This window comes from Theobroma cacao, chromosome 5 (genome assembly GCF_053813885.1).
Source record: "Theobroma cacao isolate CCN51 chromosome 5, ASM5381388v1, whole genome shotgun sequence".
Taxonomy (NCBI): domain Eukaryota; kingdom Viridiplantae; phylum Streptophyta; class Magnoliopsida; order Malvales; family Malvaceae; genus Theobroma; species Theobroma cacao.
In genome coordinates this window covers 40,923,483-41,067,661 of record NC_142643.1, presented here as the reverse complement: position 1 = coordinate 41,067,661, position 144,179 = coordinate 40,923,483, and the positions used below count along the sequence as shown (strand labels likewise).

Here is a 144,179-nt window from a genome sequence, read left to right as displayed (position 1 = left end):
TTTGCCAATTGAAATAGAAATCCCTTCCCTAAGGGTCCTTAAAGAAGTACAGTTGGAAGAAGTCGAATGGTTTAACACTCGTTATGAGCAATTGAATCTCATAGAAGAAAAAAGGTTGACGGCACTTTGCCATGGGCAATTATATCAAAAGAGAATGATGAGGGCATATGGCAAGAAGGTACATCCTCGTCAGTTCCAAGAAGGAGAGTTAGTATTGAAAAGAATTCCTCTAAACCAGCAAGATCCTTGAGGGAAATGGACGCCGAATTGAGAAAGACCATTTGTGGTGAAGAAAGCTTTTTCTGGAGGAGCACTAATTTTGGCAGAGATGGACGAAAGGGAGTTTTCTAACCCAGTGAATGCTGATGCTGTCAAGAAATATTTTGTGTAAAAAAAAAAAGAAAGAAAAAATGAATTAAAAAAAAATTCAAGTTGAAAACCTGAAAAGGCAGCTTGAATCTGAGAGATGTGTTTAGGGCGAAAACCCAAAAGGGCGATCTAGACACGAAGGAGGTCCAAGTACTACAAAGGCTTAACACAGAAGGGGTGAAAATCATGATCCGAGATGTTCAGACAAAAGACAAGGGAGCTGACGATTATGCCTGTTTCGAGATAAAATTTTGAGACTACTGTCAATATCTATCGGAACAGTCATTAAGAAATAACTGTATGCCTTTTGTATTAATTGATTTTCCCTTGTTCCTTGTCATTATGATTGATTGTAGAAACTTACCTTTTTCTAATGAAAAATAGCCTTTCTGCTCTCGATATTGTCATCATTTCCATTCTGCCAAAAGAGGAGATATGAGTACATTGCATTGCATTTGTCATAAAATTAGAATGATATTTAATAAAGAGCATGATAAAGTAAAGAAATGTTTGCAGTATTTTGAAAAAGGATCATAATTGACCGAGAATGAAATGGAGTCTGGTAATGTAAAAAGAAAGAGAAAAAACTAAGAAAAGAGAGAAAAAAATGGAAATAGAAATAGAATGGAGAACAGTAAAAATGTGAAGAATGATTGGACCATGCATATGATAGAGGAAGAAAATAGTTGTGAGCAATGAATCGGGGAAGACGAGAGATCAGAAACGTGATTGGTTCATCCCCATTGATCAAAGAGAAGACTCTAAAACACCAAAAAAAAAAAGCTGATGAAGATGATTAGAATATTTAAATTGCCATGTTCAAAGTTTTAAAGCAACTGAAAAAGAGGGAAATTCATCTTTAAAGTCGTAGAGCCTCAGATGAGGAATTGATTTATTTTTCACCATATCAAAAAAGAAAAAAAGTTTCGTTACCTCAGTTTTGAGGAGTTCATTTTTAAAAGTCTCGTTGCCTCAGCCTTGAGGAGTTCATTTTTAAAAGTTTCGTTGCCTTAGCTTTGAGGAGTTCATTTTAAAAGTTTCGTTGCCTCAGCTTTGAGGAGTTCATTTTTAAAAGTCTTGTTGCCTCAACTTTGAGGAGTTCATTTAAAAAAGTTTCATTGCCTCAGCTTTGAGGAGTTCATTTTTAAAAGTTTCATTGCCTCAGCTTTGAAGAGTTCGTGTAAAGAAGTTTCGTTGCCTTAGCTTGGAAGAGTTCATTTTTAAAAGTTTCGTTGCCTCAGCTTTGAGGAGTTCATTTGTAAAAGTTTCGTTGCCTTAAATTTGAGGAGTTCATTTTTAAAGTTTCGTTGCCTTAGCTTTGAGGAGTTCATTTTTAAAGTTTCGTTGCCTCAATTTTACGGAGTTTATTTTTAAAAGTGTCATTACCTCAATCTTGAGAAGTTCATTAAAAAAAAAACAACAAAAAAATAACAAAACAAAAAAAAAACAAAAACAAAAAAAAAACAAAAAAACCTTGGTAAGAGAATTAAAGAATTAGTCAAATACAATGTCTACGTCTTTGCACTATTTTGGATTTCCAAAATGCGTAAAGAGGGGCAACTGTAGACACTGTAAAATCATAATAAAATTTTATTAAATAAAAAAATCATAAATAAAAAATTAAAAATGATAAAAACTGAATTAAAAATTTTAAAATTAAAATAAAAGAAAAAAAATTAATTAAAAAAAAAGGTACAACTGGCAGGGTGCGGATGCACCCTGCTAACCACCACCCTTACCTTGCCAGACGCGAAAAATTCGCGTCTGGCAAAGTAGTGGAGTGTGCCCCCTTCATCCCAGTATAAAGGGGGCACTGTAGCAATTGAAAAGGGGGAGCAATCGGTAACCAAAAAACCTGTAAACCAAAAATTCCTAAGCTTCCTAGCAGCCACAAAAATCCGCAATCAAACCAGAAACCCAAAAAAAAAAAACCAAAGAAAGAAAAACCAAAAATCATGATAGAAACTTTATGTGTTGCCGGCTAATAGGATAGGATTTGGGTGGCTCAATTCGAAGGAAAGAGGCTTTAGGTGCCACCGGATTTGGGAGGAGAATCTTGGGTCTCCTGCTGCTGGTCAGAAGAGGGTAGTTTAGGGGGTTTTACGTCGTCGTGAGGAGAGATAAAGCTTTCGGGTGGCTGGTGAACGGAAGGAGAAAGAGAGAGGCAGGCGCCAGGAAAGGGAGAGACGACTGCTGGGGAGCGACGTTGGCGGCCGTTAGGTAAGGAGGCAAAAAGAGAGAGGAAAGCGCCGGGAAAGGGAGAGCCGACCGTTGGGTAGTGGTTGGCGGTTTGGTGAGTGAAAAGAAAAAAGGTCTTGGGTGAGAGAAAGTAGAAAGGGAAATGACGGGTGGAAGAAAAGAAAGAGCTTTCATACCCAAGCCTTGAAAAGCTTCAAAACGACGCCGTTTCAGTGCTTGATGGATTGTTTGTTCCCAGCAAGGTAAATTCTTCATTTTTTTTTTATATTGGTCTGGTTTGTGATGTCGAATTCGACTTAAAATTAGGTAGGAAGATAGTTAGTTTTATTAGATTATCAATAGAATCAAAAGATAAAATACATATGATAATAATCAGATTTTATGGGATAAAATATAGAGTAAAATAGAATAATGAAAAATAGGTAAGGTAAATATAAAGTAAAATACATAAAAATACAAAGAGGTTAGAATAAAATGGATAAATGAAAAAATATTTTCAAACAAAATATGATAAAGTAAAAACAAAAAGAGAGGGTGGCTTTAGTTATAAGAAATAGGTTTAAGGATAAAATTTATATATGGAAGTAAGTGAACATTTAATTAAAAATCATAATATAATAAATAGGTTTGGGTGGATACTAATGTTATAGCATTTAGTAATAGAAATAGGTTCATATAGATTGAGTTATATACAAAAGGAAATATATGGTTAGATTAAGAATATGTTTAAGAGAAGATATATATATAAGATGTAGGAAGAGTCGAGATGTTAAATATAAAATGGAATACATAATCATGTGAACTAATATAAGTAAAATATGAATGAATTAGGTAAAAATAAATATAAAGATGTACAAAAATAATAAAAAAAAATAAAAAAAATAAAAATAATAAGTGTAATAAAAAATATATGTAGATGACAAATTGGGTGAAAAAGATAGTTTTTTTATTAAATGGAGGTGGGCACAAATAGAGAGGGAATGAAAATAGGATAAGATAAAGAATTATTAATAAAATAATTGATTAATTTAATACCGATGATGGGATGATGGGTCGGGATGCGAGAAGTCGCAATCTTGGACCCATATTCCGTAGGTTCGGAATCTGAATCAAGGCTCCACCAGTACGATGGGAGGGCCTCGATTACAAGATCCCGAAATTTTTTATAAAAATAAAAATTTAACAACACAAAATCATCAATAAAAATAATATAATAAATAACAAAAAAAAAGAGAAGAGAGATAAAAAAAATAATAATTCAAATATATAGTAAATAATTAATTTGTGAAAATGCAATATACATGACATTAAATAAATATAAAAATAAAATAATAAATAATAATAAAAAAATATATAAAATAAAAAAATGATAAAAAAGTAAAATTTAAAATTTTTATTGACTAAAATAACAAGGAATCCTAAACAACTTATCTAATTATAAAAGAAAAATATAAGAGAAATTTAGAATAAAAAATGTAAAGTATGAAAAAATAATGATAAGAAAATGAATAGAAAATATGATAATAAAAAAAATAAAATGAAGAAAAATAATAATTAAATAATAATAAATGACAATAAGTAAAAAAATAGACAATTGCATATATATATATATTGCATCATGCATATCACTGCATATAAATATTTCTGTTTTCGAGTTTAAGCCTCAATGATGGGATCTTACGAAGGCGGGTATTTATCGACAAGTTTCCTAAGTGAAAAAGTGTCCTCGGGTCCCACCAGTATGATGGGAGGGCTCGAGAAACATCTTTAATAAAAGGCTTTTGCTCGAATTAGGTTCATTATGCATGAAAACGTTATTTTTAAAGAAAAACATACAATTACCCCGATGATGGGAATTATTCGTTGAATTTGCGAAGGAGAGTTTATCGAATAATTCCTTAGGTGAGAAAACACCCCGGATCCTACTAGTATGATGGACGGATTCGGGAAAACGTTCTCGATAAAAGGTTATTCGTCTAACATTTTTATCCCACGCCATGCATTTCATATTACCTCACATTTGCATTTCATTTTAGGTTAAATAGGAGATAAAATAAGAGAATAATAACTAAAGAAACATAGTGAACTTAAAAATTAAAACCTAATAGGATAATCTAAAAAATGGTACCACTCATGGAACGGGCATCCCGAGGGTGCTAATCCTTCCCCGGGAGTAACCGTACTCCCGAGCCTAGATCTAGAATATTGTAGACCAGTTGAAAGTTCTCTTCAACGGACTTAAAATCAATTTAAGGCCTCGTTGATTAGAATCGAGTCATTAGGTGGCCAATCGCACCTAGTAAAAAAAGATTGGTGGTGACTCCTAATTTTTTAGAGTTTTTAGTTTGCGTCTGGCGGTCGGGTTCCCGAACCCACACGTTACGACACATATTGCATCATTGTAACTAGCCCATACTACAGAAAGGGGCTAAAGCATTGCTTGAAGTTAATAAAAGTAAAGAAATACAATAAAGGAATAAAAAGATTCAGATAATAATAAACTAGTAAGTACAAAGAGAAAATCCATAACCCAAAGCTAGTCATGTATGAATGATGCTAAATAAATAAATAAATGAAGTTAAAAGGATATCAGACTTTATCATAACTAGGAAGAGGGGGGAAGGAATTTGAGAAGTTTGTCTTACTTTCACTCTTTATGCTTAGGGCAAGAGTGAGAGAACTTTAAATATCCATCCCATGTATTTATTTTGACTCCAACAAGTATTATGTCTTTGACTCTGCATAAAGCATACTAACTAAATCAAAGCTATTGCTTTCTTAATGACAATACAAAGATCAGACTTAGTGTCTATAAAGGCTAATAGATGATTGGTGCCCTCAGTAACTAACTACAACTAAGTAACAATATGTCTTTGCAAATTCAATTGGTGACTCCTCAATAAAGCTTATATAATTTCCCAATCTAAATAGACAAGGTTAAGCAAGATGCAATTATGTTGATATTTTTAACCATAATTGAAGAATTTTAGTTTAAGGTTTTCTGAAGATGCTATTTCCAACAACTTTATTAGCACTTCCAAAAAAATCTCATAACTTATAGTTAATGCCAACACTGTACTCTCTTTAAGATTTATACAAGATTAGGACTTGCTATAATTTAAGAACAAAATAAGATATCATGTGCTCCAAATCAAGCATTTAAGGTTAACCAAAATATGACATCAATATAATTAAATTATTTAGGTAATGCTCATTAACTCTTTTAGCATAGCTAAAGTCTGAATCTCATTCCCTTCACTTATAATTAATTAATATTTGTTACTTATCACATTAAACAATTGTTGTTTAAAGTCAAGCCCCAAACTTGAGAAAAGGGCCAGCTCCTAAATATATCTTCGCTTGTGGAAGAGTTAAAATTACTCTTCTCATGCTTTTTACATTTGTTTCACTTTAGCATCACCTAAAAAAGTTCAAATTTCACTAGATTATGCTATAATATAAACAACAATGACATCTCCAAAATCGTAGGATCCAACCAAATTAAATTTTATAGAAAATTAGCTGCCAAACCACCCAACAACTTCCATTCTTGATAATAAAGCCAAAAAAAAAAGTAAAGAGTTTTTTTTTTCAAAAAAAAAAAGTTGGAAACCTAAATCATGAGTCTCATGACGATAGCATTTGGTTCGTGAGCATTTAAAAGAATTTTGCACTAGATTGAGTTAACTACATTTCCTATTCTCTTGGAAATCGAAACTCCAAAAAATAAAATGCACATGGTAAATCTAAAATAACATAAAAAAAATTAAAACAAATATAGAAAATACCTTGTATCATGGGCGTAATTGGCATGGTGGTCGTTGTAATAGATGGTGCTGAAGGCAAGCACTTGAGACTGAACTTGTCTCAGTGTGAAAATAATAACATAGAATCAAAATAGTTGAGAAAATGTTTGAAGATTTCTTTAGATCCATGCCAATGGCATGAAAATTTTCTTAGTAGTCAAACGGGGAAAAATGAATAAAGAGAGGAAAAAAGAATTGATGAATCGAGAAAAAGAGAAACAGAGAATTCACCTGTCTTATGAAAAATTTAAGAGTAAAAAGATTTGAAAAATTTTGGTGAGAAACGGAGTAAGAGAAGATATATCATCTGAGCTTATGAGAGATAGATAGTATAAAGTGAGAGTGATTTTTCAAGAAAAAAAATTGACTAAAAGGTAAGGAGCTTTGTTTTAGGCCGTTTCATGGGCCATGGCTTCCTCTATTTTGGGGCTTTTTTAATTTTCCTTTATTTTGTGGGTTTGTCTCTTTTTAATTTATTTTAATTTATTTTATGTTATTACCCTTTAAATTTTGAATCTGAATGGAAATATATTTAGTGTTATATAATAAATTTAGTTACATTATACCAAATGTAGCTAAAATTATGTAGTAAAAAGTCTAAAATGTTGTAGTGTCACAAAAATCAGGAAGACCTATTGATCCCTTTGATAAGGGCCGGAAAGAAGGTGAAGGAAGAAAACTTGAGCAAGGAGAAAAAGGATAAAAAGATAGAAGATAAAGAAGAGCATATTGTATCATATGTTGATACACTACTGGATTTAAAACTTCATGAGGAGAAGAGGAAACTTGATGAAGGGGAAATGGTAAGTTTGTGCTCGGAGTTTCTTAATACTAGCATAGATACTACATCCACAGCGTTGCACTGGATTATGGCAAATTTGGTGACATATCCACATGTTCAAGAAAAGCTATTTGAGAAGATTAAAGGGGTCGTGGGAGATGGAAAAGAAGAGGTCGACGAAGATGACTCGTAGAATATGCTTTTTTTGAAGGCAGTGATCTTGGAAGGGCTAAGAAGGCACCCTCCTGCACACTTTGTGTTGCCACATAAAGTGATAAAATATGTTGTTTTGAAAAATTTTTTGGTTCCTAGGAAGGGTATTGTAAAATTTTTCATTGCTGAAATGGGATGGGACCCAAAGGTTTGGGAAGATCTTATGGCGTTCAGGCCAAACAGGTTTCTTAATAGTGATGGTGGTGAGGAAGTATTCAATATAACTGGTAGCAAGGAGATCAAGATGATACCCTTTGGGGCAAGGAGAAGGATGTGTCTTGCTTATGGTTTGGCTATGCTTCATTTAGAGTATTTTGTAGCGAGTTTAATTTTATCGTTTGAATGGAAGGTTGTGGATGGAGATGACATTGATTTGTCAGAGAAGCAAGAATTTACAATGGTAATGAAGAATCCATTGCAAGCTCACATATATCCTAGGTTTAGGTAATAAGGCTGTGGTTGATCAAACAACTAATATTAATTTAAAAATTTTATAAGCAGCATGCATAGTTTATATATATATATATATGAGGATTTTTTTTTTACCTCTTAAAAATAACATGTTTTTGTAAATAACCCTCGAGATAATTTTAACTGTTTTTAGTTATCAGAATAGATTTTGGGACAAAAATACCCTTACTGAGCCATCTTCGTTAGCGTGCACTCTTAAACAGGTGGAAATGGGAGAAAAATAAATAAATATGCAAATATTGGTTGTGCAAAATACCTTTTTTTTTTGCGAAGGTTGTGCAAAACAAAATAATGTTGCATGAGATGGGTTTTCAAAGATTTGGGACATGGCATTCAAATAATAAGAGAAGAGGGATATTAAATTGAACGAGGAACCGATCATCATGAATGGAAAGCTTGGCTAATGATGTGAAACCAGAAATCCTTGATACAATGGTGAATTGAAAAGAGAAAGATATGAATCCAAAGCAGGAAATGGTCTTGCTATAGCAGGCCATATGTGAGATGGTTGTCGCAGGACAGGGTTTAGAGTTTGTGAAATGTCATGTTGGTAATGTGTGACACGACACCGTTCAGGGTTGGTGAGACACCATGGAGGGAATCTGTGAGACGCTAGAGTTAAGAGTTGGTAACACGCCATGGTGGGAAACTGTGACACGTCAGCATTTAGAGTTGGTGAGACGTCATGGAGGGAATCTGTGACATGCCAGAGTTAAGAGTTGGTGACACGTCATGGAGGGAATCTGTGACACGCCAGCCTTCAGAGTTCATGAGACTCCATGGAGGGAATTTATGACACGCCAGCTTTCAGAATTCATGAGACGCTGTGGAGGGAATCTATGACACGTTAGAGTTCAGAGTTAGTGACACACCATGGAGGGAAGCTGTGACACACTAGAGTTCAGAGTTGGTGACACACCATGGTCATGGTTTAGAGTGTGTGACACGGTATTGCTTGAAAAGCTGACACGCCATGGTCTTGGTTTAAAGTGTGTGACACGACAATATTTGAGCGGTTGACATGTCATGGTTTGAAATAGAAAGAGAAAACAAAACAAGCAGTTAACGTGGTAATCGTTTGGACTTTCACTGAATTAATTCCCCTTTTTCAGAATAAATAAGAATATTAAAATGCCATTTTTCATTTTTAACAGTTATTATTTAGAATTCGTAACATCAATGTGATTCATTTCTCATTCTCGCCAGTACCGGAGTGTTCGAGAAAGCTCTTTGCAAGCGTAACGACACCACAGCACCAACAACAATGTCGGCCATGAATGAAGAGATCAGTGAGTCTCAAATTAAAATATTCTTGTGTTCGTTAATTTTTTAGTTTTTTCTTGGTTTTGTTTTGTTTTGCAAACGTTTAGACTGTGTTTTCTTGCTAGTTTGATGGTTGTTGGGGTTTAGTCATAGTGGTTTTAGGGGTTTTGGGTGTTTACCGTGTGACGCCATTGTTATTACAGTTAGTTATTGGGGTGTCAGCTTTATATGATATGATTTGATATGCATGGCATGTGAGAACATTTTACTTGATATGCATGACGTGTGACAACATTTTACTTGATATGCATGGTGTGTCACAACGTTTAACTTGTTATGCATGGCATGTCACAATATTTAACTTGTTATGCATGGCGTGTCACAACATTTTGCTTGCTATGCATGGCGTGTCACAACATTTTGCTTTCTATGCATGGCATGTCACAACATTTATTCCTTATTTATATCTTCAGTATACCTTGTTGCACATGAAGACTTAACTCACTAGTGCATGTGTGCCATGTTTTGTAGATCCAGCGTAGATAGTATGAGGATCTTGACTGTTTGCTGATCGTGCCAAGGGAGAAGTGGGAGTTCAACGTCGTAATTAACACCCATTGTAAGCAGTCACAGCTGCATTACATCACAAAGACTATCCAATAGAAGGGGGAGTACGATGCAGTTAAGCGTACCTGCTTCAGAATGCTCCTAGACTTTTATCCACGAGGGTACTTTTGCATCAATCTTTTGCACAGCATCACGATTCGTCGGATCACTGAGACCCAGTCAATGGACCACGAGCTATGGTTTTCTATTGGCAAGAGCAAGGCGTTGCTATGAAAGCAGGAGTTCTGCCTTATCACCGGGCTGAAGTTTGGTCCTATGCTCGATGTGTTCATACGACCGTACGAGGTTGCTGCAGAGGGAATTCATGATAGATACTAGAACGGGCAAGAGAGAGTTAAGCTACAAGCTTTGCTTGATACATTTTGCAGGGGTAACTTCCAGCAACCAGGAGACCCGACCAAGATGGCACTCATCTTGATCGCGAATAACATTTTATTTGGTCAAGACTACCGTAGACGGGTGACGCCTTGGTTGCTGTCATTGGTGGAGGACATTGACACTTGGAATGTCTTCCCATGGGGCCACAATGTTTGGAAGTTGACCTTGGACTACCTTTTGAAGGGTTCGAAGTACCTGACTCAAGCGTGACAAAGGAAACTCAGTTACGCTACAACATTTACGGATTCGCATGGGTGATACAGGTACTATCACGTAATATTTTTCAGTTTCTTTTTGAAAAAAAAATTATGAGTGCACTCATTTATGATTTACGATCTGATAATGGTTACATTTGACATGCAGTTCTGGGCAATGGAGGCAATTCTGGCCCTCCAAAAAATAGTTGCCCCATTTGGTCCGAAGGACAATGTTTACCCACGAATGTGCAGATGGGATTGCAATCAGAAGTCAAAAGACTTCTACAAGGCAATTAAGAAGTTAGAGTCATCTGACCATGTGAGTGAACAACTGTTAAATTTTACGTTATATTTGTATAATAATTTTCCCTATTCGATAATGACAATATTTTATTTATTTTTTTGCAGTTGTGGGCATTAGAGTCGTTGGAACCCACAGCGGATGAGGCCCTCTTAGTATTTTATGGACGTTCATGTCCCGTTATCGGAAGGCCACGAGTACGTGCCAATAGGGCACATGGAGGATCGGTTGGATTAGGGCTTAGTTGTGAGGCAAAAAAGGAGAAGCTTGAAAAAGAAAAGAACCTATGGTGGCACGAAGCGGATGCGCATCGTCGCTGCTTTAGTTGATGAGCTGTCGAGCCCTGAGTTGATGGACGAAAGGGATGACCGTGGTCAAGGTAGTGAACAGCCAGTAAGGAAATTGTAACGATTTTGTGTTCTCCAATTTCATATGTGATTATCGAATAACATTTCTGTGTTTGCAGTTTGACCATGCGCCAGCAGCTCCAGAACCACCACTAGTCCTCCTCAAATGCATAATAGAAATGACCTGTCGGTAAGATCGATTCTAACGATTTGTGTTTTACATTCCCACATATGTTTATCGAGTAACATAGTAATTTTTGTAATTACTGTTTACGAAAGCGACGACAAGTCCTCAAGTACCGATCGGTTCAGCTCAACCGCGGACAGCTAATGAGCCGACAGTAAGGATATTAAAGTTGTAACAGTTAATGTTCAATAATTCCATACATGATTATTGAATAACACAGTTATATATGTAACTGCAGTTTGCGAAAGCGATGACAGGTCTTCAAGCACCGATCGGTCCGGCTCCACCACAGACAGCAAAGGAGCCTACGGTAAGGATATTAAAGTTGTAACGGTTAATGTTCAACAATTCCATACATGATTATTGAATAACACAGTTATATATGTAATTACAATTTACGAAAGCGACGACAAGTCCTCAAGCACAGATCGGTCCAACTCCACCGTGGACTGCTAACAAGTCACCGGTTAGGATATTAAAGTTGTAACGGTTAATGTTCAACAATTCCATATATGATTATTGAATAACACAGTTATATTTGTTATTGCAGTTGACCCAGTCGAGAATAGTTAATGACGGAGCAGTCACTACTCGTCAGCTCCGACGGATGGTGCGCAAGCATGAAAAAGAGATGTTGGAGCTGAAGGCTTCAATTCAGTCATTGAGTCTAGCAATGTAGACGCTTAAGGACTAAATCGTTGCTTGGATTCTTGACGACCTTAAATCACAAGTACATTATTCTATATTTGCTTGTATTTTGATGGTTTACATTTAGCAATTGTTTAGACTGTGTTTTCTTGCTAGTTTGATGGTTTTTGGGGTTGAGTGGTAGTGGTTTAATTAGTTTTTAGTCATTAACGAGTCAGGACATTTGTATTATAGTTAGTTATTACCGTGTCAGCCTTAGCATGTGATAACATTTTACTTGATATGCACGACGTGTCACAACATTTTACTGTTTATGATTTGTGATATTTTATGAGCTATCTAACTATTTTTCCCATTTTGTAGGCAGTCCATCTCATGGTGTTGGTCTGGAGCACGATGATGCTAATGATGGACAGCATCATGAACCTGGTGTTGACATTGACGATGACGTTTTTGGTGCTAATGGAAATCACGTAAGTCATGTCGATGACGTCATCAATGAAGCTGTGGTAGTGGATGTCACCTTTCAATCAGATGATGTTGAAAGAGAGCATGTTCCTCTGCCCGAGTCCATTATTGATGCATCTGCTGGAGGGGACGGGGAGCCTGACTCAGTTGTGGCTGAAGGAAAGCATCTTCCTCAGGTTAATGCATTCGTCGAAGCAGCAGCAAGAGCTATTGTTCTTTATCGTGGGAGCACTCCTGATGCAGTTGAGGTACGGTCATCGTCACCAGAGTCATCTGCTGTCCATCATGGTGCAGCAAAAATTTCAGACCCAACTAAGCGGGCACAATTGAAAATGGCGAGCAAATACATGGCAAGCCCGTTCGTCGACCCCTTAGTGACCCGTCGAGATGTGAGGGATAAAATCCTAGATGACTACGAAGCTTTCAAGAAAGACGAGTCTGCGAGGTAAGCTCATAAATAACATTGCAAATATTATTTTTTAATGAAACATTAATCCACCAAGACTTATAAAATTCATTATGTTACATATGCAGGCGTAATGTCGGCATCTTAGGGGATCAAGGGGCTGACTTTTTCATAACCTTAGAGGATCCTAATGAGGAAATGACAAGTGAACATATCGACGCATGCCTCAACCTACTCTACAAGCGAATGACAGGGTCGAAGTCGAAGCTGTACACTACCGTGCATGCGTGGTTGACATGATATTCTTCGTAAGTTTATTTGAAAATTGTTCAATTCTATAAATACTAAGTTTTTGAGTACATGAAGTGTAAGCTAATGTTTACATGTTTCACAGGACACCATCCGTGTGCTACACACAAAATTTCCAACAGAAGATGCCCGGGCCATAATGCAAATTCCAGATGAGTTGCGGGGGTATGTGGAGGGTGAAAGGCCGACATACTCCAAAAAATGGGAAGATGTGGATTTCATCCTTGCGCCTTGCAACGTTGGTGGGCATTGGGTGGTTGCGAAGATTGACTTGGTGAGGTGGGCGATCAAGGTGGTGGACTCCGCAAGAACTTCAGATGCTAAGGATAACGGAGTTCATGCGGGTCAGATGACACCCTTGACGACAATGATGCCATTCATCTGCCACCAAGCTAGTTATTTCAACAATATACGTCGGAAGATACGGGATTTGATGCCGATGCCGTTGGATATTCATTTGCCAAAAGCTAAAGTGCATCGGCAAAATGATAGTGTCAGCTGCGGTATGTTCATGATAAGATACATGGACCATATTTTGCAATCAGAAAATATCAGAGTTAAGTAGAATATGATTACAAAAATACATCGGCAATACGCTTTAGAAATTTTTTTCAATAGTTATGAGAGCGAACCCTGAACACATTGGCCCTTGTCTGTACAATTTTTTTGTATATTGATTTTTTTATACAATTAATTTTATACATAATTTATTTTATACAATTCATTGTATACCGAATTAATTCTTTCTGTATACACAATATACTTTATACAATTATTTTATACACAATTAATTTTTTTGCCTATACACAATTAATTTGATACCAAATGAATTTTTTTCCTTTTCTATACTCAATATATTTAATTTGATACATAGTCACAAGTAGTCAGCGTGTGACGTCATAAATATGCTACCACTCAGCGTGTCCCCACATACATCTGCTTGCACTCAGCGTGTCACCCCATAAATTTGCAAAAAGTCAGTGTGTGACGTCGTAAATCCACTAACACTCAGCGTGTCAGCCGATAAATCTGCTTCCACTCAACGTGTTAGCCCATAAATCTGCTTTCACTCAGCGTGTCCCCACATACATCTGCTTACACTCAGTGTGTCACTCGATAAATCTGTAAAAAGTCAGCGTGTGACGTCGTAAATCCACTAACACTCAACGTGTCAGTCGATAAATCTGCTTCCACTCAGCATGTCAGCCCATAAACCTGCTTCCATTCAACGTGTCTCGACATACATATGCTTGCACTCAGTGTGTCACCCCATAAATCTGCAAGAAGTTAGCGTGTGATGCTGTAAATCCACTAACACTCAGCGTGTCATGCCATAAATCTCCAGATACTCAGCATGTCAGCGTTAGTGTGTGACAACATTTTACTTGTTATGAATGGCGCGTCAGAACAATTTAATTGTTATGCATGGCATGTCACAACGTTTAACGTTTAAATGGGGTAACAATATAAGGACTTTATCTCTTAATATTGGTAGCCATTCCATGCTTGTTGTTCCTTCATAAGATTTGTGTAGCCATTTGTACTTAATGTTGTCATTGTAATTGAACTGGTTTTGCTTTACGGATTTGTCTGCTCGGTCATTCTATGGGCCACTTTTAGTTACGAACTTTGTTGCCAAACATTTCAGGCAGATATGCTTGTCAAGGCTCTTGTCTGATGGAGATTGTAATCGAAAACATTCTTACAAACAATGTAAGAATGTACTTTAACACGATCTTGATCAGACAAAGGCCTTGACAAGCTTATCTACCTGAAATGTTTGGCAACAAAGTCCGTAACTAAAAGTGGCTCATAGAATGACCGAGCAGACAAATCCGTAAAGTAAAACGAAATCAACTACAATTTTCAGACACATTTAGTTAGGCGGATAAGCTGTCTTCATCCACAACACACCTTACATTTTCAGACATTGTCCTTCATATTGGACAGTTGTTGCTTGTGTGATCGGTTTGTCCTCAACTTGAACATGCTTTGGGTCGGCGCACTCTTGGAAGCATCGATTGACTTGGAGATGGTGCCAGATTTGTGGATGAAACTGCAAATAGGGATGGGCAGTTCTGTCTGTTATGCCTGTACCTCTTACATTGTGAACCTCTCCGTACTCGACTGCCTTTACCAACTGATGGAATCCTTCTCCTCCTAGGTCTTCTCGCTTGGCTTCGTCAAGGTGGGGGCAAGACGACAATTTGTTTCACATGAGGGGGGATGTCCCACTCACTAAGATGCCCTACTGGCCTAATAGATCCTGAATAACCCTTCACCAAAATGGTTGTCTTGTAGTAGTTAGCGCAGAATTCAATGGCTTCACGATTGCATTTACTGAAAAACACAATAAACTCAATCTTCAAGCACAATGTAAATGCTATGTTAATTACGGTTCAAATAAGAAATAAAGATATTCTGACCTTATTGCTGCAATAGCATGGTTGCATGGTAGTAAATATGTTTGGAACTCACAACATGAACACGTCTTCCTGGACAAGTTTATAAGTCTGTCCATCTTCCCATCTTTAACTTCGAACTCCACTCGATTGATAGGCTTAACTAGAAAGCGATGTGCATCATTGAACCTTTTACTCAACTGCTTGGCAACCCAAGGGCTGAGGGGCATGGTCACCTTGACAGCCTCCTCGTACCGATCATGGAACCAACGCTGCAACATGTCTCTGATGAACTTAATCAAAACAGTGATCGACATTTGTCTTGTATGCTTCAAGCATGAGTTAACACATTTCGCAATGTTGGATGTCATCATTTGGTATCGCCTTGCCGGTGAACATGCACGTGCCCATTTCTCAGGCCCTTTTCTCATAAGGTCCGCTTGGGCTCCTAGGTGAATTTGCTATATCTAATTCATATGTCTATTGAAATAGGCCACCTTATAGCAATCTCGAGCAAGGGTGAAAAACATACAAACATCGTCGCATTTGAACTTGTTTTTAAAGTTTTTTTTCAAGTGGTAACCACATAAACCATGGTGCACTTCTGGGTTTGCATTTTGAATTACTTTCTTAATGCCGAGATGCTGATCGAAAATGAACATAGTGTTTTCAGGATAACTAACCGTATCACGTAGCTTGCCAAGAAACCACGTCCAACAGTCTTCGTCCTCAACATGGCCGATGTTAAACACAACTGGATATACGCACTCGTTCGCATATTTGCAAACAACGACAAACAGAACACCCTTGAACTTGCCTTTCAAATGTGTTGCATCAATTGCAACCGTAGGACGCATTACATCCCTAAACCCCCGAAACAAGTCTCATATGACCAGCAATAATATTTGAATCTCTCTTCCTCATCAGTAGCCACTGTAATCATTGTGCTAGGATTTTCTTGTTCCAACATATAAAAATACGATGGTAGTAGTTGAAATGACTCCTTCGGTGGACCAAAAACAAGCCTCTCCACATACTCCTTCGCTTGCCAAGCCTTACCATACAAGCATTCAAATCCCCACTAAACCTTCATCTCACAAATTATGTCTTTAAGTCTCAATGCTACTCCATTAGCCCGAAGCTTGTGTGACATAAGTTCACCAATTATCTTCATACTCGTAGTTGGAAATCGCCTTTGCAAACCATCAACGGTACAGGTGTGTACTTTGTGGAATGTCCGAACTTGCCAATATTCTCCTCTATCAGGTAACTTCGTTGCACGAACACTGAACTTGCATGCCTTGTCCTTGCAACCAACCTCATAACGAGCTTTACATGACCTTTTTACTCTTATAACAAACTTCTTTTTTATAACCAACATGTTCAAAGCTCGTTTCAACTCGGTCTTCTACAAAAACATTCTTCTTTTGTATAAGTGATCTTCGGCACATGTCGACTCCTCAGTGGTAATTGTTTGAAAGGAAAACTTTTTTGCACCTGCAATTATCCACGTACGAGATATCCTTGCATTTTCCCTTTCTTGATCATTGTCATTGAGCAATGTATCAAGGGAACAAATTCCATTCTCACCAGAGATGGGGTTATTGTATATCGGGTCATCACATTGAACATCTCCTACATCAACACCTCCAACAGGTTTCGTTTTGCCTTCAACATTATTGCAAATTGGAATGTCACTGTCATAAAGGCAGTCATTGTCTGAACTGTCATCTTGCCATTGTTCAAGCCTATCATCTAAAGTGTCATCAAATCTATCTTCATGGGCAGCGAACAAATCCTCATTTCCCTCATCAAATGCAGTATTATCCTCCAGTGTCGCAATGTCACCCTCCAACCTCACATTGTTGTCCTCAACTATCGTATTCTCATTTGACAATGGCATTACACACTCTACAGCTTCACCCAATCGTTGCATTTGTTCAAGAAAAGCAAGAAATTGGTTTGATGCACATCCTGATCGAAATTATGCAGCCAACTGTTCTATGAATGTCGTTTGTCTACTAGGCTGCACAAACTCTTGTACATACCTTAATTGCCATTGTTGTGGGTTACGGACCGAATGTTGTGGTATATGTGAAGCATTGTAAATCTCATTTTGATTGAGCTGAGTACCATGTTGTCCAACTTCTTCATGTGACATAACATTTGTTTGGTGTCCCTTAATGTTGACATATACAGCCGGAACATTCCTCTGTTCTAGCAAAATTAATGAAACATCCTTATCGTCCTTGATAATTGGCTGTGATAGCTCTTCGGGTGTACTGATCAATGCATGTAACTCAATCTCGTCAATTTCTGAGTTTACCCCAACAACATCTTCAACCAACTTCATCAAGCCCACAAACGACAAATCACTCTTAACCCCCCACATTCATGACTCACCACCCTTGTAAATGCCATCCACCCACTGATCACCGTGTCTTATCACAAGTCGCACAATAGGAACCCCACTGAAATTTTGAAAAAAAAAATATTGTCAATCATTTTAACGATACATGCTGTGATCAAAAATTTGTCAGTCGTGTTGTTACACGCCATGCATATAACGTAAAATGTTGTAACACGCCATGCATATCAAGTCAAATGTCGTGACACGCCATGCATCACTGTCGTGACACACCAATCACAGTAATTACTAACTCGTTACACCAACAGCCGTGACACGCTAAAAACCCAAAAAACCAGTTAACCCACGACATGCCAGGAACAACCTTGACACGCCAAAAACCCATAAATTCAGTTATCCCACGACACACCAGGAACAGCCGTGACACGCTAACAACTCAAAAAACTAGTTAACCCACAACACGCTAGGAACAGCCGTGACACGCTAAAATAACTCTAACACATGTTATAGATGCATGGCGTGTAACAACTCTGGGTAATGTTTCTAATCCATCTTCTAATTTACATCAAATGTTTCAAAAATTTAAGTGTGTTGCAGAAATAAACCCAATAACAACTACCTTGATGTCATCTCTGCTATAGGGTCTGTTAATCTACGACAATGTGGCCAGATGCCAAGAGATAGACCACAGTCCGATGACGATGGTGCTCAATAGAGAGTTGACAAAGCTCATACAGTTCAGAGATCTGAGAGAGTTGACAATGATGGTGCTCAACAGAGACTTGCCAGAGTTGAGACAGTTCAAAGAGTTGAGAGAGAAAGATGACCGAGCCCAAACAACTGCGCGTATTTATTTTTATTTTTTTCTATTTTTTCTCTGGCGGGAAGCAAATAGCTCAAACAACTGAGCATTTAATTGAAACGATGTTTTTAAGGGTATTTTGGTCTACTTATGCTTATTTTTGACTTAAAACAGATAACTTTATATGTGTGGTTATTTCTGAAATCACCTTATCACGAGGTCTTTTTCTCACTATTTCCTCTATATATATTAGAAGACATAGTTTGTATATATTTTAATGTTGTTGTTTACTAGAATGGGTACTATAGTTTCTTTGTACTATTTAATTAAATCGGAAAATATCGATGGTTCAATGTTGATTTAGAATATATATATATATATATATATATATATATATATATTATATCTATATAATTTTGTATAATAAAAAGAAAAGGTATAAGTATATATCTTCTTGACTATCCTTGATGGATTCTCTGTCCTTCTTTGTATCTCAACTTATCCATTGCCTATACAAGTATATTATTTTTCCATGTTCTCTTTCTAACAAGAGTGACCAACAAGAATCCACCTTAAAGAAGCAATTGAACAAAACAGAGCAGGATGCTTTACAGAAAGCAAGGAACATACACTCTGAGACCGAGTAAGAACATTTTGATTTTTCTTAGTAACTTATTTTGAACTCAAATATTTGGAACATTTTCATATTTATCTTTTGAATCGATAGATGATTCTAACACTCTGAAAACAATGGGCAAAAAACGAAGACAAATTGGATAGAACTAACATTGAAACCTCCACTATCATATCAAATTCTAGTAACTAATTACGAGTGCCACTAATGAGTGATGTACAAATAATTTCATTTAAACACAAAATATCTCAACTATAACAAAACTAATACAGACACAAAAGTCTTCTGCAAAGTATGGACATACACCAAAAATCAAGAAAATCGAAGGATATGAAATTTAGGCTGATGAACTAACACTGCAAGGGAGAAACTTGACAGTTATGAGGAATGGCAGCAGACAAGCCATACTTCAACAAATGCACTTCCAACCTATAAGGACCATAGCTCTGTGAAGTAACTGCACGTTGAAGTCACCATTTGACTTTTTTTTTTTTTGTTATGAACTCACCATCTGTCTTCAATTAATTGACAGAAATTTGAACATTCTGTAATCGCAATAGTGTCTCTCTTGTGTAACATCGTTTAGCCTTATTCCAGGTTGGGGCACCTAAATGGTATCCTCAGTTTTTTCTTCAGAAATTTGAACATTCTGTAATCACAATAGAAGCTATATATCAAGAGGTGAAACTTTGATATTAACATTAGATGATATACAAAGAGGCCTAGAAAGCTATAAGGCAAATAATGCAAGTGATAAATATATATTATTTTTAATGAAATCAGAAAGCACCTGTTCCATGTATAACTGTTCTATGGTGGCACCAAGGTCACCAGCCCAACGCCCCTCAGAATCCGTCCTGTTTAGTTGTACTCTTTCCAGTTTTGGTGTGCTTAAAGCACCCTGACAAAAGCTCTTCAAACTAAGACACTCACTCACAATCACTTGTTCCAATGATGGGAACCTGAAGGTATAATTCCCTGTACAGAAGCTTCTGAGGCTTGGTAAACATTGAAGTTCCAAACGTTTCAACTCCCTGAAAATAATCTCATATGTTGCTTCATCATCTCCCTCGTCTGCAACTACTTCTTTCATCATTTCACATTTTCTTATCGTCATTTCAACAAGATGCACCAAGCTTTGGACTTTGGAAGCTGTAATCAATTCTGCTATCTCTTTGCAGTTCCAGACATCCAAAGTTGTAAGATTTTGAAATGACGTGGATGATGATGCTAAATTAATCAAACTGTTACATCTCCAAACTTTAAGAGTTTCAAGACTTGCACATATATGGTCCAGCGGTGAGTCTTGCTTCCATAGATGTATTATCTTAGGCAGATAATCCAACATTAAGTTTGTAATTTTTGAGGGCATCCGGACTTCATTCTCCTCAATTACATTTCCTCCGTAAGGAGACAGCTCTTTGAAGTTGCAATCAAGCACCGCAAGCATTTCTAGATTGTAAAATCTTTGGAGGAAAAAAAACGGAAAAACAGCTGATTCATCTAGGTAGCAAGAAATGTTAAGGACTTTTATATGACAAAAGAAGTCTGACGGAAATTGGCCATCACATATCATTGCAATGTCATCACTGCTAAATGACACTTCCTCTAATTGGGGGATGACCTGAGAAGTCAACAAACAATAACAAACTGAATTCATACATGAAGCAGAAGGTACTATTTAGTTGTTTGCGTTTTCGCATATAGAGGTTAACAAAGCACCAAATTAATGGAATGGATATAGCCTGAGAGACCCTCTTTGAAATATTTTTACACAAAATTTCTTTATATATTTAGATTTAATGGGTATGTTTCCTCGGCAAGATTAATTGTATGTTTGAAAGAGAGTAAAAACTGTCCTACCCACTAGTGTGATTAGTTTAGAAATTTTTAAATACATGCATTGAACATAACATTATATTTAAAAATTAATGTTGAGATAATCTTTCAACTAGAAATTGATCAAAGAAAACTTGAATTTTTCTCTCATAAAAAACAATCGAGCTTAATAACTTTTCAACAATCAGGATTATATGTAGGAATATACATAAAAAATCTCTCTTTCCATAAATTATTCTTGTAGTAAAAATTTCCTATTTATGTAGGAATACACATAATTTAATCTAATTTTAATGTTTAGAACTAAATTATTGCTCTATATTAATTAAGTTATAATGTTTTCAAACATATGCTCTATCATTATTTGCAAACAGTTTCTATGTTTATAATAATTTGCAAATCTACTTAATTTATTCGTAAAGTTTTTAAATTCTTTTTAAAAACTAACTCCAGTTAAAATATTGTCAACAAATTCAGTAAAAAAAAAAAACTCAATACTATAAATTCCTATAAGTGATACGTTCTGTTAAAAAATATCTTATCAAATATTTAAAAGTTTTGCTTAAATTTTTTCACTGTGATTAATTACAACAATATTAGCATATGGATCAACAGAAACGCATGATGCAAATTACCTAGTGAATAAGTTGTTTGAAGAAGGACCTTTTAGGCATAATCATGTGATAATCAAGAAAAATATTAGAACATAAAGTAGATATGGAAACGAACTAAAGTCTGGGATTATACAGTGGGAAGAAAACCCCACTATCCTCATAACTGATCTCGTGCCACCAATATGAGGATTCAAACTTGAATTTCTCCAGTTGGAGTAGAAAACGGACTTTAATGGATTTCATTCAAAATAAAAACTACTTAAAAGTATTTTAAAGGCGCAATTCAAAGAATTTTTTAGTATTTTAGCCAGAATAATTCTCTAAGTAAAATTAGAACTTTTCCAAAGTAAGTATTATTGTTGGTGAACTATTTTGAATTCGGTAATAATTGAACTAATTAAATTATTTTTAAATTCTTTCAAAAATTAATTGTATTGTTAATTACATTGTACTTGTAGTTTTACCTGCAATTTTATTAGAAAGCTCAATGCTATATATTCTTCTCGGTATTTTTTGAGAATTAAAACTTTTAGTTGTTAGAGATTATAATTTAGATATGATAAGATTCAGTCCAAATGATTATTTTAATTTTAATTTTATTTTTCCAATGAAGGGTTGGATGCATTATTAAGGCACTGAATGACTTAGGTACATATATGAACATATCCAAAAGAAGAGTAGAGGCTCGTACCTTTTCAATCAGGAAAAGTGGTTGTTGGATATGGGACTCTAGCTGCTCAAATATCTTTACCTTCCCACACGAATATGTCCTCAACGTTTTTAACACTGGCCACACAGTAGTGTGCATTCCTGGGTAAAAACATTTGAGGTTTGTTGATTTCCAAAGCTTAAGGAAGGATAACTGATTAAATTCAAACCAAATTTCCTCTTCTAATCCTTCATTCTTTGAAACAATCTCCTCCAACCCACATTCTTGAACTAAAAGCCTTTTAAGTTGTGGAAGACCTTTGGCTATTGAAAATGGAAATAGACTTTTCAAGCTCCAACATTGGAAAACATGTACTCCTCGTAGATTTTGAAAAGAAATACTTCCATGGGGATCGTTATTCCAAACATGCTTCAGCTTTGGCAAACGAAAGAGACGCATTTCTTTTAATTGGAAGGCCACATCACATTTATCCTTGATTTCTAACCCTTGGGCTTGGAGTTCAAACACTTCTTTTAGCGAATCACAATCAGTTATTGTTAGTATTTCCAGTCTTAGAAAAACTCTCAGTACATGAGACGGAAACATATTCAACAATTCATCACAGTACTGAACTTTCAACTCTTTCATCTTACAAAAAGAATCTGCATGAAGTTGGTTATACCATAGTCTCTTCACGTATCTTAAATGAGAGATTCTCACTTTCTCCAAGTTGGGAAAAGCAACCTATCATATCAAATTCATGCCAATGTGAGAAATGATCATACGTAGAGACAAATAGATAAAAGAAAAAAGCAAAGGCAGTTGAGAAGAGTCCACCTGTTCTATTATAATAAAATCCTTTCCACATATCCTTTGTATTTTATTTAACATATTAATTATTTATATTAACAAAATTGATATCCGGTATTTTTAAACAATCAATATTATTAAAAAAGGACAAGCATAATAATCGTCACATTGCTAAAGTAAGCATATGAATGGTTTATGTAGAGGTTAGCTCTCAATATTATCAAAGAAAAGTTTTTTTAATAGATTTAAATATAACTTTACATAAAAAAAAGTGAACGCTTATAATACTTTAAATTTAAAAGATTTTGTCTTAAAAAAAACTATATTTATTGCCTTTAAACGATAATCAATTGAGAATAAACTAAATCATTATCTACAAACATATATATATATATATATATATATATATATATATATGTATGTATGTATGTCTGTAAGTATATGTATTAGTATAGGAATAGATAAATAGCAGTTTTGGTTGAAGAACTATTCCATATTAAATGGTTTTGAAATTCCTTCTTATTTGGTATGAGGAAGCTGTCTTATTTATTTTATAATTTAACGTAAATGGCACATGGAATTACGGCTAGATATTTTGATTTTACTAGAGAGAAAGATGCACAGCTAGAGTTTAGAAAGAACAATGGGCACGTCACGGGAGTAAGATTAAAATTAAATGTAAAAATGAAGATTCACAAAAGAGAACAAAAAAAATAAAAAACAAACCTTATCGCAGAAAAATCCAGTAAGAATATCAGGGTCATCCTCGTTTCTTTCAATTGCATCACCCATTATTGCTTGTTTCTCCTTGGGTCTTGGAAATATAGAAACAAAGGTAGTCATGTTGGGACAGCGAGCTACCTCAATTATTTCCAAGGATGGACATTCTATTAGAGCTGGACTTCCCAAATAAAAGCTTGTCAAGTCAGGACAACACTCGATAAAAATGGATTTTAGAAGAGGGAAAATGGCGATCTTATCTAATCTTGCTTCCTCATCAAGAACTGATCTCTCTTCCTTGATGACTGCTTCCATTTTATTGCATTTCTTTATCTCCAGCTGTTGGAGTCGCACAAGGCTTACGGCCATATAGAGGTTAAATATGCATCCCAAGTTGTTGAAATTACAAAACTCTAGAAATTCAAGGCTTTTCAAGTCTAAAATTTCTTGAGGATTTCTATTCCATATGTCCACCAACTCAGGAAACTTTGATGACTTCAAATGCTTTAGACTTCGATATCCAACCTAACATACGTAATACATTAATTATATTTGATACATTATAGCACAAATACAACTAAGAAACTGAACTCCATTGCTTCTGTGTACCCAAAAAAACTTATGCCTCTGTTTGTTCGGTGAGTTGGTTATTATTTTCACTTTTCCTTAATTGTTCTTTTTCTATGTTTCAATACAAATGCAATTAATTTAAATATTAAAGATTTGAAAAATGAGTTTTCACCAATAAAAATAATCACCATATCAAACTCATTTTTTGTAAATCTTTCCTTTTTGTAACCTTCTAAAACTATGTTTTCTTTTAATTTTTAAACACCAAATGCTCTTCTTTTTCCATGTTCCATACAAATTTTCTATAATTCTTTTGCTTTATTTTTATTTTTATTTTTGCATTAAAAACCGTTGAACATTAATACCATTAAAAGATTTGAAAATTATTAATATAAAATACATTAAAATTAAAAGGTCTTTTTTGACATTCGCACAGTCAAAAGATTTGGAGTAGAGGGAGTGTATTCACATTTTTACTATTTGTGAATGACAAAAGAATTGGCAAAAGCAAAATTATTAAAACCTAAATTAGTGTGGTTGTTGCTAAGTTTATAAGTTTCTTTTGTTATCGGCTTTCACTTTCTAAAAAAATCGTTGAAAGGTAAAGCAAATGATATAGACTTTAAGTTCAAGGTGTAGTTCAATGTTCACTTAAATTATCTCAATAATCGATATGAGAATAAGATGATGCCTTTCAAAAAAAAAAAATTCGATAACATACCTTTTCCTCGTGTAACTGTTCTATGGTGGCATTAAGGTCACCAACCCAACGCCCTTTATAATGTGTCGGCACGAGTTGTACTCTGTGTAACTTGGGTGTGCTTAAAGCTCCATGACAAAAGCTGTTCAATCTAGGACACTGGCTCACAATCACTCGTTCCAATGATGGGAACTTGAAGGTGTAATTCCCTGAACAAAAGCTTCTGAGGCTTGCTAAACAACGAAGTTCCAAACATTTTAACCCTCTAAAAATAATCTCATCTGTTGCTTCATCATCTCCCTCGCTCGCAACTACTTCTTTCATCATTTTACACTTTGTTATCTTCATTTTGACAAGACGCACCAAACTTTGGGCTTTTGGGGATGTAATCAACTTTACTATCCCTTTGCACTTCCAGACATCCAAAGTTGTAAGATTTTCAAAAGATGCGGATGATGATCCTAAATTAATCAAACTATCACAATTCCAAACTTCAAGAGTTTCAAGACTTGCACAAATATGACCCAATGGTGACTCTTGCTTCCATAGATGTGTCACCTTATGTAAATACCTCAATTTTAACATTTTAAATTTTGGGAGCATCCAGACTTCCTTCTCCTCACCAACATTTCTTTCGTAAGGTGATAGCTCCTTGAAGTTGCAACTAAACAGCTCAAGCTTTTCTAGATTGTAAAATCTTTGGAGGAAAGAAAACGGAAAAACAGCAGATTCACTGAGGTAGCAAGTAACCTGAAGAACTTTTATATGGCAAAAAAAATTTTCTGAAAACTGGTCACCACATATCATTGCGATCTCATCACTGCTAAACGACACTTCCTCCAATTGAGGGATAACCTGAGAAATCAACAAACAATAAGACGTTGAACTTATAATGATAAACTAAGCCTTCAAACGATACTAAAATTTTCACTTAGCGAAACTCTCGCTAAAAAATTAAAAAAGAAAAGGAAAGAAAAAGAAAAGAACGAGTTGCTGGTGCAGGTGATTTAACCAATTTTTTGGAAATTTTCTTTCATTGCCCTTATTTTATATCTATAAATTTTATTTATTTATATGTATCTACCATATCATTTTTGTTTTATACGTGTATAGTTTTTCTGCTTGCTTTTTATCATTTACTTTTACTTCATAAAAGATTATTAAAAGGCAAAAACAAAAGATATAAGATAAAAAAAAAAATCTCCCTGTAACCTTCCCGAAGAAAGACAAAGCTGTCTATCAACAATTTCCCTATAAAGACATTGTCTTCAAGTTTCTGAATGGATTAAATGAATCATTCTTTGCCATTAAGTCTCAAATCACACTTATGGACCCCATTCCAGCGATAGATAAGATTTATGACCTTTTTCGAGAGAGGAGACTCATAGAAACCTTATATTTCAATCACAACTAGTGTTTGAATTCTCTGTAATACTTACCACAACTGATGATATGGGAAGAAAGTCAAGAAAGATTTGACATGCTCCCACTGTGCAAAGAAAGGGCATATCAAAGACAAATGCTATAGAATCACAGGCTTCCCTAAAGATTTTGTGAAATTTCAAATTCACAAAAGGAAAGAACAACTTTAAAAAGGGTAAAGTTGTTGTCAACAATGTCTTTACAAAGAATGAATCATCAATTGGAGCTGAATTCCAATCTGATCAGGAGGAAAATTTTGGGGGCATTGGTTCCATATCTTAGATATTTATCGTTAAGCAACAAGTCCACATGTTGATGGAGCTCTTGAATGAGAATGGTTTGACTGGTAATGATTGTAAGAGCAATTCATTAAACACTCATCAAACAAAGCATTCACTAGTAAACTCAGCCTTTGTAGGTATCATTTTCGGTCATTCTTATTTCAATACCTACAATAATATGCCTCCTAAATTTAGAAATGTAAATACTATCATGGTTAAACAAAATTGTTAGATCATGAAATCAGGTGCAACTGATCATATCTCTCGTTCATTAAGTAACTTCATTTCTGCTAGACTTGTTAGTAATTGCTAGACTTGATGCAAGATAACAAAGATCAACAGGACTTTTCTAAATGTCATTTTGATAAACTTGTCAAATTTCCTTTTGTTTTTCCTATCAATGCTTGTAGAGCAGGACATAAAACTTTTGATTTAAGGCATTTTAGGTTAGGCCATGCTCCTTTGAAAAGGATTTATGTAATACATCAACAATATCCAAAATTTTTTTTTGAAAGATGAGTTTTTATTAATGATAAGCTGGAATGCCATGGGGAGTCTTAAACGTTGAGAGTTGAAGACTCCTGTTGGCATAGAAGCTATCTTGAGAAGAGCCTATTATGTACAATTACAAATGGAGCAGCTGCTCAAGGAGCACTTGGCAGCATCTCAACACGGATAATCTCAAAACCAAGTAGAGTTTTGGATAAAACCCCTAAACAAAAGTCTAATACTAGTGATACTCTATCATAGTCTAAACAATATCCAAATGTTTAAGGTTCAAATGAAATGCTTTGTGAAATCTTTCCCTTGGCAAAGCAAAGAAAGCTTCCATTACCTGTCCATGCTCAAAGCTGAAAAGCTACTTTTGAATTACTTCATGTAGACATCTACGGTCCATATGAGACTCCCACTTTATCTTGTCAAAGGTATTATCTTACTATTGTGGATGATTTCACACATTTCACTTGGATTTTCTTAATGAAATGTAAATCAGATGTCATGACAATTATTCCTTCCTTTAATATGATTGGTCAAAGACCATTTTATTTTTCAATCAAATGGTTAAGATCAAACAATGACCAATGTTTTAAACTTACTGATTTCTTTGACAAGACAGGTATAATTCATCAATTATCTTGTGTGGACACTCCTCAGTAGAATAGAGTTATTAAGAGAAAGCATCAACACATTCTGGTAGTTAAAAAGGGCCCTAATGCACCAGTCAAATGTCTTTATTCATTTTTTGGGGGGATGCAGTGCTCATTTCAGTACATATAACTAGCACATCCTACTAGTTACAGACAACTAATTGGTAAGCTACTATATTTAACTTTCAGTAGACCTAATATCTCCTATGCAGTGTAGGTTTTGTCTCAATTTATGGACAAACCTAGATATGGACATCTCATGGTAACTCGTAGGGCATTGAAATACTTAAAAGGAGCATTAAGGCAAGGGATCCTAATGAAGTCAAGATCCAATTTGAGGATATCAGCTTTATGTTGATAGTGACTGGCAAGATGCCCAAACACTTGAAAATCAATCATTGGGTACAGTATTTTTATTGGGGAATTGTTAGTAAGTTGGAAATCAAAGAAACAGTTAGTGGCAGCTCGAAGCTCAGCTAAAGTGGAGTATCGATCAATGGCTTCCACATGTTGTGAGATTTTAAGGATAAAGTACTTATTAATTGATTTTGGAGTTGAGCACAATGATGCAGTGAACCTTTATTAAGATGGTCAATCGACAATTCACATTAATACAAATCTAGTTTTCCATGAAAGAATAAAACATATAAGAAATGGACTACCATTTCATTTGTGAAAAAGTGCTGGCTGTAGAGATTAAGCCACAGCACATCTCTACTAACTTGCAGATAATTGACATGTTTACATAGGCTTTACAACCAAAACAATTCCACAAGCTGATAAGTAAGACAAATGTTCACAATATTCACACTTCTTCTTAAGGGGGACTATTGGAAAATACATTTAAGACAAGGGCTTCTATATATGAAGCCTTGAAAAAGATGGAGTCTCAGGTCTTCATGTCAAAAGAATTTCAAGAAAACAATTCTTGATAACATTTTAAGATAAGGGCTTCTATGAAGCCATGAAAAATTCAAAATGGACATGGCTTGGACAGTGGATTGAAAACATCTAAGAATGGTTAGAAGAGATTGTTACAGTTTGTAGAAAGTCATAGGTGGCTTGTTACAGGGTCCCTTGCATGCATGGGATGTCTTTACATTCTGGAACTTAGCTAACACAATTAGGGAGTTCATTTTTTAAGATGGTGATTCATTGAAATTTCAATCCTTCGTTAGAGGTGCAATGCAAATAGTCACTAGCTCAAAGTTGAATATTGATGAAATAGTGAATCTAGTAATGGGAAATAGAAGCTATAAGGTGAGATTATTGGAGGTGGAGCCCATATGTTTTTAACCTTTTTTAGTGTTACTATAAGTCACAATACATGAACTAAAAATCTTGAAGATTACGAGTCTGTTCTTAGTCCATAGTCCATGGGTGAGAAGGAATTAGTCTTTGGTTCTTCATCCCCATCCATCACGGTGGAAGGAAGAAAATGATGCAAATAGTGAAATGGGGAAGAGCCGAAGAGTGCCTAGAAGGACCGTTAAAAGGATTATGATCACACTTTGAGAGTAGCAAATTATCTTGTTGACTCATTGGCTAAATTAGGGTTGGAGAAGGCTAAGTTCTTTCATGCATGGTGGTATTTCTTTTCCAATCTAGCTCACTATGTAAGGGTAGAACTTGATCCAAAAAAAAAAAAAAACATAAGAACTTGATTGAATGCAATAGAAAAATAAAAATTTATTTAAATTTTTTTTAGTAGTTCAAAGGTTCTTTTGAGTATTATGTCAAAATTTTTTAATTGAGAAAAAAATTGAAAGGGACAAAATTTAACAAAACTATATTCATTAATTAATACTACAATATAATTACAATTACTTATTATATTTCAGGTATAACTAAGAAAATTTAACATTTGATTATACTTATTCTGCTTACTTCGGATAGCAAATATGTAATTAACACAATAAAAAAAATCTTAGTGGAAAGAAGTTTAGGCTTATATGATAATCAATTAGAAACTTGGTTGACATCCCCTCTCTCCTTTATGGTTGAGGTCCGACACCCTTCAATGATTCTTTTCAACCAACTAGTTTTCAATACACCTTTACCCTCATTTCGTAATTATGAGTTCACAATTTATGGGTGGATGCTACTCATGTTAACCGTAATAATAGGTGTAAATTAAAAGGTAATAGATAAAAAGGTCATAGAGGGGAGCCCAATCTTTTAGAGTTTGTACAAATCTATCATCAATAATATTCAATGCCAAAAATAAAATATATGAAGATTAAGTTATAAAAATATAAAAAATTTATAACCTAATCCTATTAATAATTTTTTTAGAATTAAAATTTGTAGTTGTCAGAGGTTATAAGATTTGATACAAGTGATTATTTTAATTATTTTGTATTTTCCCAATGAAAAATTAGGTATATTATTGAGGTAATGGATGAGTTAAGTAAAATGTATGAACATCTCCAAAGGAAGAGTAAAGGCTTTGTACCTTTTCAATATGAAAAAGTGGTTGTTGGATATGGGACTCCAGCTGGCCAAGTATCTTTATTTTCCCACACCGATGTGTCTTCAAATTTTTTAACGCCGGCCAAACAGTGGTGTGCCTTCCTGAGTAAAAACATTTGAGGTTTGTTAAATTCCAAAGGCTAAGGAAGGATAACTGATTAAATTCAAAGCGAATTTCCTGTTCTAATCCTTCATTCTTTGAAACAATCTCCTCCACTCCACTACTAGTAATCTCAAGGCTTTCAAGTTGTGGAAGACCTTTGGCTATTGAAAATGGAAACAGACTTTTCAAACTCCAACATTTCCAAACATCTACTACACGTAGAGCTTGAAATGAAATATTTCCCTGCGGATCCTTGTTCCAAACATGCTTCAACTTTGGCAAACGAAAGAGATACATTTCTTTTAATTGTAAGGCCACATCACACGTATCTTTGATTTCTAGCCCGTGGACTTGGTGTTCGAACACTTCTTCAAGTGAACCACAATCAGTTACTCTTAGTATTTCAAGTCTTTGAAATGCTCCAAGAACAAAAGATGGAAAAATATTCAACAACTCATCACAGTACTCAACTTTCAACTCTTTCATCTTATAAAAAGAATCCGCATGCAATTGGTTAAACCATAACCTCTTCACGTTTCTCAAATGAGAGATTGTCACTTTCTCCAAGTTGGGAAAAGCAACCTACCAGCCAATGTGAAAATGATCATAAGCAGAGATAATTCCAACAGCAAGTGAAAGAGAAAACAAATAGCTAAGAAAAGAAAATGCAAAGCACATTAAGAAATTCACCTGTTCATTGAACAGCGCTTCAGTAGTACTGCCAATAGTGATATCTTTACTCATAGATTTGTTGATGAATCCCTTCAATTTAAGGCAGTGCTCTATCTCTAGAATCTTTAAGGATGGGAATTCAAGAAAATAATTTTCATGGCAAAATCCGATGAGTTTCTGAAGAGCCTTTAATTTTAGGGAGTTTAATAGAGGGAATGAAATTGTAGCTCTCTTTCCATCTTCTTTTATCTCCTCCGTTGCTACTATCTCTTGTATGCACCTGCAATCAATTACCTCAAAGCTTTTGAGCTGCTGCAAACATTCAGCCATAGAGCACGATAATACGTGCTTTAAGTTGTCACATCCCTCAATAATCAAGCTCGTCAAATTTTGCATCGAATAAGACCCGCTGGGAAGTTGGTAGTGCCATATCCTTTCAATGTTGATTGAGGATAGTTTTAGCTTCTCCAACTTAGGAAACATTATCTGCACAATGAACTTTGAATTAATACCAAATAACATGCTGTGAAAGGTCATGTGTGATGTTTGTCACCTACTATTTTATTATTAAAATAATAAATATAATTTAATAATTGTAAAATATCTATTGAATTAAATTTTACTGAAAATATATAACATATTTATTTTTTACATTAAAACAATTGATCATCAATAATATTAAGAAATGAATATTTTTATATAAAATACACTAAAATCAACATTTCCGGTTCATAATACATAAAATCAAAGACACTACTTAGCTAAGAAAAAAAAAGGATGCTTTTTTTTTTAAAGTTGGTAATTTATTGATAACAAAAACTAGAATGCCATGAAGAGTCTTATACTTTAGTAGGTAAAGACCCCTTTTGGCATCAAAACTAGCTTAGAGAAGAGTCAATAACTATACAATTGCAAAATAATACAACCTGCTCAAAATGAAATTGGCAGCACCCACAAAAAGAACAGCCCCTATACAAAAATTAAGTTCTGGCTGAAACCTAACACGATGCGACAGGAAAAAACCAAGAAAACCAGATGACAGCTCTTTATCTACTAAAGGGACGTTAAGATGGTACTAAAGTCATAACCTGATACTCTAATGTGTAAATGTGTAGTTTGAAGAATACTGGCCGAATGCCACTCGCTATGCAGGTGAAAGAAAAAGATAAATAAATGTTATATACAACAATTATATTTTTTTCTTAAAAATAATTAAAGTGAAAAGTTATGTTTATGGGAGTGGGGAAATGGTGGAAGAAGAGTGGACAGAAAATTAAGGAGAATCAAGAGATCTAAAAGAAATGAATGATAAGAAGTTACAAGATTTTTAAATAGCACATGAAATAAAAATCGTCTTATTAATATATATATATATATGCCTTGGAAAAAGAAAATATATTTTGTGTGTGTATTATAGTTGTCAGTAAAATATCAAGTGGCATAATTTTAGAAATATTGGAATATATATATAAACTCTCTTGTTAAACCATCAATCCTACCAACTAAGACAATAGCTATCATATAAGAGTTTATAGAAGAACAAGTATAACATAGTACTTCCTTTGTCCTGTTTATTTTTTGGAGAAATATTGTAAAGATGAATATAAAATCTAAAGCAAGTTGGAAATGAGACAAATATTTATGCCTTTGGGTGAACGAAAAATATTAAATACCTTGTCATTGAAAAGTGGCAACTCTTTTGGAGAAATGGAAGTTGAATCGTCGCATCCGGAGCAAAAGCTAACGAGCTTTGGCAAACCATGAAGCGTCAAGGAATGTAGTTGAAGAAACTCAATTTTGTCAACATCATTATGTTTAATGATATATTGGATCATCGCACCATTTTGAATATGAAGATTCTTCAACTGTCGAAAACATTCCTTATGTTCTGACTCAAATAGCAAAATCTTGACACCTGTCATTTCATATAGATGTAGATGTTCCACTTTGTTCAATAACATTTTCAATCCATAATTTAGATACCGAATGCTTGTATTTAGCTGGAGTTTCAGTGTCGAGTATTCAATCTGACCATCCCAATCCCATGCTTCTCCTATGAAAATCTTGTATCTTTGCAATTTTTCAAAGAACAAATCTCTTGGAATAATCTTGGCATTAGGGATATGAACATCTAAGGCGGTTAAACAAGACAAAGCCTTGAATTCTGCAAGACTAGCATTGCTTCGTTGAGTGTGTCCCTCTGTCTCCCATTGAACAAAACTGTTACCCATATATAATTCTTCTAGTCTAGACAAACTCGATAAGATGTTTGGGAGAATTATTTTGAGTTTGGTGCAACCAGTTAGATCTAACAACTTTAGCTTAATCAGCTGTCCAATTTCCTTGGGTAACATTTCAATATGAGATTTCAAAAGGCTAAGAATTTCTAAATTCTTGAGCTCTCCAATAATGGCAATATCTCCCAACACACATTGATCGAGGCACAATGTTCCAAGGTTTGATAGTAGAGAAATGGAGGAAGGTAAGGACAAAAAATGCATTTTAGTCAAATCTAGAACTTTAAGATTTTTCGTTTCATTGAAAAAGTTAGTTGGCATTTCCATCGAAGGATCCCTGCTACCCATATAGAAAAATGTAAGTTTTGGACATTTCAATTGATCAGGAAGCTTGCTAATACTAGCATAACGCAAACTAATTTTGTCGCAATTTTTCATTGCCTCTACATTTGGCCAATCTTTCTGAACATCCTCCTTGTTTAATGCAAAGACACGGTTCTCCCTAGAAGCGATTGATATGGCAACATCACGAATAAGGTCATGCATATCAAAGCACTGATCGGTGTAACTATCAAGTAACAAACAAGAGGTTTTCAGGTTACTCACCACCGTCAACAATCTATCTCGTGCTTCTTCTACTGTGTTGACACTACTAAATAGACCCAAACCCATGCTATATTTCAGCATGTCTTGAATAAGAGCATTATGACCAAGTAGACTGCAAAGCAAGAAAGCCTGTTTGAGCTCCTCATCTTTTAAATGATTGTAACTCAACTCTATAGCAGCATATGCATCTGCTGGTACCCCACAGAAGTTGCTTGAGGAAGGCCTCTGTAGTTGCCGCAAAGCATCCTTCCATTCAAACAAAGCTTTATTCCTCAAAGCCCTTGCAACCGTTGAAATGGCGATTGGCAGACCAGCACACTTTTCAGCTACCTTAGTAGCTATAGACCGCAATTCAGGACTTTCAGCACTGTTCCCTGCCATCTTCTTGAATAAATCCCAAGCTTCCTCTTCTTTTAAAACATCGATTAGAAATGTTTTCTGAGCATCCATACCATTCAGTAAAACATTGAGATCTCTTGACGTAAGCAGGATGTTGCATCCTTCATGTTCATCTGCAATAGGAATTCCCACTTCCTTCAGGTCTAACCTTGCCCAAATATCATCTAAAACAACAAGAATCTTCTTTTCTTCCTTCAATCTTTCGTGCAATCGACTAGCTCTTATAGCCACACTCTTTTCTTCTAATTTTAAACCCAATGACTCTGCAATTTGGTCTTGCATTTTCTGAATATCAAGAGTCTGAGTTACATCTGCCATAACCACCACATCACATAACTTATCCCCTTTGACTTTTTTAGCAACTTCTTTGACAAGTGTGGTCTTGCCCACACCACCCGTTCCGTACACCCCTATAATGTTGATACTAGGATGTTTCAATACCTCCATTATCTCGTTAAAAACCTGCTTTCTTGAATCAAAGGCCTCAAAATCTTTAGGAGATGCATCCACTATGGCTCGAGGAAGATCACGGTATGATACTTTGTCAAATTCACCTTGTTGGAGGAGTTCATCAACAGCGTTGGCATCTTTTTCTGATTCCTTGCTAAGCTGGTAACGAGACTTGAAATTGGGACACAAGCCAATGAAACACTTGTTCCTTGCTTTGTCTTCAAGGTCCTTCATTTCTTTCGCCCGTTCATTGATTATCTTGTCCACTTCGATCAGCCAATTCTCGACGCCGATCTCTATTTTCTCCGCGTTCCTCTTAGCAGCATTAACATCATGCTGCACTCTATCTCTTCTTTCTTTCAACCTCTGAACTTTTTCCTCAAAAGTCTCAACCCTTCTCTGATGGTGGAATACATAACTGATACGACGCTTAATTTGGAGGAACATGAATTTGGCAATTTCGCTAACGAGATTGCCAGCGCTGCCAGTAGGAATTTCCATATTTTTCGGTGGTTTTTTTTTTTTTTTTTTGTTTTTTGGTTTCAACCCCCAAGCAAAAGTATAAATGAGGGACTAACAGAGACAACAAGGGAGCAGACCCAAACAATACGAAAAACAAGGAAAGATGATACCGAGCCCGATATTCAAATCGTGAGAAATAGGAAAAAGACTCGAAAAAGCTGAGGAATTAGTTTGATAAACAGAGAATCGAAGTAAAAGGCTTTGACTAGAAATATAGACATCAAGAGAACAAAGGAAAGGAGGGACCAAAATTAACCAAGTGAGCTGAAGACAAACAGGGAAGTACTGGGAAGGGTTTATGAACAAAGGAGTAGACGTAATTATGATCGGATTGGGATCGGAAAGTAGAGGAGGAATGGTTCAGGCTTTTGGTATGCTGTAGAGGAATGGGAATATCTCAGAGTTGTAACGGAGGTCAAACCGATAAGGCAAGAAATTGATGAGGGGAGAGCAATCAAACACTTGAAAGAATTTACTATTATTAGGGGTATTTTACAAAATAACCTTTAAAAATAAGATATTTTTAAAAGTAACTCTTTTTATAATTTTAATTATTTTTAATTAAGTTAGACAAAATTATCTTTAATGATGTTACACACCATGATGTTACACGCCATATTGAAAAAATGTTATTGTTACATGCCATGTACCACTACAAGAAAACAGCTTATTATCGACGGAAAAAATTCCGTTGAAAATTTTCAAATGATTTTTAACGGAATTTTAATGAAAATTTGAACAAATTTTTCCGATTCCGTTGGAAAAAATTTTTTTGACCAAAAAAATTTCTGCCATCACCTTTTCCGATGGAATTTCCAATGAATTTCCAACAAAATTTTCCGTTGAAAATCCGTTGAAAAGTTTAAAGACTAACAAAATTTTGAAACATGGTAAAATTTCCAACGGAATTTTCTGTTAAAAAAAGTTATTTCCAACGGAAGATTCCGTTGAAAAATTATGTTGGTAATAGTATTATTTTAATTTTTTTATTAAAATATTTTATACATTTTTATAAATTTTGTTAATATTTTATAAAAAATAGATATTAACAAAAGTAAATACATACATATTGAAGTTTATAATATTTAAAAGTTTAAGAATGTTTTCCTTTGATTAATTTTGTACATTTTTTTAAACTTTATTGAATCATACATTATAAATTAATAATACCAAATTCATTAATTTTCTAACATTAAAAAATTTATAAAAAGAACAAAATAAATTTGTTAATTTTATAAAAATACATGATAAGATATAATAATCAATTAAACAAAAAATAATAATATTTTATGTACGTTTTAATTGTAATTAGTTAATATATATAAATTAAGAAGATAGATTTATAATAAACTTATTAATATAATATATTTAAAATATATTAATTTATTATATCTATGTATACAAATTATTCACAAAATATATATATATAACCTATTGTATTAATATGAAAGTACAAGTTATATTCTTTAATTGATATAACTTTATAAGTTAATATATATATATATATATATATATATGTATGTTTATGAGATATTAAAATATCCTACATATATATATATATATATTAATATGTTTTATATGTAAGGTTATTGTAAATTTCATTTATATGATTACAGTTATTAATTTTATTAGTTATTATCATACTTTTTATAAAATTATATTGATAATTAATTATACAAATTTTGTAATATATATCAAAGTCTAACATATAATTTGTATCATTAATATATATATAATAAATTTAGTAATATAACATTATGTTTTATATTGAGTAATACAAAAAAATTAATTTATTAATAAAATTTAAAATATTTAAATTTGTGTTAAGGTAAAGACTTGAACTTCTGACCACATGTTAAATGAATTAGACTTTAACCAATTCTATTACCTGCCCAAAATCATATTTTTATGCCACGTATTTTTATTATCCGTAATTAGTATTATTTATGCATATGTATTTTATCCATTTTTGTATTATTATGATTAACAAATTTATTGTTATCATTAATTTCCTATTTCTTTTATTTGTTTATTTTGATTAATTGGTGATTAAGTATGTATAGTTTTTTATTTATTTACAATTAAGAACATCGAAATTCTGAATTAGGACTTTTTCATTAAACTAGTAGAGTCTTAATCGAAATCCTTAACGTAAAGAAATTCATTCAGAATTACGACTTCTCTCATTTCAAATGGACATCCCATCATTGATATTGATCCTAAAATAACTATTTTTTATATTTTCTAGTTATTTTAATTTGACTAAACTAGACATATATATATGTATAACCTTTTCCTACAATAATTTAAATTAAACCAAAATTATGTTTTAATTTATCAAAATAATTAGACCCAGAACCAATTAAAACAAATCCACTCCAAAATGAAATGGAGCCAAAGCTTTAAACTAATGCCGCATTTTCACCAATAAGTGAGAAGCAATGCCATTTACAAGAACAAATCCTATTGGTCAGTTCTCATTGCACACGGATCGCAACGTCAACAACTTAAGAGCCGTTAATAACTTCTTCACTCTACGGTTAAGATTTGTCCATTTAAAATCTTTCATAACAAGCACGAAATTTTCACTTCTTCCCGCTTCTGCCAAATTCCCCCCATTTATCCTACCAAATCCTACCCATTCCATCATCACACTTATCTCTCCGATTTTTACTTACTTTCTCGCAAACTAAACATTCTTGTTTACTATCAACTTTCCTACCAATGGCTCGTACCAAGCAAACAGCTAGAAAGTCAACCAGCGGCAAAGCCCCACGTAAGCAGCTAGCCACAAAGGCCTCTCACAAATCGACTCCGGTAACCGGAGGAGTGAAGAAGCCTCATTGTTTCAGGCCAGGAACTGTGGCTCTGAGAGAAATCAGAAAGTACCAGAAGAGTACCCAACTTTTGATCAGGAAGCTTCCTTTCTAGAGGCTGGTGAGAGAAATCCCTCAAGATTTCAAGACTGTATCGACTCCGGCAACCGGAGGAGTGAAGAAACCTCACTGTTTCAGGCCAGGAACTGTGGCTCTGAGAGAAATCAGAAAGTACCAGAAGAGTACCCAACTCTTGATCAGGAAGCTTCCTTTCTAGAGGCTGGTGAGAGAAATCACTCAAGATTTCAAGATTGATTTGAGGTTCCAAAGCAGCGCTATCGTTGCTCTTCAAGAGGCCACTGAAGCTTATCTCGTTGGGCGGTTTGAGGATACTAATCTCTGTGCCATTCATGCTAAGAGGGTTACAATTATGCACAAGGATATCCAGCTAGCTAGGAAGATCAGAGGAGAGCGAGCTTAGGTTGTTTGATCATTTCGGCTCATTAATGGTTAACATTAGAGGAATAAAAGTTTCTGGCTTTACTTGTGGAATTTGCTTTCTGAGCAAATGGTGATGTCCATCGGTGGAATTTTAATGAATGCTCTATATTTTTCATTAGTTAAAGGGGATTTTATTTGGCTTTAATTATTCATTTTTGTTATGAACTTAATTTGCTATTTGGGAATACCTCTTGCTGTTTGGAAATAGTTGCAATGAATCTTTTGTGATTAATGAACAAGTGCTTATGTGAATCATTTGCTTCATTTCTTTTTTAAATAGGATAAATGAAGATTTTTCCAATCAACCTGAAAGGAGACAAATCTTTGGATCAATATTCAAAAGAAAAAAGTATTAATTCAAGAGGTATCTGAAACAAATCTGGCATAAGATTTTTAGATCAGCTCCTCTTTTATTTGGTTACTGGTCTGATTCTAGTGCCCCATCTTTGATTTCAGTTCTTATGTTTGTTTGTTTATCTCTTCCTTAAATAAGGAATTTGATTGGAATTTGCAATGCAAAAGAGAAGGAATCTTGGTGAGGTTTGGTATTTTTCCAATGCAAAAGAGTAGGAAATTTTTGTCGAAAAAACAATTCTAACGGAAAAACTATTCTAACGGAAAATTTCGTTTGAAATTTTCAACAGAATTTTTTATTGGAATTTTTTTTCCAACGGAATATTCCGTTGGAATTTTCCAATGAAATTTTGTCGGAAATCCATTTCTAATGGAATTCTAATGGTGTATCTTGCAAAAATCACATTTTTTCAACGGAATTTTTCAACGGATTTCCAACGAAAAGTATTATCGACGAAATTTTTAATTGATTTTTTTGTTGGAAATCCGTTGGAAAAAAGTATTTCCAACAGAAAACAGCCTTCTTCCAACAAAAAATTTCGTTGAAAAAAGGCTGTTTTTTTGTAGTGAACATATTACACATCATGGTTAAAAAAAATTTGTTACACGTCATATTAAAAAAAAATATTATTCTCACATGTCATATATAAAAATATATTAAACGTCATAGTTAAAAAAAGATTGTTACACATCATGTTAAAAAAAATTATTGTTTCACGTTATATACAAAAACATGTTACACGTCATGGTTAAAAAAGATTGTTACATGTCATGTTGAAAAAAAAAATTATTGTTACATGTCATGTACAAAAACATGTTACACGCTATGTTAAAAAAATATTTTTATTACATACCATGTTCAAAAAATATTATTGTTATATGCCGTGTTCAAAAAATTTTGTTACACTTTAATATTTAAAATGTTATTATTACTTACGAAACATAACTTCAAATCCTCTCAACTCTCTTAATTTCTTTGTTTTTTTTAACAATTTAGCCCTGATTATAGAGTTTCTATTATGTTTTCATAAATCAAAACATAAATTTTCTTATCTAAAACACCTATTTCAACTAAAAATCAAAAGAAAATTTCCTTTGAAAACCTAGGTTTATAAATTTCAAATTCTTAAGTTTATTGGTGTTTAGGTCTCAAATTGATCCAATTAAAAGCTATTTCAAACATCTGTGATCATTTCTACCATTTTATTTTAATCTAAAATACCTAAAAGTCAAGTTCCCTAAATAGCCATCCACCCATCCCAAGCATATCAAAACCATCGCTCGGCATCTTGAAAGTGTGAGAGAGAAAAATCTGAAAGCATGGGAGAGAGAAATTGGGAGCATAACAAATCCTAATGCCAAAGAAAGAAATCGATAAAATTAGCGAGAACTAGATGGTGAGGGAGAGAAATTGGAAGCATAAATTGGGAGAAATTGTGATAAATAGTTTCAAGGGTATTTTTATCAAGTCATCGCTAAATATGGTTAAAAATAGTTAAATTTATTTTGATGGTTATTTTTGAAATGTTCTTATCAAAGAGGTTATTCCTCACAATTTCTCTATTATTATTATTATATATTATCATAAGGACCGATTTAATTAAATTATACTTTTCCTAAAAATCAAAATCGAGATTCATGGTGGCAAGTTCAGTCAACAAATTTAATGGAATCATCAAGATGCTTATAATTAAGCTTGAGAACAATTTCAAAATTTAAACGCTTGAACTCAATCAAATTTTATTTTGCAAGAATTATTGATACAATTCTAAATTCTAATTCAAATCAATTGAGGCTGATTATAGTATAATAAAATAATAAATGTATGAATAAAAAAATTATTTGTATTGGTGTGTTGTATAAAAGTTTATTTAAAATACATTGGTATTTTTTGTAAGGTATAATAAGAGTGAATGTTTTTATTTTTATTTATTTTTAAATATAAATATATAACGTCGGGGTGTTGAAAAGACACCAATCATGGCGAGGTTGGAAATTCCACTATGGTGAACACCAATCTTGACAAGATTAGAAAACCCCATTAAGGTGAACAACGGTCAAAAATCCTACTTTGGTTGGCCAACCAAAGATACTAAAATCTCTTACTCTTCTTAAAAGAGCCTAGAGAAAATAAACACTCTTACTTATTTTAAAAAATATTTTTTATTAATTCTCAACTTCAATGTAACTTGAATGTCTAACAACTAAGTCAAGAGGGCTTTATATAACTATTCCTAATGAAGATAGCTTCCTTCCTTTTTTATGTGGAATTGTTACAATTTCTACATAAAAATAAATAAGAAATAACCTAACCTAAGCTTTCTTAGAGTACAAGTAAAGTAAAAGATAACTAAAGAAAGATAATTTTGAAAATAATCTTCCCTAACTTAATGTGCAAGTAACTTAATAACATACTCATGTATCATTCTCCCTAGATTGGAGAAAAATCACCTTCAAGATCCATGCCTTCTTCATCTTCTTTATAGTAAGGAGAGAGATCAGCTATGTTAAAGGTTAAAGAAACATCATAATCTCCAAGAAGTTCGATCTTGTAAGCATTCTCATTACTATGTTCCAAGACTCAAAATGGTCTATCAGCTCAAGGAGATAATTTTGCATGAGACTTAAGAAAATATTCTTTCCTTAAGTGAATCCATATTAAGTCTCCTTCATTAAAACTAGTTGGCTTTTTATGCTTGTTGGCTTGCTTTTGGTATCTAGTTGTTTGATGAATAATCTTCTCTTGGACTTCTTCATGAAGTTTCTTGATTTGCTTAGCACATTTTTAGCATTAGCACTAAATTCACTAGTAGTTGGTAACACGAGAAGGTTCAAAGGACTGAGAGAGTATTTTGCATACCTTACTTCGAATGGACATCTTCTAGTGGTTTGGCTCACAGAATTATTGTTAGAGAGTTTCACTTGTGCCAACACAAGATCCCATTGCCAAAATATGTTTGCCTACAAAGCTTCTCAATAAGTTTCCTAAACTTTTGTTGACCACTTCTGTTTGACCATCTGTTTGAGGGTGACTTGTTGAACTGAATTGCAATTGAGTTCCCATTTTCCTCTAAAAAGTTCGCTAGAAATGACTCATGAACTTCACATCTCGATCTGAAGTGATGGTTTTTGGAATTCCATGGAGATGAACAATTTCTTTGAAATACAAATCAGCTATGTGAGAAGCATCATATATTTTATAGCATGGCACAAAATGAGCCATTTTGGAAAATCTGTCAACAATGACCATTACAGAGTCCTTTTGCCTTTAGGTTATGGGCAAACCCAAAACAAAATCCACACTCACATTTACCCAAGGAACTTCAGGAATGGGTAATGATTTATACGTACTAGTGTTTTGATTTCCAAGCTTGGCAATGTGGTAAATACGAAACCTTTGAATATATTGGATTACATCTCATTCCACCTTGGGCCAATAAAATTTTTCTTTCACAATAGCTAATGTTTTGTCTCTCCCAAAGTGTCTTGCTAATCCTGCATTATAAGTTTCCTAAATAATAGATTGGCGTAGAGAACATTGAGGGATGCACAGTTAATTATCTTTGAAAAGATACCTTTATTGTTGGTGAAATTGTCGGTAAGGATGTTGAGAACTAAACTTCCATATCTCACCAAATTTGGGATCTTTCTTATATAATTCTTTGACAACTTTAAAACCAACAATCTTTAATTGTAAGGTAAAGAAAAGAGTAAGGTGACGACTTAAAGCATCAGCTACTTTGTTTTGCACACTTGACTTGTGCTTGAGGAAAGTTGGAAAAGCTTAAAGAAACTCACTCCAAACTGTATGTCGGCAATTAAGCTTGTGTTGTGAGTTGAAGTGTTTAAGGGCTTCATGGTCAAAAAACAAGACGAATTCCTTTGGCAATAAATAGTGGCTCCAATGGTCTAGGGCTCGAATAACAACATAAAACTCTTTATGATATGTTGAGTATTTCAACTTTGCATCATTGAATTTCTCACTAAAAAAGGCAATTGGTCGTCCCTTTTGAGATAGAACAGCACCAATATCTACATTAGAGGCATCATAATCAACTTCAAACACCAAATCAAAATTCGAATGTGCAAGCACAAGAGCCTTAGTAATCCTTTCTTCAAATTCCTTAAAGTTATGTTGTGCCTTGGTACTCCATATAAAACTATCTCACTTAAGGCATTCAGTAAGTTAAGCAGCAATAGAACTAAAATTTTTTATGAAACGCTGGTAAAAAGAGGTAAATTCATGAAAGCTTCAAACGTCATAAAGTGACTTCAGAACTGGCCAATTGATAACAACGTCAACTTTGCTTTGGTCCACTTCAATTCCTTGGCTTGACACAATATATCCCAAGAATATAACTTTATTTGTCATAAATTCTCACATTTTTATGTTGGCAAAAAGCATTTTTTCTTGACGCACTTCAAAGATCTACTATAAATGTTCCAAATGCTCCTTTTGACGTCTACTATACACCTAAATATCATCAAAATAAACCACAACAAACTTCCCAATCAAAGGGTGGAATACTTGGTTCTTTAAGTGCATAAAGGTGCTAGGTTCACCAAAGAGGCCAAATCGCATAAATGTCCATTCATATAACCCATCACAAGTTTTAAATGCAATTTTTCGTTCATCTCTAGGTCACATTTAAATTTGGTGATAACCACTACGCATATCGATCTTGGAGAAAATAATAGCACCATACAATTGATTTAACAAATCATCAAGTCTAGGAATGGGAAAATGATACTTGACCGTGATTTTGTTCACAGAATGACTATCAATGCAAATACGTCATGTTCCATCTTTTTTTGGAACTAATAAAGTAGGAACAGCAAAAAGGCTAACATTTTCTCTTACTAGGCATTTCTCCAAAAACTGTTTGACCTAACGTTGTAATTCCTCATACACTTGTTGACTCATGTGATAAGCAAACTTGTTTGAATTACAGAACCAGGAATGAGATTGATGGCATGCTGAATATCTAGCATTGGTGGTAGTCCGTGCGAAATCTCATTAGGTACAACATTTCAAAACTCTTCAATTATGGGCTTGACATCCTTAGGTAAAGATGAAGATACTTCATTTTCCTCATAAACTAATAAAAGGTATAAAAGGCTTGACTCACGATAAGCTTTGTTTAAGCCAGACATAGAGATGAGTGCTTTATCTTCCACTTGTCTCTTTGGCTAATCTTCAGGCATTAGTGGAGTCAACATAAATTTTACTTTATCCTTGATGAAGTAATAAGTATTCTTGTATCTATCATGGTAAGCTCGACAATTATATTGCCATGGGCATCCCAACAACAAGTGGCAAACTTTCTTTGGGATAACATCACACCAGAGTTCATCTTAAAACTTATTTCCAATAAAGAATTGAACACAACAACATTTTGTTACCTTAACTTCATTTCCTTTTTGTAACCATTGTAGCTTGTAAGGATGAGGGTGTGCCTTAGTTGGAAGCTTTAACTTTTTCACCGTGTACTTGGCAATAACGTTCTTGTAACTGCCCTTATCAATAATGACATTGTAAACCTTCATTTGGGATGTGCACATTGTATACAAGATGTTGTGGTGAAGCCAACTTTTATCTTCAGTTATCATAGTAGTATTAAGGTTATGGCGAACACAAGAGCTTCTTCATGGTTAATAGGAATTTTTTCTATCTCATCTTCATTGAATATTTTTAGTTCATCTTTTGCTTTTTCCATGTTAGGTTCTTCCATAACTTATTCATCTACTAAAGAGTTAATTCTTCGATTTGGACAATTAGAAGCAATATGCCCAAATCTTTGACATTTAAAGCACTTCTTGTTGACATTAGAAGCACGAGTAGAAGTAGTTTCTTTATTATTATTACTTGTAGTTTTGGAAGAATTTACCTTTGGAGGTAAAATGATTACCGAACTTTGTCTCCTACGATTTAAGGTAGAATCTTTTTGTTTAGATGAACTCACTGAGCTTTTACATGATTGTTGATAGTAAAAATTATCTTTTGCTTATGCACTGTGAATATACTCAAATTGAATGCAAATTGCAGGCAAAGATTTCGTGCAAGCATACACGATCGCAACAAGTAGTAAAGTGATGAATGAGTTGTCGATCCTCAAGGAGTTGATCTAATAATTGATGCTAACTACCAAAATTAAAACAAGCTAACCTTATCTAAGTAACAAATTTTGAACTATGAAAAAAAAATGTAATCTAATTAACTAGTCTAATCTAAGTGGTGCAAATGTTAAATTGAAATGGAATAAATGGCCTAAAAATCTAGGATTATGGTTTCCTCTAATATTTCATTTGGAATTAGGTTTGGTTAGTTACTTAATCTCAATGAAAGATGATGTTAATCTAGAATCTTGAGGTATGTGTAATTCTCCGTCGAGATATTACACACTTACTTAGTCTAATTGAATCATTATATGTCTATATGAGACAATTAAACTAAGCTCTTTAAGCCAAGGCTTTCCAAATAGACTATGTGTGGCAATTAAATGTATTTCTACCCTAATTGCACATCAAAGTGCTAAAATTCCTTTTTAAGTGTTTTGAACACACATTACTCAAATCTAGGTCTAATTTAGATTAACTCTTTCAAGTGTCATCTAAATACTTAAACACATTTAATTGATGATCAATCCAATAAATGGCCAATAAATTTAAATTTGAGTAAACATCAATATTTCCAATGAGACTAAGCAACCAACCAAATCAATATCCAAACTACATAATAAAGTCAACCATAATCCTAGCTTAAGAATTTTAGCTCAACATTTCAAAAAGGAGAGTACACAATACAGCAAACAAAAGCATTATTTTACAAAATGAGATAGAGAAAGCAAGCTTTAAAACTAGAGAGAGAGGAAGATGTTATATTGCAGCTTTACAAGCTCCAACCCTTGATTCTTTTTCTCTTTCCTATTTTGCTTCTGCCTCTTCTTGCCCAAAGTGTCTCCCTGAATCTGCCTTTTTTTCTGTGAAAAAATTTCCCTTTTATACTTCCCTTTTTATTCAGCCTTGACTTAGAATCTCAAGCCAAGTATATTCTTTTTTCTGATGTGTTCTCGCTGCAGCGAGTTTGAAATCTCGCTGCAACGAGCTACTTGCTGACTTAGCCTTAAAAGACATTCATTTTTGCTGCAGCGAGTTTGGATTCTCGCTGCAATGAAAATCCTCTTGCTTTAGTGCACTTGTTTCTCGCTGCAGTGAGAAACTCTCTGCTTGGACATTCTTGGTGCTGCAACCTTGGGCTTTCTGCTTCCATGTTCTCCTCCTTCAAGCTCCTAGTGCAGAGTTGTTGAGGTCCTCACTTTCAGCTTCACTTTTAGCCACCATTCCTTCAACATCAAAAAGGTTAAATGATCAGAAGTTGCATTGAGGGGATTTTTGACAAAACAATGAAGCTAAAATTGTTTAAATGACATTAGACACCTTAAAAGTTAACTTCTACTAAAAAGCATGAAAATTTGCTAAGGCCTATGCAGAAAACTAACTGCATGTTTGGTTGGGGGAATGGCTAAGCCATTCCCCCTTTATTCCCATGCCATTCCGTTTCCCTTGTTTGGTTGTCAAACAAGAGGGTGGAATAGGCATTCTGAGGAATAAAAATTCCTCAAAAATGGCTTTGGGGTGGAAATGGCTAATACCCGCTCCCCCCTCGGTATTATCTATTGTCTGACCGGGGGAATAAGTTTAAATTATAATTTGACTATAATACCCTCAACTGTTTAATTAAATCACCACTTTATCCCTATAAAAACTATTTTTTTTCTCTCTCTTCCTCCTTCCCCCATCTTCCTCAGCAGATTCAGCCTTCCCCGAAAATCATATTTTCTCTCAACACACCGTCTTCCTCTCCTCTATCAGCCACCCTTCCCCCGTGTTCATCTCCTCTCTCAGTCAGTCATCCTTCCTCCGTCTTCATCTCCTCTCTCAGCTGGTCATCTTCCTCTCTCTTAGCCGTGGGTCTTCCCCTCGCTCTCACACGTGGGTCTGCCCCTCTCTCTCAGCTGTGGGTCTTCCCCTTGCTCTCAATCGCTCTCAGCCGTGGGTTTGCCTCTCTCTCTCAGCCGTGGGTCTGCCCCTCTCTCTCAGCCGCTCACCCGTAGGTCTGCCCCTCTTTCTCAGCCACTCTCACCGGTGGGTCTGCCCCTCTCTCTCAACCGCTCACCCATGGGTCTGCCCCTCTCTTTCAGCCGCTCACCCGTGGGTCTGCCCCTCTCTCTCAGCCGCTCTCACCCGTGGGTCTGCTCCTCTCTTTCAGCAGCTCTCACCCGTGGGTCTGCCCCTCTCTCTCAGCCGCTCTCACCAGTCTTCCCCTCTCTCTCCGTCGTCCATAGTGGAGGTAGTTGCTTCAAATCCTTCAGGCAACAACATTTCTATTTAATTGTTGTGATTTTGTGATTAATTGTAATTTATTGTTAGTAGATCTGAAATATGAAATGCTGATTTTGTGTTGTGATTTTGATGAATTTGAGAATTTAAAGTTCAAAACTAACTTTAATCACTCTAGGGTTTTCCATTCCATGCTCACAAAATTTTAGTTCCAAGTACATCAAAGAGATTAAAACTTGGTTAAACTGAGGGCAGATTTACTAATTGAAACTCATATATAACTAGTTTAATTGGATAAATATACATCAGAAAAATTAATAATGAGCTAAATATTTTGGTTAGTAACCCATGCTTTTAAATTGAATAACTTATACAAGTTTAATTGGAGAAACTTTAGCCTTGTTTTACCAAAATGAGTTTTGAACATGCAGGGATTGCCAACTTTGCGACTTTGGCTTTTAGTTTACAAGTCGTCAATGCAATACACAAATTGACTCAAGCCAATCCCACTTCTAACCTTTCACATTATGATTAATAATCGAAATTAATTTCTTTTCCTGTTTCGTTTTTCTTTCTCCTACAATTGTTTTGAATTACCTTTTGAAATTTAAATCAATAAGATATTGATACAATGTTGTGAATGGTTTTCATGTGATACCATATGTAATTAATTCTAATTCTTAAAGATTGAAAATGGTTTAAGTAAAATCATACCAACTATGATGACTTTAAATTATTGATTAGTGATAAAAACATAATTACCTAGATAATATTAAAATATTAGGATAAAATATTATTTTAATAATAAATCATTGTAATGGGCGGGCACGGGTTGGGCTCAAGCTAGCTTAAAAATGGTAATATATGTGACGTGGTAGAACCTAATTAGCCACCTAAGGACAAAGTCTCAACGGGATTTCAATGTAGTGCTCTTACCATCATAGTTTACCAAAATTATACAATTTGATCAGGAACAAAAGGTAAAAATAAGTGAGTCACATACATTTGTCTGCAATAAATTTTGGGAGTATGGGAATGAATATATTGAAAAGATGATTATTCTCATTTATAAAAATGAAATTATGTACTTCTATACAACAAACCCTACAGGGACTCCTTAACTTTTCTATATTTTTCTCTCTAAAACTCCAACAACCCCATTGACATCAAATGCAAAAATATTCCCCAAAATTCAGAAGAGAAAAAGCCTCTGCTGCTGCCATATATGGACATCTCTCTCAATCTGAATCACTTTCCATACTCCCCATGGCCTTCAATCCTCTAGGTCTCTGCATAATGCCAAACCACATGAGTTAATGAAGAATTAACTACATTTGCAGAATATATTGAAAACTGCAAATCAAATCTCAAAAATTATTGTAGAAATCAAAAGGAAGAGAGACCCAATCATGTACCTTCTTAGAGCTCTTCTTTTCCCTAACTTTAAACCTCTCTTTTATTATTTAATATCGATGGAACTAAAATTTTTATCTTAAATATTCTTACCTTATATATACATTTCCAAAATGATTATATTCATTATGTGATGATATCTTATATAGTTAGTTTGACTTTTTGTAATATTTGTCTTGGACTTTGCCAAAAGAATGTTGACTTAATAACAGTTGCCAAGTAGAAATGTCATTAACCCTCTTTTTCCCTGTCTGTCTCTCTAACCCAGCAATTATTAAATTTTACAATTTTTTCATATGGCTTACTTATGGGGCTGAAATGTGATTTTGATGTCACTTTTTTTTTTACCATATGGCTTTAATATTTTTCTTAAATAATAAAATAGATTAGAATATTTATTTTTTGCAGTCATGGTTCGTTTGTATTTGAGAAGAGATGCGGAACGACGAAAAAGACTATTAGCTATGTTTAAATTTTATATGGAGATTTGTCGTGCTGTTAGTTCATTCTTGACCTTATTGTCTGCAGCATCGACTTTATGTACTTATAGGCCAAGAGTAAGATCTTATGCATTAGATTTTGCTACAAATCGAGAGTATGTGAGGCGACTTATGTATGATAATGATATTTCATGTATTTCACAAATTAGGATGAATAGGGTTGCTTTTTTTAAATTATGTGAAATGTTAGAAAGTATTGGAGGGTTGAAGTCAACAAAAAACATGCTTGTAGATGAGCAAGTTGCAATATTCTTACATATTATTGCTCATCATGTTAAGAATCGAGTAATTAGTTTAAATTTTAGAAGGTCGGGTGAGTCAATTAGTCGGCACTTTCATAATGTTTTGGCTGCAGTCTTGAAATTGCAAGAACATTTGTTTAGAAAACCTGAGCCCATTCCAACAAACTCAACAGACAATCGGTGGAAGTGGTTTAAGGTAGATTATTGATCTTATAACTTTTTGTAATTATATATATACAAGACATTAATAAGTTTACTTATTAGTAATTAATTGCATCCGATTTGTAGAATTGTTTAGGTGCTCTAGATGGGACATACATCAGAGTTAAGGTGCCAAGTGCAGATAAACCTAGATATCGCACTCGTAAAGGGAATATTGCAACAAATATGTTAGGTGTATGTACACCTGACATGCAATTTGTCTTTGTTCTTCTTGGTTGGGAAGGGTCTGTAGCTGATGGCAGAGTTCTTCGAGATGCACTAAGGAGAAGAAATGGGCTTAAAGTGCCTAATGGTAAGCTTTCCTATGATAATGGAAGGTATTTCAAATTATGTACTATATGATTATTCTACTTAAATAAGGAAATAACTTATTTAGTTTGTTTTATATAGGTTGTTACTATCTAGTTGATGCGGGCTATACAAATTGTGAGGGCTTTCTTGCACCTTTTAGGGGTCAACGATACCATTTGAATGAATGGCGTCAAGGCCATGAACCAAGTAGTCCTGAAGAATTTTTTAATATGAAACATGCTGCTGCTCGCAATGTTATAGAGAGATGTTTTGGGTTATTGAAATGAGATGGGGTATTCGTAGGAGTCCATCATTTTATCCGATTAGGATACATAATAGGATTATTATAGCTTGTTGTTTGCTTCATAATTTTATTAGGAGGGAGATGAGTTTTGACCCTATTGAAGTGGATTTAGGAGAATATGTTGAAACCAACATAGCAGTTGATGAGGATTTTATAAGTACTATTGATCCTACTGATGTTTGGGGTAATTTCAGAATGGAATTAGCAAATCAGATGTTCAATGAATGGCAAGCATCTAGGCAAAATGATGATTGACATTTGTTAAGCATATTGATACTGAAGGACTATTGCTGGGTTTCTTTCTTTTGCCAGTTCAAGTTGTACTTTTTTTTAAATTTGTTCTTAATGTGTTATTGTTTTGTCAATTGTTGTTGTTAATTGTATTGTTTATATTGTACTTTTTATCATGTGAATAAAGTTTGAGTAGTTTTAATATATTATTGGATATATTTATTTATTTTTTTATATTTTAATAATATTTTTTATAATTAAATATTTGGTGTATGGTAGAAAACAATGTCCACATCTTCAGCACGAGCTTCTCAAAGTTCAAAGGGAATCAAAAGAAAATGGAATCATCATGAAGATGTTGCACTTGTTACAGCTTTGATTGATTTGCACAATATAGGAAAATACAATGCTGACACTGGGTTTAGAGGGGGTTATTTAAAAGAACTTGAAAATATGCTTGCAACAAAATTACCAGATGCAAACTTGAAGGTGAAGCCCCACATAGAGTCTAGAATAAAGACTTTGAAAAAAGAATGGGCTATTATATATGATATGGTGCAAGGGACACATACTAGTGGATTTGGGTGGGATGATCAAAGGAACATGGTTGTTGCTGATGATCTAGTATGGGAAGCTTACATACAGGTACGTTTTTGGGTTTGGGTTATTTAATTATTTTCATATTAGTTTCTTACTAATAATATAACTAATAGTCTTTTTTTTTTGTTATTAGAGTCACAAGGAGGCTGCCCCTTTTAGAAGAAAGAGTTTTCCCTTCTTCAATGAGCTGAGTATAATTTATGCAAGAGATCGTGCAATAGGGAAAAATGCACAAACTGCAGTAGATATCCTTGAAGAAATGCAGGACTGTAATGATACAATCAATGAGGAAATTGAATGTGAAAACCTAGCTGGATATAATTTTGAGGATGAGGATTTTTCCAATATTCAACCTCAAACTTCAGCTCCCAGAAGTGACACAACTTCAATAAGGAAGAGGAAAAGGCTAAATGAGACGGGTGATCCCATCACATCTAAATCAATTATTGCTGCTGCAACGATATTGGGTGAAAACATAAAAGAGGCTGGAATTGAGTTTAGCAGAAGTGTTGGGGCCGAGGTGAACATCCAATAAAAAACTCAAGAGTTGGATGGGATTTTAAGTCAAGTAGAGGGATTGACAGCGATGGAAAGGGTTTTAGCTTCAATTAAACTTCCAGAATCTCCAACTCTTATGTTTGTGTTTTTTAGTATTGATCTTGATCGAAGACTTGAATGGCTGAGGACATTTCTTGCTGACCGTTGAGCTTGGATGAATCTAAAACTTTTTGTAAAGGTAAGTTCCAGAGATTGTTATTTTTGGGCACTTGTGCTTGATGTTGATATTAATTATGAGGTTCATTAACAAGTCAAAACCCTTTTGAATTGACAGTTATGTTAGTAGTTGTATAAAGGTGATATTATTGTAGCGACTTTATTTGTTTTATGCATGTTGTAAGTTAGTGTAATAGGATGAATATTCATCCATTAATTTCAAGGTCAGTGTATTTTTTTGAACTAGACATGATTTGTAGATTATATGTACTAATATTTTCATCTAAAAGGCATTTAGTATTACAAGGCTCTTTTAATATTTATAGCATCTCCATGCTAATATGCTTTAGTTAAAATGGTAAATTGTCATTTTCTTGCAAGATATGGAGTGCAAATAATAAATTGAAAGACACGGTATTTCTCTATTTGCCATTTATGTTTCCTCAGCACCAAATGTTGGGTTCAAAAAAATGATTTTCTTCTTTTTTTAAAAGGGTTTATGAATTTGCATTTAATCTATCTAAAGACATAATTTACATTTTTTTTTAGAAAAAAATGATTCATAATATATGAAAATGATTCATAATATATGAAGAATTGGCTAAAAAAAAATCTATATACAAATTTAATTGATTATGATAGATAAAATATAATATAATTAAATTATATTTTTAAATAATTATCCATTTATAAAAATATGTGATTAAATTATAATTATTTTTAGTAATTGGGAAAAAATATAATTATGATGGATAATTATCTTTTGGGATAAATGTGTATTTAAATGATAATAAGGATAATTTTATTTTTTTATGAAAATAATTGTTAATATGGTCAAGGGTATTTCTGTCTTTTTATCACCTATTCCTTTCTTATTCCAATCTTATTTCTACCAACCAAACACTGTGATAAGTCATAATAGCAATTCCTGCTCTATTCCATTCACAATACCAAACAAAGTAATAACTATTCTATTCTATTCTATTCCCACTTTATTCTATTCCCACAGAATAGCAATTCTATTCTCACTTTATTCTATTCCCACAGAATAGGAATTCTATTCCATTCCTGCCTATTCCGCGAACCAAACGTACTATAAAAGAATAAGCAGAATTTATGCTCCAAAAAGTACCCTATGATAACTCTATATAATAGAGTTATCAATGATTGTTGTTTTTCAACCTTTAATGCTAATATGATGGCATCATTTAAGTTCTAATATTGTTGTAGTCGAACAACATCTGCAATTTCAATATTAAGACCTCCAAGATAATGAGCTACAGTTTGCTCCTCAGGTTCTTGGACATCGTACTCCATGTGAAGTTGTGCGAACTCTATTGTATATCCTCCATCGACATTGTTTTTTGCCTCAAGTTATGAAATTAAAAAAAAAATTTATCAATAGTGCTAAGGTAAAAACTTACATTTAAGTTCTCGATGCTTCTTATCCCATGTTTAAATCTTGTTATGACCTTCTTTTTCTCGTTGATGTTTGAGATTTTCCTACTAGATAGAGGCATGTCTCTTCAATTTAATTGCAACAATCTTCACACATTTTTCATCAGGAACATCTTTAAGCTTGAAAATTCTTTCCACTGTGTAGAGTCAGTAAAAAAAAACATCAAAGTGAAGCCTTTTTTCAAACTCAGGAATGTCTACCTTGATTCCCAAATTTCTATTAATAGCAAATCTTAGATGACATATAGGTACTTCTTCATTAGAAGACGATTCTTTATGAAAAGGATTGGTATTATCTTTTTCATCATTGGAGCTACTATTGTTGATTTGAGCAACATCAGCATTTTATTGGCTCAAAAAAGGACAACAATTATGGCACTAGTGATATGGCAATGACATGGTGATGACGATGCGGTGATGCAAAAAAAAAAAAATGATGACAGAACTATAAAACAATAAACAAACAAAATTACCCGAACAAGAAGAGTTGAAACCTAATAACGAACCCGAACTATGTAACGAATAATGATCTTCCTGCTTTGATACCAAATGGACGCTGAGACATTGTGAAGACACTAGGGTGTTGTGAAGACACCAATCATGGCAAGGCTAGAAACCCCACCAAGATGAACACCAATCTTGGCAAGGTTAGAAAACCTACTAAGGTGAACAATAGCCAAAATCTCACTGTGGTTGATCAAACCATAGATACTAAAATTTTTTACTCTTCTGAAAAGAGCCTAAAGAAAATAAGAACTTTTACTTATTAAATAAAATGTTCTCTATTAATTCTCAACTTCACTGTAACTTGAATGTCTAACAATTAAGTCAAGAGGGATTTATATAACTATTCCTAAGAAAGAGAGCCTCCTTACTTTTCTTATGTGGGATTATTACAATTCTTAAAAAAAATAAATAAGAAATAACCTAACTAAACTTTCTTAGAGTTCAAGTAAAGTAAAAGATAACTAAGAAAAGATAATTATGAAAATAATTTTTCCTAACTTAATATGCAAGTAGCCTAATAACATACTCCTATATCAATATAAATATTTAATAGGAGTATAATTTAGAAATATAATGAACAAAAAATTTTAAACCAAGTAAGTCTTTTTCAAATGATAGTGGTTTATTGAAATTAAAAATATATTATTATCATAGAGGCTTGTTTACTGGTTTTCTCTTTCAGGAAAACTTACCACCAAATTTCATGAAGGAGAGAAATAATTCAACAGCTGACTTTTTGGGAATTGTAAAAGGAAAAAGATTTTGTTAAAACAAAACACAATTTTAAAATGGTATATTTCTTCAATTAAAAAAAAAAAAAGAGAGGTATGTAAAGACTTTCGAAAGGGACTTTTTTAGTATACAGATACGATTATTATTGAGTCTAATCGAACAGTGTTTTTGTAATTCATTTTTTATTTTTTATTTTTATATGAATTAAATTAATTGAGTTAGTCCAATAATTGAGTCCATGTCTAAGTCTTTGTTTTTGTTTTTTTTGAAGAAAAGCTCAAGTCTGTGTCCTCTTTTGTTACCATTTTCTCATGTACAATAATTGAGTCGATGTTTAAGTCTTTGTTTTTTTTTAGAAAAACTCAAGTCAATGTCTTCTTTGTCTTTCTTTTCTTTCCATCTGTTTCTCAGCAATTTCATCTTTTTAGAAATAATTAATCCACCATGTGCCTCTTGCCGACAATTCAGGTTGACTAAGTTTTGGTTTCACATTCTAATTTGTGTGCAAAATTAAATTTTGAAAATCTTATTGTGAAAATCACTTCCTTTATTTCATGCTATCACCTTTTTTTTTGTGTGTGTTTGAAAGTTTTGCGAATTAGATTATATTTTTAATCGGAATTATTAGTTAGACTTTAATTTTACTCAAGTGTGTATCGGAATATGAATTACAATGTTCAAAAGTTCAGCGCTTGAACTCAGTCAAACTTCTAACTCAAATCAATTGAGGCTGATTATAGTATAACAAAATGATAAATATAAATAAAAAATTATTTGTACTAGTGTGTTGTATAAAAATATGTTTAAAATACATTAGTATTTATTGTCAGGGGTAATACAAGTGAATTTTTTATTTTATTCATTTTAAACAATAATTATATATAAATATAAATATTTAATATGATTATAATTTAGGAATATAATGAACAAAAAATTTTGAACCAAATCATTTTCTAATGATAGTGGTTTATGGAAATTAAAAATATATTATTATCAAAGAAGCACCTTTACTGGTTTTCTCTTTCATGAAAACTTGCCACCAAATTTCCTGAAGGAGAGAAATAATTCAACGGCTTGCTCGGTGGGAATTGTATAAGGAGAAAGATTTTGTAAAAAAAAAAAAACACAATTCTAAAAAGGTATATTTCTTCAATTAATAAAAAAAGGAGAGGTATGTAAAGTGAAACGACTCATTCCGAAGCGATTTTTTTAGTACAGAGTTACAATTATTATTAAGTCTAATCCAAAAGTGTTTTTATTATTTTATTTTTATATGAATTAAAAAATTAATTGAGTTAGTACAATAATTGAGTCGATGTCTAAGTCTTTGTTCTTTTTTTTTTTTTTTTGAGAAAAGCTCAAGTCATTGTCCTCTTTTGTTAACATTTTCTCTTGCTAGTACAATAATTGAACCGATGTCTAAGTCTTTGTTTTTTTCTAAAGAAAAGCTCAAGTCTTTGTTAGAATTTTCTCATGCTATTGGGTATGTCAATGTCTTCTTTGTCTTTCTTTTCTGTCCAGCTGTTTCTCAGCAATTTTATCTTTGTAGGAAGAGCAATAATTAATCCACCATGTGCCTCTTGCCAACATTTCAGGTTGACTAAGTTTTGGTTTTTTTTTTCAAGCTATCACCTTTTTTTTTTTCGAAAGTGTTGCAACTTACATTATATTTTTAATCAGAATTATTAGTTAGACTTTAATTTTACTCAAGCGTTTATTGGAATATGACTTACAATGTTCAAGATTATTATTTTTCCCTTCCAAAGAAATTTAGACTTGCTATTTTATTTGAATTTGGCGGTCCTCTTTACAATATTTTTATCAAAAGGGTTCTCCATTTACTTTTTTTTTCTCATCTTTTAATTATATTTAATTATATGTTACTTTTATCCCACTCCCTTCTTTCAAAGTTGAAATCTTAACTTTGTCGTTTGTTACTATTTAATTGGGACGAAAAAAAAGAAACAAGTCAGAATTCTCTTTTAACGGAAACAAAAACATGAATTTGGAATAATTAAGCTGAATGACTCTAATAAAATCTTCATTTAAATTTTCTGTAAATCAAATAATAAAATTTTTAAGGTTTTTAAAATGTAATATAATAATTTTACTGACCAATGATCTTCATTTTTACGATGACTTGACTTGTAACAGCCTGTCCTATGTGAAATGTATAACTAATTTAAGTCATTAGCTATCATTATTGTCACGATCCGAAACTCTCATCGAGCCCGTGACAATCGCTGCAACGTCCAGATAGGCACTTATTACCCCGAATGCCGATCGAAATCCCGCAAGGCTTAGCATCAGCTTCCGCATCTCCCTAGTGAGTGACAGTTATTAAATCTCACATTTCAAAAAAATCATAAGTCATTTTCAAATCAAAACAATAAAATATTACTTTTTGGCTCACAAGGGCATTTTCATCAATTTTCTTCGAAAATACCGAAACTCGCCAAAAACTTGGTGTAAAAGCTAAATATTCTCATACATACTTTAAATCAAATAACTGAAGAATAAAATTACTTTTACAGTGACACGTGGGTCCCCAACTGACTAAGAAGATGTAGGGCTACGAACCCTTACTTTCTAGGATGCAACTCCGAGATTAATTCTCGTCTTAATCAACTATCAACAAATTGTCCTGAGCCTGAAAAATGGATAGGAAGAAGGGTGAGATTATGATTACATAATCCCAGTGAGTAAACAATTACCATCAAAAGCATCTAAAGCCGAGTAGATAGAGACAATATAAAAACGTTATATCTCAATAATGTTCATAACACAAAATTTGTTTCAATCTATACCAAACAATTTATTTTCATCAAAATTTCCCGACTTATGAGTTTCTTAAACTTGGCCCCTGCCAGAATCATTCTCTCAAGTACCTTATTCAAGGTATCCCACTGAGATCGCCAAGGCTGTTTAATGACCCATACCCATAAACATATTTTCACATCTGACACACAGTCGTTCCTTGGAGTTGGTTGAGTCTCACTTTCACGTGGTGGCCCAAACGTGAGGTGCACTCAAATCATACCTCAGGAGATACTTCACCCAACATCTCCCCCCGGAGGTAAGCATATAATTGAGTTACCATGTCCCTCTCATAGGCAGTCTACGGAAACCCCCACCACTGCAGTGACCGTTTAATATACCACCAGACCCATAAAATTTCCAATAGCATAATATGACGAATAAAATTTAATCCAGTCTACCGAGACCAATCAAAAACTGTTCATATATTTCATGCCAACCTAAAAAATTTAGCCATCATGCTACCATAGTGTCATAAGCCACAATTTCAATAACATATAAAATCATAAATTTCAACACAGTCTCCATATACTCAATTTTTCCAAAACAATATTTGATTTCAAAACCAATATAAATCTCATTTTTATTAAAAAATATTTTAATTAGAAAACATAATATTTTATAATTTAAGCTCACCATTCAATAAAAGCATCAAACAAATATAATAACTCTAGATATTTAAGACGATAAATTGTCCACTCACAGTTCTAGGAGTCGATGTACTCCTAATCCCAGTCTTCAAGCATAATTTCTGTAATTTTACCTGTGTAATTTGCTCACCACCTATCCACAATGTACAATACATAATTCACCACATCAATGCTTGACCATTATAAAATCAATTCAGGCTCTGTATATATGCATGATATGACATGCAACTTATGAAATACCCCATACTTTGATATAGTGATAAATAAAGTTGATCGAATGCAAATTGAGGTCAATTAAAATGTCTAAAAGTGATAAAAGACGAAAGGAGTAGTTTAGGATAAAAATATTTCACAAGTGAGAAAATAATAATAAAATAATAATAATTTTATCAGAGGAGAATTTGTGAGATAAAAGGCGATTCAGAAGTCAAGTGAGGCATAATAAGGTATTTCAGGTACCAAGGAGACAAGATAAAATTTTTAAAATATTAATATTTAGCCGGATGTCGAAATCAGTCAAGAAGAAAGATCATATGGTTGATTCAAGTGGGGGAGAAGATGACAAGCCTGACTCTATAAAAATAATTGTCATGACATACATGTGATGGATAGCATGTTTGCATGCTAAGAGAGTCCCGAAAAAAATTTACAAAAGTCGGTATTATACCTAGACGTACAACAAAGTTGATTTAAACTTCGAACTAGATCAAATAGAGAATTTACGATGAAATTAAGAATTTTAAAGTCCCGAAATGGTTTAATATGGTGATTCGAAGTTCGAGGATCAATTTGAAGACAAACCGAACTTTTCGCTATCTAGGGGCAAAATGGTCATTTGCCAGCTAAGGACAAAATGGAAATTGTTAGAAAAGATTTTTGGCCCCATTTGACTTATTGGAGTAAGATTTGAGGTTTGGAAGTGAAAAATTTTAATTTCGGTATAATTTGGAGAAAAAGGGTAAAATGGTAATTTTGCCATCTGAAATCAAAAATTTAATTTTTGAAAGGATTTTGATCAAATTTAATTATTTAGAGTGTGAAATGAGTATGAGGAGTGCAAATTATGCATTATGGCAAATTTTCAATTTTTGGGGCAAAAATGTAAATTTTCAAAAGTTCGGGGGCAAAAGTGTAATTTTGAAAAATTTGCTCCACCAAAACTTTGGAAAAATCTGGAAATTTCACTTAAGACTTGGATAAGTCAAAGGAAATGCATGGTGGAAAAAGTAGGACAAATGGATGGCTAGAAAAAAAATGAATTAATAAAATATTTAAAATATGAATAAAATAATATTATTTCATTAAACAATAAAAAAGGCATAAAAAAATCAGCCCACCCATTCATCTTCTTCAACATTCGGCCAAGCAAGAAACAAGAGAGAGAAAGGAGAAAATAAAACCCTAGCTAAGAAATTTAAAGGGAAAATAGGTGGAAATTCAAAAATCAAGTGAAAAAAAAGGTAACATTTCTTAAATTTGTCTTGTGCTTTACCTTTCCCATGCATTTTCCATCATTTTTCATGGTTGAATCATGTGATTTGAGGATGATTTGAATTCTGGTCATATGGGTTTAGAGAGAGAAAGTTGTTAGATAAATTTGATTTTGAGCTATGTTAGTGTTTAGTGTTAGTTTAGCATGTTTATGAGTAAAACAACAAGAAAAATATTTATCTTCTCCATGAATTTCCCTAGGCCAAATCTAGCCAATGGTATGTGAGGATGAGGTTGACTTTATTTTAAGAGAATTGGGTGGAAAAATGATGAATTATGAGGTTGGAAATTAAATGGGAATTTTCGGTGCAATAAATTGAAAATTTTACCCACTAGGGGTAAAAGCGTAATTTATAGTCCGGACTGATAAATTGGACCAAATTCACAGTCATTGAGGTATTGTGGGTATAATTGGATAATTGAAATTGAAATGGATGGAATTGGAGTCGAATTGGGGATTTTAGGAATTTACACCGTGTGTAGGCGAGTTAGGTCGGACACCACAATTAAGCGATTGTGTAGACATTTCAAATCCTATCTAGTGCATACGCATGGATAAGAGCCTGAAATAATTTATGATAAATTGACACAATTTACTGAATTTTGGGTCATGGATTATGGATAGGTGGTGAGTCAATTGTTTCGGGTAAGAGACTGCACCCGAGGGCGGAAGATAGGAGTATTTCTACTCCTAATACTGTGAGTAAACTTATTATCATCTTAATTATCTAGAGTAGTTTTATACAATTGTGTGATTTTATAAAAAAATGAGTTTAAATGGTAAATTGCTATGTTTTAAGAGAAATTGTGATTTTATAAAATGATTTTATAAATTTTCTGAAAAATCGAATATTGGTTTTGAAAATAGAGTAATTGGAGACTGCTAGTTTGTATTGCAAATTTATGGTTTTAAATTGAATGGCTTATGACAATAAATGAGCATGAATGGCTAAACTGATTTTGGTGTTATAATTATTTATACTGTGTATTCAGCCTTGAGAGGCTAGGTTGCGATAAATTGCCATGTCATGCTAGAATGAATTTTATTGATTGGTGGATTATATATTAATTATTTACTGCAGAGGGGGTTCCGTGGACCAGCCTATTAGAGGGGCACGGTAAACTCCATTATATTATTACCTCGAACGGAGAGGCGCGTAGGGTATCTCCTGAGGTAAAGCTTAGGGTTCACTTCACGCTAAACCACCACGTGAAGGGGAACTCAGCCAACGCCAAGGAACGACTGTATTTTTCTCAAACTAAAAATATATTTTAAGTGTATATGAAATTTTAACAGCCTTGGCGGACTCGGTTGGATGCCCTGCGCAAGGTATCACCGAGTATGAGTTTTGGCATGAGCCAAAGTTTTAAGAAATTCATAAGCCAAGTTGATTACTCGATTTATATGGATTGATTTTATTTGGTTGAAATGAACTGAAAGGTAATGAAATTACAGTATGATGACTTATTTAATTGTCTCCATTTACTCGGCTTTAGATACTTTAGATGGTATCTGTTTACTCACTGGGATTATAAAATCTCACCCCTTCTTCCTATACATTTTTCAGGCTCAGGACAGTTTGTAGATAGTCGAGTAGGACGAGAACTAAGCTCGGAACTGCATTATAAAAAGTAAGAGTTCACAGTCTTACATCCTTTTGGTCAATTGGAGCCCACGTGTCAGTGCAGATCAAAACTTATATTTTGGTTATTTGTATTTCTATTCATATAATTTTTATTTTACTTTCATGTGCGAAAAATTATTTACGAATATTTCTACAAAAATTTATTTTATGAGAAAATAAAATATCTTATTTATTATTTTTGAATAGTACTAGTTGTCAACAATTTGCTTTCAAATGAACGTTTTAGATACTTAATTATTTTTAAATCATTAAATATATATTTTCTGCTTACCTATTACATTTTTAGCAAGTTTTGAGATTTTTGACGAAAAATTACGAAAATACCCCTGTGAGCCAGAAAATAATATTTTATTGTTCTTATTTGAAAATGACTTATGATTTTTTTGAAATACGAGATTTAATAACTGTTGCTCAACGGGAAGATGCGAAAGTTGATGCTAAGCCTTGCGAGGTTTCAATCGGCATTCGGGGTGAAGAATGTCTGTCGAGGCCTCGCGGCGGTTGTCACGGGCCCGATGGGGAGTTCCGGGTCGTGACAATTTTATTGGTATCAGAGCATGGTTTAAAGATCAGATATTTTGATTTTAAAGCTTTGGATTTTAAAGTTTTTGATTTTAAGATTGTTTTAAGAAATCTACACTGACACTGCGTGGCCCCAAGTCCAGTTAAGTTAAGATAAGTTAAGTTAAGTTAAGTTAGGTTAGATTGAATAGAATGTATGCATCTACATATAGAAATCTACCTATTTCTGAGATGCATAAATAATTAAACAATTACTATTTGTTGCATATAGGTTTTGAGGTGCGCTGGTGACACATACACCATGTCTAGGAGAGACTGTAGTCCCGACGCCTCTCATAGTATTAGCGAGGGATCGCTAGATTCTACTGCTAAGAGCCGATGGCAACCCGAACCGAGTAGTCCAAAAAGTACAGATAGTAATAATATTAATGTAAGCATAAGAGGTTCCCTTTTGAGAAAATCTAAGGAACATGTTAAAGAAAGAGGGAAATTAAGGATAGCTGAAGGAGGTATTCGTTCTAGGAAGAGCGTGACAGTAGTCCGACACTTTCCACCAAGCTGTGGGAGAAATGTAAGGGGACAACTAGAGAAGAATAAGGAGAAAGTAACAGTGGCGAGTAAACCCCTTAGAAAAGTGTCAGGTGTACGACATTTTCCTTCCGGTTGTGGAAGAAATGCTGCACCAGTGAGTGATGAAGAATATAGGAGAATACAACAAGCCTGGATTGAAGAACAAAGGAGAAAATCTCAGGAGGAAGAGGATCCATTGATGTGCCCGGATCAGGACAATGAGGAACCTAAAGATGTTTGATACTTTAGTTGAAATTGTATTGTCATAAATCTAGGCAAGTGTCGTTTAAGGGAAGATGTAGTAGTTACCTGTGTAAAGGAGTTAGGAGTGGCTTTTATTTTGTATGACTCGAACGGAATGTAAAATAGCAGTTTAAATAATTGGATAGGGATGACAATAAATTTGAGGAAAGTTGTAGATAGTAAGCAACTTATGTGTGGAGTGGTACATGTATCATGAATTTATTACATTGTATGGAAAGGATGTTATGAGGTGGAATTTTATGAACGTTGATAAAAGTCAAAAGATGACATGAGATGAAAGTATTAATCTGGCATAGTGTGTATGACAAGAAAATAGAAGGTATCTATACTTATGGAACTCATGATATATATCTAAAAGGGAAATCACTGGTTGAGAATGATTGATGTGGTGACTTTGAATGCAGACAAATAGCTTTGATGGGAAAATTTCTAATAGCTACAGTACTTCAGCATTGACTGTTCAACATTATACTGCTCCGAATACCTCACGCCTATGATGCATGAGTAAGATGGGAGTGACACAATATTGAGCTTACAAATTGAATTTTGGTTGTTGGTCATTGTGTTTTGTTATTTGGGAGTCTTAAATATTCTGGAGAATGTTTACCCAAATGAATTGAAAAACTTCTTTATTGCCTTGTATATAGGCATATAATTAAAAGAAAAAAAAAATTTGAAAGATTCTTGAAATGACTATATTGAGATGAGATACCAAATAATGAAAGTGTGAAGGAAGAATTACGAGACTGGTATAGAAAATCAGTTTATATAGAATATCATTACGAGAATTTGTAATATCTGTTTTGATACAGTAAAATGACAAGGGTTAGTAACAACATGAGGCTAATTGTGTGGCACCCTGGAAACCTATGAAGACGAGTTAAGGATTGAATGGATGAGTACGTATTTATATATCTTTAAGATTAAGTGTTTTAGGAATACATAAACATCTTTGAGAAGAGATTATAATCATACACAGCAAGTATGAAACGTAAAATTTTTAAAAACTTGCTGAGAAGCCTAATGACTAAATCACAAGTTAAGGGATCACATGCTGTGAGACATAAGTTTAAGATAGATATTCCCAAGGAAATACTCAAGAGAAGTTTTGCTCTGGATCTCGTTAAAGCAAGCACTAAGTTATGTGATTATAAAAAGGAAGCTGTAAGCTGAGAGTGATATTAGTATTAGTATTGAAAAATACTTGAGGGGAATCTAGTTTTAAGTTTTACAATTTCAAGTACAATTTATAAATTAGTTAAGGAAGAATGGTGTTATGTTCATATGAAGGAGTGGAACAAAGGATGATAGAAGTTGACCTTGAAAATGAAGTCAGATAATGAAACTTTCCTAATATATTATGGAAATTGGAATTCGAAAATGCTTAAGGCATACATGATTCAAATGGGTTTGAGTCTTAAGTGACAAATCAATATCGTAATGTAAGAAAGATACAAGGTAATATAGAGGCATGAAAGATGATTAAGGACAAAAAGGATGACTCTTAGGAATTGTGGTATTGCATGAGATGCAATGATCAAGTTGAGATAAATCTTTGAGGCATCAATAGGATTATAAAGCATACACGTATAATAGATTATATTCAATGGAGATGACATTGTGATGAATGATATATAGTATAAGGAAACTCAAACATATGGTTGGAAATGATATGAATGATATGAAGTTATACACAAGTATAATAAGAAGGTTGACATGCACTATAAGAATTATTATATTGAAACTAGGATTGGGATACGGATGAATAATGGGGGAATGTAGTCCAAGGCATGTGAACACATGGATTCCTATATATAAAGAGAGAGGTTGACATTTGAAAATGCATGTATCTATGTATATATGAAATTGATAATTTTACTAACTAAAGTGAAGAATGGTTATCAGTAATTGGGAGATTTTGAAATAGTGTCCAGAGAGGTTAGTGAGCTAAAGTGTTAACGGATAGGCAATGAACGATTAAAGTTATGAGTGACTTTGAAGGTAAACCTTGGATTGTTTAAGTTCTTAATGGAACTCTATTAAAGGAAGTGTATAGACCAGTATAAGATGGATGAATCAAGGTTGAGAAATTTGGTACGGAGCGAATTAATAAAATGATGATTAGGTATACATAAGTAAGTATGATATGTGATCGAAATCAGTATAATTGAGGTGAAGTTATGGTTCAAATTTAATAATGGTGATAAAGGCATGCTTAGTGTCTCGATATAAGAGATCATGGTTATGAAAAGTATTACTGATCCAGTTCCAAAGGATGATAAGTGCCATAAATAAAGCATTTAATTGAACTGAAGGTGAACGAGGTGAATAAATTGAATGTCCCTATAGAAGAAACAAGGAGTAGGATAATAGAAGGAGATTGATAACGCAACATCGACGGGAATTCGAGGACGAATTCTATTTAAGTGGGGGAGATTGAAATACCCCATACTTTGATATAGTGATAAATAAAGTTGATCGAATGCAAATTGAGGTCAATTAAAATGTCTAAAAGTGATAAAAGACGAAAGGAGTAGTTTAGGATAAAAATATTTCACAAGTGAGAAAATAATAATAAAATAATAATAATTTTATCAGAGGAGAATTTGTGAGATAAAAGGCGATTCAGAAGTCAAGTGAGGCATAATAAGGTATTTCAGGTACCAAGGAGACAAGATAAAATTTTTAAAATATTAATATTTAGCCGGATGTCGAAATCAGTCAAGAAGAAAGATCATATGGTTGATTCAAGTGGGGGAGAAGATGACAAGCCTGACTCTATAAAAATAATTGTCATGACATACATGTGATGGATAGCATGTTTGCATGCTAAGAGAGTCCCGAAAAAAATTTACAAAAGTCGGTATTATACCTAGACGTACAACAAAGTTGATTTAAACTTCGAACTAGATCAAATAGAGAATTTACGATGAAATTAAGAATTTTAAAGTCCCGGAATGGTTTAATATGGTGATTCGAAGTTCGAGGATCAATTTGAAGACAAACCGAACTTTTCGCTATCTAGGGGCAAAATGGTCATTTGCCAGCTAAGGACAAAATGGAAATTGTTAGAAAAGATTTTTGGCCCCATTTGACTTATTGGAGTAAGATTTGAGGTTTGGAAGTGAAAAATTTTAATTTCGGTATAATTTGGAGAAAAAGGGTAAAATGGTAATTTTGCCATCCGAAATCAAAAATTTAATTTTTGAAAGGATTTTGATCAAATTTAATTATTTAGAGTGTGAAATGAGTATGAGGAGTGCAAATTATGCATTATGGCAAATTTTCAATTTTTGGGGCAAAAATGTAAATTTTCAAAAGTTCGGGGGCAAAAGTGTAATTTTGAAAAATTTGCTCCACCAAAACTTTGGAAAAATCTGGAAATTTCACTTAAGACTTGGATAAGTCAAAGGAAATGCATGGTGGAAAAAGTAGGACAAATGGATGGCTAGAAAAAAAATGAATTAATAAAATATTTAAAATATGAATAAAATAATATTATTTCATTAAACAATAAAAAAGGCATAAAAAAATCAGCCCACCCATTCATCTTCTTCAACATTCGGCCAAGCAAGAAACAAGAGAGAGAAAGGAGAAAATAAAACCCTAGCTAAGAAATTTAAAGGGAAAATAAGTGGAAATTCAAAAATCAAGTGAAAAAAAAGGTAACATTTCTTAAATTTGTCTTGTGCTTTACCTTTCCCATGCATTTTCCATCATTTTTCATGGTTGAATCATGTGATTTGAGGATGATTTGAATTCTGGTCATATGGGTTTAGAGAGAGAAAGTTGTTAGATAAATTTGATTTTGAGCTATGTTAGTGTTTAGTGTTAGTTTAGCATGTTTATGAGTAAAACAACAAGAAAAATATTTATCTTCTCCATGAATTTCCCTAGGCCAAATCTAGCCAATGGTATGTGAGGATGAGGTTGACTTTATTTTAAGAGAATTGGGTGGAAAAATGATGAATTATGAGGTTGGAAATTAAATGGGAATTTTCGGTGCAATAAATTGAAATTTTTACCCACTAGGGGTAAAAGCGTAATTTATAGTCCGGACTGATAAATTGGACCAAATTCACAGTCATTGAGGTATTGTGGGTATAATTGGATAATTGAAATTGAAATGGATGGAATTGGAGTCGAATTGGGGATTTTAGGAATTTACACCGTGTGTAGGCGAGTTAGGTCGGACACCACAATTAAGCGATTGTGTAGACATTTCAAATCCTATCTAGTGCATACGCATGGATAAGAGCCTGAAATAATTTATGATAAATTGACACAATTTACTGAATTTTGGGTCATGGATTATGGATAGGTGGTGAGTCAATTGTTTCGGGTAAGAGACTGCACCCGAGGGCGGAAGATAGGAGTATTTCTACTCCTAATACTGTGAGTAAACTTATTATCGTCTTAATTATCTAGAGTAGTTTTATACAATTGTGTGATTTTATAAAAAAATGAGTTTAAATGGTAAATTGCTATGTTTTAAGAGAAATTGTGATTTTATAAAATGATTTTATAAATTTTCTGAAAAATCGAATATTGGTTTTGAAAATAGAGTAATTGGAGACTGCTAGTTTGTATTGCAAATTTATGGTTTTAAATTGAATGGCTTATGACAATAAATGAGCATGAATGGCTAAACTGATTTTGGTGTTATAATTATTTATACTGTGTATTCAGCCTTGAGAGGCTAGGTTGCGATAAATTGCCATGTCATGCTAGAATGAATTTTATTGATTGGTGGATTATATATTAATTATTTACTGCAGAGGGGGTTCCGTGGACCAGCCTATTAGAGGGGCACGGTAAACTCCATTATATTATTACCTCGAACGGAGAGGCGCGTAGGGTATCTCCTGGGGTAAAGCTTAGGGTTCACTTCACGCTAAACCACCACGTGAAGGGGAACTCAGCCAACGCCAAGGAACGACTGTATTTTTCTCAAACTAAAAATATATTTTAAGTGTATATGAAATTTTAACAGCCTTGGCGGACTCGGTTGGATGCCCTGCGCAAGGTATCACCGAGTATGAGTTTTGGCATGAGCCAAAGTTTTAAGAAATTCATAAGCCAAGTTGATTACTCGATTTATATGGATTGATTTTATTTGGTTGAAATGAACTGAAAGGTAATGAAATTACAGTATGATGACTTATTTAATTGTCTCCATTTACTCGGCTTTAGATACTTTAGATGGTATCTGTTTACTCACTGGGATTATAAAATCTCACCCCTTCTTCCTATACATTTTTCAGGCTCAGGACAGTTTGTAGATAGTCGAGTAGGACGAGAACTAAGCTCGGAACTACATTATAAAAAGTAAGAGTTCACAGTCTTACATCCTTTTGGTCAATTGGAGCCCACGTGTCAGTGCAGATCAAAACTTATATTTTGGTTATTTGTATTTCTATTCATATAATTTTTATTTTACTTTCATGTGCGAAAAATTATTTACGAATATTTCTACAAAAATTTATTTTATGAGAAAATAAAATATCTTATTTATTATTTTTGAATAGTACTAGTTGTCAACAATTTGCTTTCAAATGAACGTTTTAGATACTTAATTGTTTTTAAATCATTAAATATATATTTTCTGCTTACCTATTACATTTTTAGCAAGTTTTGAGATTTTTGACAATAAATTACGAAAATACCCCTGTGAGCCAGAAAATAATATTTTATTGTTCTTATTTGAAAATGACTTATGATTTTTTTGAAATACGAGATTTAATAACTGTTGCTCACCGGGAAGATGCGAAAGTTGATGCTAAGCCTTGCGAGGTTTCAATCGGCATTCGGGGTGAAGAATGTCTGTCGAGGCCTCGCGGCGGTTGTCACGGGCCCGATGGGGAGTTCCGGGTCGTGACAACTTATCCAACTACCGCTTAAATGCGGTGCTGACCTAATTCGGCCTATTACCCGATTAAATTACTAACGCGTCCAATTTAATCTCAAATTAATTTTTTTTCAGTTTCTATACCTCAATTGCACCCAAATTGACTTAATGTTCCTCAGTGTGGTGCAAATTATCAGTCTCGATGGTAAATTACGAAAATACCCCTAATGGGTAAAAATTCATATTTTTGCTCCGAAAATTTCCATTATTTTTCTAGACTCATAATTCATCATTATTCATCATAATTCCTCAAATAAACATCAAGATCATCAGCCAATATTCCCCTAGAAAATTCGGCCAATAATGGTAATGGAGGAAAATAAATTCTTTTCTTGTTGTTTTGTTCCTAAATATACTAAACTAACTTAAAACACTAACATAACTTAAAATCAAATTAATCTAACAAGTTTCTCTCTCCTAACCCATTTTTTCAGAATTGAATTCATCCTCAAATCACATGATTCAACCATGGAAATTGATGGGAAATGCTTGGAAATGATAAATCTTAAGCTAAGCTTGAAAAATCATACGTTTAAACACTTGATTCCTTAAAAAATCACACTTTTTCTTTAAATTTTCTCACTCTAGGGTTTGTTCTTATTTCTCTCTCTCTCCTGCTGGTTTTGGCTGACCATCCCAATGAAGAATTCTGGAATTTTCAAGCCTTTTAATAGGCTTAATAAAATATTATTATTTTATTTACCTTTTGAATATTTTATTATTTTATTTTTTTCTAGCCATCTTTTTTACTTTCTTTTTCTACCACTCAATCCTCTTCACTTATCCATGTCTTCCATGAAATTTCTAGACTTTTCCAAAGTTTTGGTGGAGTAAATTTTTAAAAATTACACATTTGTCCCTGTAAAGTGAACAATTACATTTTTACCCCAAAAACTGAAAAATTGCCCATAGACATATTTTTCATCCCTTATACTCATACCATTCTCCAATTTGTCAAATGTGATCTAAATTCTCTCAAAATCTCAAATTTTGTCCGCGATTGGAAAAATTACGATTTTGCCCCTACACTCCAGAAATCACTGAAATTAAACTTTTTCACTTCTAAACCTCAAATCATACTCCAATAAGTCAAATGGACCAAAAAAATATTTTCTAAAAATTTCCATTTTATCCTCAAGTGGCAAATGATCATTTTACCCCTAGATAGTGAAAATTTCGGTTTGACTCCAAATTGATCATCGAACTCCGAATTACCATTTTGAGTCATCCCTGAACTGTGAAACTCTTAATTTCACCTTAAAATTCCTATTTGAATTAGTTCGAGAATTAATCGACTTAATGATGCCATTAGGGGCAATATTGTCTTTTAACGATTTCTCGAACTTCCTAAATATGCAAACATTCTATTGAGCATGTAAATGACGTCGTAATTATTTTATAGAACAGGGTTTGACAATTATTATGTCCTCTCCATATAAGCCGACCTTATATATATGAAAAGCAAAATGAATTTAAAGTCATAATAACTATTATGGAAATCAGCTTTCTTTCTTGGGTAAAATACCTTTACCTTGTAAGTTTTGCCTATAATGCTATACAAATCTATTAGTATTCAAAATAAACAATCCGTTTCAAAAGAATATTTTTGTTGGATACATAAGTCCTGTTGTTAATCAACTGTTAGTATTTCCATTACTTTAATGATGTGGCAGCATTTTTAGGACAATTTACCTTTCTTTCATAAAAGAAATAAGAGGTTCAATATTTCTAAACCAGCCATAAGCTAAAACCCCCCTTGATGTGTGCATCAAATATATATATTTAATGGGAGATTAGTACATAATTAGGCTTAGTTAGACTAGATTTAGGATCGAATTTAGGTGTTTTTAGTTATTTTATTAGTTTAGTTTAATTTACGTTTAAATGTTTATTTTAAGTTAATAATGTTAGGTTTATGTTATTTATGTTTTTTTTTTATGTTTTTGTAGGGGTGGGATAAAAAATAACTTTAATTGGTGAAAGTGCATAATGGATTGGTGCTCTGTTTGCAAATGTTTGATTTTTCGAGCATATCTCCCACTACAAAATTCCAAATGAGATAATTTTTGAAATATTGAAAAGCTCAGAGGAAGGGCTACAACTTTGATGTTTACCACTTCACCCAATTCTAACCAAAAGATGGCCGAAATCTTTGTCAAAGTGAAAATACTACACTAAGAAAGCAAAAGTCAAGACAAAATTTTTGAGAGCCGCAACGCTCAAGATGTTTTCCAAAAATACACATCCTATGAGATTTTGGAAGTTAGGGCTTTTGAGAGGCTTTTTAGGGGAGCTTTTTCAGATTTTTGGAGGAGACAACATGCAATTTTTCTGAAGAATAAATGCAAAAAACACAGCAAGAAGGCAAGGGAATTTGAGAGAAAATCAAGATAAAAAACTTCAACTATTAGTTTTCGCTCTCTACTTTTATGTTTTTCTTATTTTTTTTATGTGAATTAATAGCAAATTTTCTTTGGATGATGTTTTTATTAGATATTATGAGCTAAACTGTTTTTCTAGGATTATGGTGAATTTGGTGCCAAAGATTAACATGTCATCCACATATACACAAATGATGACACCTGAAACTTACTATAGACACATTTATCAGATTGATAGATCTTGTAGCCATTAGCTAGCACAACCTTATCAAACTTTAATGCCATTGTTTAAATGCTTGTTCTAATCCATACAAGGATTTTACAAGCTTACACACATTCCCTTTTTTTTTTCTCAATTGACATCATTGTACCTTAATGTACAATCGGAGTGTCAAATTAATACATCAAGGTATATGTTCACACAAGCATCATTGTACCTTTATTACATAATAGGAATGCCATATCAACGATATTGAATATTTATATTATGCTATTATGCCTTCGATGATAAAATGGGAATGCACCATATATCAAGATCTTAAATTTACATATTGGTACCATTATACCTTCGTGTATAATAAGAATGCCATATGCCCACCTATCACATGGATCTTGATGATATTTATATATTGGCATCATTTTACCTTAATGTATAATAGCAATGCCATATGTCTACTTTTCACAATGACTTTGATGGTATTTACATATTGGCATCATTATACCTTAATATATAATAGGAATGTCACATGTCCACTTATCAAAAGGACTTTGATAGTATTTATATAGTGACATCATTGTACCTTAATGTATAATAGGAATGCCACATGCCCATGCCTTGTATCTTCCATCACATGGATCAACTCAAGATGGTTTACTTTAGGATATATTATCTTTCTCATTTTGTTTGTGACTTCATCTTGGTTACAACTTTCTTCTTTTATTTGAATATGATTACCAAGGTCCTCAAGAGACATCTTTTCTTTCTTATACTTTAGAGTTTTCTTAGTGTCTCTCTATGATGAGGAAGGATGTCAATTATAGAAAACACAATAATAACCTTAATCATATCAAGATCATGTATGAACATAACAAAATCCTTCTTTCTAACCAATATACGTTTTCCATGCATATCAAATACAATATCATGCATATCAAGTAAGCAAAGAAAACTTATTCTATAATTCAGAAAGAAACCATTGTGTCACATTCTGTGTCACCATTAAATCAATCCATCTTTTGCCAATGAATAAAGTTTCCTCCTTTAAAGCGGTCTAGCTTGACGATGTTGGTGTGTCACTTTTAAGAAAGCAATTGAATTCCAACACCACAAAAAATAAGTCTTAAAATTGTTGGAGCAAATGGGGTTTAGATGGAATTCGAGGAACTGACAAAATTGACTTCAAGGCAAGCCTTTCCATAGGCGCTATCTTTAAGACTTATTTCACCCCCATCACTCAGTATGCAAAGGAGAATAATAAGAATAGCCTTAGGGATACAATGAAGCCAACATCTAATTTCGTCTTGTACTTTACGAGAGTAGACTACTAGATACACCCGAGGGTTTACAAAGTTGTTTGGCCTTAGAGCCTACTTTCTACAGCAAGTAGATTATAAGGAATTTTGACGCTTTTGTAGTTGATATAAACTTAAATGTTTATGTTAATAGAACACAACACTTTTCTTGCTCTTGATATTCTGCTCTTATTTTGTTTTTTATTTGATAGGTCAAAATGGTTGGCAACAAGCCCTTCATACAGGCTTGTAAGTGTCTCTTCTTCAGGGATACAACCCTTTCATTAAGGCACTATTTTGTATAAAAGGCATTTTTACATTTTGCCATACACAACTTTTGAATAAAGGTATTGTTTCAATAATCATCTTATGAAAAGACAACTATTCATTCAATAAAATATAATCTTTGAGTTATAAATCGAAACAATAACTTTTCATATTTAACTTTTGAGCTATGGCGTTTTTTCAATTTGTCTCATAACTTTTGGATATCATTTTACCAAGAGACATAACTATTCACATGAAAATCGACCTATAATCCAATAAACATATTATGTCACTTTATGTGACATAACCTTTGAGCTAAGATAGATTTTCATTATGTGACATAATCTTTAATTTTGAAAATACACCAACATTTTCAAGGATCAATGAACAAAGGGGTAAATGCAATTTCTCAGCAATAATTAATCCACCGTGTGCCTCTTGCCAACATTTCAAGTTGACTAAGTTTTGGCTTCACATTCTAATTTGTGTGAAAAATTATATTTTGAAAATCTTGCTGTGAAAATCACTTCCTTTATTTCAAGCTATCACCTTTTTCCTTTTATGTGTTTGAAAGTTTTGCAACTTATATTATATTTTTAATCAGAATTATTAGTTAGACTTTAATTTTACTCAAGTGTTTATTGGAATATGAATTACAATGTTCAAAATTATTATTTTTTACCTTTCAAAAGAAATTTAGACTTTCTATTTTAATTGAATTTGGCAGTACTTTCTACAATATTTTTATCAAAGGGGTTCTCCATTTACTGTTTTTTTTCCTCATCTTTTAATTATATTTAATTATATGTTAGTTTTATCCCACTCCCTTCTTTTAAAGTTGAAATCTTAACTTTGTCGCTAGTTACAATTTAATTGGGATAAAAAGAAGAAATAAGTCAGAAATCTCTTTTAACAGAAACAAAAACATGAATTTGAAATAATTAAGCTGAATTATTCTAATCAAATCCTTGTTTAAATTTCCTGTAAATTGAATAACAAAATTTTTAAGGTTTTTAAAATGTAATATAATAATTTAACTGGTCAAGGATCTTCATTTTTGCAATGACTTGACTTGTTGCAGCCTATGTGAAATGTACAACTAATTTAAGTCGTTAACGTTCATTATTATGTCCTCTCCATCTAAGCCCTAAATGAAAGCAAAATGAATTTTAAGTCATAACAACTATTATGGAATCAGCTTTCTTTCTTAGGTAAAATACTTTTACTTCTTAAGTTTCGCCTATAATACTACACGAGTTTATTAGTATTCAAAATTAACAGTCCGTTTTAAAAGAATATCTTTTGTTAGACACATAAATCCTATCGTTAATCAACTGTTAGTGTTTTTATTACTTTAATGATTTGGCAGCTTTTTAGGATAATTTTGCCCTTCTTTCATAAGAGAAATAAGAGGCTCAGTGTTTCTAAGCCAACCATAACTTAAAACCCCCTCAAAATCCAAATTTCATTGCTGAAATGCTCCAGATTTGTTATTAATTTTTAGCACTGCAACTCAGAATTGATTTGTTAAGAGAAACCATAAACCAATGTTTGATTTTTGGTGGGTGATTCAAAGTGAGGCCAAAAGATAGGAAGAAAAAATGAACATTGAGTTGTTGAGTTGATTTTTCTTATTTGTTTATGGGTTTAAAAATCTTAAACCCATGTTTGATCTAAAGTTTTGAGTTTCAAAACTTGTTGTGAGAGCTTGACATTCTTGAGTTGTGAGATTTACCTTTTGCAACAGCTAAAACAAACAAAGACACAAAAAAATCATTATTCATTTAGAAAGTGTAATACCACCGTTAAAGTTTATCTTTGGAACTATGGACCCCCTTAGCAATCCTCGATGCATATCAATGTAGATGAAAGTATCGGTCATTATCTCATTGGTGATCCATCGATAAACTTCGTCGGTGAATACTGACGAAATTGCTTCATCAAAAATGTTGTAGGTATTTACTGACAAAATTGTCGATAGACAACCTATGGAATTGGCTTTGAAGCTTACAATCAAAAGCTGTTGGTAATGGCAATAATTTCATCGGTATGTTGTCGGTATTTGTATGAACTCCGTTAGTAAAGGAAGAATTTCGTTGGTAATTGATGAATTTCGTTGTTAATAGATAAATTCCATCAGTAACACTTGCAAAACAAGGTGTTTTTTGTCTGGCAAGTGGATCAGTAAATGCTCCATTGAGTCGAAAAAATCGAGGGAAAAATCTTTTCTAATTTGCACATGGTTTGCATGACTTTTCCTTCCCATGCATTGATATACTCAACACATAGTTCGGATTGCACATAAATCACAAAAACATGTGAGATCTAGTATTGAGCATAAATCACGAAAAATCAGCAGAAAAAATTAACAACAACAATCCACACAAAAAATTAGTCACTAGCTCTCGACTTGCACACTAATTGCCATCTAACTTTTTGCGATCTTTCTCTTATCTGAGCTACTTCCTCATAAGAAATTTTTCCTTATTTATTCCAACTATTTAAAACTCCTTTCGGTACTTGAAAATGGATAGAAAGCAGACAAGAATAGAGTATATATTAAAAAAATTGAATTCCAAATTGAAATGTTAAAAAGAAAAAAAAAGGAAACACAGAAGTATTAAGTATATGACAAACCGATTGTATCACTACTTATAATAATCACAATTTAGTGTTAAAAACTATTAAAAGCCTGTTTGGCTTGGCTTTTTTCTCACTTAAAAGCTATTATGAAGCTCTTATGAAAAATAATAGCTTTTAAAATTAAGCTAAAGTTGTTTGGTAAATTTTTTTTTATAAGTTATAATTTTTGTTAAAATTATCATAGAAGGTATTTTTTTTAGAAGGTAATATTGTAATTATTTTTAACAAATGAGGATATTTTTGGAACAAAAATAAAAATTTTCTTGTATTTTTAAAAGAAGAGAAGAAAAAGCTCATCCTTGGAGCTTTTTTTTAAGCTCTTTTTTTTAAAACTTTGTTCTTAAAAAAAAAGCAATTTTTTTAAGAGCTTTTCAAAAGATCATATTTGGCCTGATTTTTGCTTTTAAGAGGTAGATAAGCTGAAAAAAAAGCTAGGCCAAACATGCACTAAGACTGCAGCTTTGTTTTAAACTCTTATTGGTACTAGTGCATTGTCACATGTATTGAGCATGAATACGTTATTAGGGGAATATTAATGCAATATTTATGAGTGCTGTATCAAAAAGCATGTAAACATTCTCATTGGATATTAACTTTAGAAAAATATATAAGGTTGGTAGAGTAAATACTTGATCTTGTTGGAATTTATTCTCGAAAAGATAAAGAGGAATACACAAAAAAAAAAAAAGATACTTAACAATTAACAACAAAAGAAATAAGAAAAAGTTTTGAATATGAAAACCAGTTTGAGGCACATTATGGAGGGCAATGCCTTCAGAGTAGATCTTCATCACTACCTCGGTGCAAATTAATAGCAATCAATGACGTCTTACTTGCAAGATACAACGAACCACTCAAGGATATTCTAATGTGCACTCAAATAGAAAATCCTACAAACTCGTAAATCTCTTGACTGCTCTTAAAGGAATTTTAGAATGAAGAATAATAGAGTTTTTGGAATTATGGAATGTGCTTAGAATGAATTTCTCAAAGAGAGGGGTAGGGTATTTATAGATAGTGAACCAGCACCAACATGCCTTTCCATTTAGACACACCTATTCAAAAGTGAACAAATGTGCCTTTCTAAAGATACATGCCTTTCTCAAATCAAAAAGTCATATCCTTCCAATAGACACATTAAATTTTAAATCACTAAAAATAAAATAAGAATTTATGTCAAACCCTGTTCTATAAAATAATTACGACATCATTTACATGCTTAATAGAATGTTTGCATATTTAGGAAGTTCAAAAAATCGTTAAAAGACGATATTGCCCCTAATGGTACCATTAAGTCGATTAAGCCTCGAACTGGTTCACATAGGAATTTTAAGGTGAAATTAAGAGTTTCACAATTCAAGGATGACTCAAAATGGTGATTCGGAGTTCGAGGATCAATTTGGAGTCAAACCGAAATTTTCACTATCTAAGGGTAAAATGGTCATTTGCCACCTGGGGACAAAATGGGAATTTAAAAAAATATTTTTTTGGCCCCATTTGACTTATTGGAGTATGATTTGAGGTGTAGAAGTGAAAAATTTTACTTTTCGGTATAATTTGGAGTATAGGGGCGAAATGATAATTTTGCCACCCCGAGGGCAAAACGGTAATTTTGAACCTCCAGAGTATTTTTTCAGCACAAGGTCTTCACCCATCATCATTTTTTATCCTTGAATAATGTGTGGTGGAGAGAGAAAGCTTAATAGTTAAGAAATTACACATGGACCAATAATGTGGTGATATGTGTCAAGTTTATATCCATTATTTATTTAGCTTTAAAATAAACATAAAATCAACCTATTTTCTTTCATATGGCCAGCCAAACAAAGAAAAAAGAAGAACAAAGGGAGAAAAGAAAAATAAAAACCCTAGGTGAAGAATTTCGAGAGAAAAGTGTGGGAAATTCAAGGAAACAAGTGAAAAAAGGTAAAATTTCTTGATTTTGACTTGTGATCTACCTTTCCCATGCATTTCTCCTGACTTTCCATGGTTAAATTACATGTTTTCATGATGAATTCATGGCTGGTCAAAATGGGTATGGAGAAAGAATGAAGTTGGAATTGTTTGATTTTAAGTTATGTTAGTGATTAAGGTTAGTTTATCATATTTAGAAGCAAAACAATAAGAAAAGAATCCATTTTTCCCATGAATCTTCATTGGCCGAATCTTCCTTGATGTGTGTGGGTGATGGATTGTTATTATTTCAAGAGAAATGGCTTAGAAAATGATGAATAATGGTAAGAAAATAAAGTAGGAAAAATCACGATGTTAGTGCACTGTAATGGCCGAATTTTTCCATGAAGAAATGGGAGGGTTTTGATGCTGAAATTAGTGTTATTTGAATAATGTTTGGTGAATTGAGGTACTAGAAATGAAATGGGGCAATTTGGAGCCAAATCGGACATAATTGTCATTTAATCAAGCAATAGGCCTAATTAGGTTAGCACCGCATTTAAGCAGTAGTCGGATAAGTTGCATATCATATCATGCATATACACCGAGCCTGAATTGATTTTATAATGGTCAAGCATTAATGTGGTGAATTATGTATTGTACATTATAGATAGGTGGTGAGCAAATTACACTGGTAAAAGTACAGAGATTGTGCTTGAAGATTGGGATTAGGAGTACATAGACTCCTAGAACTGTGAGTGGACAATTTATCGTCTTAAATATCTAGAGTAATTATACTTGTTTAATGTTTTTATTGAATGGTAAGTTAAATTATAAAATATTATGTTTTTCAATTAAAATGTTTTTTTTAATAAAAATGAGATTTATACTGGTTTTGAAATCAAATATTGTTTTGAGAAAATTGAGTATATGGAGACTGTATTGAATTTATGATTTTATATGTTATTGAAATTGTGACTTATGACACTATGGTAGCATGATGGCTAAATTTTTGGGGTTAGAATGAAGTATATGAACAGTTTTGAATTGGTCTCGGTAGACTAGATTAAATTTTATTTACCATATTATGCTATTGAAAATTTTATGGGTCTGGTGATATATTAAACGGTCATTGCAGTGGTGGAGGTTTTTGTGGACTGCTTATGAGAGGGGCATGGTAACCCAATTATATAATTACCTATAGGGGGAGATGTTGGATGAAGTATCTCCTGAGGTAAGATTTGAGTGCACCTCACGTTCGGGCCACCACGTGAGAGTGAGACTCAGCCAACGCCAAGGAACGACTGTGTCAGATGCGAAAACATGTTTATGGGTATGGGATATTTAACAGCCTTGACGGTCTCAGTGGGATACCTTGACGAAGGTACCCCTGAGAATCATTCTAGCAGGGGCCAAGTTTAAGAAACTCATAAGCCAAGGAAATTTTGATGAAAAGAAATTGTTGGTATAGATTGAAACGAATTTTGCGTTATGAACATTATTGAAATATAACGTTTTTATATTGTCTCCATCTACTCGGCTTTAGATGCTTTTGATGGTAATTGTTTACTCACTAGGATTATATAATCTCACCCCTCTTTCTATCCATTTTTTAGGCTCAGGACAGTTTGTTGATAGTTGATTAAGACAAGAATTAATCTCGGAGTTGCATCTTAGAAAGTAAGGGTTCGTAGCCCTATACCTCCTTGGTCAGTTGGGGGCCCACGTGTCACTGTAAAAGTAATTTTATACTTCAGTTATTTGATTTAAAGTATGTATGAACATATTTAGCTTTTACACCATGTTTTTGGCAGCTTTCGGTATTTTTTTAAAAAAAATGATGAAAATGCCCATGTGAGACAGAAAATAATATTTTATTGTTTTGATTTGGAAACGATTTATGATTTCTTGAAATGCGAGATTTAATAACTGTTGCTCACCGGGGAGATGCGGAAGCTGATGCTAAGCCTTGCTGGGTTCCGATCGACATTCGGAATAATGAGTGCCTATCGGGACGTCGCGACGATTGTCACGAGCCCGATAGGAGTTCCGGGTCGTGACAATTTAAATAAAAAGCCAACAATCCCCCACATGATTCAAAATTTAAGGAATACAAAAGTAGTCTTTAATGATGCATTCAATAAAGGTGTTTTGTGGACTTGAACCTTAGTATGAGAAAATTCATTTGGAAGAACCGTAGTGAACTTGCATCTTGAATGAGGATCTTTTAGCTCGAGCTTTAATTCATCATACACATTGTATGAGATTTTATGGAGTTCTAAATGAGGTCGCGCTTTAATGACCTTGTGTTGTATCTTGTTTCTTGAGTGCTCTAGAGAAAAGCCCAATCTCATAGGTTACGACTTCACAACCACACTCAAATAAGTGAATTCTTCAAGGACATGTGTAACAGAAGCATATCCTGCATAATTTGCTAAGCACTCACTCAAAGCATGCGTTTTTCCTAACTATTACATTAAGTACCATAAAATCATGATGGAACTATAAAACTTTTTTAAAAAATGGTACTTCTTCAATCACTAAATAGCTTGTTTTAACCACATTTAACCTTTGTCTTGGGATCTCCAGTCAAAAAGGTTAGGTTACCACTATCAGTAATTTATAATTAATTGGCTCCAATCCCATCCCTCTTGAACATTCAATGATTTGCTTTCTACCCAGTCGTTTCATTAACGAATCCATATTCTACGAAGAAGGAATGTAATCCAAAGTGATTTCTCTATTTTTAATTAAAATCATAATTATTTTCTACCTCAAACGCAGATGTCTTATTTGCTCATTTGAGTTCTTTTGTTTACATTTTGCAATAGAAGCTTGACTATCATAATGAAGGTACATTGCAGGAATTGGTTTTTCCATAATTGGAATATCCATTAATCAATGTTTAAGCCATTTCACTTATTGTGCCATTGCATGTTAAGGCTATCATCTCGGTTTCCATGGAGGATTGAGAAATACATGTTTGCTTGGAGGATTTCCATGCAACAACAGCTCCACCTAATGTGAAAATATATCCTGTGGTAGCTTTAGTTTCATCTAAATTAGAGATCCAATTTGCATTGCTGTAACCTTTGAGCACAGTGGGATAACCCAAATAGTGTATACCCAATGATATGGTACCTTTTAAAAATCTTAGTATCTTTTCCAATGCTATCCAATGATTTATATCAAGATTATTGGTATATCTACTTAACTTTCCCATTGCTTGTGCTATATTAGGTCTCATAACATTTGAGAGACACATCAATGTACCAATAATTTGAAAGTACAACAACTGAGAAACGGGCTCTCCAACATTTTTCTTTAATCTCACATTCGGATCATAAGGCATACTCACGGGTTTCAAATCATATTTATTGAATTTTTTCAATATTTTCTCTATATAATGTGATTGTGTAATTGTAATACCCATAGCAAGTCGCAAAATCCTAACTCCTAAAATAACATCTGCCTTTCCTAAATCTTTCATGTTAAAGTTATTCAACAAGAAATATTTAGTCTCCTTAATAATACTCATATTGCTACCGAAGATGAGAATATCATCGACATACAAACATAATATGACACATCCAAGGTTAGTAACTTTAATATAAACACATTTAACAAAGTCATTTATTGAAAATCCATTTAACAATATGACTTGATCAAATTTCTCATGCCATTGCTTTGAGGCTTGCTTTAATCCATCTAAAGATTCCATTAGTTTACAAACCTTATGCTCTTGACTTGGTATGACAAATCCCTCCAGTTGTTCCATATATATTTCTTATTTTAATTCACCATTTAAAAAGTGATTTTAACGTCCATTTGATGGATCTCCAACTTACATATGGATGCTAAAGCTATAAGCACTTAGATTGTCCTCATTTTTGCTATTGAAGAATAAACGTCGAAATAATCAAACCCCTTCTTTTGGGAATAACCTTTAGCAACTAATCTTCTTTTGACTTTTTCTATGGACCCATCTAGCTGAAGTTTCTTTTAAATATCCACTTACAGCCAATAGGTTTACACCTCTTAGATAATGCATTCAAAACCCAAGTTTTATTATTTGTTAAAGACTCCATTTTAGCATTTATGGCATTTTTCCAAAAAGTGGAGTTATAGATGATTTGGCTTTTTCGTACATTCAAGGATCATTTTTCATTAGATAGGCATAAAAATCGTTTCTAAATGCTTTTCTACTCTTTCTTTTTCACTTCTTCTAGGACTTTCCATATTCATCATATCTTCTTATTCTTGCTCTACCGAAATTGTAGTGCATTCAGAAGATATTGATTTATTTACCTTAATTTTCAAGGGTAAAATATCCTAAAAAAAATACAACATCTCTCAATTTTATGATAGTGTTGACACTAGTATCAGTAATTTCGGATTTTATTACCCAAATCCTATAAGTGGCATTATCTTGGGAATAGCCCACAAGAACTCTGTCAATGGCTTTAGGTCCCAGTTTCTTCTTTTTAATTTTTGGAATGTTTACTTTTGCCAAGCACCCCACATTCTTAAATAATTTAAATTGGGTTTCCTCCATTTCCATAATTCATACGGAGTTGTATCTAATTTCCTTTGAGGATTGCTATTTGGAATGTGACATGTAGATAAGAGTGGGTCATTCCATGAGTTTTTTGGGAGTCCAAAACTTGAGAGCATACAATTTACCATATCCAATAAAGTTCGATTTTTCTTCTGTCACACCGTTTGATTAGGGTGTGTAAGAAGGGATATCTGATGGATAATTCCATTCTCTTTACAAAGTTTGAAAACTCTGTAGAATCATATTCTCCTCCCTTATTTGAATGAAGAATTTGATTTTTTTTCCTTTCTGATTTTCAATTTCATTTTTATATGTAGTAAACATAACCAAAGCCTCATCTTTTGTTCAAATTGGAAAGACATAACAATATTTAGAAAAATCATCTATGAAAGTAATAAAGTATCTTTTACCATTCCTAGAGTAAACTTGAATGTCACAAACATTGCTATGTATTAACTCTAAGATTGCAAATTTTCTAATTACAGATTTTAACGGCTTTCCAAGTAATTTAAAGTGCACATAAATTTCACATTTTTAATGCATGTTTATGTCAAATTTAGGAATAAGATCCAAAGTCATCATTCTCTTAATATACGCATTATTAATATGCCTTAAACAACCATGCCAAACATTAGAACAAAGGACAACATTATAAAGAGAAAAACTATTCTTACTTTCATTACCATGACAAACAACATTTGACATATTTAACTTGGAAAGGCCCTTAAATACATATCCTTTACCGACAAAAAACTCATTTATACTAATTACAGGTTTATTGGATTCAAATAATAATTTATAACTATCTTTAATAAGGAGCTACTAATCAAATTCCTTTTAATATTGGCCACATGTTGCACTTTATGAAGAGATAAGGTCTTTTCATAAGTTAGTAATAAATCTATTATTCCTTCTCCTTTCACTTGTGCAATTACAGAATAACTCATGTTCACATTTTTCTGTCAATGACTTGATATTTTAAAAATATAGATTGGTTAGCACAAACATGGATATTAGCATTGGCATCAATCCACCAATTGCTAGACTCACACACTAAATTGATCACAGGAATGTTTGAAACAAACCTTTTGTTATCCTCAATAGCCACAAATTGGCTTGTGAGGCCGGTGTCTCAAACATTTTCTAGCCTTGTGAAGTCGACAAAGTCTTGCCAAATGTCACAGTTTTCCACAAACAAAGCAGCATCTCTTCTTTTTCTTGTTTAAACTAGATGATTGTTTACAAAAATTATCTTTTAAAAATTTTCTTTTATTCGAGTTTGAATTTTGCCCTTCCATAATGTTTACTTTGTCTTCAAACTCATTGGATAGTTCATCCTAATCTCTCTGTTTTTCTTCAATTTGAAGAGAAACAATTAAACTGTCTATAGTCAAAGTCTCATGTTTGTGTTTTAAGGACAAAGCAAAAGATTTCTGTTTTGAAGGAAGTTTTTCAAGCAAAGCACATATATGAAATTTTTCACACATTTCAATTTTCTTTTGGTTCAATTCATGAATAAGAACTTAAAAAAGGTGTGCTTGTTCCACAATAGATTTATTATCAGTCATTTTGAACTCCGCATATTTTCCTATAAAATAATTGTCAAGACTTTCATCTTCTTTACCATATTTCTTTTCCAATGCTTCCCACAATTCACGTGTAGTTTTTTTTAGTACAAAAGATATCGCAAAGATTACTAGTCAAAGCAAACAAAATATGATCATGACAAAGATAATCCTTATCTAATTGTGTTTGTGTGCTTGTGGTCTTAGATAAGTTGGAACCAAAGTTTTGATTTGAAGGTCTAACAGGATCAGGATTTTCATTTGAAGAATCAACATGTTTGGAGATGACAGAAAAAAGTCCGAAGGTTGTTAACCAACAGTGTATTTGATTTTACTATCCACCAAAGTTTTTCCCATAATTTCTCTAGGTTTGCAAAAATTTATTCTTCAATAGAAAACATTTTTTTTAACAAAATGCAAAACTAAATCTACTCTAAAATTGTTGGAATCTATACTCGTAAAAATAAAGAAGAACACATGAAAAAATAAACAAATTCTTAAAAGGACTATTTATAGAGATAGTTTATTCGAAACCTACTTGTAATGCAAGTAAATTAAATAAAGAATTATTCTAATCCTACTTACAGTGCAAAGAAAGTAAATGACATAAAAATAAATGTCTTAAAAACTAGGCTTACTTATTGTGCAAGTAAAGCAATTAACAAGTAAGGAAAACTTAAACATAGAAAGTAACCTAAATTTCTTAGAATACTTTACTTGGCTGCTACTTTTCTTAGCAACTATCGGACCCCTTTCATACGAGCTGTCCTGTACGCGTTTGTTTGTGTGGGTCATGTGTGTACATCTTTCTTATGTGTGTGGTCCATATCCTATGTTAATTTTCCTTTACTCCCCATCAAGTTGGAGCATGAAGATGGAAAATGCCTAACTTGCCCAACAAAGCTTGAAATTACTCACGACCAAATGTCTTAGTGAATATGTCTACCGGTTGATACTGAGATAAAATTAGTCAGGGTAAATGGCTATGATAACTTTATCACATAGAGTTATGTTGCAACATTTTAAGTGCTTAAATGAGTAAGTTTTAAAGTTTTTAGGTGTAGCTTAAATGGTTTAATTACTTTTCTTTGATGCAATAAAAGTATATCAAGTTAATTAAATTTCAATTATTTTAGTCCAAGCATATGTTGAAATGTTTAATCTTAGTTGCTATTGATTTAACCCCATATTGTGAAGGTTTATGAATGAAGAAAGGCAGAAGTTGAAAGGAATCACACAATGGTAGATCGGTATAGATGTGTGATGACCGTGCTACCTTCTTCTAAGCATAATTGGAGTTATTGATGCTTGATTGTTGTGATTTTTTATCACCAAATAGCTAAGTCAAAGACCTACAACTTTCACCTTGATCACTTTGACTTGTTCTAATGAGAACATGGTCAAAATCGCATGAGAAGTGATTGAATTATAGTTGGGGAGAGCACTGAAGTTGAAAGAGCAAGAGATAAAACAAAGGCAAGAGGGTTATAGTGTTGCCCACATCAACAAACAACCATTCACAAGACAGCAAGCATGGCGTTGAAGCATCAAGCTCCCAACACTGCAGTGCCATCCAACACCACTATCAATGCCTAAAATGGAAGCAATGGTACTGCGGCTCCATGCTTCCAGCGTAACGATGCCCCCTAGGCCAAACAACACAGTGCAAGACAGAAGCTTCAACGTTGCAATGCCAAGCTTCTAGCACTGCAGTGCTACCCCAGCCATGTAAGGCTTTCTAGGCAGTGAGCTTGGCATTGCAACGTTAGGCTCTTAACGCTGTAGCACTGACTTTAATTCTAAATAATCTGGATGGGTCATTTAAAAGGGTATAAAAAGTGAACTTTTTAGGGCAAAAAGAGGAGGATTCTCATATACCATTTTGGGCAAAAGAAGGCTGAAACCAAAAAGGGAAATGGAAGAGGAATCAAGAGCTATGAAGGATCAAAAAGTTGCACCAAGAATTTCTCACACTAGATTGATTTTCTCTCTCTAACTCTTTTGTAAAACAATGTTTCATTTTGCTGAAATGTGTATTTGCTTGTTGAATATGTTGAGCTAGAACTTTTAATCTAGGATCATGGTGGATTTTATTTTGTAGTTTGGGTATTTTGGATTGATTTCTACTTGCTTTTTATGGGAATATCAATGTTTATTCAAATTTGTGCTTATTGCCTCATTTGTTGCTTGATCACCAACAAGTTGAGTATGGGGTTTTAGATGATGATTGACAAATATAGTCTACATAGCTCTAAATTTGAGTAGTGTATGTTCATTCCATATTAAGAAATTAAGTGGGTGATTAATTAATAGGATAGATATATACCTATTAGTCATACATAGTCAAATATAGGATCTGAACTTAATTAACTTAGCTTTAATTAATTTTCTATAGACATATAGATAGTTAATGAAGCTAGGCAATTGTGTGATGACTCGATGAAGTATTATGGATGCTTAAAGAACCTAGACTAACATTGATCCCCATAAAAAGTGGATAATTAATTGATCTTGTATCCTAATAAAGTAATAGCTGAAATCATAGTCTTAGGCTTTAATTATATTGTTTCCCCCACTATCATCTTAGTTTGCAAGTCTTAGATTAATTTAGATTTTTAAATTAAATATCATTTCATTTCAACAACTTTTTTTTTTTAGTGCTTGGATAAAACTTAGCTTGTCATAATTTTAGTAATTAGCAACAAGTAGAAACCAACTCCTTGAGGGATCGACAAACTTAGCGTATCATTATATTACTTGTTGACGTCCATGTGCACTCCCATGATATCCTTGCTGAGTTGAGAATATCTTTAAAACAAATATCTTAGTAATTTAGCAAGCAACAAATGCCTTGTCTGGGTGCATTTTGAGATATCAAAGAATTCGCATGGCAACATCAAAGTGTGGTTGTCTCGGCTTGTGCATAAATAGACTCAAGATGTGCACTGTGTAACAAATATCTGGACACGTGAGTATGAGACGCCTATAATGTCCGAGATCATCACAAAGTTGCCTTGAATAAAGATCAAGTTTATGTTGTTGATCCATGTATGAGGAAGCCAGTTTGCAACTTAGTGCTCCCCCTATTTGCCAAAGCTCTAAGGAATCTTCATGTAGACTTCCTCTTCAAGATTGCCATGAAAAAAAAAAAAAAAAACCTTGTTAACATCTAGTTGATAGAGTTCCCACTTGCACACTGAAGCAACAACAAAAAGGCATCGCATTGTAACCAATTGGCCATTAGGGTAGACCTCTTTTGTACAAGTCCTTTAGGTGTGTGGGTCTCTCGATCAAGACCCTATGGTGTGCGAATCACGGGTTTAGGGCCCTGATGTGTGTGGCATTCCCGTGTTAAGCACTATAGGGTGCAGGAAGAGTGTGCACAACCCACTGATGTGAGACTATAGTGTGTGTGTGTGCAACCTGTGTGCTTTTTTTTCTCGTGAGGTACCCATGTATACACCTTCTGGGCATGTCGTAAGTGCTCATTCCAAGTATACGTGACTATGTTGCACATAACTTCCCTAGTTGTAGAGCTATGATATGCGTGGGCTGCTATCATGCGGCCTGTGTTTGCACGCTCTTCTAGTTTACGGGTTTTCGATGTGCATGGTCCATGTGCGCTCTTTATGCATGTGCGGCTCTCAGTTGTGTAGCCTTCTCACGCTCCTATTGCACGGTGCAGTCCTAGCAGGCTAGCTTGTAGATCTGTGTCGCTTTACAAGGCTTGTCTAAGTGCGCCCTGCTAGTGTGGCTTGACTTTGCAAGTGTGCAGAGTGTCAAGAAACCCCTAGCCGATGGTGGTCCAATGCTAATTGTCAATGAGCCCCTAAGTGATGTCGCCTCAAGGCTGATATGTGTCCTTATAGCATGTGTGGCACAAGTGTGTGTTGTTGGTCCGAACCCTCTATCAAACTGGACTAGTCATGGGATTGTGAACCATAACATTCTTCCCGATTTGATTTAGGCAACACCCTCATTACCTAGTGGTCTCTCTCCATCATAAGTCTTCTTTGATGTCCCCATTGGTTTAGTGAGTTTGTTTGAGACAGATCCTCATTGGCTGTCTTAGGAACACTTTCAACTCTGAATGTGTTTGTTGTACTAATGCAATGGATTGCTTCAATTCATACAATTGAGGTGCAATTTGTTGAGTAAATCACTCTTCTAAATCAAGCCATAACTTTATTAAATCACACAAGACATCTAAGCAGTCGGCAAAAAACAAATCATGTACAACACCGAAGCAATTGACGGAGAATAAATCACATACAGCACCGAAGTTGCTGACAGAGACAATCATGTAGGGTGCCAAAGTTGTCAATGGAGAACAAATCATGTATGGCGCTGAAGCTGCAGACAGAGAACAAATCATGTACGATGCCAAAGCAGCCGATGAAGAACAAATCACATGGAAAAGACATCACTTTACCATAACTAGATCAATGTCATGGCTAAAAAAAAAAAAGCTAGGTTACGAACTTGCTTTGACACCATGAAAAAAAAATATCTCAAAAGAATTTTAGAAAAACTTTGCTTAATTTTACAATGTCTCAAAATAATGGAATTAGAAAAAATCCTGTTCGATTTTACAATGAAACATAAAAGGACTATTTATAGAGATAGTTCATCCTAAACTTACCTGTAATGCAAATAAATTAAATAAGAAAGTATTCTAATTTTAGACTTTCACGGAGTGCAAGTAAAGTAAATGACATTAAAATAAATGTCTTAAAAACTAGGCACTTGTTGTGCAAGTAAAGTAATCAACAAGTAAGGAAAACTTAAATATGGAAAGTATTCTAAATGCTTTACAATACTTTACTTAAGTGTTACTCTTCTTAGCAACTATTGGACCCCTTTTATACGAGCTGTCTTGTATGTATCTATCTGTGTGGGCTATGTGCATATAACTTTATTGCGTGTGTGACCCATATCCTAAGTTAATTCTTCTTTATGTAGAATACTTTACTTGGTTGTTACGCTTCTTAACAACTATCGGACTCCCTTGATATGGGTTGTCTTGCATGCATCTGTCTGTGCAGGCCGTGTGCGTACGACTCTTTTGCAAGTGTGGCCTATATCCTAAGTTAATTCTCTTTTAAATTATATATGTCATTGAATGAAATAGTATTGGAGATTGAGTCTTTCAAGGGCTGCGGGATTTAACTATTTTCATCCAAGACCAACTCGGTTTTATGTAATTTTTTAAATTACCTTGAAGTAATTTTTTCTTGATCAGTTAAAATTGTTATGAGGCCATAAAACTTGATTAAACCCATCAATTTCATTAAACTAGACGATGCCATTTTTAGATATTATAGCTTTGGGAATGGGTCTTTGGATTTGGCTTGAATTTGTCTTAAATATGTATAAATTGATGTGTTTTAATTTGAATTGACATAGGGTTTTCGTTCCTCTTAATACAAGGGTTAAACTAGCATAAAACTTGTAACTTGGTTGGACTTGTAGAGAAAAAAATCAAAATTTACGTTTCGGGTCTAATTTTAAAACCCAATTCATGAATCAATTAAAATCTTGATGTTATATGTGTTTTAGGCAATTCTTAGGCAATTATTATTGATTTATGTTGCTTTAAGGAATATTGACGAATGGATTTCATAAGAAAGGTGTTTTAATTGAGCTTCACTGGAGAAGTTCAAATCGAGCTTGACAGGATTTTAGGCAATTCTCATCAACTCTCATATTGTTACCTATTTGTTATAATTTTTAGTGCTTGTTTTGTATTTATTTATTTATTGTATGCACTTAATTGATTATTTCAAATATTGGGGTGAGATATCTTTTGAATGTATGAGACAAAAAACTAATATACATATGTTTTAATTTAATGCATGTATTTTAGTTAAATATTTATGTATTTATATATATTTGAAATAAAATTATAAAATATAAACTAATAACTAAAATTTTATAAAATGATATTTCGAAGTAACAACTTTATTTTGTTGGGCAAATACGAAGACTAAACTAACATTTTAAGTTTTATGCTTGCAGTATGAAGAAAACAACAAATGTTTTGCACATGGATTCAACACTAGTCCATAAAAAAACTTACTCAACCTGAAAGATCTGTGAGAGGCACATGGTGTGCACTACCAGATAACAAAAATGACTTTGCAAAGAAACAACTGGACAGAAAAGAGAGACAAAGACTTACTCATTGACTCAATTATTGGACTATGTAACTGATCATAGTCACAAAAAGCAGGGAAATATTAATTGATCATTTATTTTCATCTATGAAAGATTCTTGTTGTCTTGTCTTTGTCTGGTGCTAAGGATTAAAATATTGATGCAGAGTTCAGACCAAGATTAACCGAAAATTAGAAAGAACAAGTCAGGGGAGGGTGAATAGATATTTACGAAAATAATAAATCAATTCAAACAGAGGAAACAATAAGGCATGCAATAGATTTTGTTGGTGTCAAAAGGAGTGTTAAAAGAGTGAATAGTAATAAAAATTTTAAAGGAAATTATTTAAGTTTAAAATTTTTTGAAAGAAATGAGATGAAAAGTTTGAAAATTTGCGGAGATTAGTGGACATCAAGTAAAAAAAGGTTAAGAGAAGTAGACAAAAATCGATATTTATAGTAGCTTAGTTCACCTACATCTACTATCTTGATCTTTCTAATTAAAGATTTTCAATCTAACTTTACTAAAATGAAGTATAATTAACAGTTTCCACCAAACTTTTACAAAATGAACTTCTAACCTAAACTCTAAACCCTTACAACAATCCCTTAAAGTGCCTCGCACACTCCAATCAAATAAGAAATAAGAATAAGTTGGAATACAATTGATTACCTAGCTGATTTAAAATATACAAGTTCAAGCTCAAACACTTTTACAAAAAGATGAGAGTGAAATACAAATGTAAAGAAAAGTTTTTTGGTCTTTCAAGCTCAAAAACCACTTTGGACGGCTTCTTTCTTCATTTATGATCGTTTGAACCTCTTTAAATATTTGGAAGACAGCTTCTAGCCATTAGAAACAGTTTCGAGACAAAAATATCCATTATTTTGTCTTCTAGCGACTCTTTTCAAATTTGTAGGCATTGCCTTGTTAACCGGTTAAAGGTGGTAAGCTTTAACCGAATAAAGCTTTTCTGTCTCTCAATCTACTTCACTATGTTAATTAGTTAAAAATAGCTTTAACCAATTAAAAGTATTTTGTTTTCAGACTTCTCCAACCAATAGTCTTCCTTTAATTGATTAGTCCTCCCTTTAACTGAATGAGACTTCTCTTCCTTTAACTTTAACTAGTTGAAATCAGCATTAATCGATTAAAATATCTTCAAATTTGAATTCCTTCATTTGGCACTCTTCAACAGTCATCTTCATTTTGAGTTTAAATTTTGGTACTTTTGGGTAATTCAAGTTTGACCTTTAATCAATTAGCCCCTTTAGGTAACCGATTAACAACTTTTTGTTTTGGGTCCAATACCTTCTTAACTGATTAAACCTTATGTTAATCAGTTAAGACATTTCTGCTTGTCCTTAGTGTAGCGTTTGGAATTGTTTTACTAATTAAAGATCTATGTTAATTAGTTAAGATTAATCTATTTTCATGAAGACTCTTTCTTCTTTGCTTGTTTAACCAATTAACTCATCTTACAATTGAACAGATATTTTCACTTGCTTTAAATACCAAATGCATTGATGAATTTAAGCTTTCTTTTGCAGACTTAATTAATATGATTGGACACCAATGAATGAGAAATGTTTATTATCATAAACAAATACATTATAACAATAAATTCTAGTCAAACAAAATAAAATATAAAAGTAGGAGACTTCTTTTGGAAATTTTACAAATGCCCTCACCTTCACCAATTTATGCCATGAAGAGTCTTTTGCAGCTAAGCTTAAGACTTGAAATGGCATGTTGGTGTTGTGATCAATAAAAATCACTTTTAAAAAAAAATACAAAAGGTTTATTACGCCAACTAGAATTGAAAAGTCTGCACAAGTTGTTCTTCTTAATTCGTTGTGTCATGTCAAGAAAAAGACAATGAAAGATGCCTGAAATTATAATGGAAGTTTTTTATGTCTTCCGTTATTTATCTTTGAGTCATGGCAGCTATATAAAAATTAACTAGTACAAAATATAGTATATTACAACAAATATGTTAGGAAAAATACATGTAAGATAGTCAAGAATGCATTAGGTAGCTACACTAAAATATAGTATATTGCAACGAATTTATTAGGGAAAAAATAGAAGAAAGCCAAGAATGCATTAGGTAGCTACGCTAGGATATAGTATATTTTAACGAATACACTAGGGAAAAAATGGAAGAAAGCCAATAATTAATGCATTAGGTAGCTGCATATACTAAAATATTAGGTAGATGCACTAAATTATAGTATATTACGACGAATGCATTGGGGGAAAAGATGGAAGAAATCCAAGAATGCATTAGGAAGCTGCATACACTAAAATATTAGGTAGCGGCACTAAGTTATAGTACATTACACCTTGTCCGCAAGAAATCATATACATTTTCAATTATTTAATGCAATTATATCTTGGGCATACTTAATTGATAACTAAAACCTTATAAAGTGATATTTTCAATGTAACAATTTTGTTTGATGACATTGATAAAGAAATAACAACTTAATATCTCATAGTAAAGTTATGTAATATAAATGGGTATGATTTTGAAGCATGACATCCATTGCTCATTTTTATATTTTATCAGTCAAAAGACCTATCTAGTCCTTGTATTCTTCAATTTTGTTCAATTTAATCCCTATACTCAAAATTAAAGCAATTTAATCTCTTGATTTGGAAATTTCATCAATTTAGTCTCTCTTCCTAACAGCATCCAATTTTACCATTAAAGGATGACATCAGCAATGACGTCAGTGTTGACATGTCACATTTTGATGATGTGGCATGCCACGTGGCATCGAGTGATGATGTGGCAATGCCACATGGCACTAGACAATGACGTGTCAATACTGACGTGGCACTGACATGCTGACATATTAGTGCCACATGGTAGATAAAAAAAATTCTAAAAAAAAAATTTTACCGCGTCATAGGGACTAAATTGAACAAAAATATATAATACATGGACTAAATTAAACAAAATTGAGATGTTGAGCGACTAAATTGAAAAAAATATTTAAAAAATATAAATCTTTAAGTAGATTATTGATATGTTTATTAATAAGCCAAATACTTAAGTGTAAAAGATTTATGGTGTTAAAAAATATATATATATATTTTCTTACTTGATTATTTGATTCTAGAATATTTAAATTAATTTATCTTTTTTACAAAAAATTAAGTTTGAATTATCCTTCTATAAAAAAAATTGAAAAATTTTATACCTAAAGTCAAATTTAGATGAATAACTTGCATTACGTTAAAATAAAATAATATAAAATAACTAAATATGTTGATTTAGTTACAACTTTCACAATTTACAAATACACATTATTTTGAAATTATTAAACTCTTACCCAATTTACGTTTTATTTAAATTTACTCAAATTAGCAAAATATGTTGATTTAGTCATAATTTTCACAATTTACAAATACATATTCTTTTGAAATTATTTAACTCTTACCCAATTTAACCTTTATTTAAATTTACTCAAAATTTCTTATAAAACCATTTTATTTAAATTCAAATACCACAATCAAGTTACACTAAACATAAATTTAAATTATTAATTTGGATCTACAAAAGTTTTATTAATAAAATAAAATGGTACAAATATTTATAGTTATATTTAACTTTATCAACTATAAATGCAATCTTTAATCTAGAAAATTTCAACTTAAAAAATATAACTAGAAATATTAAACAAAATAAAAACATAAAAAATAAATAAATAATTAGAAAGGTGGAGCTTAGACTCTATGATTGTAATAAGAGGTTTGTCATGTCCAAATTAAGTAAGTCAGAATGAGGAATTATTTTTATAATCATCGTTAACGCTATATATTAATTCTTTATTTTTTTAAAAGAAAAAAAAACTAAATCAACATATTTTGCTAATTTGACTTTAACTCAAGTTAAAAACTAAATTAAATAAATTTCAAATTTTTACACTATTAAAAATAGAAGAAAAAAGAGTTTATTTAGTCATTTTATATTATTTTATTTTAACGAAATACAAATTATTCATTTGAATTTGACTTCAAGTATGAAATTTTTTTAATTTTTTTTTTATAGAAGGAGAATTCAAACTTAACTTTTGTAAAAAAGATAAATTAATTTATATGTTCTAGAATCAAATAATCAAGTAAGAAAATATATATATATATATATATATATATATATTTTTAAGATCATAAATCTTTTACACTTAAATATTTGGCTTATTAATAAGCATATCAATAATCTACTTAAACATTTTCATTTTTCAAATTTTTTTTTCAATTTAGTCCCTCAACATCTCAATTTTGTTCAATTTAGTCCCTATACTATATATTTTTGTTCAATTTAATCTCTATCAAGTGGCAGAATTTTTTTTAGAATTTTTTATCTACCACGTGGCACTTACATGTAGCATGTCAATGCCACGTCAACACTGACACGTAATTGTCTAGTGTCACATGGCATTGCATCGTCATCACTCGATGCCACATCATCAAAATGTGACACGTCAACGGTGACATTATCTTTTAAAAGCAAAATTGGATGCCGTTAGGAGGAAGAACTAAATTGACGAAATTTATAAAATTAAGAGACTAAATTACTTCGATTTTGAATACGATGACTAAATTGAACAAAATTGAAGAGTATAGGGACTTGATAGGTCATTTTACCATTTTTTATCTTAAGAAAAGTTTGTGGGTTTTTTAAAGTACTTGATCTCTCCATCTTTTCTAAACAGAGATAAAATAATAGAAAGGTTTGTCAATCAGGTCTGATCCCATTCAGCTCAATTCATGGACATTTCTAATCTCATCCTTCTTTCAAAATTGAAGTCTTAATTTTGTCTCTAGTGATAATTAAATGAGACAAAGAGAATCTATTAGTCGAAAAACATGAACAGAATGGAGTAATTAATTTTCTTATAAAAATTGGTTTTTGTTCTCTATTTATTTATTATTTTTTTGGAGTGATAGTTATTTATTTATTATATTTTTGTTGTTTGCCGTTTAAAGTGTGAAAAAGAAAGTATTTTTGTTGGGCAAATACGAGGACTAAACTAACATTTTAAGCTTTATGCTTGCAGTATGAAAAAAACGACAAATGCTTTGCACATGGATTCAACATTGGTCCAATATCGGCATCAGAATATATATATATATATATATATATATATATATATATATATATAACGGAATTAAAATTTTATGTTTAAAAGAATGAAAATAAGAAACTATATATATATATATATATATATATATATTGTCATTCATAAATGAGACAAATGTTTCTGAATCAAAATGCAATAACTTGCCAATATCGTGTAGTATAGAAATAGATTTTGGTGATCTGGTATTATTTATTAGATGGTGAGATGGACCCAACAGTAATGTTTTGGAGTAAAAAATCACGACGAATAACATATTCGGAGTACTTCCAGTCCACCAATAACCATGGTTTGCCACTTCGACTATAATCCTTTTTGTGCCAAGGATGCATATTAGACCCAGCTGATCTTTTAATGCGATTCAATAATGAACTTTTCCCTTCTCATTTTGGGTCAGTTAAAGATGCTCTGAATTTTTCAATACAAAATGAGAATTGAGCCAAAAAGAAAAAAGGAAAAATGATTTTTACAATAAGCTTTTCAAAGTTTAATTTTTCAATAAAATTACAACATGAAACCAAAACTTACTCAACCTGAAATATCGGTGAGAGCCACATGGTGTGCTCTTCTTGATAACAAAAATGGCATTGCAGAGAAACTGCTGGAAAGAAAAGAGAGAGACGAAGACTTATAAATGGGCTCAATTATTGGACTATGTAACCGATCATAGTCATAAATGTAAAGTGATTTATTTTCATATATGAAAGATCCTTGTTGTCCTGTCTTTGTCTGGTATTAAGGAATAATTTATTGATGCAGAGTTCAGACCAAGATTAACTGCAAATTGAAAGAACAAGTCAGGACAGGGTGAATAGATATTTAAGACAATAATAAATCAATTGAAATGGAGGAAACAATAGGGCAAACAATAGATTTTAGTCAAACAAAATAAAATACAAAAGGTTTATTGCGCCAACCAGAGTTGAAAAGTCTGCACAAGTTGTTCTTCTTAATTCGTTGTGTCATATCAAGAAAAAGACGTTGAAAGATGCCTGAAATTATAATGGAGTTTCCTAAGTCTTCAGTTATTTATCTTTGACTCGTGACAACTATATAAAAATTAACTAGTACCAAATATAGTATATTACAACGACTGTATTAGGAAAAAAACATGCAAGAAAGTCAAGAATGCGTTAGGTAGCTGCACTAAAATATAGTATATTGCAACGAATGCATTGGGGGAAATTTTGGAAGAAATCCAAGAATGCATTAGGTAGCTGCAATAAAATATAGTATATTACAACAAATGCATTAGGGGAAAATATGGAACAAAGCCAAGAATGCATTAGGTAGCTGCCCATACTAAAATAGTAGTTAGCTGCATTAAATTATAGTATATTACATGTGACGACCCGGAACTCCCATCGGGCCCGTGACAACCGCCGCGATGTCCCGATAAGCACTCATTACCCCGAATGCCGATCGAAACCCCGCAAGGCTTAGCATCAACTTCCGCATCTCCCCGGTGAGCGACAGTTATTAAATCTCGCATTTCAAGAAATCATAAGTTGTTTCCAACTCAAAACAATAAAAATATTATTTTTTAGCTCACTGGGGTATTTTCATCATTTTTTTTTGAAATTTTGAAACCGTAAAAATGTAATATGTAAATGGAAACACGTATTTCATGATTTAAATTAAATTTTGAAGTCTAAAACATTCGTTTAAAGTAAAATTATAGCTATTTGAATATAATAAAAATATTAAATAAAATATTCTATTTTCTTAAAACACAATATTTTCAAAGTCTTCCTAAAATAACTTTTGTAGCGTCAGAGTAAAATAAATTTATTCATATAGTAATAAAGATAATTAAAGTATGAAATTTTGTTTACAGTGACACGTGGGCCCCCAACTAACCAAGAAGATGTAGAGCTACGAACCCTTACTTCCTATGATGCAACTCTGAGATTAATTCTCGTCTTAATCAACTATCAACAAACTGTCCTGAGCCTGAAAAATGGATAGGAAGAGGGGTGAGATTAAATAATCCCAGTGAGTAAACAATTACCATCAAAAGCATCTAAAGCCGAGTAGATGGAGATAATATAAAAACGTTATATCTCAATAATGTTCATAACACAAATTTCGTTTCAATCTATACCAAATAATTTATTTTCATCAAAATTTCCCGGCTTATGAATTTCTTAAACTTGGCCCCTGCCATAATCATTCTCGCGGGTACCTTCGTCAAGGTATCCCATTGAGACCGCCAAGGCTGTTCAATGACCCATACCCATAAACATGTTTTCACATTTGACACATAGCCGTTCCTTGGCATTGGCTGAGTCTCACTCTCACGTGGTGGCCCGAACGTGAGGTGCACTCAAATCATACCTCAGGAGATACTTCACCCAACATCTCCCCCCGGAGGTAAGTATATAATTGAGTTACCGTGCCCCTCTCATAGGCAGTCCACGAAAACTCCCATCACTGCAGTGACCGTTTAATATACCACCAGACCCATAAAAATTCCAGTAGCATAATATGGCGAATAAAATGTAATCCAGTCTATCAAGACCAATCCAAAACTGTTCATGTATTTCATGCCAACCTCAAAAATTTAGCCATCATGCTACCATAGTGTCATAAGCCACAATTTCAATAACATATAAAATCATAAATTTCAACACAGTCTCCATATACTCAATTTTCCCAAAACAATATTAGTTTTCAAAACCAGTATAAATCTCATTTTTTATTAAAAAACATTTTAATTGGAAAACATAATATTTTATAATTTAAATTCACCATTCAATAAAAGCATCAAACAAGTATAATAACTCTAGATATTTAAGACGATAAATTGTCCACTCACAGTTCTAGGAGTCGATGTACTCCTAATCCCAATCTTCAAGCATAATTTTCTGTACTTTTACCAGTGTAATTTGCTCACCACCTATCCATAATGTACAATACATAATTCACCACATCAATGCTTGACCATTATAAAATCAATTCAGGCTCGGTATATATGCATGATATGACATGCAACTTATCCGACTACCGCTTAAATGCGGTGCTGACCTAATTCGGCCTATTACCCGATTAAATTACTAACGCATCCAATTTAATCTCAAATTAAGTTTTTTCAGTTTCTATACCTCAATTGCACCCAAATTGACTTAATGTTCCTCAGTGTGGTGCAAATTATCAGTCCTGATAGCAAATTACGAAAATACCCCTAATGGGTAAAAATTCGTATTTTTGCTTCGAAAATTCCCATTATTTTTCTAGACTCATAATTCATCATTATTCATCATAATTCCTCAAATAAACATCAAGATCATCAGCCAATATTCCCCTAGAAAATTCGGCCAATAATGGTAATGGAGGAAAATAAATTCTTTTCTTGTTGTTTTGTTCCTAAATATGCTAAACTAACTTAAAACAATAACATAACTTAAAATCAAATTAATCTAACAAGTTTCTCTCTCCTAACCCATTTTTTCAGAATTGAATTCATCCTCAAATCACATGATTCAACCATGAAAAATGATGGGAAATGCATGGAAATGATAAATCTTAAGCTAAGCTTGAAAAATCATACCTTTAAACACTTGATTCCTTGAAAAATCACACTTTTTCTTTGAATTTTCTCACTCTAGGGTTTGTTCTTATTTCTCTCTCTCTCCTGCTGGTTTTGGCTGACCATCCCAATGAAAAATTCTGGAATTTTCAAGCCTTTTAATAGGCTTAATAAAATATTATTATTTTATTTACCTTTTGAATATTTTATTATTTTATTTTTTTCTAGCCATCTTTTTGACTTTCTTTTTCTACCACTCAATCCTCTTCACTTATCCATGTCTTCCATGAAATTTCTAGACTTTTCCAAAGTTTTGGTGGAGCAAATTTTTAAAAATTACACTTTTGCCCCCGTAAAGTGAAAAATTACATTTTTACCCCAAAAAATGAAAAATTGCCCATAGACATATTTTTCATCCCTTATACTCATACCATTCTCCAATTTGTCAAATGTGATCTAAATTCTCTCAAAATCTCAAATTTTATCCGCAGATGGAAAAATTACAATTTTACCCCTATATAGTGAAAATTTCAATTTGACTCTAAATTGATCCTCGAACTCCTAATTACCGTTTTGAGTCATCCCTGAACTGTGAAACTCTTAATTTCACCTTAAAATTCCTATTTGAACTAGTTCGAGGCTTAATCGACTTAATGATACCATTAGGGGCAATATCGTCTTAACGATTTCTCGAACTTCCTAAATATACAAATATTCTATCGAGCATGTGAATGATATTATAATTATTTTACAAAGCAGGGTTTGACATTACAACGAATGCATTAGGTGAAAAATTGGAAGAAAGCACGGAATGAACTAAAAAACGACAAAAGTCACAAAACAGAGCCTTGTCTGCACTAAATTAGTTCGTGCCCAATATTGCTTATACACAAATCACTCTCTCACAGGTAAAAATTACAAGCACAAACAGTCAGGACAACTCAACCATAATCAGAAACAACGCAGTAATTGCAACATTACCCCTCCTTCATTCTTATGTCCTCTTCGTCTGACCTGGCACCTATATGAAAAGCCAAACGAACTTTAAATCATAATAACTATAACATGCTCTCATTAATGTGCATTTCTTATGGAAAATCAGCTTTCTCTCTTTCTTTATTAATTTATTGTATTAGTGGCCTTTTATAGTGTGAAAATAAAATATGTAATGAGATAGAGGTGATCGCTAGTTAATACTTTTGATCGGCCAATAACAAGATCTGTTGAACCAACATTTTAGCCTTTATGCCGACAGCCTAAAGAAAAGTAATAAATGTATATGTTTATTATTTATATTGACTTATACGGGTGTACATCTTTTCTTAACCCTTAGATCTTAGTCAAATGAAGACTAAATTAAACCAACTTGTCCTTTCTCACTCCTTCCAGGAGTCGATCAATTTTCCACTTTTTTCCTTCTCATTTCATCTTGATTTTCTATCTTTTCCTATTCTTTTTCCCTTTGTTGACACTCGGCGTAAAGGCCCGAACACAAACAAAGCCCACTTCTAGGAGACTGCCTACGTGGCCCAGCCAAATACCCCTATCCATAAAAGAGTCAGGTTGTATATCCCTTGAAAACTGCCCGCTGCCAGGGAAGGATGCCTTTCATGTTGCCATCTTCGCTGCTGATCTTTTGCCTTGCACACTAGGCCTCAGTTGTGAATAGATTCTGTTAACATAATTATAGTAATTTTACAATTTATAAGTTAAATCAGTATGATTTTGTTAGATTACTGTAGAAATCTCATTTTGTCCGGTACATTTAATTGCTTTCATTTTTGTTCAATTTGTTTTGTTTTTAATTTTATTTATTTACATATTTTAACATATGTTGATACATTGTTGAGTTTAATACTCCCTGAAGAGAAGAGGAAACTTGATGAAGGGGAAACAGTAAGTCTATAATAGGAGTTTCTTAGTGCTGGAATAAATACTACATCGACAGCGATGCCTTATCCCATGGCACTTATCTTGGAAGGGCTAAGAAGGTACCCTCCTGCACACTTTGTGTTGCCACATAGAGTGACAGAAGATGCTGTTTTGAACAACTTTTTGGTGCCTAGGAAGGGCATTGTAAATTTTTTCATAGCTGAATTGGGATGGGACCCCAAGGTTTGGGAAGATCCTATAGCGTTCAGACTAGAAAGGTTTCTTAATAGTGATGGACCGATGGTGGTGAGGAAGTGTTTGATATAACTGGGCGGCAAGAAGATCAAGATGATACCATTTGGGGTAGGCAGGAGGATGTGTCCTGCTTATGGTTTGGCTATGCTTCATTTGGAGTATTTTGTAGCGAATTTAGTTTTATCGTTTGAATGGAAGTCTGTGGATGGAGATGACATTGATTTGTCAGAGAAGCAAGAACTTACAACGGTAATGAAGAATCCATTGCAGGCTCACATATATCCGAGGTTTAGGTAATAAGGCTATGGTTGATGAAACAACTAATATTAATTTAAAAATTTTATAAGCAGCATTCACAGTTTGCAGAGGATGCCTCAACGAAAAGCAGTGATTATGGAAAAGTAGTCCACCTAAAACTCCTTTCTTGTACATTTTATGTTCCATACCTCTTGTTTACTAAAAAGGGTACTATAGGTTTTTTGTGCTATTTCCATTGAATAGGATAAGATCGATGGCCAAATGTGAATTTAGAATATGTATATATTTTTATATAAAAAAATAAAAAAGCATACATATATATCTTATTTACTATCGTTGATGGATTTTGTCTCTCAACTTATCTATGGCTATATAAGTATATTGCTAGGAATGGCATGATTAGAACATAACGTAATGGAATAATAAAAAATTAAAATAAAATAAAAATCATGCCTCCTACCTTGGGATCACTTTGTTTGTTTAATACGAAGTTAAACATCATAGAAAATTAAAAGAAGGTTTTTACCTTTCCAAATGATATTGTAATCAAATAGATTATTTTTGGTACTGAAAAATATGAACGCTTTTTTATGTGAAAGAATTTCAACCATTCAAATGTTTGACCTCTAATGTTGTACACACAATTACAAGTGGACAACGATTTGTTCTCTTTTCTTTTTTGATTTTCAGCAAAGAATCAATGGAAAAGTTTTCAAAAAAATTTTCTCAAGAGTGGCGGCACTCAAGAAAAAAACTATTAGTGGTTTTTTTTTGTTTCCTTAGAAAAGAGTGGCTATAATGTGATATTTATATCTAAGTTTAACTTATTAAAATTTACAAAATAAGTCCACAATATTATAACAATTATAATATTTAACCAATGTCTAATTAAACTCTTTTAATTAGGTCCTTAATAGTTAAAACCTAAAATTTAATTTAAGTTTAACTTAAATCATTACACTCTCAATTTAATCCAGATTGAAACTCTTGTGTGTGACCCATTAGATTCTTAACATGTTAGCGATAAAATTGAATTACAATATTATTAATTAATTAATTTAAATGAATCATATTCAATTTTAAATTAACTAATTCAATTCCATAGACCATGATTGGCATTTAACAATGCATCATGGCCACTTAATTGTTAAGAGAGTCAAAGGATTCTTTGACAACTTTTTAGTGTAATTCATTCTCTCATCATATATCTCGAAAATGATAAAAGTTTGGTGCAATGCCTACTCTTATTGACCTCTATATTTATTTCTTCAGTTATATTATTAGCTTTATGGAGACCTATGAAACTAATTTCATAATCTCCTAATCACCATGACTAAGGATTTGATTAAGCTAATGTCAACCAAGAATTAATGAAATATTTTCCCTTAAATCACTTGAGGTGATGATTCTTATCTTGACCACTCAAATGCCTTCATATGCTTCATACTATACCTAAAATATCCTGTTTTGGCATCGTTGGTTAGGCACATATAAGGATAAAATCAAAGCATAGTACTCCACATACAAAACAACCTAGTATCTCAAGTACAAGGAATAGTTACACAGTTGACACATGAGAAGTATTGCATAGACACTTGAGTGAAGTACTAAATGCACTTTTCATGATGGGTCAGGTTCAGTGAACTCGTTCTCCTATGGTAAGCACCCACATGCTAGTTCCAAATATCTTTATACTTCAACTTATGAGAGCGATTACTTACTTCACAAGTAAGAAACATAACATATGCCAATCTTTAAGCATTATTGATGCCCTGTCTCAATAATACAATGATCAACAATTTTTAGAAATAATGTTTTGATGCATAAAGATCTCATAATTGTATCTTAATACAATTCTTTTGCAAGGCATATATAGTTTCATGGGCTTTACCTATATAAGTACAAAACATAATTAAATCACGAACTTATAAAGAAAGAACTACTTCCATGTTATTATAAATAACCAAATGTCATACATAAATATCTCAAAATTACAATCCCCATACAATCACAGATTGACTTATAGGGTTTATACTAACATATATAACATCTACTTCTCCTTTGCTTTATTTAAATGTCATGACATGACATTTTTCATTAATAAGATAAATCAGAATAATTTAATTAAAGTTTGATTTAGTGATGATATCAAACATGTAATTATTTTCCAATGTTCTCTTTCTAACAAGAGTGACAAATGAGAATCCATCTTAAAGAGGGTTACTCCTCTTCTTTTCCCTAGGTTTGTTACTGGAGGACAGTGTTTTTCCAAAACTTCTCCTGTTTTGGAAACTTTCTTTCCCCTTCCATTAATGAATCTCTTATTTGCCTTTCAAAAAAACAAAAATCCATCTTAAAGAAGCAATTGAACAAAACAGAGCAGGATGCTTTACACAAAGCAGGGAAGAAACACTGTTTGGCCAATGTCTGGAGAGCCTAGTTAATAATATCACTCTTTCTTTTTGTTTTTTTTTTTAAATTTTTCTCAGCCAATCAAGATGATTAGATTAATAATCACTGAAATAAGTACAGTGAGCAGATCAACCTCCAAGGAGGGATCAAGGGTAAGAGCAACAAATCACTCTTCAAAGCGTCTGCTAGAAATCAATATCATTGGCTTATACAGCAGCATAGAAACTAACAATAACATATACCCAGGAAATTAAAACCAGCAGCAAATAACTTAGCAGAATAGATCAAAGCAATCAAACTCATAAATAGGCAACCATCTGCAAAGCAGGGAAAAAGTTGGCTGTGCACATCAGTGTCGTAAAACAGGGGATAGTTGTCACCTCCAGGCAGAAAAGATGGAGCTTTTTCTTTTTGGTTTCTTTATCTTGTTGATTTTTATATTCATGAAATTCCAATTGGTAGCAATTAAAATAATCATCCCCCTTTGTAGTCATTGCTGACAACATAATTTTAGACTAAGTCCTTCAAATTTTATTCCAGGTTGAATTCATTTCCTCAAAATGACATGCAAAATATATTTACAATTTTACATTTCTAGAGAACAGCTGAATCAGTAATCACCATATATGAATTTGTTCTGAATCCAAACACTAAAAAAGAACCTGCTTGTTTTGGATCTTTAACCTAGGTTACATGGTCATTGACCCTTTCCCTTTTTAATGCTACTCAACACATTCAGTGTTTTTATATTAAGAATCTTACTTGTCTAGCATTCAACTGCAAGCCACCGGATAAGTACTAAATATACTGGTAATGGCTATTTTTAAAGAATTTCCTTTTCCATTTTTCTATAAAGGAGATGGCATCCATTTCTTCCACTTTAATGAATAAAATGAAATAATGTACTTAGAAATAGTAAATAAAGTGAACCTCCCTTTCAGTTGCGTTCATCAAGATTATCAAACCAACCATTAGGTTTATGATTTTTTAGATGATATGAATGCAGAGCTAATCTAGTGTTCATACAACTTGGTTAACTTTCTGCACTTTGATTTGGACATTTTCTACCTTAGGATTCATTTTGCAGGTCCCAATATTATCCGATAGATCAAGCAATACTTGCTTCAACTTTGAATCATTCCTGTATGATACACTTAGCAGAAAGAGGGTGGAAAACCTCTAAAAGTTCGGTCCGATTGTCAATAATTTTCAATAAACAATGGTTATTGTGGCTTCAAGTGTCACCCATGCATTCATTTCCTTAGTTGCCAAAAGTATGGCATTATCATCAAAATAAAGATATATTATTAATATTTAGGAGATTTGGCAGTGGATTTCTCATCCTTGCTAAACAAGAAAAAATCCTCATGTCTGAAACCCAAACATTTTGGACTAGCTAATAGTTTATTCAGTTACTTGGTTCTTATAACAAAAATGAAAAACGAAAATGGCAGTCACTACAGACTCTTCCTGGTTTAAATCCATTTATATATCAGACATTGCTCCAAATATTTCAGGCCACCAACCATTTTGTAAATAACTTTAAGTTGCTAGAATGGAAACTTGGCTCATCCTCATATCCTCACTCTGCATTGGTGCAATCCTTAAAGCCTTCTTTAATCTTCTTTTTTCTTCAAGAAAACCCACCCACAACCTCCCTCCGGGCCCCTCTACCTTTGAAATCATTGGAAACTAATTATGGCTACACAAATCTTTCTCTGAACTTGAACCAATTCTCAGAAATCTCCACTCAAAGTTTGGTCGCATTGTACGTATTGGCTCTCACCCTGCTATCTTTGTTTCTGACCGCTCCCTTAACCACCAGGCCTTAATCCAAAATGGTGCTATTTTTGCTGATCGTCCTTCAGCTCTGACCACTGGGGGAATAGCCAGCAGCAATCAACATACTATCAATACTGCTGCTTATGGACCTTTGTGGGGCATTCTACGCAGAAGCCTCACATCTGAGATACTCAATCCTTCTCGAGCCAAATCCTACTCTCCTGCCCGCAAATGGGTCCTGCAAGTACTTAGAAAGCAGCTCACTTTAAAGGTTGGTGATGCTATCCTTGTGGTGAATCATCTTGGATATGCCATGTTTTGTTTATTAGTCCTTATGTGTTTTGGTGAGAAGCTTGATGGAAATTCAGATTTAAAAAATTGAGGATGCATAGTGTTGCATGCTATTGAATTTAGAAAAATATAATATCCTAAACTTTTGGCTAAGAGTTACAAGGATCTTGTTTTATAAGAAATGGAAAAGATTCTTGTAACTTCGCCAAAACCAGGAAGATATATTGATCCCTTTGATAATGGCCAGAAAGAAGGTGAAAGAGGATAAAGAGGTAAAATACGAAGGTGAACATATTTTATCATATGTTGATACACTGTTGGATCTTCAACTCCCTGAGGAGAAGAGGAAACTTGATGAAGGGGAAATTGTGAGTTTGTGTTCTGAATTTCTGAATGCTGGCACAGATACTACATCCACAGCTTTGCATTGGATTATGTCAAATTTGGTGAAATATCCACATATTCAAGAGAAGCTATTCATGGAGATTCGAAGGGTAGTGGGAGATGGAGAAGAGGTTAAAGAAGATGATTTGCAGAAGATGCCTTATTTGAAGGCAGTGATCTTAGAAGGGCTAAGAAGGCACCCTCCTGCTCACTTCCTGTTGCCACATAGAGTAACAGAAGATATTGTTTTGAACCACATTTTGGTGCCTAGGGAGGGTACTGTAAACTTTTTCACTGCTGAGGTGGGATGGGATCCGAAGGTTTGGGACGACCCCGTGGTGTTTAAACCTGAAAGGTTTGTTAGCAGTGATGGTGGTGAGGAAATGTTTGACATAACAGGCAGCACGGAGATCAAGATGATACCATTTGGGGCAGGGAGGGGGATTTGTCCTGCTTATGGTTTGGCTATGCTCCATTTGGAGTATTTTGTGGCAAATCTAGTGTGGTCTTTTGAGTGGAGGCCTGTGGATGGAGATGATATTGATTTGTCAGACACGGAAGAATTTACAATTGTAATGAAAAATCTATTGCAGGCTTGCATGTATCCCAGGCTCAGGTAATAAGGTTGAGCTTTATTAATCAACTAATTATATGAAATGTTAAACTTATAACTTTAATAAGCAGCATGCCTCTTTAGCAGAACATTTTGATTTTTTTTAGCAACTTGTTTTGAACTCAAATATTTGGAACATTTCGTTTATTCTCTTTTCAATCGATAGACAATTCTAACACTCAGAAACTAATGGACAAAAAACAAAGACAATTTGGATGAGACTAATATTGAGTGCCACAAATGAGTGATGCACACATAATTTCATTTCAGCTGAATTAAAGAGTTAAATATACTCAGTGAGATTATAGTGGCCAATTCTTAATCAATTTTGTCAATTTAAAAATTCTTATTTTCAATTTTTGTTTCATTTAATCTTCTTCAGTCAAAAAAAAAAAAGAAAAGAAAAAGTTCACAAAATCGATACAAAAAATTTCACTTATAGTTCTTCCATGTAAAATCAGATTTTGCCAAGGAAATATACACGACATAATAATGTCAAAAAAAAGTTTCAAGTTCGACTTATTTGGTCAAGAGAGTTAAGATGTAAGACTTGAATCACCTCTAATTTTGACTCTATTGAACTGTACCAAAGAAAGAAGGAAGAAGAAAGATAATAGCCACCCTGCCTTTTAACCTTTGTATTAATGAATTCAATCTGTAGCCTGCTTGTTTCTGGTTAAGCATGCTTCCTTTATTAATTGATCAACCTGTAGTCGGGATAATTAGCAAATTGATACATCATATACAAGATTGAAATGCAAAAAGGATTGGAAGATTTACTGATATCTATGCAGCATTCTTCCATTTTTGATTAATAAATTCTAGGGGTATTAAAACTGGGGAGTCTTAACTAGTGGACCTTACAAATAAAAGATGCTACATTTTTGTATTTTACAGTTAGGGAGATATAAGTTAGGAAGTGAAATGCAATCATTTCAAATAACAAAATTTATTGCAAGCGAAATAACCTTGTGGGGTCCAAAGAATATGGCTACCTGCGACGAAAGCAATTCTACCTGCAACGAAAAATGCTGTTGGAATGCAGCATCACACACACACACTCAATGCTGCTCAAAGTATTGCACAAGCTACCTAAAAGTGGGGCTGCTGCCTTTGACAGTTAAAATGCAGAACCTAGAATCTACAGAGAAGGACTAATAAGAGGAAAGAGTTTGCAATGTGAGCACACAACACACTCAATGCAAAACAAAGAGGAAGAAAGCAACGCCCAAACCAGAACTCATGGCTTAGCAATTAATTTCTGATAGAAGAATATATACACAACTGCCCTAACTGCCACTGATACATTGTCCCCTTAAATAATGTTAAACACAAAATATCTCAACTATAACAAGTCTAATACAGACACAAAAGTCTTCTGCAAAGTATGGACATACACCAAAAGTCAAGAAAACCAGAAGGATATGAAATTGAGGCTGATGAATTAACACTGCAGGGGAGAAACTTGACTGATAAGAGGCATGGCAGCGGAAGAGCCATACTTCAAAAAATGCATCTCCAGCCTATGAGGACCCTACCTCTGTAGAGTAACTGCAAATTGAACTCACCATCTTACTTTTTTTTTTAATATGAACTCACCATCTGACTTTTTTTTTAATATGAACTCACCATCTGACTTCTTTTTTTTTTTTTTATGAACTCACCGTCTGTCTTAAATTAATTGAAAGAAATTTGAGCATTCTGTAATCACAGTAGTGTCTCACCTGTATAACACCGTTTAGCCTTTTTCCAGCTTGGGGCAACTAAATGGTACCCTCAGTTTTTTCTTCAGAAATTTGAACATTCTGTAATCACAATAGGAGCAATATATCAAAAGGACAAACTTTGATACTAGCATTTCCAACATTAGATGATATATAAAGAGGCCTAGAAGGCTACAAGGCAAATAATGCAAGTGATAAATATGTATTATTTTTAATGAAATCAGTAAGTACCTGTTCCATGTATAACTGTTCTATGGTGGCATCAAGATCACCAGCCCAACGCCCCTTATAATCCGTCCTCTTTGGTTGTACTCTTTCTAGTTTCGGTGTGCTTAAAGCACCCCGACAAAAGCTCTTCAAACTAGGACACTCACTCACAATCACTTGTTCCAATGATGGGAAATTGAAGCTGTAATTCCCTGAACAGAAGCTTCTGAGGCTTGGTAAACCATGAAGTTCCACATGTTTCAACTCTCTGAAAATAATCTCATATGTTGATTCATCATCTTCGTCGCTCGCAACTACTTCCTTCATCATTTCACATTCTCTTATCTTCATTGTTACAAGACGTACCAAACTTTGGACTTTGGAAGATGTTATCAACTCTACTATCCCTCTGCACTTCCAGACATCCAAACTTATAAGATTATCAAAAGGTGCGGATGATGCTCCTAAATTAATCAAACTGTCACATCTCCAAACTTCAAGAGTTTCAAGACTTGCACACATATGACCCAGTGGTGACTCTTGCTTCCATAGATGTATTATCTTTTGCAGAGAATCCAATTTTAACTTTCTAAGTTTTGAGAGCATCCGGACTTCTTTATCCTCACTAAAATTTCCTTCGTAAGGAGACAGCTCTTTGAAGTTGCAACCAATCACCCCAAGCACTTCCAGATTGTAAAATCTTTGGAGGAAAAAAAAGGGAAAAACAGCTGATTCATCGAGGTAGCAAGTAATTTGAAGCAGTTTCATATGGCAAAAGAAGTCCGACGGAAACTGGCCATCACATATCATTGCAATGTCATCACTGCGAAATGACACTTCCTCCAATTGAGGGATGACCTGAGAAGAAAACAAACAAGAACAAGCAGGATTCATACATCAAGCAGAAGGTACTATTTAGTTGTTTGCGTTTTTGCATATATAGGTTAACAAAGCACCAAATTAGTTGAATAAAGATAGCCTGAGAGACACTCATTGAAATATTTTTAGACACAAAATTTCTTTATTTATATATAAAATAAAAATTTAATAAATAATGAAGAGAGTCATGTTGTCATGTGAAAATGTATGTTAACAAATAAAATAAATAACCCAAGGGTTGATCCAAATGTATCAATGATATTCAATGTTAAAAATAAAACATATTATATTAAATTATGAAAACAAAATAATAACTAGTCCTATTAATAATTTTGTGAGAACTAAAACTTTTAATTGTCAAAGATTATAATTTACATAGGATAAGATTGAAACCAAACGATTGTTTTAATTAATTTTTTATTTTTCCAATGAAAAATTGGGTGCATTATTAGGGTACTGGATGACTTAAGTAAAGTAAATAAGCATATCCAATGGAAGAGTAAAGTCTCGTACCTTTTCAATCAGAAAAAGTGGTTGTTGGATATGGGATTCTAGTTGGCCAAATATCTTTATCTTTCCACAACAATATGTCCACAACTTTTTCAACACCGGCCACACAGTTGTGTGCATTCCTGGGTAAAAACATTCGAGGTTTGTTAATTGCCAAAGCTTAAGGAAGGACAACTGATTAAATTCAAACCAAATTTCCTGTTCTAATCCTTCATTCTTTGAAACAATCTCCTCCACCCCACTTTCTTCAACTAAAAGGCTTTCAAGTTGAGGAAGACCTTTGGCTATTGAAAATGGGAACAAACTTTTCAAACTCCAACATTCCCGAACTTTTACTTTACGTAGAGTTTGAAATGAAATATTTCCCTGCGGATCTTTATTCCAAACATGCTTCAACTTTGGCAAACGAAAGAGAATTAATTCTTTTAATTGGAAGGCCACAACACATGTATCTTTGATTTCTAACCCTTGGGCTTGGTGTTGAAACACTTCTTCCAGTGAACCACAATCAGTTACTCTTAGTATTTCCAGTTTGTGAAGTACTCCCAGTACAAAAGATGGAAAAATATTCAACAACTCATCACAGTACTCAACTTTCAACTCTTTCATCTTACAAAAGGAATCCGCATGAAGTTGGTTAAACCATAACCTCTTCACTTTTCTCAAATGAGAAATTGTCACTTTCTCCAAGTTGGGAAAAGCAACCTACCATATAAAATTCATACCAATGTGAAAATGATTAGAAGAGTTAACTCCAACAGCAAGGGAAAGGAAAAACAAATAGAGAAAAGAAAAAGGTAGAGGCCATCCAGAAGAATCCACCTGTTCATTGACTAATGCTTCAGAACTGCCATTATCCTTTGTATTTTATATAACATCTTAATGATTTACAGTAAAAACAATTGATAATGAAGATTCTAAAAAATTCAAAATTATTATAAAAGAACAAGAATAACATAGTCCTATTTTTTTAAGTTCATTTTTCCTTTTGATAAACTATAATTATAATGTTTGAAACGATGGTGGTATGGTTACAGTAAGCATATGAATTATTTATTTAGAGTTAGCTTGAAATATTATCAATGAATTTTTTTTTCAATAAATTTAAGTATAACTTTACATATCTTTCAGTGGCATATAGTGGCTCCTGAATCATATATCAAAAAACAAAGCTTCTCAGGAAAAAAAACAAGAAGTATAACTTTACATAATAAACTAGTGAACACTTATAATTCTTAAAATTTTAAAGATTTTGCTCTTAAATAGAGATATATTTATTGTCTTTAAACTTTAATCAGTTGAGAATAGTTTTTTTGAAAAACAAATTTTATTATAAATAGAAAACTAGTATGTCATAACAATTGAGTGCAGATGCTTTTCAAAAAAAAAAAAAACAATTAAGAATAGACTAAATCATTATGTACAAACTTATATATACGTATGTATGTATAAGTATAGTTACAGATAAATAGCATATTTGGTTGAAGAACTATTCAATATTAAACACATTTGAAGTTCCTTCTTTATTTGGAATGAGAAAGTTGCCTTATTTATTTTACAGTTAAACGTAAAAGGCAAAGTGAATTGTAGTTAGAAATTTTGATTTTACTAGAAAGAAAGATACACAACTAAAGTTTAGATCGAACAACAGGTTAATCATGAGAATAAAAGGAAAATTAAATGAAAAAAAATGAAGATTCACAAAAGAGACAAAAAAAAAAAAAAACTAACCTTATCAGAGAAAAACGCAGTAAGGATATGAAGGTCATCCTCGTTTCTTTCAATTCCATCACCAATTATTGGTTTTTTCTCCTCGTCTCTTCGAAATGTAGAGACAAAAGTTGTCATGTTGGGGCAGTGAGCTACCTCAATTTTTTCTAAGGATGGACATTCCATTAGAGTTGAACTTCTCAAATAAAAGCATTTCAAGTCAGGACAACGCTCGATAAAAATGGATTTTAGATGAGGGAATATGACGATCTTATCTGTTCTTGCTTCCAGATTAAGTAGGAACCCCTCTTCCTTGATGACTGCTTCCATTTTATTGCATGTTTTTATTTGCAGTTGTTGGAGTCGCACAAGGCTGAAGGCCATAGAGAGGTTAAAAATGCATCCCAAGTTGTCAGAATTACAAAACTCCAAAAATTCGAGTCTTTTAAAGTCCAAAATTTCTTGAGGATTTCTATTCCATATGTCCACCAACTCATCAAATTCTGACAACTTCAAATGCTTTAGGCTTCGATATCCAACCTAACATACGCAATTCATTATATTTAATACATTAAAGCACAAATTCAACTAATTAAAAACTGTACTCCACAGCTTTTGTGTACCAAAAACACTTATGCCTCTATTTGTGTACCAAAAACAAGGCCAAAAAACAGGAAGAGACAAAAGCAATATTTTTGCTTTTCTTGTTCAGTGAGTTGTTTATTATTTTTTGCTTTTATTGTTCTTTTTCCATATTTCAATACAAATGCAATTAATGTATTTTAAATATTAAACATTTGAAAATTTTCATCAATAAAAATAATTACCATATCAAACTCCTTTTTTTTCAATCTTTCCCTTTTGTAACGTTCTAAAACTATGTTTTCTTTTAATTTTTAAGCACCAAATGCTCTTCTTTTTCCATATTCCAAATAAAATTTTCATATTTCTTTTGCTTTATTTTTATTTTTTATTTTTTGCATTAAAAACCGTTGAACATTAATACCACTAAAAGATTTCAAAATTATTAATATGAAATACATTAAAATTAATTTTTTTTCTTAACCTTCGCACCAAATGATCAAATACAGACAAAAGATTTGGAGTACGGGGAGTGTATTCACTTTTTTACTATTTGTGCATGGGAACTTACGAAGATGCAGAAAAGTGAATGACAAAAGAATTGGCAAAAGAAAAAATATTAAAACTTAAATTAGTTTGATTTTTGCTTTTATAATTTTCTTTTGTTATTGACTTTCACTTTCTAAAAAAATCGTTAAAAAGTAAAGCAAATGATATAGGCCCTAAGTTCAAGGTGTAGTTCGAATGTTCACTTAAATTGTCTGTATATTCGATATAAGAATAAGATAATACCTTTCAAAAAAAAATCAAATAACATACCTTTTCTTCGTATAACTGTTCCACAGTAGCATTAAGGTCACCAATCCAACGCCCTTTATAATGTGTCGGCTCTAGTTGTACTCTTTGTAACTTGGGTGTGCTTAAAGCTCCATGACAAAAGCTGTTCAATCTAGGACACTGGCTCACAATCACTTGTTCCAATGATGGGAACTTCAAGGTGTAATTCCCTGAACAAAAGCTTCTGAGGCTTGCTAAACAATGAAGTTCCAAACGTTTTAACTCTCTAAAAATAATCTCATATGTTGCTTCATCATCTCCCTCGCTCGCAACAACTTCTTTCACCATTTCACATTCTCTTATCCTCATTTGGACAAGACGAACCAAACTTTGGGCTTTGGAAGATGTAATCAACTCTATTATCCCTTTGCATTTCCAGACATCCAAAGTTGTAAGATTTTCAAAAGATGCAGATGATGATCCTAAATTAATCAAACTATCACAATTCCAAACTTCAAGAGTTTCAAGACTTGCACAAATATGACCCAATAGTGACTCTTGCTTCCATAGATGTGTCACCTTACATAAATATTCCAAATGTAACTTTTTAATTTTTGGGAGCATCCAGACTTCTTTCTCCTCACCAAAATTCCCTTCGTAAAGAGACAGCTCTTTGAAGTTACCATGAAGCACATAAAGCGCTTCTAGGTTGTAAAATCTTCGGAGGAAAGAAAACGAAGAAACAACTGATTCATTGAGGTAGTAACTAACCCAAAGTACTTTTAGATGGCAAAATAATTTTTCCGAATAGGGGCCATCACATATCTTTGCAATCTCATCACTGCTAATCAACGCTTCCTCCAATTGAGGGATGACCTGAGAAGTCAACAAACAACATGAAGTTGAACTCATAACGATAAAATAAGCCTTCAAACTATACTAAAATTTTCACTTAGAGAAGCTCTCGCTAAAAAAAAGAAAAAACGGAGAGGAAAGAGAAAAGAACGAGTTGCTGGTGCAGGCGATTTAAACCCAATTTTTTGGAAACTTTCTTTCATTTGCCTTTAGTTAATATTTGTAAATTTTATTTGTTTATAAGTAATTACCATGTCATTTTTGTTTTAAACATGTGTATGACATGTCGGCTAAAATTGTCCTCGTCACAAGCAAGTTAATAGAACCATTAGACATGTCAACAACCTTCATCCAAATTTGACTTTATTTATAAAACACAATGGGACAACTGCTCAATTGCTCCAAGCAAAACAGTAGGGACTTAACTAAAAATATTGGTATAATTCAAGAGATTCTTTTGTCAATATGTCAACATGGAATCGTGTGGTGTGGTTAATAAGACATATTTGGTTATATTTTTACTGTCTGGTTTTTATCATTTACTTTTACTTCATAAAAGATTATTAACAAGTAAAAACAAAAATAGAAGATAAAATTAATTATGATTAAAAATAAACAAACAAAAGTTGTCGTCTAAGCCAAAGTACTAGTTTCTATTATTTAACTTATCAAACTAATTTATTAGATATAATTTACTAAACCATAGACTTATAATTAGTTGGAAAATTTGTTAGTTTAAATGGAAATTTAACTATACTATATAGACTCAGTTCCTGTTGATCATCGGTTTTTGCAAGCTTTTTGTTCTGTTTCTGGTTCTTCTTTCGTCACTAGCTTGTTGCCAATAGAAGTCTTTAACTAACCGTTAAAGATTTTGAATGGTATGGAAGCTTAGTGTTAATAAAATCATCTTCTAAAAATAAATTTTAGTACTTGGCATACAATTTAATCACTTGCAGATTATGCGTGAAATAAAAGCTAGTTACTTAAAAGCCCAGTGATGACCCCTTATGTAAAACCAAAAACGTCAAATAAATAGACATTTTATAGATCCAAAACAGACTTTTTATAATACTAAAAACGTGGTGAAGAAATAATTTGTTTTTGTTCTTTTTTATTAGATATTAACGTATAAGACCACCTTTTCTCTATTCTATCGAAAGGTTTTTTATTAACCTTTGAATGTTTTGAAAAAGAAAATATTGAGATGGCACTTAAGTACCTCTTAATTAGTTTGGGTTCCATTGGGAACCAATCCGAAGAGTGTCAAGGTGTGGAAACCAGGGACGGACAAGTTTAAGAGCCGTTTGACAACGTGGCAGCACAAATACTTGTACTCATTTGGGGGCAGAATAATGCTTATCAATTCTGTCCTAACCTCGTTACCAGTGTATTATCTCTCAATCTTCCGGGCACCGAAGGGAGTGTAAGATAGTCTTCATCAACTAAGGAGATATTTTTTGTGGGGCAGCGCTGATGATAAAAGTAAAATTGCTAAAGTAAGGTGTCATAAGGTGTGCAAGCCAAGGGTGAAGGGTGGCTTAGGCATTGCAAACCTACATCAAATGAATACGACACTAATACGACACTCCTTAGTAAATTGATGGCAAAGAAGTCAGATTGTGGAATCTGATTCTTTGGTGGCTTTTTCTTGAGTAAGAGATGGCAAATTGAGACTATGGAAGATGTGGACAATCTCCAACGAGCTTGACATCATCTATCCAAATATTGGAGACATTGTCTTTGTGCATACTTTAAGTGTTGAGTTTTAGGATGGTTAGGATTTTTATTTTGTGTACAACAATGAACAGTTGTATGGTTTTAAACTTCTCGTTCACATCGAGTCTTAATCTCATTCTTCTTTAAACTTTTATGTTGTAGAAGTGGATCTAAAGGTTTTAGAATACTGAGTAATGCTCTGAGAGCCCTAAAGAGGAAACACCTTGTAACTCTATCTTTACTTTAGGCAAAGCTAAAGTAGTTTGGGTGAGTGTTCGTAAGAGGTTATTAAGAAAGGGTATATAAGGGATCTTGGGTTGGTTTGAGAAACCATAAAAGTCAATTTATTGCACTTTAATTTCTCAATAATAGTAATACTTTTTCACTTTGCAGACATAGGCAAAAGGCCAAACCACGTAATTTCTTATGTTTTCTATTAGCTTGATTTTTGTAGGTTTTATCTTTGTTGTTTCTTGGACAATTTTCATAACAAACAGTTATTAGAGCTTCGAGTTCAGTAAATTCAAGATTTAACAAAGATGTCAAAAGTGACTAATTATTCAAAATTTTCAATTAAGAAGATTGATGGGAAGACTAGTTTCACACAATGGCAGAAAATGATAAAAAAATCTCTTTGTACAGCAATGTTTAATGCACATTTTGCTCAAAAAGGAGAAAAGGCAACTAGATGGCATGAAGGATGTTGAATGGATAAAGTTGGAGGAAAGGTGTGTGAGCATTACTCAACTTTGCATGAGGAATAACGTGTTTAACTATGTTATTGATGATGATTCTTTTCCAAGGTTGTGAGCAAAGTTGGAGAAGATTTATTTAGCAAAAAATCTTTCCAACAAGTTACAACTTATGCAAAAGTTGCATCACTTAAAGATGATGGATAATGGGGACCTCATGAAGCATATGAACAAATTTGATAGGATCATTGTTTAGTGGAAGAAGGTTAAGGTGAAGGTGGAGAAAAAAGAAAAGACACTATTGTTCCTTGCATCACTTCTAGACTCTTATGAGGTATTTTTAGAATCTTTGATTTGCGGGATGGATACAATAACGTTAGAGCAAGGACAAGCTTCATTAATGTCTTGTGAAGCCTGAAAGAAAAGTAAATGAGAGGATAGAGATTCAATTGGCTTAGCATTGGTAGCTGAGGTTTGTAAGAGAAAGTTAATTGACATAGGATCTAAGGGTGGCAAGTTTAGATCTAATAGTGTTCAGTGCTTTTGGTGCAAAGAATATGGACATATTCAAAGGGATTGTTCTACAAAAGAGGATGAAAGTAATGAGAATAAAGGTAAGTGTGCTTTTGTTACTAATAATAATGATTATGATGTCCTTGCAATCTCAGAAAATATGGATATAAGTTCTTGTTGATATTTAGGTTCTGCTTCTGTCACTTGTGAATGCCATCAAAAGGATTATTTCTTTTGAAAAGATTATTTTGATTTACTTCAAGAAGGGGTGGACGAGAATTTGACTTTGAGTGATAAATCAATGGTGAAGGCTCATAGGTTTTAGAGTGGAGAGAATCAAAATATTAGATGGGATAGTGCGCTCTTGGGTGCTGTGGAATGTGATCGCAGATATGTGTAAGAATCTAACATCATTGAGCTTGTTAAACTCTAAAAAGTACGAATATTCTACTTGTGATGGAGTGCTAAAAGTTACACAAGGCAACATGGTCATGATGAGGGGAAATTTTAAAATGGTTTGTATCATCTAGAATGTGAGGCCTTAAAGGGATGGGAATAGTGCACGGGAGATAGTAGCTACCAAAGTAAGATTTAATTTGCTAAAGAGGTGATGAAAGGTTTCCATGGTGTAGAAGATAGTGAAATGATAAACAATCTTGCCAACAGTGAATTGGAAGGGTCATCAAGGTTCCTTTCTGAAGTCAATTAGTGCCATTGACTTGACGATTACACATGTGCATTGGTCGTTTGATGAATTGAGGAGTGTCGGACGATGCTTATTCAATTATATATAGTTGGGGTAATTTTGAAGGCCAATGGTTTGGAAAGTCTTGTGCTCGAAAAGTTATTCAAAGTGTTGGAAAATAGGAGGAGATTAGGGAGTTGTAATTAGGTGCGATTGGTGGAAAAGATTTAAGGAGTTTGAATTCAAGTCCAAGGTAGAGATTTGTTGAATTTTAGATTGACTAAAATTCCTAATCTTATTTGACTAGGATTATTATTTGTGTACAATATTAACTAGTTGTATGGTTTTAAACTTCTTGTTCACATTTGAGTCCTAATCTCATTCTTCTTTGGACTTTTATATTATAAAAGTGGATCTCTAGGTTGTAAAATCGTGAGCAATGCTCTGAGAGCTCTAAAGAGGGAACACCTTGTAATTCTGTCTTTTGCTTTAAGTGGAGGTAAAGTGGTTTGGGTGAGTATTCATGGGAGGCTATTGAGAAAGGGTGTATAAGGGATGTTGGGTTGGTTTAGGAAACTATATAAATCAATTTATTGTATTTTAATTTCTAAATAGTAGTAGAATTGTTTCACTTTGTGAATATAGGCAAAAGGTTGAACCACGTTTTTCTTGTGTTTTTTTTTTTGCTTGATTTCTCTGGGTTTTATCTTTATTATTTCTTGGATGGTTTTCATAACATTACGCGAGGCTAACTCCATGACAGACTTTCTTGCAAAGTTTAAGGTTGATAGAATTAATATGTTTTATGCATGGTGGTAGCACACATGGTGAGCTGACAGGTGATAATGTTTTTACATTAAGATGAGCACAATGCATGGAATTGGTTTTTAGTATGTTCTCTATTTTTGGGTGAATGTTGTTTTACAAGCGATGTATGCTGGAATTTGGTCTCCCCTATTTGGAGGATACCATTATCCTCTGTTTCACGGCCTGATTCTGAGTTAAGACCAAGGCATTGTACTTATGCTATTATTATAAATAATATTTATATTGATGACTGAGCAAAAAAAAAAAAAAGCACCCATTTTGTAAAATAAGATGATAACATTTTAGAATTTGATCAAACTGATTCACAATGGCAAACAAAGGGAGGAATAGTGAAGTAGGGGTTACAATCTCCCCCTCAGAATCAATTGGAATAAATTAAAAGATCTTTGTCAACAACATGCAAAGGTCATTGATATGTTTCTTCCAGTTAAAAGTAGTAAGAGTGGCCGATGAATCGGATTTGTAAAGTACCCTATGATGCATGAAGCTCAGAGAGTGATTTAGAGTCTTGATGGAACTTGGTTGATGGATTTTGAGGTTAGGGTTAACCTTGTTCAATTTGGAGCCAAAAGCTATTTTTGGAGGTAAAAACAATCACCGAAACAGTAAAACTTAAAAAATGTTGCAAGGAGAAGTTACTTTGTACCAATGAGGAGATTTCAACCTTTCAAGGGTGGGAAAGAGAGCAAAGGGAAAGAGAAAGCGATAGACTCTATGGCGAACTCTAGGCAAGCTGGTGCAAATAAATAATGCAATGGTTGTATTGAGGAAGATAAGCACAATGGTTGACATTGAGTGTCGTGGGTCGATGTAAAAGTCTAATAGAGGCAAAAATGATCTCGGAACACATGAGCCGTGATGGTGTGTCCGGTCTTGGAGTTAGGCATATTTTGGGTAAAAGTTATTTGGTTCAATTTTGTGATTGGGGATTTTTTTAAGCCATGAAGGAAACAAAGTGGACTAGGGATGAAAACATTGTGTTGAGGAGCAAAAAAACATGGTTCTATGTAAAGGTTGAGTTATTGGTTTTATGTTCATATTGTAATTAAGAAAGGGCGGGGTTCCTTGGTTCATTTTTAAGATTGTAAGAACTCTTTTGGTCTATTTCTTCATTAATTGTATTTGGTGATAAAGGAGCTAGTTGTATTCAGTGTGTAATCACCACCTTAATAATGGCATTATTGATGGAAACTCTCCTGAACCAGCCAAGATTATTCCTTCTCCCACCACACCCCAAGAACAAATTCCCAATCCTAAATACACACACACACACACACACACTCTTGTCAATCAATAAGACTTGACACTTCCAAATCTCTACAAATACAACAATATAATTACTGTTACTTATTATATTTTGGGTGTAATTAAGAAAACTTAACGTTTGATTATACTTAATTTGATTATCAAATATATAATTAACACAATAAAAAATCTTAGTAGGAAGAAGGTTAGGCTTAGATAATAATCAATTAAAAACTTGGCTGAAAACCCGTCTCTCCTTTAAGGTTGGGGTCCGACAACTCCCACCTATAATTTTCAATTCATAACTACGAGTTCCACACTTCATGGGTGGATCCTGACAATGTGAACGATAACAATAGGTGTATATTAAAAAGTAATAGATAAAAAAATAAAGGAGGGGAGCCCAATCTTTTAGAGTTGGTGCAATGTATCAATGATATTCAATGCCAAAAATAAAATATATGAAGAATAAAGTATAAAAATAAAGTTATAACCTGATCCTATTAAAAAGTTTTCGAGAATTAAACTTTTATTTGTTGGAGATTATAATTTAGATAAGATGAGATTTGAAACAAATGATTATTATAATTATTTTCTATTTTGCCAATGAAAAATTAAGTGTATTATTGAGGCAATGGATGACTTAAGTAATATGTACGAACATCACCAAAAAAAGAATAAAGGATCGTACCTTTTCCATTAGTGGTTGTTGGATAAGGGATTCTAGCTGGCCAAGTATCTTTATCTTTCCACAACGATGTATCCTCAACTTTTTCAACACCGGCCACATAGCGGTGTGCTTTCCTGGGTAAAAACATTTGAGGCTTCGTAAAATCCAAAGCTTAATGAAGGATAAATGATTAAATTCAAACCGAATTTCCTGTTCTAATCCTTCATTCTTTGAAACAATCTCTTCCACCCCACATTCTTGAACTATAAGCCTTTCAAGTTGTGGAAGACCTTTGGCTATTGAAAATGGGAACAGACTTTTCAAACTCCAACATTCCCAAACATCTACTATACGTAGAGTTTGAAATGAAATATTTCCTTGCGGATGCTTGTTCCAGACATGCTTCAACTTTGGCAAACGAAAGAGACACATTTCTTTTAATTGGAAGGCCACGACACATGTATCTTTGATTTCTAACCCTTGGGCTTGGAGTTCATACACTTCTTCTAGTGAACCACAATCAGTTACTCTTAGTATTTCCAGTTTGTAAAATACTCCCAGTACAAAAGATGGAAAAATATTCAACAACTCATCACAGTACTCAGCTTTCAACTCTTTCATCTTACAAAAAGAATCCGCATGAAGTTGGTTACACCATAGCCTCTTCACATTTCTCAAATGGGAGATTGTCACTCTTTCCAAGTTGGGAAAAGCAACCTAGCAGCCAATGTGAAAATGATCATAAGCTGAGACAAATCCGACTGCAAGTGAAAGGGAAATCAAATAGCTAAGAAAAGAAAATGCAGAGCATATTAAGAAATCCACCTGTTCATTGAACAGCGCTTCAGTAGTACTGCCAATAGTCATATCTTTGCTCATAGATTTGTTGATGAATCCCTTAATTTCAAGGCAGTGCTCTATCTCTAGAATCTTCAAGGATGGGAATTCAAGAAAATAATTTTCATGGCAAAATCCGATGAGTTTCGGAAGACCCTTTAATTTTAGGGAGGTTAATAGAGGGAATGAAATTGTAGCTCTCTTTCCATCTTCTTTTATCTCCTCCCTTGCTACTATCTCTTGTATGCACCTGCAATCAATTACCTCAAAGATTTGGAGCTGCTGCAGACATTCAGCCATAGAGTAGAGTAATATGTGCTTTAAGTTGTCACACCCCTCAATGATCAAGCTTGTCAAATTTTGCATTGAATTAGACCCTCCGGGAATTTGGTAGTGCCATATCCTTTCAATGCTGATTGAGGATAGCTTCAACTTCTCCAACTTAGGAAACATTATCTGCACAATGAAGTTTTAATTAATACCAAATAGCATGCTGTGAAAGGTCATGTGTGACGTTAAATATTGTTAAAATAATAAATATAAGAAAAAAAAGGGACGTTAATTAAGATTGTACTAAAGTCATAACCTGATGTTCTAATGTAAATATGTAGTTTGACCTAATGTAAGTATGCAGTTTGAAGAATATCGGCCGAATGCCACCCGCTATGCAGGTGATAGAAAGAGATAAATAAATGTTACATACAATAATTATAATTTTTTCTTAATAATAATTAAAGTGCAAAGCTATATTTTTGGGGAGTGGGGAAATGGTGGAGGAAGAGTGGACAGAAAATTAAGGAGAATCAAGAGATCGAAAAGGAATGATAAGAAGTTTCAAGATTTTTAATTAGCACATGAAAAAAAAATCATCTTATATATATATATATATATATATATATATATATATATATACTAGGATGGCGCCCATAGCTACTCTACGGAAAAGATCATAGGAAATATAGATTATGTTGAAATGGACTTCAATTTGATATCTTCAAAAGAGTTTGTAGGAAAAGCTATATTGAATTAGTCAACTGCATGAATGTATGATTTTTGTTGATAAAGGAAAAGATAAACTGCTTTTAATTGAAGATAGTTATTTGTTTTGGTTTTAATCATTAAAAGTTGCTCCTAAATATGTAGTTTTAAAACAATACTTAATCAAAGAAGATAATAATCCTGTTAAACATCCAATAATTTTTTTCATTAAAAATATATAGTTCAAACAAAATGAATAACATTTGTGATTTGGAGGTTTCCATTTTTATTAGATGATGTATATTAACTTTCAAAATATAGGACTTGTACTCAGCTAAATGTTAAGAGAATATTAACTATTACACAACTATCAGATATGTCTAATTATGGTGACAGTTTGCTCTTCCTTTTGCCATATGCATTTGTTTCCATTTCTTTTGTTTTTGTTGTTGTGCTATATTGTATTACTGAACTGCATGAATATATGATACTTGTTGGTAGAAGAAATGATAAACTAGTATTAATTGAAGATAGTTATTTACTTTGGTTTCAATTACCGGAAACTTACACCTATATATATATGGTTATAAAATAGTACTTATCCAAAGAAGATAATAATCTTATTACAGATTGTTAGATGTATAATAAAATATTAATAAATGATAAAGTATATAACCTGTACTTTTGATAGATTAAAAAAAACAGTTGTATAATATAGGGTAATTGTTTAATGTAAAAGATCTTATCAATACAAACTAGTTACTAATTTTTAGTAGTATATGCCTTTTATAAATAAAATGAATGGCTAAAGATTGTCAAATTCAGTTGATTTGTTTATTCAATGATAACTGTGCGCTATGTATATTGAAAAATGAGCAAACCTTCTTGACTTTTTTATTTTATTCAATGAATTGGATGGATATTTATTGGAATGTAAACATTCATGTATAAAATAGGTGTCTAAATATTATGGATTTAGAATTATACGGAATCAAAGGATATAGACAAAAAATAATATTAAATTGTAATAATAAATATTAAATGAATTTATCCTCTAAGCATTAAAAGTTAGAAATTATTGTTTTCATGTATTTTTTTACTAAAATAAATAAAAGTAAAAAAAAAAACCCTTCAAATGTAAAAAACAACATAGTTTTGACGTAAGGTGTACAAAAAGAAAATTCAATTGAGAATGACAACTAATTGACCTAATCAGTTATCCTACTTAAAACAGTACCTATCTTAAGAAGATAATAATAATATCAAAGATTGTTGCATGTATAATAAAATAATAAGAAATGAGAGAATATATAATCTCTATTATTGGCAGATTAAGATAAACTGTTGTAGAATATAAAGTAACAATATAATGTAAAGATTTTATCAATATAAAATAGTTACTAAATTATAGTAGTATCTGTCTTTTATATATAAAATGAATGGCTAAAAGTTCTCAAATTTAGTTGATAATTAATGGCTAAAGGTTATCAAATTCAATTGATTTGTTTATTCAATGATAACTGTGTGCTATGTATATTGAGAAATTAGTAGACCTTCTTGACTTTTTTGTTTTGTTCAATGAATTGGATGGATATTTATTGAAATTTAAGCATGTATAAAAGAGATATCTAAATACTATGGATTTAGATTCATACAGAATAAGAGGATATAGATAAAAAAATATATTAAATTATAATTAATAAATATTAAATGAATCTATCTTCTAAGCATTAAAAGTTAGAAATTATTGTTTTCAAGTATGTTTTATTGAAATAAATAAAACTAAAAAAAATAAAAACCCTTCAAATGTAAAAAACAACGTAGTTTTGACATAAGGTGTAAAAAAAATAATTCAATTGAAAATGATAGATGTCAATCAATTGACCCAATCAGTTAGCCTACTTTTATATATATTATAGATATTCTTTTAATAAAGAAAATATATTTTTTGTGTGTGGATTATAATTGTCTGTAAAATATCAAGTCGCATAATTTTAGAAATATTGGAATATATATAAAATGTCTTGTTAAACCATCAATCCTATCAATTAAGACAATAGCTATCATATAAGAGTTTATAGAAGAACTAGTATAAGATAGTACTTCCTTTGTCCTGTTTATTTTTTAGAGAAATATTGTAAAGATGAATATAAAATCTAAAGCAAGTTGGAAATGAGACAAATATAGATGCCTTTGGGTGAACGAAAAATGATTAAATACCTTGTCATTGAAAAGTGGCAACTCTTTTGGAGAAATGGAAGTCGAATGGTTGTTTCCGGAGCAAAAGCTAACTAGCTTTGGCAAACCGTGGAGCGTCAAGGAATGTAGCTGAAGAAACTCAATTTTGTCAACATCATTATGTTTAATGATATATTGGATCATCGCACCATTTTGAATATGAAGATTCTTCAAATGTATAGGTATAGATAAATATATAGCAGTTTTGGTTGAAGAACTATTCAATATTAACCGAGCCGCCAGTAAAAAAGTCGTGTTTGTGGAGATAGACATCATTTCGTTTCATTGACGGAAGTGGAGGTGGAGATGGCAGGAGAGCGAAGGTGGCTGAATAGCCTTTTCTCGGTTTATGTCAACAACCTCAGCAAGAGGGTGACATGATCAGTGATCAAAGGCGCCTTTGAGAAGTATGGTAGGGTGGGGGACGTTTTTATACCAAGGAGAAGTAATCAAGATCAGGGGAGAGCTGTAGGTTTCGCTTTTGTTAGGTATAGAGAACGGCCTGAGATGGAAAAGGCACGTAGGTGTGGCGACCATCAATGTTTGGATGGAAGGAGAGTGATGGTCAAGAGGGCAGAGCCTTTGAGAAAAATGGCGGGTGAAAGAAGAAAGGCTCCTAAGTTTGAACCGATAACTGGACAAAGGGAGAAGACTCAGTTGGTCGATGAGGGGACTTTTAAAGAGGTAGTGCTGGAGAAAAACAAATGTGCAACAAAGGAGATAGGACATAAAGATAGTATAGCGCAGGTTATCTTAAAGGAACATTGAGCTAGTGAGAGAAAGAATGGTGATGCGGTGGAAGAGTTGAAAGAAATGAACGGAAATAAGGATGGATACCAACAAAATGGAAAGCGTGTAATTACGATAAGAACAAATATCCATGATGAAGAAATGATTTCGATTAAGAGTAGTGCAGTAGAAAGGATGAAGAACAGAGTAACTTGTGGTGTTATTCAAGCGGGTTTGTTAAATGAAGGGATAAATGTGAAAGGCAAAGTGAGTTATAGTCAGAAAATTTGATTTTAGTATAGAGAAAGATGCACAACTAGAGATTAGATCGAGCAACAGGTACTTTAAAGAATAAAAGGAAAATTAAACTAAAAAATAAAAATTTACAAAAAGATACAAAAAAAAAAAAAAAACTAACCTTATCACAGAAAAATGCAGGAAGGATTTCAAGGTCATCCTCGTTTCTTTCAATTCCATCACCAATTCTTGCATTTTTTTCCTCATCTCTTGGAAATATAGAGCCACAAGTAGTCATGTTGGGGCAGTGAGCTATCTCAATTTTTTTTAAGGATGGACATTCCATCAGAGTTGGATTTCCCAAATAAAAGCTTGTCAAGTCAGGACAACACACGATAAAAATGGATTTTAGACAAGGGAAAATGACGATCTTATCTTTTCTTGCTTCCTGATCAAGAACTGATCCATCTTCCTTGATGACTGCTTCCATTTTATTGCATTTCTTTATTTCCAGCTGTCGGAGTCGAACAAGGCTTAAGGCCATAGAGAGGTTAAAAATGCATCCCAAGTTGTCAGAATTACAAAATTCTAGAAATTCAAGGTTTTTCAAGTCCAAAATTTCTTGAGGATTTCTATTCCATATGTCCATCAACTCAGGAAACTCTGACAACTTCAAATGCTTCAGGCATTGATATCCAACCTAACATGCGCAATACATTATTTTTGATACATTAAAGCACAAATTCAACTATGAAATGGAACTCAACTACATTTCTGTACAAAAAAATTGAAGTCTTAGTTTGTTTGGTGAGTTGGTTATTATTTTTGTTTTTCCTTGCTTTTGCTATTTCTATATTTCAATGCATATACAATTCATGTCATTTAAATATTGAAAATTTGAAATTGAGTTTTCATCAATAAAAATAATCACGATACCAAACACTCTTTTTTTGTCAATCTTTCTATAACTATGTTTTCAATTTTTTACTATTTGTGCACGACAACTTTCAAAGATGCAAAAAAGTGAATGACAAAAGAATTGGCAAAAGAAACTAATATTAAAACCTAAATTAGTTTGGTTGCTGCTTTTGTAATCTTTCTTTATTATTTGCTTTCATTTTCTAAAAAAGAAATTGTTAAAACATAAATTAAATAATGTAGATCCTTAGTTCAAGGAGTACTTTGAATGTTTACAAGTTAAATTGTGTCGATAGTTTATATAAGAATCAGATAACACACCTTTTCTTGGTGTAAATGTTCTACAGTGGCACCAAGGTCACCAGCCCAACGCCCCTTATAATCCGTTGACTCTAGTTGTACTCTTTGTAATTTTGGTGTGCTTAAAGCACCAAGACAGAAGCTCTTCAATCTAGGACATTGGCTCACAATCACTTGTTCCAGTGATGGGAACTTGAAGCTGGAATTCCCTGAACAGAAGCTTCCGAGGCTTGGTAAACAATGAAGTTCCACATGTTTCAACTCTCTGAAAATAATCTCATATGTTGATTCATCATCTCTCTCGCTCTCAACTACTTCTTTCATCATTTCACATTCTCTTATCCTCATTGTGACAAGATGCACCAAACTTTGGGCTTCGGAAAATGTTATCAACTCTACTATCCGTTTGCATTTCCAGACATCTAAGCTTATAAGATTATCAAAAGACGCGGATGATACTCTTAAATTAATCAAACTGTCACATCTCCAAACTTCAAGAGTTTCAAGACTTGCACACATATGACCCAGCGGTGAGTCTCGCTTCCATAGATGTGTTATCTTTTGCAGAGAATCCAATTTTAACTTTCTAAGTTTTGAGAGCATCCGGACTTCTTTATCCTCACTAAAATTTCCTTGGTAAGGAGATAGCTCTTTGAAGTTGCAACCAAACACCTGAAGCATTTCCAGATTGTAAAATCTTTGGAGGAAAAAAACTGGAAGAACTGCCGATTCATCGAGGTAGCAAGTAATTTGAAGGAGTTTTATGTGGCAAAAGAAGTGTGACGCAAACTGGCCATCACATATCATTGCAATATCATCACTGCTAAATGACACTTCCTCCAATTGAGGGATGATCTAAGAAGTCAACAAACGAGAACAATGGGATCAAATTATGAAAAACAAATGACCCAATCCTTTAGGGTTGTTCCAAATGTATCAATGATATTCAATATCAAATATAAAACATATGTATATTAAATTACGAAAATAAAATAATATCTTGTCCTATTAATAATATTCTGAGAACTAAAAATTTTAATTGTCAAAGGTTATAATTCACATAGGATAAGATTGGAACCAAATGATTATTTTATTTAATTATTTTATTTTTCCAGTGAAAAATTGGGTGCAGTATTAAGCTATTGGATGACTTAAGTAAAATAAATGAGAATATCCAAAGAGAGAGTAAAGTCTCATACCTTTTCAATTACAAAAAGTGATTGTTCGATATGGGATTCTAATTGACCAAATATCTTTACCTCCTCACACCCATGTGTCTTCAAATTTTTTAACACCGGCCACACAATGGTGTGCATTCCTGGGTAAAAACATTTGAGGTTTGTTAATTTCCAAAGCTTAAGGAAGGATAACTGATTAAATTCAAGCCGAATTTCCTGTTCTAATCCTTCATTCTTTGAAACAATCTCCTCCACCGCACATTGTTGAACTAAAAGTCTTTCAAGTTGTGGAAGACCTTTGGCTATTGAAAATGGAAACAGACTCTTCAAACTCCAACACTCCCGAACTTTTACTACATGTAGAGTTTGAAATGAAATATCTCCCTGCGGCTCCTTATTCCAAACATGCTTCAACTTTGGCAAACGATAGAGATACAATTCTTTTAATTGTAAGGCCACGACACATGTATCTTTGATTTCTAACCCTTGGGCTCCAAGTTCAAACACTTCTTCAAGTGAACCACAATCTGTTACTCTTAGCATTTCTAGTCTTTGAAATACTCCAAGTACGAAAGATGGAAAAATATTCAATAATTCATCACAGTACTCAACTTTCAATTCTTTCATCTTACAAAAAGAATCTGCATGAAATTGGTTGAACCATAGTCTCTTCACGTTTCTCAAATGGGAGATTGTCATTTTCTCCAAGTTGGGAAAAACAACCTACCAGCCAATGTGAAAATGATCATAAGCAGAGATAATTCCAACTACAAGGGAAAAAAAAACAAATAGAAAAATGAAAAAGGCAGAGGCGGTTGAGAAGAATCCACCTGTTCATTGAACAATGCTTCAGAACTGCCATTATCCTTTGTATTTTATACAACATCTTAATTATTTACATTAAAAACAATTGGTAATAAATATTCTAAAAAAAATCAAAATTATTATAAAGGGACAAGCATAACATAGTCCTATTTTTTTATGTTCATTTTTCCTTTTGATAAACTATAATTATAATGTTTGAAACGATGGTCACATGGTTAAAGTAAGCATATGAATAGTTTATTTAGAGTTTGGCTTTCAATATTATCAAAGAATATCTTTTTTCAATAGATTTAAGTATAACTTTACATAATAAAATAGAGAACACTTATAATACTTAAAATTTTAAAGATTTTTCCCTTAAATAGAGATATATTTATTGTCTTTAAATGTTAATTAATTGAGAATAGACCAAATATTTCTTTTTAAAAGGTGGATTTTATTATCGACCAAAAACCTAGTATTTCATAACAATTGAGAATAGAGGCTTTCCAAAAAAAAAAAACAATTAAAAATAGACCAAATCATTATCTATAAACTTTTATAATATATATATATAAGTATATGTATAAATATAGGTATAGATAAGTAGCAATTTTGGTTGAAAAACTATTCAATATTAACCCCATTTGAAATTCCTTCTTTATTTGGAATGAAGAAGCGGCCTTATTTATTTTATAGTTAAACATAAAAGGCGAAGTGAGTTATAGGTAGAAAATTTGATTTTAGTAGAGAGAAAGATGCACAACTAGAGTTTAGATTGAACAACAGGTGCTTTACAAGAATAAAAGGAAAATTAAATGAAAAAAATAAAAATTTACGAAAAGATAAAAAAAAAAAAAAAGACTAACCTTATCACAGAAAAATGCTGGGAGGATTTCAAGGTCATCCTCTTTTCTTTCAGTTCCATCACCAATTCTTGCATTTTTCTCCTCATCTCTTGGAAATATAGAGACAAAAGTAGTCATATTGGGGCAGTGAGCTACCTCAATTATTTTCAAGGATGGACATTCCATTAGAATTGGACTTCCCCAATAAAAACTTGTCAAATCAGGACAATGCTCAATAAAAATGGATTTTAGACAAGGGAAAATGATGATCTTATCTGTTCTTGCCCTCTGATCAAGTACTGATCCATCTTCCTTGATGACTGCTTCCATTTTGTTGCATTTCTTTATTTCCAGCTGTTGAAGTCGAACAAGGCTTAAGGCCATAGAGAGGTTAAAAATGCATCCCAAGTTAACAGAATTACAAAATTCTAGAAATTCAAGGTTTTTCAAGTCCAAAATTTCTTGAGGATTTCCATTCCATATGTCCACCAACTCAGGAAACTCTGACAACTTCAAATGCTTCAGGCATTGATATCCAACCTAACATGCGCAATACATTATTTTTGATACATTAAAGCACAAATTCAACTATGAAACGGAACTCAATTACATTTCTGTACAAAAAAATTGAAGTCTTAGTTTGTTAGGTGAGTTGGTTATTACTTTTGTTTTTCCTTGTTTTTTCTATTTCTATATTTCAATGCATATACAATTCATGTCATTTAAATATTGAAAATTTGAAAATGAGTTTTCATCAATAAAAATAATCATGATACCAAACACTCATTTTTTGTCAATCTTTCTATAACTATGTTTTCAATTTTTTACTATTTGTGCACGACAACTTTCAAAGATGCAAAAAAGTGAATGACAAAAGAATTGGCAAAAGAAACTAATATTAAAACCTAAATTAGTTGGTAGCTGCTTTTATAATCTTTCTTTATTATTTGCTTTCATTTTCTAAAAAAGAAATTGTTAAAACATAAATTAAATAATATAGATTCTTAGTTCAAGGAGTAATTTGATTGTTCACAAGTTAAATTGTGTCGATAGTTTATATAAGAGTCAGATAACACACCTTTTCTTGATGTAACTGTTTTACGGTGGCACCAAGGTCACCAGCCCAACGCCCCTTATAATCCGTTGACTCTAGTTGTACTCTTTGTAATTTTGGTGTGCTTAAAGCACCAAGACAGAAGCTCTTCAATCTAGGACATTGGCTCACAATCACTTGTTCCAGTGATGGGAACTTGAAGCTGGAATTCCCTGAACAGAAGCTTCCGAGGCTTGGTAAACAATGAAGTTCCACATGTTTCAAGTCTCTGAAAATAATCTCATATGTTGATTCATCTTCCTCTCTCCCAACTACTTCTTTCATCATTTCACATTCTCTTATCCTCATTGTGACAAGACGCACCAAACTTTGGGCTTCGGAAGATGTTATCAACTCTACTATCCCTTTACATTTCCAGACATCTAAGCTTATAAGATTATCAAAAGATGCGGATGATACTCCTAAATTAATCAAACTGTCACATTTCCAAACTTCAAGAGTTTCAAGACTTGCACACATATGACCCAGCGGTGAGTCTCGCTTCCATACATGTATTATCTTTTGTAGAGAATCCAATTTCAACTTTCTAAGTTTTGAGAGCATCCGGACTTCTTTATCCTTACCAACATTTCTTTCGTAAGGAGATAGCTCTTTGAAGTTGCAACCAAACACCTGAAGCATTTCCAGATTGTAAAATCTTTGGAGGAAAAAAAAGGGAAAAACTGCCGATTCATCGAGGTAGCAAGTAATTTGAAGGAGTTTTATGTGGCAAAAGAAGTGTGACGCAAACTGGCCATCACATATCATTGCAATATCATCACTGCTAAATGACACTTCCTCCAATTGAGGGATGATCTGAGAAGTCAACACACAAGAACAATGGGATTAAATTATGAAAGATAAATGACCCAATCCGCTAGGGTTGGTCCAAATGTATCAATGACATTCAATGTCAAAAATAAAACATATGTATATTAAATTATGAAAATAAAATAATATCTAGTCCTATTAATAATATTCTGAGAACTAAAACTTTTAATTGTCAAAGATTATAATTTACATAGGATAAGATCGGAACCAAATGATTATTTTATTTAATTTTTTTATTTTTCCAATGAAAAATTGGGTGCATTATTAAGGTAGTGGATGACTTAAGTAAAATAAATGAGTATATCCAAAGAGAGAGTAAAGTCTCATACCTTTTCAATCACAAAAAGTGATTTTTGGATATGGGATTCTAATTGACCAAATATCTTTATCTCCTCACACCCATGTGTCTTCAAATTTTTTAACACCGGCCACGCAATGGTGTGCATTCCTGGGTAAAAACATTTGAGGTTTGTTAATTTCCAAAGCTTAAGGAAGGATAACTGATTAAATTCAAACCGAATTTCCTGTTCTAATCCTTCATTCTTTGAAACAATCTCCCCCACCCCACATTGTTGAACTAAAAGGCTTTCAAGTTGTGGAAGACCATTGGCTATTGAAAATGGGAACAGACTTTTCAAACTCCAACATTTCCTCACATTTACTACACGTAGAGTTTGAAATGAAATATTTCCTTGTGGATCCTTGTTCCAGACATGCTTCAACTTTGGCAAACGAAAGAGCATTAATTCTTTTAATTGGAAGGCCACAACACATGTATCTTTGATTTCTAACCCTTGGGCTTGGAGTTCAAACACTTCTTCTAGTGAACCACAATCGGTTACTCTTAGTGTTTCTAGTTTGTGAAATATTCCCAGTACAAATGATGGAAAAATATTTAACAACTCATCACAGTACTCAGCTTTCAACTCTTTCATCTTACAAAAAGAATTCGTATGTAGTTGGTTATACCATAGCCTCTTCACATTTCTCAAATGGGAGATTGTCACTCTCTCCAAGTTGGGAAAAGCAACCTACCATATAAAATTCATGCCAATGTGAAAAACGATCATAAGCAGAGATAATTCCAACAGCAAGTGAAACGGAAAACAAATAGCTAAGAAAGGAAAAATGTAGAGCACGTTAAGAAATCCACCTGTTCGTTGAACAGTACTTCAGTAGTACTACCAATACATACGTTGATGAATCCCTTCAATTCAAGGCAGCGCTTTATCTCTAGAATCTTCAAGGATGGGAATTCAAGAAAATAATTTTCATGGCAAAATCCGATGAGTTTTTGAAGATCCTTTAATTTTAGAGAGATTAATCGAGGGAATGAAACTGTAGCTCTGTTTCCACCTTCTTTTATCTCCTCCATTGCTACTATCTGTTGTATGCACCTGCAATCAATGACCTCCAAGCTTTTGAGCTGCTGCAGACTTTCAGCCATAGAATAGGATAATACGTCCCTTAAGTTGTCACACCCCTCAATGATCAAGCTTGTCAAATTTTGCATCGAATAAGACACTCTCGGAAGTTGGTAGGGCCATATCCTTTCAATGTTAATTGAGGATACCTTAAGGTTCTCCAGTAGTGGAAATGCCATCTGCAAACAGTGAGACAGAACTCTGAATTTTATTGTCTGCATTGGCCAAATCATTAATTACCTGATTGCTGTGAAACAAAAAAACAAAACAAAACGAAGGGACAGCAGAGATGTTTTCCATTGGAGTGAAGTTATGACAAGCAACACTGCCACTAGAACCTCTTTATAACAGAAAATTCTAGCATAACGGACACTAAATTTAAATGAAATATATAACTTATATAGAATGATTCTTAAAATTGAAATTTTAAGAGTCTATTACCATGGAGATCATAAAATGTCTCTCCTTCTCAGTCTCTCTGGTTTACAAAAATTTTTTGATTTTGCAATTTACTGGTAAATTAAAAAAAAAATAAGAAAGGAGAAATTAAGATAAATTATAAAATGAAGATGGAATAGTTTATAATTTTATTTTATTTCTTTCTTTTTTGTTGATTTTTTTGGTTCCAGAATTTTATTTTATATTATTTTATTTTGGATAATGGAGAGATTCTAAAGCATTCAGGACATTTAAGAATTAAATTAAATTAATACATGTAGCATCATTTTAGATGAATGAAGCCAATATAAGTTGGAGTTGGTAACTTGCATGTGACCGCTATATGCCATTGAATGAACAAAAGATAAATAATTACCTTTCCAGTGAAAAGTGGCGAGGCTATGCTAGACGTTGTGGAATGTTTCTTCTCTTGAAAGCGGAAGTTAATGAGCTGTGGTAGACATTGTAGTGTGATGGATCGTAATTCCCGAAGCTCAATTTGATCAGTTGCTTTATTGTTCCGTTCTCTGTCCGCACCAATAATGTCAACAATATTTTTGCAATCAGTTACTTCAATTTCTTGAAGCTGGAAGAGTTTTTCTGCTAAGGAGAATGAGAAAAGATTCTTCAATGAATCACAATTTATAACTTTAATGATTTTTAGACTTCTGAAACACTCCACGTAAATTTGAGCATGAGAGATGTTCTTCAAATTACTCAAATTGTGCAGAAATAATGACTCCAACAAGGGAAAGGCTTCGCATGAAATCCCACGAATTGAGTTAATGATATATTGAATTTCCGAATTATTTTCAACATGAACATTCTTCAAATGCGGAAAACCCGTTTCACCTAACTCATGAAGTGAACTTTTGACTCCCTGCACTTCGTTCACATAAAGGTCTTCAGTTCTCGTCAGCAACATTCTAATTCCACGATCCCAATTAATTCTTGTGTTTGGCATGAGCTTCAGTGTTCTAGAGTATTTATGCTTATCAAACCAATCCCATAGTGCTTCTCCTACGAAAATTTTGTATCTTTCCAACTTCGTTTCAGAGAATAAGTCTTTCGGTAGACTTTGTGCGTCACGAATATGAACATGTAAAGTAGTCAGACGGTCCAAATTCTTCAACTCAACAAGGCTAGCATTACCTTCAACATCCCATCGGTTAAAGCTATTGCCCATGTGCAATTCTTCTAAACAGGTCAAGCTTGATAGGATGTTTGCTGGAATCACTTCAAGTTTGAAACAATTGCTTAGATCCAACAACCTTAGCTGAGTTAGTTGTGCAATTTCATTGGGCAATTGCTTTATTTTAGAACTACAAAGGCTAAGGATATCCAGTTTCTTCAAGTTTGCAATAAGTGCTATGTCACTCAACGCACAGAAATCCAAACACAAAGTTTGAAGGTTCGTTAGAGAAAGAAATGAAGAAGGTAGAGATGGAAAGCGCATACCATTCAACTGTAACACCTGGAGATCATTCATCTTTTCGAAAAACGTGTCAGGAACTTCTGACTGGCGGTCATCGTCCTCAGTCAACAGAAATAGCTTAAGTTTCGGACATTCTAACACTTTTGGAAGCTCCTGATGAATGTCACCGTATGGTAGCGACAAAGCAGTGCAGTTGTTGAGTTTTCCCTTCTTCAGTAAGTCTTTCATACGAATTCCTTCCTCTATAACAAACATCTGGTTCTCTTGAGACGCAATCGAAATGGAGACATCGCGGACAATGTCATGCATTTTCACAAACTCATCATTACAACCGCTGAGTAGCAAACTAGACGATTTGAGCTTATGAACCAAATCGCTCACACTTTTTCTTGCTTCCTCCAGAGTTCTAACGCCTTCCAACAAATCCAAACCCAAGTTGTGTCGTAGCAAGTGATTACGGATGGGAATATCAGAACCTTGACGGTACAGGGCACAGAGTCGGAATAATGATTGTGCTTCCTCTTTTAACCTTTCGTAACTCAACTCTATGATCGAGTACACCCCTTCCTCCATTCCTTCTATGTTTGTTGCATTTGACCTTTTTAGTTGTCGCAAAGCGTTCTCCCAAATGTCAAGGTTCATACCTTTCAATGTATTTGCAATTGTTGAAACAGCAACCGGTAAGCCTGCACATTTTTCAACGACTTGATTCGCTATCGGTTTGTAACTAGGATTGTGTACTACATCACCAACGATTCTGACGAACAAAGTCATTGCTTCTTCTCGAGATAAAATTCTGCATTCAAACTTCTTTTCAGCATCCATACGGCAGAGTACATCGAGGTTTCTTGAGGTTAGCAATATTTTGCTTTTAACGGTAGAAACTTTCTCGAGAGAACTTCCGTCAATATTTTGCATGATAGATCTTTGATTCTCATCAGGGGCAATATTTTGCATGATAGATCCTTCATTCTCATCAGGGGCAATATTCTTGTCATCCTCTAAAGAAATCCCAATGGCATCTAAGTCGAGTTTTGCCCAAATATCGTCTAAAATTACAAGGACCTTCTTATCACTTCTCAATCGCTGACGAAGCCGCATTGCTCTTCCAGACTCCGACTCCTCATCAAATCGCAAGCCTAGCATGTCCGCAATTTCTCCCTGAATGTTTGTTATGTTTGGATTGTGTGTTATGGTCGCCATCACAACCTCATCAAACAAGTACTCTTCCCTCACCTTCCTGGCAACTTCTTTCACAAGCATGGTCTTGCCCACACCAGGCATACCGTACACCCCAATCATTTTGAGAATGGGATCCCTTAAGTTCTCCATGATTCCCTCCAGAATGCTGCCTCTTGATTGAAAAGCCTCATAATAATTGTTAGACATAGTTCCTATCCCCTCCGGAGCAGGACGGTATGAAATTCTGTCAAATCTTCCTTGTTGCAGGAGTTCAGCAACAACCTTCGCGTGTTCTTGTGCTTTCTTGCCTAGCCGGTAGTAAAACTTGACGTTAGGACACAGCCCATTGAAACACCTCTCCTTTGCTTTGTCTTCAAGGGCTCTGACTTTCTCGTCATATTCCTTGATTTTTTGGTCCACGCTAATCAGCCACTTCCGAACACCCAACTCAATCTTCTCCCCATTTCTTTCGGCAGCTTCAACAGCATGCTTTACACTCTCTCTTTCATCCTCTAACTGCTTAGCTTTTTTCTTGAAATCTTCAAGATTTTTCTGTCGGTCGAGAATGTAACTAACATGGCGTTTAATAGGAACGACTTTGGCAACTTCGGTGGCAAAAGAGCTACTACAGGTAGCAACAATCTCCATTTTTGTTTTTGGGTACTTTTTGGTTTTGGCTTTTCCCTTCCCGTCTCTTTTATAGGACGTGAAGCAAACCAAATAAATGAACAACAGAACAAGATGCAACGTCAGAACATTAGGCAAACCAGAAGCAACACCACCAACAACAATAAGGGTAAAACAGAGCAAGTGATAAAAATGGTGAAAAATGCGAAAGAGCTTTTTTTTTTTTTAATTTTGTGAAAAGTAATAGGAAAGAGCTATTAAGGAGTAAATGAGCAGATTCAGAGTATAGGACTAAGTTTGACTATGCATACTCAAAAAGAAAAGTCCTGTTCTGTAGCAAAATATTGTGAAAAGCCAAGAGTTAGCAACAAAGGATAAGCACGAAGATGAAGAGAAAAGAGTAGTCAAGCACTGGAGTGCTTTTAGTGTTGTGGGTGGGGGAAAATACCTCATCCCTTTCAGCCTTAATATATATAAACAATTAAAGGATAAGCACAAAGATGGAGAGAAAAGAGTAGTCAAGCACTGGAGTGCTTTTAGTGTTGTGGGTGGGGAATATACCTCATCTCTTTCGGCCTTAATATGTATAAACAATCAAAGGATAAGAACAAAGATGAAGAGAAAAGAGTAGTCAAGCACTGGAGTGCTTTTAGTGTTGTGGGTGGGGAATATTCCTCATCTCTTTCAGCCTTAATTGAGAAAAGATATGTGAAAATGATAAGGAAGAGGGGTAAGCGAAACAACTCTTTGGCGAGGGACATTTTTTAGTGTACATTTGCAATTATTATTGAGTCAATCCAAAAACATCTCCTTCTTTTCCTATACTTTTTTTCTTGTTATTACAATCTTCAGTGCTACCCGCGCGATGCTGCGGTAGACGACAGAAATCTTATTACTTTGTAATTTTTATATGAATTAAATTGAAATATTAATAAGCAATGATTGAGTCAATATGTCAATGTCTTCTTTGTCTTTCTCTTCTTTCCAGCTGTTTCTCAGCAATTTCATCTTTTTGGGAAGAGCAACAAGTAATCCACCATGTGCCTCTTGCCGACATTCTAATTTGTGTGAAAAATTAAAATTTGAAAATCTTATTGTAAAAATCACTCCTTTATTTCAAGCTATCATTTTTTTTTTGTTTGAAAGTTTTGCATATTTTTAATTAGAATTATTAGTTAGACTTTAATTTTACTCAAGTGTTTATTGGAATATGAATTACAATGTTCAAAATTATTATTTTTTACTTTTCAAAAGAAATTTAGACTTGCTATTTAATTCGAATTTGACGGTCCTTTTTACAATATTTTTATCAAAGGCGGTTCTGCATTTACTGTTTTTTTCTCATCTTTTAATTCTATTTAATTATATGTTACTTTTATCACACTCCTTTCTTTCAAAGTTCAAATTTTAACTTTGTCGCTAGTTAGAATTTAATTGGGACAAAAATAGGAAATAGGTCAAATATATCTTTTAACAGAAACAAAAACATGAATTTGAAATAATTCAGCTGAATGATTCTAATCAAATCATTATTTAAATTTCTTGTAAATCAAATAATAAAATTTTTAAGGATTTTAAAATGTAATATAATAATATGACTGGCCGAGGATCTTCATTTTTACGATGACTTGACTTGTTGCTGCCTATGTGAAATGTACAACTAATTTAAGTTATTAGCAATCATTAATATGTCCTCTCCATCTAAGCCGGCCCTATACGAAAAGCAAAATGAATTTTAAGTCATAATAACTATTATAAAAATCAGCATTCTTTTTTATAGAAAATACTCCTTTTTTTTTTAAGTTTTACTTATAATACTGCATGAGTTTATTAGTATTTGAAATAAATAATTTATTTAAAAAAATATTTTACGTTTGATACATAAATTTTGACATTAATTAATTATTAATGTTTTCATTACTTTAATGATGTGCTAACATGTTTAGAATAATCTACCCTTCTGTCATAAGAGAAATAAAAGGTTCAGTATTTCCAAACCAACCATAAGCTAAAACCCTCTCAAATTCTAGATTTCATTGTTCAAATACTCCAGTTTTTTATTGATTTTGACACTTTAATTCAGAATCAACTTGTGAAGAGAAATCATAAACTCATGTTTGTTTTTTGGTCGGTTACTCAAAGTAAGACCAAAAGATGGGAAGAAAAAAATGAAAGTTGAGTTGTTGAGTTAGTTTTTCTTATTTGTTTATTAGTTTAAAAACCATAAACCCATGTTTGATCTAAGATTTTTAATTTCAAAACTTTTGTGAGAACTTGACATTTTTGAGTTGTGAAATTTGAAAGTGTTTGATAAAATTCCCAAAGAGCTATTGACAAACTATTGTGTTCATCCTTTTTATGTGATGAGCATTTTAGACATTTTATCCATTATCATTTACACTGTTTGCACATTTAGAGCGGATGATAATTTTCTAGTTTGAAGTTCTTGGACTATAAATAAAAACTCTCCTATAGGTCTCTGCCCATATCAATCCCATATTACAAAAAAAAAAAAAAAAAAAGGAAAAGGCAAGTTGTAAGTCTTTGTCCCTTTTCTTTTAGTATTTTCTCATTCCATATGATTACTAATAATTTTCCCAGCGCTACACTCACGGCAGCTATAATTCTTATTTTAAGAATATAAATTAATTAGTCAAATTTTTATATTCAGTAATTATTTTTAAATTATTATAAAAAATAAAACGGAGAGGGAAAATATTCAGAGGGTAAAGTCCTATTATGTAGCAAAATACTGTGAAAAGCCGAGAGTTAGCAACAAAGGATAAGAACAAAGGTGAAGAGAAAAGAGTAGTCAATTGATTCGATTGCGTTAACAGAAAAAACTTCGTTGAGAAAAGATATGTGAAAATAATAAAAAAAAGAGGGTTAAGTGAAACAACTCTTTCGAAAGGGACTTTTTTAGTAAATTAATTACAATAATTGAGTCAATGTCTAAGTCTTTGTTCTTTGTTTTTATTTTAAAAAAAAAAAAAGAAAAAAAAAAGCTCAAGTCTTTGTCCCTCTTCTGTTAGCATTTTCTCGTGCTGTTACTATTACTAGGCAATACGTCCATGTCTTCTTTGTCTTTCTTTTCTTTCCACCTCTTTCTCAGCAATTTCATCTTTGTAGGCAGAGCGCCAGTTAATCCACCATGTGCCTCTTGGCTAAGCTTTGGTTTCACATTCTAGTTTATGTGAAAACTCAAATTTTGAAAAGCTTATGGTAAAAATCACTTTTTTTTAGCTTAATTCTCATTTTATATTGAAAAATTGAAATTATCTTCAATTGACAGGGAATGAGGACAAGGGAAAATTAGGTTCATTATTGAATGGTATTTGAAAGAGCTAGGTATATGTAATTACACAAAAGGTTTGACTTGGATGGGGCACTAGCACAACCTGTGGTTGAGTGCGGTAATAAGAAGGTGGTACACTGAGACTAAATGCACAAGAATGAGAGAATGAGTGCCAAGTCTAAGGTGAAATAGCAATGGGTATCTTACTACAAGGTACCCACGGAAATTCAACCCGGTTATATAAGATTAGGGTATCCTATAATCGAGTTTGAGTAGTAATTTCACTATTCATATTGGGTTCGGGTACCATCTTTTGGGTACCCGATACCTAAGCCCAATTATGTTTTTTCCTTTAATCTCATGTAATTATACACAAACTTATATTGTTAATTAAATTAAGAGGAAATTTTGATAAATAACTCTCCTCATAGTGTGATTTCATAAATCGCCTCCTATATAAAGTTAACTGCTTTTAGCCAATTTTGGCATGAGTAGACAAAAATGCCCTTGAATACAGTTCTGGCAAATTAATCTCCTGATATCTCTTTCCCGCCATTGAGAAAAATTAAATGCTTAGCTATCTCTGCTCCCTTAACTCTCTCACATGAATACATTTATAGCAAATTAATCTCTAGATATCTCTCTCCCGCCATAGAGAAAAATTAAGTGCTCAACAATCTCAGCTCCCTCAACTTTCTTAGCTTTCTTAGCTTTTTCAACTCTCTCAGCTCTCTACTGCCAGCCAGCTATTTGTTGAGCACCATCGTCATCGTACTGTGGTCTATCTCTCGACATCTGGTCATATCGTCATCGATATACAGACTTTAGAGCAGAGATGACATTAAGGTATGTTATTGGGTTTATTGCCACAACCTATTAATTTCTGAAACCTTGTGTGTAAATTAGAATATTGCCCAGAGTTGTTACATAGCATGCATGTAAAAAAATATTCAAATTACATGTTTTAGTACATGGCTTGAAGTAAAATTTGTCTGTACATGAGGTGTAGTAATAATAGATATTATTGTGTTATTCGATAATCAAAATGGAATTGTTGACCTTAAACCATAAGAATTGTCTTTACCGATGGATCGAAACCATTGTGCATCTTAACATATCTTATTGGTTGTTGAGGAGGTGGATGTGTATGGGTCTACTCATCGGCGTGGGAAGAATGTGGTTCACTAGCATTGCCATGGTTGTCCCCTTCTTCCATCAACTCAAGGCCTAAGTGCTTTTTGTTTCCAAAAGTGGCGGTGTGCCTCTACTTAACGAGACCAATGACTCTTTTCTTCTTCAAGCTTCTCCTCTTTATTCTCGCATTGATAACCCGTTTCGCTCGATCCTCAATTTGCCTTATTGGTACGTACTGATGCCCTTTAGATAGAAAGACATCGATGTCCACTCAATATTTTTGTGTGGCCTCCTCAACCTGTTGAGATGAGTAGTTGTTGTCTCACCTGTTGAGATAAGTCCAACTTCTCAACCGCCTTGTGGAAGTCCTTTGACTTTTGATTACACTTGCCATTTGCACATACGTGGATAGACATCATCTTTCGGATCGATGGGGGTAATTAATTTTCAGAAAGTAGAAATTGCCTCCATTGCCCAGAACTATAAGTCATTTGTAACCATTAGCATACCATAAATGATAAACGACTGCCACAATAAATTCTTATGTCAAAAGGAAACTGAAAAATATTACGTGACAATATCTGTATCACCCATGCAAATTCGTAAAGGTTGTTGGGTAAACAATTATCCTTCTACAAGTTTGCGATTGAAACTTCAAACCCCTTTAATAAGTAGTCCTCAGTCAACCTCCAATCATAGTGACCCTAAGGGAAGACATTCCAAGCATCGATGTCCTCCATCAATGACAAGAGCCAAGGCGTCACTCATCTTTAGTAGTCTTGACCAAATAAAATGTTATTCATGATCAAGACAAGTGCCATCTTGGTTGCGTCTTTTGGTTGCTGAAAGTTACCTCATCGGAACATGTTAAGCAACTCCTACAACTTAACATTCTATTGCTCATTCTAGTATCTCACATGAATTTTATCTGGAACGACCTTGTACGGTCGTATGAATATATTTGGTAGCGAGCCAAGCTTTAGTCTAGTTATAAGGCAGAACTCTTGCTTGGATAAATGCGCCTTGCTTTTGCCAATAGTAAACTATAACTCATGGTCCATTGACTCTATTTCACTAATTCAATGAATCATGATGTTCTGCATGAGACCAATGCAAAAGTAGCCTTGTGGATAGACATCCAGTAGCATACCAAAGCACGTACACTTGACTACTTCGTCCTCCCCTTTCTCTTAAAGCGTCTTATTTATGTAATGTAGTTGCGACCACTTACAATGGGTGTTGATGAAGACCTTGAAGGCCCATTTCTCCCTCAGCACAACAAGCAAAATGTCAAGGTTATCAGACTCTCTAAACTCCATCTAAAAAACATAGCACCTATGCACATGTAAGATAGACCAAAAAACAGTTAACCCATAATGTGTATCACGTCAGATAGAAGAAATTTATTGTTGTTACACGCTAAGCAGACCAAGTAAAATGTTGTTACACGTCATGCCTATATGTTCTTACTTACACGCCAATTATAATTACGTCACGACCCGAAACTCCCCATCGGGCCTGTGACAACCGCCGCGAGGCCTCGACAGACATTTTCACCCCGAATGCCGATCGAAACCTCGCAAGGCCCTCGTATCAGCTTTCACACTTCTCGGTGAGCAATAGTTATTAAATCTCGCATTTCAAAAAAATCATAAGTCATTTTTAAATAAGGACAATAAAATATTATTTTTTGGCTCACAGGGGCATTTTCATAATTTTTCGTCAAAAATGTCAAAACTTGCTAAAAATGTAGTAGGTGAGTAGAAAATATATATTTAATGATTTAAAAACAAAATTAAACATCTAAAACGTTCGTTTGAAAGTAAATTGTTGACAACTAGTACTATTCAAAAATAATAAATGAAATATTCTATTTTGTTATAAAATAAATTTTTATAGAAATATTCGTAAATAATTTTTTTCCGCACATGAAAGTAAAGTAAAAATTATATGAATAAAAATACAGATAACCAAAATATAAGTTTTGATCTGCAATAACACGTGGGCCCCAATTGACCAAGAGGATGTAAGACTATGAACTCTTACTTTCTATAATGCAGTTCCGAGCTTAGTTCTCGTCTTACTCGACTATCTACAAACTGTCTTGAGCCTGAAAAATGTATAGGAAGAAAGGGTGAGATTTTATAATCTCAGTGAGTAAACAGATACCATCTAAAGTATCTAAAGCCGAGTAAATTGAGACAATTAAAATAAGTCATCATATTGTAATTTCATTACATTTCAGTTCATTTCAACCAAATAAAATCAATCCATATAAATCGAGTAATCAACTTGGCTCATGAATTTCTTAAAACTTTGGCTCGTGCCAAAACTCATACTCGGTGATACCTTGCGCAGGGCATCCAACCGAGTCCACCAAGGCTGTTAAAATTTTGTATACACTTAAAATATATTTTTAGTTTGAGAAAAATACAGTCATTCATTGGCGTTAGCTGAGTTCCCCTTCACGTGGTGGTTTGGCGTGAAGTGAACCCTAAGCTTTACCCCAGGAGATACCTTACGCGCCTCTCCGTTCGAGGTAATAATATAATGAAGTTTACCGTGCCCCTCTAATAGGCTGGTCCACGGAACCCCCTCTGCAGTAAATAATTAATATATAATCCACCAATCAATAAAATTCATTCTAGCATGACATGGCAATTTATCGCAACCTAGCCTCTCAAGGCTGAATACACAGTATAAATAATTCTAACACCAAAATCAGTTTAGCCATTCATGCTCATTTATTGTCATAAGCCATTCAATTCAAAACCATAAATTTGCAACACAAGCAGGCAGTCTCCAATTACTCTATTTTCAAAACCAATATTCGATTTTTCAGAAAATTTATAAAATCATTTTATAAAATTACAATTTCTCTTAAAACATAGCAATTTACCATTTAAACCCATTTTCCATAAAATCACACAGTTGTATAAAACTACTCTAGATAATTAAGACGATAATAAGTTCACTCACTGTTCTAGGAGTCGATGTACTCCTAATCCCAGTCTCCAAGCACAATCTCTGTACTTTTACCAGTGTACTTTGCTCACCACCTATCCACAATGTACAATACATAATTCACCACATCAATACTTGACCATTATAAAATCAATTCAGGCTCGGTATATATGCATGATATGATATACAACTTATCCGACTACCGCTTAAATGCGGTGTTGACCTAATTCGGCCTATTTTCTTCAATTTAACTCCAAATCAATTCTTCTCACTTTCTACACTCCAATTATAACTAAATTACCTCAATGAGTGTGAATGAGATTCAATTTATCAGTCTCGATAGCAAATTACGAAAATACCCCTAGTGGGTAAAAAATCATATTTTTGCTCTGAAAATTCTCATTATTTTTCTAGGCTCATAATTCATCATTTCTTAACCAATTCTCCTAAAATGAAAATCAAATTTATCCTCACTCAACACATGGTAAATTCGGCCATTAATGGTTGTGGGAGAAAATAAATTCTTTTCTTATTGTTTTGTTTCTAAATATGCTAAACTAACTTAAAACACTAACATAACTTAAAATCAAATTAATCTAATAACTTTCTCTCTCCTAACCCATTTTTCAGAATTGAATACATCATAATAACTCAATATTCAACCATGAAAATCAAGAACAAAAGCATGGGTAAGCTAGGTATCAAGGAGAACTAAAGAAATTCTAACTTACCTAGCTTGTTTCCTTGATTTCTTCACTTTTTCTTTGAATTTTCCACCTAAGTTTTCTTGTTTTTCCCTTTGTTCTTCCTCTCTTTCTCTCTCTTCCTTGCTTGGCCGGCCGTATGAAGAAAATGGCTGATTTTATGCCTTTTTAATAAAAAATAATAAAATAATAAAGGTATGACACATGTCATTTTCTTATTGGTCCATTTTTAAAATTTTAATCTTTTTTATCTCCACCACACAATTAGTCAATGGTCAAAATGAGGATAAAGGAAGACCATGTGCTGGAAAAATGTTCTGGTGGTGGAAAATTACAATTTTGCCCCTGGGGTGGCAAAATTACCATTTTACCTTTTTTCTCCAAA

General features: G+C 33.2%; 3 protein-coding genes, 3 long non-coding RNA genes and 4 pseudogenes across 9 annotated transcripts; 6 read left to right on the top strand and 4 right to left on the bottom strand.

Moving 5' to 3' along the window:
- Positions 1 to 7,053: 7,053 nt before the first annotated feature.
- Positions 7,054 to 7,816, top strand: LOC108662017 (cytochrome P450 89A9 pseudogene; annotated as a pseudogene).
- An 11,498-nt stretch (positions 7,817 to 19,314) lies between these two features.
- On the bottom strand, positions 19,315 to 35,823 carry LOC18599624 (uncharacterized). Its single transcript, XM_018120530.2, has 8 exons — positions 32,850 to 35,823; positions 31,195 to 31,662; positions 30,385 to 31,086; positions 25,100 to 25,933; positions 23,815 to 24,333; positions 22,321 to 23,022; positions 19,967 to 20,800; positions 19,315 to 19,825 (listed from the first exon to the last, which is right to left on the bottom strand). Exons 1-8 carry the CDS (start codon positions 35,367 to 35,369, stop codon positions 19,784 to 19,786), a joined length of 6,621 nt encoding a protein of 2,206 aa, XP_017976019.2. The 5' UTR covers positions 35,370 to 35,823; the 3' UTR covers positions 19,315 to 19,783.
- Positions 35,824 to 37,985: 2,162 nt separating this feature from the next.
- On the top strand, positions 37,986 to 38,959 carry LOC108662072 (histone H3.2-like; annotated as a pseudogene).
- An 11,930-nt stretch (positions 38,960 to 50,889) lies between these two features.
- LOC148762909 (uncharacterized) lies at positions 50,890 to 51,739 on the top strand. Its single transcript, XM_088806663.1, has 2 exons — positions 50,890 to 51,249; positions 51,338 to 51,739. The coding sequence occupies exons 1-2, from the start codon at positions 50,890 to 50,892 to the stop codon at positions 51,737 to 51,739; spliced, it is 762 nt and encodes a 253-aa protein (XP_088662789.1).
- A 7,562-nt stretch (positions 51,740 to 59,301) lies between these two features.
- On the top strand, positions 59,302 to 61,321 carry LOC148762908 (uncharacterized). The gene is made up of 3 exons (XR_016026544.1): positions 59,302 to 59,542; positions 60,199 to 60,272; positions 61,142 to 61,321. It is a non-coding gene; the product is annotated as an uncharacterized LOC148762908 (long non-coding RNA).
- A 33,506-nt stretch (positions 61,322 to 94,827) lies between these two features.
- On the bottom strand, positions 94,828 to 98,281 carry LOC148762907 (uncharacterized). 2 transcript variants are annotated; one of them, XR_016026406.1, is made up of 5 exons: positions 98,159 to 98,281; positions 97,427 to 97,507; positions 95,951 to 96,561; positions 95,526 to 95,600; positions 94,831 to 95,385 (listed from the first exon to the last, which is right to left on the bottom strand). It is a non-coding gene; the product is annotated as an uncharacterized LOC148762907 (long non-coding RNA). The 2 variants fall into 2 exon arrangements; XR_016026407.1 differs by lacking the exon at positions 95,526 to 95,600 and having other exon boundaries at positions 94,828 to 95,385.
- A 1,806-nt stretch (positions 98,282 to 100,087) lies between these two features.
- LOC148762906 (cytochrome P450 89A9 pseudogene) lies at positions 100,088 to 100,561 on the top strand (annotated as a pseudogene).
- A 4,627-nt stretch (positions 100,562 to 105,188) lies between these two features.
- Positions 105,189 to 106,011, top strand: LOC18599621 (cytochrome P450 89A2 pseudogene; annotated as a pseudogene).
- A 1,224-nt stretch (positions 106,012 to 107,235) lies between these two features.
- LOC18599617 (uncharacterized) lies at positions 107,236 to 136,385 on the bottom strand. 3 transcript variants are annotated; one of them, XM_018121702.2, is made up of 17 exons: positions 132,830 to 136,385; positions 131,745 to 132,194; positions 130,921 to 131,622; positions 129,746 to 130,576; positions 128,689 to 129,207; positions 127,037 to 127,738; positions 125,859 to 126,692; positions 124,801 to 125,319; positions 123,636 to 123,743; positions 120,426 to 120,893; positions 119,622 to 120,317; positions 112,436 to 113,269; positions 111,056 to 111,574; positions 109,328 to 110,029; positions 107,960 to 108,793; positions 107,729 to 107,809; positions 107,236 to 107,555 (listed from the first exon to the last, which is right to left on the bottom strand). In XM_018121702.2, exons 1-16 carry the CDS (start codon positions 135,716 to 135,718, stop codon positions 107,768 to 107,770), a joined length of 11,649 nt encoding a protein of 3,882 aa, XP_017977191.2. In that variant the 5' UTR covers positions 135,719 to 136,385; the 3' UTR covers positions 107,236 to 107,555; positions 107,729 to 107,767. The 3 variants fall into 3 exon arrangements, with proteins under 3 accessions (XP_017977191.2, XP_017977190.2, XP_017977192.2); XM_018121701.2 differs by having other exon boundaries at positions 107,236 to 107,809; XM_018121703.2 differs by lacking the exon at positions 123,636 to 123,743 and having other exon boundaries at positions 107,236 to 107,809.
- A 5,669-nt stretch (positions 136,386 to 142,054) lies between these two features.
- LOC148762905 (uncharacterized) lies at positions 142,055 to 143,927 on the bottom strand. The gene is made up of 3 exons (XR_016026545.1): positions 143,822 to 143,927; positions 143,106 to 143,185; positions 142,055 to 142,236 (listed from the first exon to the last, which is right to left on the bottom strand). It is a non-coding gene; the product is annotated as an uncharacterized LOC148762905 (long non-coding RNA).
- Positions 143,928 to 144,179: the final 252 nt, after the last annotated feature.

What these genes read in the sequence shown, in the direction of transcription:
- LOC18599624 (XM_018120530.2), bottom strand. Translation starts at nt 35,369, where the DNA reads ATGGAAATTCCTACTGGCAGCGCTGGCAATCTCGTTAGCGAAATTGCC. An exon ending in CTGGATTTTTCTGCGATAAG is followed by an intron (nt 23,023 to 23,814) that starts GTTTGTTTTTTA and finishes TTGATATGATAG; the next exon opens with GTTGCTTTTCCCAACTTGGA. An exon ending in CACTTTTCCTGATTGAAAAG is followed by an intron (nt 20,801 to 22,320) that starts GTACGAGCCTCT and finishes TTGACTTCTCAG; the next exon opens with GTCATCCCCCAATTAGAGGA.
- LOC148762909 (XM_088806663.1), top strand. Translation starts at nt 50,890, where the DNA reads ATGTCCACATCTTCAGCACGAGCTTCTCAAAGTTCAAAGGGAATCAAA. An exon ending in TATGGGAAGCTTACATACAG is followed by an intron (nt 51,250 to 51,337) that starts GTACGTTTTTGG and finishes TTTTGTTATTAG; the next exon opens with AGTCACAAGGAGGCTGCCCC.
- LOC18599617 (XM_018121701.2), bottom strand. Translation starts at nt 135,718, where the DNA reads ATGGAGATTGTTGCTACCTGTAGTAGCTCTTTTGCCACCGAAGTTGCC. An exon ending in CAGCATTTTTCTGTGATAAG is followed by an intron (nt 127,739 to 128,688) that starts GTTAGTCTTTTT and finishes ATTGGCTGGTAG; the next exon opens with GTTGTTTTTCCCAACTTGGA. An exon ending in CTGCATTTTTCTGTGATAAG is followed by an intron (nt 123,744 to 124,800) that starts GTTAGTTTTTTT and finishes GAGTTTCTTCAG; the next exon opens with CTACATTCCTTGACGCTCCA.